Below are 144,179 nucleotides of genomic sequence, written 5' to 3'. Positions count from 1 at the left end.
CGATGCCAGTTCTTGGCTCAATCATATGATGGGGAATCATCACCATAAAGGAGCCCCCGGTGGTGCAGTGGGTTAAACCCCTGTGCCGGCAGGACTGAAGACCGACAGGTCGCAGGTTCGAATCCGGGGAGAGGCGGATGAGCTCCCTCTATCAGCTCCAGCTCCTCATGCGGGGACATGAGAGAAGCCTCCCACAAGGATGATAAAAACATCAAATCATCCAGGCATCCTCTGGGCAACGTCCTTGCAGACAGCCAATTCTCTCACACCAGGAGTCACTCCTGACATGACAAAAAAAATCACCATAAAACACTTTCATCTCATTAAACATCTCCTTTGGTGTGCAGCCTTTCAAGGAAAGGAACTTGAGGACTGTTCTGTATTCCACTGGGCCCATTACCAAACCTCACACCACTTCAGCACCTGTAAAATCAAGACTGTTATAAGTTCTGAGTTGTAAATTGGCACGTAACCTATAGAGACTTATATCATTACACATCTGCAGTTTCAGCATCCTGTGATAAATAGAAATATGTCAGGGGACATCTTTAATGAACACCCCTCGTATATCTAGAGGGGTGGAGTGGCAACTTAATAATACCCCCAAAAGATATGAAAAATCTTTAAATAAAGTTAGACCATAAGTTTATCTAGGTCAGTACTGTCCATACTAACAGTATTTTTCTGCGGTTCCGGGCAAGAGTTCTGAGCATCGGCTTCCATGGCAGAGAAGGGATTCAAACCCTGGTTTCCAGGGTTGTACTCCAATCATAGAATCACCAGCATTGAAGCGATGGTCCTCCGCCATCAACTCCACTGGACTGGCCATGTTGTCTGGATGCCCGACCACCGTCTCCCAAAGCAGTTGCTCTATTCCGAATTCAAGAACAGAAAATTGAATGCTTGCCATAGATGCAGGTGAAACGTCAGGAGACAATGCCTCTAGAACATGGCCACATAGCCCAAAAAAACCTACAACAACCCAGTGATTCCGGCCATGAAAGCTTTCGACAGTACACGGAAAATGGAACGTTGGAGGACAGGAAATGAGATTTAAAGATAGGCTCAAAGCCAACCTTAAAAACTCTGGCATAGACACTGAGAACTGGGAAGTCCTGGCCTTTGAGCGCTCCAGTTCGAGGTCAGCTGTGACCAGCAGTGCTGTAGAATTTGAGGCATGAATGGAGGACGAAAGAGAGAAACGTGCCAAGAGGAAGGTGCGTCAAGCCAACCCCGACCGAGACCACCGATGCCCTCACTGCGAGAGAAGATGCAGATCAAGAATAGGGCTCCACAGTCACCTACGGACCCACCGCCAGGACACCGATCTTGGAGGACCATCATCCTCAGACAAAGAGGGATCGCCTAAGTAAGTAATTAAGAATCATAGAGTTGGAAGAGACCTCATGGGCCATCCAGTCCAACCTCCTGCCCAGAAGCAGAAAAATTGCATTTAAAGCACCCCCGACAGATGGCCATCCAGCCTCTGTTAAAAAGCTTCCAAGGAAGGAGCCTCCACCACAGTCCGGGGCAGAGAGTTCCACAGCTGAACAGCTCTCACAGTCAGGAAGTTCTTCTTAATGTTCACATGGAATCTCCTTTCTTGTAGTTTGAAGACACACCTCTGCAGCACACGAGGCGATATTCACATTCTCTCTTTCCCCCTCTCTTGACTTCATTCTCTTGTTGGAGAGACACGTTTTGCTCCTGGAAAAGGGGATCCAACTCCCATTAAAGATTTATCAAGCTGTCTCTTGAATTTTTCATTTAGCGAATAGTCTTGTGCTCATGCGAACGGCATCGCCTTTTGCCAGTGGGAGAAAAGTTTCCTCTTTCAGTGAAATTGGTGTTTGCAAGTGTCTCTTAGGCCACTTGCAAAGTGGTCTTCGTGCGTTCTTCATGCACAAATGTGAAGAGCTGAAAGATGAGACTCTAAGATGAGACTCTATACTTTCATACAAAGAGCACAATTTGCAATAAATTTCCCCTCATGCCCAGAGAAAGGGAATATCCATTTTCTGCCTTCCAGTTAACAGGAGCAACCCCCATCAACTTCAAGGATTGCATAAGGATTGTGAATATGAAACAGTCACAAGTGCATATCTCCAGACGTGACATTTGTAATTTCCTAACATAATGCGTTACTACTGCCCTCGTGAATTCCAGCCGTGACTATTACTTGAGAGAGGGATGAGTCTGCTAGTCAAGGGCTCTGTTGTAGCTCTTTCAAAATGCCTTTCATTTCTCCCAGTTCCCCAGGCTCATAATCCATCTTGTTGGAGTTAGGAGCTGCGGTGGCACAATGGGTCAAACCCTTGTGCCGGCTGAACTGCTGACCTGAAGGTCGGCGGTTTGAATATGCAAGACGGGGTGTGCTTCCCGTGCAGAAACATAAGAGAAGCCTCCCACAGGATGGTAACAAATCCAGGCATCCCCTGGGCAACATCCTTGCAGACAGTCTATTCTCTCACACCAGAGGCGACTTGCAGTATATTCTCAAGCCGCTTCTGACATGATAACAAAAACAACAACAGGGAGTTTTGTGCATGCTCGTCATTAGACTGTGAACTGGATGTGCGTATGTAATTTACTTCATGGTTGCCAGGTCTCAATTCTGGGCTGGAATCTTAAGGAATGGCTGTGCTTCACCAAGTTGCAGGTGGTGAGGCAAATTTCTGGCCAGGCAGTGCTTGTGGAGCAAAAAAATGATTTCATTGCTTGAGGTACCTTAAAACATTATACTCCATCTCACCCTCCAAATGGTGCCATGACCACTATCTCTAAGATCTACAGAGACACTCGCTGGAACACCCCAGCAAGCGAGAGTCCAAAAGTGGCAGGCTCAAACCCAGAACCTCAATCAATGGCTGATACCAAATGAGAGACTCCCCCCTGGGCACACAGAAAACTGGGCAACATGGAAGGCACTGAACAGACTGCGCTCTGGCATCACGAGACACAGAGCCAATCTTAAGAAATGGGGCTACAAAGTGGAATCCACGACATGCGAGTGTGGAGAAGAGCAAACCACAGACCACCTACTGCAATGCAACCTGAGCCCTGCTACATGCACAATGGAGGACCTCCTTGCGGCAACACCAGAGGCACTCCAAGTGGCTAGATACTGGTCAAAGGACATTTAATCAACTACCAAGCTTGCAAACTTTGAGTTTTGTCTGTTTGTTTGTTTTGTTAAAAATGTAATACAACTGTCTGGTTGCTCCTGACACTATAAATAAATATCTCCATGCAAATGTGTTTGCATTTGTGTTGTGCTTTTCCAATATCAAACATCCAGGAGAAAGAGAAGGGGGCAGAGGAGAGAGCCAGTGGCTGCGTGCAGTTTGGCTCATTGCACTATTGGAACATGCAAAATAATAATAAGAAGAAGAATAGCAGTAATAATGATGATGAAACACCCATCCCAGAAGTCGTCTTGTTGGTAGAGAACTGACAACAGTGACAAGAATACCTGGGGAAGAAACTGTCAGAGGGATGAAACCTATCACAGGAACCAGCAGCAGAATAAGATCTGGGAATGAACCCCAGATGTCACATTTGAGGGGCGTTGATTAAAGATTTTCCCGAACCACTTACTGTAAACTGAGAGCAATGAAACTTGGCTAGTTCTGAGTCCTCTCCATCGATGCCACCTAGGGACATACTCTTCTCCCATGTTTTTAAGCAACTGTAAACGCCTCACTTGTAGAAGTCGACAGATAGCTCAAAAACCCACATCGTGGCTTTGGAAATCAGAGTCTCATCATCTAAGAAATCTTTTGCCTGTCAAAAATAACTTCGTTGTTGGAAAAACTTTGTTGTTGAAGGGCTAGAAGGCATGATCATCAAGTTTGCAGACGACACCAAATTGGGAGGGATAGCCAATACTCCAGAGGACAGGAGCAGAATTCAAAACGATCTTGACAGATTAGAGAGATGAGCCAAAACTAACAAAATGAAGTTCAATAGGGACAAATGCAAGATACTCCACTGCAACTGCTAGATATGTTTGATCATTTTACAGTTACCAAAAAGGCCACCCACCATCTTGGGGGTTGTAGGAATTGTGGTTGAATTCCTAGAACATTTGCAGGGAGCTTCCCAATGTTCATTCCCTAGCTCAGATTGTTCATTGTTTAAAGCATTAAATTGCAGAATTCAAAACAATCTTAACAGATTAGAGAGATTGGCCAAAACTAACAAAATGAAGTTCAACAGTGACAAATGCAAGATACTCCACTTAGACAGAAAAAAAATGAAATGCAAAGATACAGAATGGGGGACGCGTGGCTCGAGAGCAGTATGTGTGAAAAAAATCTTGGGGTTCTCATGGACAACAAGTTAAACATGAGCCAACAATGTGATGCGGCGGCAAAAAAAGCCAATGGGATTTTGGCCTGCATCAATAGGAGCATAGTGTCTAGATCTTCCAGCGTGCTGGAAGAAGCAACGACCACCAGCACTGGAGCGATGCTCCTACACCATCAACTCTGCTGGACTAGCACCGGGATTGTGGCGCAGCTGGCTGAGTGTCAGCTACATTAAAGATCACTCTGACCAAAAGGTCATGAGTTCGAAGCCAGCCCGGGTTGGAGTGGGTTTCCAACCAATTGTGTGTAGCCTGTTGTCGACCTTTGCAACCCGAAAGACAGTTGCATCTGTCAAGTAGGAAAATTAGGTACCACATTAAAGTGTGGGGAGGCTAAATTAACTAATTTATGAGGCCATAAAGAAGACTCCAGCAAAGCATTCCAGCAGGGGAAGCATGCGGGGAATGCGGAAGTACTTCATCAGCGTTGCAGATGGACGATGAAAGCGACAGCTCCCCGGCGGCCAGAAAAAGTTAAATAGCCTCTGTGTATGTCTGTATATGTTTGTATGTCAAAAATTGGCATTGAATGTTTGCCATATATGTGTACACTGTAATCCGCCCTGAGTCCCCTGCGGGGTGAGAAGGGCGGAATATAAAAGCTGTAAATAAATAAATAATGCCACATTGTATGAATGCCCAAAGATCATCATCTCCCAAAGCACTTACTATGTTTCCAACTCATGGGAAACGTAATGTTGGTGGACAGAAAAAGAGATTTAAAGATGGACTTAATGCTAACCTTAAAAACGGTGGCATAGACACCGAGAACTGGGAAGCCCTGGCCCTTGAGCACTCTAGCTGGAGGTCAGCTGTGACCAGCAGTGCTGCAGAATTTGTAGAGGTACGAATGGAAGGCGAAAGGGAGAAACGTGCCAAGAGGAAGGTGCATCAAGCCAACCCTGACCGGGACCACCTTCCACCTGGAAACCGATGTTCTCACTGCGGGAGATCATGCGGATCAAGAATAGGGCTCCACAGCCACCTATGGACCCATCGCCAAAATACTACACTTGGAGGATCATTATCCTCGGTCTACAAGGGATCATCTAAGTAAGTAAGTAGCCTACCTGCTTCTGCTAATTTTGTCCTCATCAAAATGACTCTGTAATGTAGGCCAGGCTGAGAAAACAACTTGCCTAAGATCATAAACTGGGTTTAATTGACAAACGGTTTGACTCATGTTGTAAATGTTGCAACAATCCATTAATGAAGGATGGCCATTTCATAACCGAGACCCCAACTGGAAATACCACATGACGATAGGAGAATTTATTTTTTGAGTTAACATATGCTATCAGTGTGTGCTCTACTAACTCATAAATTGAGGCTTATTTTAACTTCTTATCAGCAGACTTGGCTCCAGATAGCGGCAAATTCCGCAATCACTCACTACCACGGATTTAGAACCATAGACTCCTCGAGTTCCAAGGGACCACATGGGCCATCTAGTCCAAACCCCTTCTGCCGTGCAGGAAAAGCACAATCAAAGCACCCCTGACAAATGACCCTCCAGACTGTTTAGAAGCCTCCAAAGAGGGAGCTTCCATGGCAGAGAGTTCCACTGCTGAACAGCTCTTACAGTCAAGAAGTTCTTCCTAATGTTCAAATGGAATCTCCTTGCCTGTAGTTTGAAGCCATTGCTTTATTGAATCCTAGTCTCCAGAGCAGCTGAAAACAAGCCTTTTTCAGATACTTAAACATGGAAATCGTGTCTCCTCTCAACCCTCTTTTCTGCAGGCTAAACATCCCCAGCTCTTTAAGACACTCCTCAGAGGGATTATTCATGCCAGAGGGATTATATATGATCTCCAGTCTTTTGATCCCTTTAGTCACCCTCTTCCTCTGGACCCCTTCCAGCTTGTCCGTATCTCTTTTGCACTGTGTTTCCCAGAATTGGACACAGTATTCCAGGTAAAGAGGTCTAACGAAAGCAGACTAGGGAGGTGCCATGACTTCCTTCAATCTGGACACTAGACTCCTTTTGATGCAGCCCAAAACCCCATTGGCTTTTCTACCTGCTGCATCACACTCTTGGTTCATGTTCAACTTGTTGTCCACAAAGATGCCAAGATCTCTTTCATGTGTAACTTTGTTGTGTTGTCATCTACCCTGTATGTTGACATTTCACTTTTTTCTGCCTAAGTGAAGTATCTTACATTTCTCCTTGTTGGAATTAATTGTGTTAGTTTTGACTTGTTTTCCTTCCTCTGTTAACAGGAATCTACAATATGTTGCCATACAGAGTGGCTACAGCCAGGAGGTTTCTGGCCAGTTGTAGTCACTGGCACTCCTTGAACTCTTTTATTTGTTGTTGTACTCCATCTTTTCCACCAACTCTTGCACTTAGAGGACTTTGTTGTACTAGACAAGCCAACTGGCAGTGCAGTCGGATCATCCTCTTTGCACCCTCTGCATCCCGCTCCCTCTTCCCTCCCATTATTATCCCATCCTTTGCTGTTGACAGGGAAAACCCACCAAATGCTTGAAATCCCACAATGTTCCTATTGCCTCCCTTGATGAAATGGGTCCATTCTGCTTCTGTGCCATCATGTCAGTGGAGCCCCCGGTGGCGCAGTGAGTTAAACCCCTGTGCCGGCAGGACTGAAGACCGACAGGTCACAGGTTCGAATCTGGGGAGAGGCGGATGAGCTCCCTCTATCAGCTCCAGCTCCTAATGCGAGGACATGAGAGAAGCCTCCCACTAGGATGATAAAACATCAAATCATCCGGGCGTCCCCTGGGCAACGTCCTTGCAGATGGCCAATTCTCTCACGCCAGAAGCGACTTGCAGTTTCTCAAGTCGCTCCTGACACGACCAAAAAAAAAAATGCCAGAAGTAAAATGAAGTCAGGGCAGGATTCTCCTTCTCTGCTCCTTTCCCACACTATTCCCAAGCTATCTGTTTTCCATTCATGCTATATCTTACTACCTGTACCCGCCACACGTTACTGTGGCCAACCTTCCCTCCCTCCTTCTTTCCTTCCTTCCCCTTTCTTCTCTCCTTTTTTCCTTCCTTCTCTATCTCTATCCTCCCGTTTTCTTTTCTTTCCCTTTCTCTCCTTCCTTCCTTCCTTCCTTCCTTCCTTCCTTCCTTCCTTCCTTCCTTCCCTTTTTGCTTTCCTCCTTCTTTCTCTCCTTTCTTCCTTCTCTACCTCTTTCCCTCCTTCTTTCGCTCCCTCTTTCCTTCCTTTCCTTTTTTTCTTTCCTCCCCTACCTTCTTTCTCTACCCCTTTCTTTCCACACCCTTTTCTTTTCCTCTTTCTCTCCTTTCTTCTCTACCTCTTTCCTTCCTTCCTTCACTCTTTGCTTCCCTTTTTGCTTCCTTCCTTCTCTCTTTCCTTCTCGCCCTCTTTCTCTCCTTTCTTCCTTCTCTACCTCTTTTCCTCCTTCTTTCGCTCCGTCTTTCCCTCCTTTCCTTTTTTCTTTCCTCTCCTACCTTCTTTCTCTACCCTTCTTTCCAACCCCCTTTTCTTTTCCTCTTTCTCTCCTTTCTTCCTTCTCTACCTCTTTCCTTCCTTCCTTCACTCTTTGCTTCCATGCTTCCTTCTCTATTTCTTTCCTTCTTTCTTTCCTTCCTTCCTTATCTTCTTCCTTTCCCTCCTCTTCCTTCCCTTTTTTTCTGTATCATCATTTAGCTTTTCATCATTTAGCTTTTTGGGGTTTTTAAGTCCTTTCCACTGTTTTTTTTTTGGGGGGGGGGCGTTATGAGTGATGGTCACTCATTGGTCTGTTAGGGGTGTCTTGTCCAAATTTTGTGTCATTTCATCCAGTGGTTTTTGAGTTATGTTAATCCCACAAACAAACATTACATTTTTATAGATTTGTCTCTTCTTTCTTTTCTTTTCTTTCTTTCTTTCTTTCTTTTGTTTTGCGTCATTGCTCTAAAATAAAACAATTACAGAACAGTGGAAGTGCAGGAAGTCAGGGTTACAAGTGTAAGCAGGAGTATTAATCATAAATTGTTAAACTGGCACAACTAAAGAAAGTGCGACATTGTACCATTCCTGCACTGATATAACTAACTACAACCCCCCCTCCCCTAACTTAATACATTTTCAGTTTTGGTGGATTTCAACTGTAATTCAAATTCAAAAACCATCCGCATCAGAACCCCATTCAGAAGTGCAAAACTTCCGAATTAGATCTGAGTTCTGAGGACTTCCGCATCAAATGCGGAGCCCTAATGTATACTGGTCACATAAAGCTCACCCGGCAATGTTAAGAATGATGGTGTCCCTGCTTTGATGTGATGAGTTGCCTAGCAGAACAAAGAAGCTTCAATTCTGAGTCAGTACCATAAACATGGCTGATTAAACAAGGATTCAGACCCAGACTTTATAAAGCTGAGACTTTGCATTCAGTTCAAGATTTGAGTTTTGTAGGAAAACAGCAATGTATGGCAGCTTGAAGACAAGTACGTTTTATTTGGTACACCCCTTTATCAGATACTGTAGTTTCTGATACTCATGCCAAACAAAACCTATTACTCTTCGAAGCCTCATAAACCTGTCTGTTATTTATTTATTTATTTATTTACTGTATTTGTATACCGCCCTTCTCAGCCTATCGGTGACTCGAGGCGGTTCACAACAAATCAGTACATATAATATCAAATACAAATTAAAACGTAAAACAGTATACAACCACAACAACACAATAAAACAAAACATCAGTAGCATCTCCTTGTTAAAGCATTGTCCAATTCCATCGTCTAGTCGTGTCATTTCCTATGTCAAATTACTCTGCATTTGTAAACGCTTGCTCGAACAACCATGTCTTAACTTTTCTCTGAAACGTTAAAAGGGAGAGAGCCAATGTAATATCCCTAGGGAGGGTGTTCTATAGCCAAGGGGCCACCACTGAGAAGGCCCTGTCTCTCGTTCCCCGCCAAACATACTTGTGATGAAGGTAGGATCGAGAGCAGGGCCTCCCCAGATGATCTTAAAGTCCTAGATGGTTCATAAAGGGAGATGCGTTCGGACAAGTAAATTGGGCCAGAACCGTTTAGGGCTTTATAAGCCAAAGCCAGCACTTGCTGCAACTCAGGATAGATTCACCTTGCCCAAGACACCACCTCACACCAAGGTTGTAGATTTTGTTGTTTATTGGAAGAATGCAAAATCAAAACAGGAAAATAAATAAAGTTCAATGAGCAATACAGAGTCTTAAATGCAAAGGCATAGTTCCCAGGTTCCAAAGGCAAATAACATGAAGCATAGTCCTTTAGCATTGGTTAAGCAAAAGTCCATGGCAGCAAGACAAAGTCTCCAAAAACAGGATCAAAATCAAAGTCCCAAAGAGCCAGAAGCTTTCTGCAAAAGCCAAGGGAATTCCACAGAAGTTAACAGGGTAAAAGCAACATTGGACTGTCAGAGAATGCCCTTCAATCAAATCATTAAATAAGTTTCCCCAACATAAAAGCATTACGTTGACCTCTAGCTTCACGCTTGTTGGCAAGGCATGCGCTTCTTCGAACTCTTAATTGCAACCGGCCCTCTCTAATCAAGTCTCCACTACTATCTTCAAGGCCGGTTAGCTCATTATCTTCGCCCAGCCGGGCCTCGTCACCCTGGGAACCGAGAGACCCAGCGCTCCCAGAAGGAGCCGAAGGAGCCTCCACCTGGAGCTCCAAAGTTTTACTATCTTTATCTGAAAACACATTCTTTTCTTTAGGGAACAGAAATGCCATCTCTTCCTCAGAATCAACACTGTCTGCCTCATTTGACTCACTGTCAGAAATCTGTAACCCATCATCCTCCTCGTCCTGAGGAAACTCGGGTTCAGAAAGCTCAGGCCCAACAGCACTTTGAATTGTGCCCGGTAGCAGACTGGCAGCGAGTGGACCTGGCGCAGCAGAGGAGGTGTATGCTCCCTGGGCGCCGCTCCTGTTAACAATCTAGCTGCCGTCCGTTGGTCCAATTTAAGCTTCCGGACAGTCTTCAAAGGCAATCCCACGTAGAGCACATTGCAGTAGTCTATATGGGATGTAATCAGAGTGTGGACTACCGTGGCCAAGTCAGTCTTCCCAAGGTATGGTCGCAGCTGGCGCACAAGTTTTAACTGTGCAAATGTTCCCCTGGTCACCGTCGAGACTTGGGGTTCCAAGCTCAGTGATGAATCCAGACAAAAGCTTTTGATTTTAAAAGATGAACACTCAAAACTCTCTGGCTGGATGGGCAAATTTCTTTCACATTTATGAAAACACAAACTCAACACATGCCCATGCATAGAAAAGAGAGGCAGGTTTAATCAGCAAAGCTCCTCTTGAAACTAATGGAAGAGAAACCTGAGAGCTTTCAAGCAAACCAGATATGGATCAAAGATCGAGTGCAGTCTCCCAGTGGACTCAGGTATTCCAGAGGACTCCTGCTGCCAGCAAAGGAAACCAAGTCTCCATCGTAGTTCTGTGCAGCATTTCACTAAGCAGATACCACTTGAGCGACTGCAGTACAAGCCCGTGCACATTGACTTGGAGAAGTTCTGCTGACTTCCATGGGGCTTGGTCCCCAATCAGTGAGTGTGAGACCATTGGCATTTTGCTGTATCCTCATACAGGAATTAGGCTTGCCAATTGGCTTTTTGTCACTTGCCCTGCACCTGTGCTTTTGGTCTGTCGCCGCTGGGCCTGTAATTGGTTGAAAAATAGGATGTGTAACCTTTGCCCAGCGGGAAGCCAGGGGCCTAAGGAGAAATTCTCAGAGGTTTCCACTACAAAGAATCTTCAGATGGCTTGAGAAGTACAACAAAGTCTTTTATTAATGAACAATCAAACAGGAACTTCTCTTATCTTTAGCAAAGTAAAGCAAATAATTCCAAGCTTCTAGGAAACTGGTGAATTCCTAAACTTGCCCACGAAGGACAGGCAACTATCTTCAGTAACTTCTTCTTTAAAGGAAAAACCCCTTTTTAACTTCTCCCAGGCTGACTGAAATCCAACCCTCACTGGTCTGGGCTCCGCTACCGGGCCAAACTGCTTCTCGGACGCCGAGTGGACCTACCAGCAAGGCAGTGGATATTCTCCAGCTGGAGTTCTTTAGCCTTTAGGGCTGTTTCCTGGAAATTCCCAAAGCTGAGGGAATGCTTCCATGGAGTTCCTTAGGAGTCTCTTAAAGCTGTTCTCCTCTGGATTTCTTTCCCTTCTGTTTCTGTTGGAATTTCTGTAATCCTGGAAATTCTTAAAGCTTGAAGCCTTTGTACAGGGGAAGTTGCACACATCCTATACAAAGGCTAACCTGGCTGAGACTAACTAACAAAATGGCTCACTTCCTTTCCAAAGCCCAAAAAGGGGGCGGGACCAGGGAACCTAATGATAATTGACAAGCAATTGACCCAATAACTCCAAAGTAAGGAAAGCCATCTAACTGCAAAGGCATAGAACTTTAAAATACATGCAGTAATCAAAAAATAGCAAGATAAACTGGAGCTCCTGGTGCGACTGTACCAGAACAGCTTTGAAGATTACAGCCTGAGACACAGAATGTTAAAGAGGTGAGGATTTCCCAGTCAGGAATACAATGGCCAGAATCCTGGTGGCATCGTACACATGAAGAGGTTCTCCTGCAGAAGCAGTTGTTAGACCTTTATTCTCAATGCAGGCTATTTGCATTCCGTTCAAGCTTGCAGAAGTGGAACTGCATGCACAAAAGTGTCATCATAGAATCAAAGAGTTGGAAGAGACCTCATGGGCCATCCAGTCCAACCCCCTGCCAAGAAGCAGGAAAATTGCATTCAAAGCACCCCTGACAGATGGCCATCCAGCCTCTGTTTAAAACAGTGGTTCTCAACCTTGCCAATGCCGTGACCCCTTAATGCCGTTCCATATGTTGCGGTGACCCCCAACCATAATATTGTTTTCGTTGCTACTTGATACCTGTCGTTTTACTACTGTTATAAATCGTAATGTAAATATCTGATATGCAGGATGTATTTTCATTCACTGGACTACATTAAGCACCAATACCCAATATGCCCAAATGTGAATGCTAGATTGATTTTGTAATTTGGGACTTGTAATTGCTGGGATTTATAGTTCACCTATAATCAAAGAGCATTCTGAACTCCACCAGCGATGGATTTTAACCGAACTTGGCACACAGAACTCCCATGACCAACAGAAAACACTGGAAGGGTTTTCTGGACATTGACCTTGAGTTTGGGAGTTGTAGTTCACCTATATCCAGAGGAGTGCTATGGATTCATGCAATGATGGATCTGGACCAAACCTGGCACGAATACTCAATATGTGAACACTGGTGGAGTCTGGGGAAAATAGACCTTGACATTTGGGAGTTGTAGTTGTTGGGATTTATAGTTCATCTATAATCAAAGAGCATTCTGAACTCCACCAGCGATGGATTTAAACCGAACTTGGCACACAGAGCTCCCATGACCAACAGAAAACACTGGAAGGGTTTTGTGGGCATTGACCTTGAGTTTGGGAGTTGTAGTTCACCTATATCCAGAGGAGTGCTGTGGATTCATGCAATGATGGATCTGGACCAAACTTGCCATGAATACTCAATATGTGAACACTGGTGGAGTCTGGAGAAAATAGACCTTGACATTTGAGAGTTGTAGTTGTTGGGATTTATAGTTCACCTACAATCAAAGAGCATTCTGAACTCGACCAATAATAGAATTGGATCAAACTTCCCACACAGAATCCCAATGACCAACAGAAAATACTATGTTTTCTGGTGGTCTTTGGCGACCCCTTTGACACCCTCTCGCGACCCCCTCAGGGGTTCCGACCCCCAGGTTGAGAAACACTGGTTTAAAAGCTTCCAAGGAAGGAGCCTCCGGGGCAGAGATTTCCACTGCTGAACAGCTCTCACATTCAGGAAGTTCTTTCTAATGTTCAGATGGAATCTCCTTTCTTCGGTTGCAGTGTACCTACTCCACACAAGGGCTGTATAGCACAACCAATTCTCCTGGGTACAGAGACTTACCACCTTATCACAATGGGAAATTTCCCAGTCATAGGACACTTCAGCCTCTTTTCAAGCATGGAGAGGCACTGAGCTCACCACATGAGAAAAACTACTTCCGGCTGTCATGCATAGTCCTCCATGGCTGAAAAGAGGGAGAAATGTCCTGAAAGGAAGGAACTCCAGCAATTGACCTCATCACATTGAGACCTTTCTCCCTGGGAGGACACTTCAGCCTCTTTTCAAGCATGCAGAGGAACAGATATCATCACATGTTCCGGGATTGAAAAGAAGCAGAAATGTCCTGAAAGGAGGGAACTCCGGCAATCGACCACATCACATTTCAGACATTTTCTCCTGGTAGGACACCTCAGCCTATTTTAAAGCATGGTGAGGCACTGAGCTCATCACATGAGTTCAACTACTTCCAGTCATGCATAGCCCTCCGTGGTTGGAAAGTGGCAGAAATGTGCTGAAAGGAGGGAACTCTGGCAATTGATCCATCACATTGACTCCTTTCCCACTCTGCCTAATATTCCTTTAAGATTGTGTAGGTTTGCTTCAACAAGATTGTCAGCCAGAAATATAGGTATCCCCCAGAAGTAAGAGGGTTATTCAGAAAGTAAGGTCACAAGGCATGTAGCTCTCATGGGGAATGTTCTCAGAGAAGTTGGTATCACTGTCGTGTTGCGGGAAGCCAGAGGAAGCGAACGAGCAGTGCCAGTCATCAGTAGCTCATCGACTGCCGTTGTGGTGAAGGTTAGAGATGAGTGTCCTTATTTCATTTCCCTCCAAGTGCGAAGAATGTGCTCCAATGCGCTACCTAAATACTAAGGCAGGGGTCCCCAAACCTTTTAAACAGAGGGCCAGGTCACAGTCCCTCAAACTGTTGGAGGGCCAGATTATAATTTGAAAAAAACATGAATGAATTCCTATGCTCTCTGCACATATATTATTTGCAGTGCAACCCCCCCCCAAAAAAAACAACAACAAAAAACAAAAACCCACACTTCTATATAAATAAAAATGTAATGTTCGTTTCTGGGATTAACACAACTCAAAAACCACTGGACGAATTGACGCCAATTTTGGACACAAGACACCTAATAACCCCATGTATGTCCTTCACTCAAAAAAATGGATTTTGTCATTTGGGAGTTGTAGTTTCTGGGATTTAAAGTTCACCTACAATCAAAGACCATTCTGAAGCCCACCAACGATGGAATTGAACCAAACTTGGCACACATTTCTCCCATGACCAACTGAAAATACTGGAAGGGTTTGGTGGGCAGTGTCCTTTCGTTTTGGAGTTGTAGTTCACCTACATCCAGAGATCATTGTAGACTCAAACAATGATGGATTGGGATCAAACTTGGCACAAATACTCAATATGCCCAAATGTGAACACTGGTGGAGTTTGGGGAAAATAGAATCTTGACATTTGGGAGTTGTAGTTGCATCCTGAACCACACCAATGATAGAATTGAGCCAAACCTCCCATACAGAACCCCCATGTGGGCCACAGCAACGTGTGGCAGGGGACGGCTAGTAAAATATAAAGTTGGGGAGGTGGTGGGCGAAGTGGCCCTAAAGCTGCTTCGCCCCCTCCCCCTTCTCCAGCCTTCGGGATAAGGCCAAGCCTTATCCCGGAGGCAGGAGAAGCGCCGGCTGAGCCAGGGAGGCAGGGGGCAAAGTGGATTTGGTGCCGCTTCGCCTCCTGCCTCGCCCCTTCTCCTGTCTTCGGGATAAAGCCAGGCCTTATCCCGGAGGCAGGAGAAGTGCCGGCTGAGCCAGGGAGGCAGGGGGCGAAGTGGCTTTGGTGCCGCTTCACCCCCTGCCTCCCCCTTCTGCTGCCTTCAGGATAAGGCCAGGCCTTATCCTGGAGGCAGGAGAAGCGCAGACTGAGCCCAGGGAGGCTTCTCCCTCCGCGTCTCAACCTTCTCCACACCCCGCGGGCTGGATAAATGCTGGATAAATGCCCTCGGGGGGCTGGGGCCGGCCCGCGGGCTGTAGTTTGAGGACCCCTGTACTAAGGGCATGAACACCGCTGCGATTCATTGTGAAATTGTTTCAGTTTATGGAGAGGATGTAATGTCAAGACAGCATGTGAGAAAATGGGTATGGAATATATGGTGAGACCATGAAGAAACTTCACAGAGCCATTCAAAACAAACATGGTGGGATCCTGATGGCGGGAGTCTGTCTCTTTCATGACAATGCGTGTCCGCACACCGCTCATGCAACAAAAGAGTGGTTGACTTCATTTGGATGGGATGTTTTAAGCCACCCATCTCACAGCCCCGATTGATCTTGCACCCAGTTACTATCATCTGTTCACTAAATTGAAGGAACACCTGGGTGGAAAACATTTTTCTGGTGAGGAGAAAGTGAAAATCAAAGTGATAAACTGACTGAAAAAGGCGGAGGGAAACTTCTATGACACAGGCATCAAAAAACCCGTCACATGGATGACAAAATGTATTGAACCGAACTGTGATTATATGGAAAAATAATGTAATTCCTATGCTACAATCCATGTAAGTTTTATTAAAATATATTCACTTTTTATATATTTTTAAAAAATCCGGATAACAGAAATTACAGAAAACCCTCGTAATTCTTTAGTTTCTGAAACAGAAAAGATGCAACTATTTTCCTAAATGCCCCAAACCAAACTAAATTAGATTTGTAATAAGTAGCCTACTGGGAGCCTCCAGTGGTGCAGTGGGTTAAACTGCTGAGCTGCTGAAGTTGCTTATTGAAAGGTCACAGGTTCGAATCTGGTTAGTGGGGTGAGCTCCTGCTGCTAGCTCCAGCTTCTGCCAACCTAGCAGTTCGAAAACATGCAAATGTGAGAACATCACTAGATACCACTCCGGTGGGAAGGTAAAGCTGCTTCATGCAGTCATGCCGGCCACATGACCATGGAGGTGTCTGCGGACAACACCGGCTTTTTGGCTTAGAAATGGAGATGAGCACCAACCCCCAGAGTCAGACACGACGGGACTTAATGTCAGGGGAAAAGCTTTCCTAGCCTACTGATAATATGTCAGTGTAAAGGGGCAAAAATGGCATGAGGTCATTTCTTGGACTTCTCGCCCCCCTTTCTCCGGACTCCCTTCCTTTGCTATCTGTTCCTTTTGTTCCCATCTGCCAATAAGACATTGTATGTAGCCTTTTGGGACACTTGACAATAACTGAGTTGACATTTCCAGCTGCAGTTGTGGCTGCCAGCTCCCTCTTCTCCACCAACACTTCAGGAGTGAGCTCACAATAGCAGAATTCAAAAACAAAACAAAACAAGAAACATAAAGATGTCTGTCTTCATCATCACATTTTGCAGTGACGTCATAGGCTTGGCCTACCACCAAGAGTGCACGAACCGCCCAGAGAATGGCTTTTATGTATTTCTCCTGCAAAGGCCTGCATCACAGTGTTAAGTGCAACCTTTATGCGACCACCAGCCACTCTGAATTCTTTCCTTTTCCCACTGACTGCGTTGTCTCCTCTGCCCTTCCATTGTGCCCCTCTATCAAAGGCCAGCCTTATAATGCAAAAGCGCATAGCTCAAACTCTGTCATTTACTTACACTGCACATGCACATTGTGCCAAACCCAGACCAAGATATTTTCCTGCTTGAAGTGAAGCAGAAAACAGTTCTCTCTGCAGAAGTATCACCTTGTGGTTCAAATTCTAGCTATTCCTTCCTCAGTGTCGACACAAAAGAACCATTGCTATCCCTGTGAAACTGCAGACTATTCAGTGTTAACGACTGGAAGAAACTGGAACAGACGTGAACCTGTGTCTGCACATCCATACACTTACTTCCATGATGCCTGCCTAAGGTTACTTTTGCCCTCGGGCTAACTTAATTATTGATGACATCTCCTGGCAACTTGGGATCAGAGGTAGTCTTGCATGCCGTTCCACAGAAACAATAGATCAATGCAATTTTGCAATTTGGAGTGATACAGACAGTGAAATGGAGTGTATCTCAGCACCATTGCCATCACCCATAGCTACACTGAAAAGAGTTCTGTGACCCATGTAGAATCATAGTTGGAAGAGACCTCATGGGCCATCTAGTCCAACCCCTGCCAAGAAATAAGAAATTTGCATTCAAAGCACCCCTGACAGATGGCCATCCAACCTCTGTTTAAAAGCCTCCAGAGAAGGAGCCTCCACCTCACTCCGGGGCAGAGAGTTCCACTGCTGAATGGCTCTCACAGTCAGGAAGTTCTTCCTCATGTTCAGATGGAATCTCCTTGCTTGTAGTTTGAAGCCATTGTTCCGTGTCCTAGTCTCCAGGGAAGCAGAAAACAAGCTTGCTCCCTCCTCCCTGTGACTTCCTCTCACATATTTATACATGGCTATCATATCTCCTCTCAGCCTTCTCTTCTTCAGGCTAAACATGCCCAGCTCTTTAAGCCGCTCTTAAAGGGCTTGCTCTCCAGACTCTTTATGATTTTAGTTGCCCTCCTCTGGACACATTCCAGTTTGTCAATATCTCTCTTGAACTGTGGTGCCCAGAATTGGACACAACATTCCAGGTGTGGTGTAACCAAGGCAGAATAGAGGGGTAGCATTACTTCCCTAGATCTAGACACTATGCTCCTATTGATGCAGGCCAAAATCCCATTGGCTTTTTTTGCCGCCACATCACATTGTTGGCTCATGTTTAACTTGCTGTCCACAAGGATTCCAAGATCTTTTTCACATGTATTCCTCTTGAGCCAGGCATTGTCCCCCATTCTGTATCTTTACATTTCCTTTTTTCTGCCAAAGTGGAGTATCTTGCATTTGTCCCTGTTGAACTTCATTTTGTTAGTTTTGGCCCATCTCTCTAATCTGTCAAGATCATTTTGAATCCTGCTCCTGTCCTCTGGAGTATTGGCTATCCCTCCCGATTTGGTGTCGTCTGCAAACTTGATGATCATGCCTTCTAAGCCTTCATTTAAGTCATTAATAAAGATGTTGAACAGGACCGGGCCCAGGACGGAACCCTGCGGCACTCCGCTCGTCACTTCTTTCCAAGATGAAGAGGAAGCATTGGTGAGCACCCTCTGGGTTCGTCCGCTTAACCAATTACAGATCTACCTCACCGTAGTTCTGCCTAGCCCACATTGGACTGGTTTCCTTGCCAGAAGGTCATGGGGGACCTTGTCGAAGGCCTTACTGAAATCCAGGTACGCTACATCCACGGCATTCCCCGCATCTACCCAGCTTGTAACTCTATCGAAGAAAGAGATCAGATTAGTCTGGCATGACTTGTTTTTGATAAATCCATGTTGACTATTAGCGATGACCGCATTTGTTTCTAAGTGTTTGCAGACCACTTCCTTAACAATATTTTCCAGAATCTTGCCTGGTATCGACGTCAGGCTGACCGGACGGTAGTTGCTTGGGTCATCCTTCTTTCCCTTCTTAGAATCATAGAATCATAGAATCAAATGAGAGACTCCTTTCTGGGCACACAGAGGACTAGGTGACTTGGAAGGCGCTGAACAGACTGCGCTCTGGCACCACGAGATGCAGAGCCAACCTCAAGAAATGGGGCCACAAAGTGGAATCCACGACATGCGAGTGTGGAGAAGAGCAAACCACTGACCACCTGCTGCAATGCAACCTGAGCCCTGCCACATGCACAATGGAGGACCTTCTTGCAGCAACACCAGAAGCACTCCAAATGGCCAGATACTGGTCAAAGGACATTTAATCAACTACCAAGTTTGCAAATTTTGTGTTTTGTCTATTTGTTTGTTTGTTTTGTTCTGTTAGAAATGTAATACAATTGACTGGTTGCCCCGACACGACAAATAAAAGAAATAAATACGGCAAACTGATTTCTGAGTTCATTGTGTTAACCATTATTAAATCTGGGTTGCTGTGAGTTTCCCGGGCTGTATAGCCATGTTCTTTCCTGACGTGTCGCCCACATCCATGGCAGGCATCCTCAGTGATTGTGAGGTCTGTTGGAAACTGGGCAAGTGAGGCTTGTATAGACCTCACTACCTCTGAGAATGCCCGCCATAGATGCAGGCAAAACGTCAGGAGAGAATGCCTCTAGACCATGGCCATATAGCCCGAAAAAACCCACAACAACCCAGTGATTCTGGCCATGAAAGCCTTCGACAATACATTGAGGCTTGTATATATCAGGCAGCAATCAGCCAGGCTTTGAAGCTGGAAGGCCATTCAATGCTAATCAAGATAGCCTGAAGATTGGGCACCACATTGGCCCAAGCTGGAATGTGTCCAGAGGAGGGCGACTAAAATGATCAAGTGTCTGGAGAACAAGCCCTATGAGGAATGGCTTAAGGAGCTGGGCATGTTTAGCCTGAAGAAGAGAAGGCTGAGAGGAGATATGATAGCCATGTATAAATATGTGAGAGGAAGTCACGGGGAGGAGGGAGCAAGCTTGTTTTCTGCTTCCCTGGAGACTAGGACATGAAACAATGGCTTCAAACTACAAGAGAGGAGATTCCATCTGAACATGAGGAAGAACTTCCTGACTGTGAGAGCCGTTCAGCAGTGGAACTCTCTGCTCCGGAGTGTGGTGGAGGCTCCTTCTTTGGAAGCTTTTAAACAGAGGCTGGATGGCCATCTGTCAGGGGTGATTTGAATGCAATATTTCTGCTTCTTGGCAGGTGGTTGGACTGCATGGCCCATGACGTCTCTTCCGACTCTTTGATTCTATGATTCTATGAATTGCAACTTCAGTTAGATTATACAGGGAAGCGTTACTCTAGTTGCAGGTACGACTGCTGTTGCTCTGCATAATTTTTACAACTTTCGACCCTGCAGTTGGGTGGAAGTCACTTTCCTGCCCCATCTTTGCCAAACTCAGGCTCCTGTGAGGGTTGAGCCCAGACATTCGGTCACTGGGCATCTTGCCAGTAACAGTGCTGGCCTCCATCTCTGGCTCTCCCTTGAGCCGGAAAATAGAAAGTTCCTTCTGCGTAGAAAAACAAAACCTTCAGTCCCAAATTAGCTCAGGGTGTGGTATAAGCATGGTTTCTGGAAACAGAGCAAGAGACTATGGTTTAAATTTATGATCTGATTCACCACTGAGGGCAGGATGGGATTGGCAGGGCAAAGACTTGGATCTCAAAAATAGAATGGGCATTGGGCATCAATCCCAAGTGGGAATCAATCAAAATGTTATCTGTCCCACGAATGTTCGATGTCCCAATCAAAAAGTACCATGCAGTTAATTAATTAATTAATTAATTAATTAATCTATATATATATAAATGCTCTGTGCATAATTAGTACCTTAAAAACAAAAGAACCAATGAACGAAATCACACCAAATTTGGCAACAAAACATCTCACAACACAAGGAGTGAACATTACTCAAAAAATTACGATTTTGTCATTTGGGAGTTGTAGTTGCTGGGATTTCTAGTTCACCTACAATCAAAAAGCATTCTGAACTCCATCAACGATGGAATGGAACCAAACTTGGCACACAGAACTTCCATGACCAAGAGAAAACACTAGAAGGGTTTGGTGGGCATTGACCTTGAGTTTGGGAGTTGTAGTTCACCTACATCCAGAGAGCACTGTGGACTCAAACAATTATGGATCTGGACCAAACTTGGCACAAGCACTCAATATGTCCAAATATGAACACAGATGGAGTTTGGGGGAAATAGACCTTGACATTTGGGAGTTGTAGTTACTGGGATTTATGGTTCACCTACAATCAAAGAGCGTTCTGAACCCCACCAATGACAGAATTGGGCCAAACTTCCCACACAGAACCCCCATCACCAACAGAAAATACTTGAGGCCATCCAATCCAACTCCCTTCACAAGGGCAAGAAAACATAAACAAAGCCCTCCTGACAAAGAGCCATCCAGCCATAGATATAGATAGATATATATGATTCATACACATACAGATATAATATCATAGATTTGAAAGGAACCCCTAAGGAAGGACAATGATACGTTGCATGTTCCAGAGTAGGCAAACCAGACAATCTCCACATCAACACTGACAAAGAAACAGCAAGAAATACTGTTTACCCACAAGCATAAAGAAATTACTTATATTAGAAACCAACACTTTCTCATTACTTTATTTTCCAGATCAACAGACTGGGCCACAGCAACGCGTGGCAGGGGACAGCTAGTCTTTTATAGATTTCTTTTCTTTTCTTTTTTGGGGTGGGGGTAGGAAAAATAAATGAAGGCAGTACTGGGGAAATACAAGAGATCCATAACTGCATAGCAAGTTGTGTAGACCTTATGGGATGTTGTTAAATAGAACAAGGTAACTGTAAATATAAAGACCCATCCCCATCCAGAAGCACCAAGCATATTTTCCAACATGTTCAGGGCTGCGGTGGCGCAACGGGTTAAACTGTTGAATCTGCTGACTTAAAGGTTGGCAATTCGAAGCCATGAGTTGAGGTGAGCTCCTGATGTTAGCCTTAGCTCCTGCCAACCTAGCAGTTTGAAAACATGCAAGTGTGAGTAGATCAATAGGTACCGCTTTGGCAGGAAAGTAATAAAGGCGCCCATGCAGCCATGCCAGCAACACGACCAGGAGGTATCTATGGACAACAGGGTCATCGGCATGGAAATGGAACAAGAGCGCCTCCCCATGGCTAGAGTTGAGTACCGACTCCAGAAGCCGGAGATAAAAGGGGAAACCTTTACCTGTGTTCTGTGTATTTGTGTGTTGTTGTTATTTCATTAGCATTGCATGTTTGCTTATCTGTGTAAGTTGTAATCCTATCTGAGTCCCCTTGGGGAGATAGATAGATGATGATGATGATGATGATGATGATGAGAAATACAACAAGATTAGTACAAAGCAAACAAGGTCACTATGCTGGCTTTTGTATTAGATCACACGTCAGACACTTTCCCAAGTGTCTAGGACTGTGTGATTTATCAGCAAATAATACATGCAGATCCAAGTAAGATGGCCTTTTGCAACTAACAGGTGGTGATTTTGTCAGCGCCGATTGTTTTTAAGTGCAGGCCAAGGTCTTTAGGCACTGCACCCAGTGTTCCAATCACCAGTGAGACCACCCTTACTGGTTTGTGCCATAGTCTTTGTAGTTCATGTAAGATTATTATTATTATTATTATTATTATTATTATTATTTTTCATGGTTGGACATGCGGACATTCTTGCAGCCCCCTTCATACAGAAGGTTATTATCCTCAGCATTACATCTTTTCCTGTAAGATCCAATTTACTGAAACTGGGAAGGCAAAACATGGCAACACCATATTAGTATTTTGCAATGATAGAAATAAAAGGTCCCTTTCACTGCGACAAAGGCCCAAGAAATAGGGAAGGCTAGAGCATAGGAAGAACCCTCTGGTGGTGCAGCGTGTTAAACTGCTGAGCTGCTGAACTTGCCAGCCAAAAGGGCAGCGGTTTGAATCCGGGGAGTGGGGTGCGTTCCCACTGTTAGCCTAGCTGTTGCCAACCTAGCAATTCGAAAACATGCAAATGGGAGTAGATGAATAGGTACCGCTTATGCGGGAAGATTATGGCACTCCATGCAGTCATGCTGGCCACATGACCTAGGAGGTATCTATGGACAACGCCGGCTCTTTGGTTTAGAAATGGAGATGAGCACCAACCCCCAGAGTTGGCCATGACTAGACTTAATGTCAAGAGGAAACCTTTACTTACAGCAGTGTTTCTCAACCTGACGGTTGAGACCCCGGGGGGGGGGGGGTTGTGAGGAGGTTTCAGAGAGGTTGCCAAAGATTATCACAAAACATATATTTCTGCTGGTCTTAGGAACCCTTTTGGCAGAGAAAGCTGAAGATCTCTCCGCCTGTTCTTATCAGGTATTTGTGCCAAATTTGGTCCAGTGACTGAAAATACTTCCTGCATATCTGTGCTGTCACACGCTGGGCCTGTGCATCAGACTGTAGACAGGACATAAATTCTGTGTGCCCAACGGGATGCCGGGGCTGCCTCAGATTAAAGGCCTTTGGATTTCCTTAAAACAGAGTCTTTAGATTGCTTAAAGGTTCAACAAAGTTCTTTATTAATGAAATCAAACAGGAACTTCAAGGTTTTCTTGATAAAATATTAGTTCTCTCAATCTTGTTCACAGGGAACAGGCACCATCTTCATAACTGTATTTTAACTAATAGGGAAATCCTTAACTTCTAATCTAGGCAGTCTGTCTTTGCCTCTGTTGGCGTGGAGCCCCTGCACCCGGTACCAACTGCTTCTGGCTTCCACGAGTGACCCTTACCAAGCAGAGCTTTGTAGACTTCCAAGGGAAAAGGAGTTCAGGTTTCTGTGATGGCTGGTTGAAGTGCTGTGGGTCCGGATTCCCTCAGCAAAGGAGCTATAAGGCTGTATATCTCCCGGCCAAGCCGTAGAGCCTTTTCTCCCCGGCCAAGCTGTGGGGCCTTTTCTCCCCGGCCAAGCTATGGGGCCTTTTCTCCCCGGCCAAGCTGTAGAAGACGGAGCTTTCTACAGGAGCTCTTGATTTTATGTCCTGTATGAAAGGCTTCTCTGTGTGGACTGGCCCAAAATGGCTCCTATTCCCTCCAAAACCCAAAAAGGTGGCAGGACCAGAGAACCTAACAATAATTGACAGGTGGCTTGCCCTATGATTGCAGCCAAAAGAAGCCACCTATCTGCAGAGTCCCTGAAAGTTAGGACTACAACAAACATTCAATGCAAAGCAAACAAAATTGGTGCTCCTGGTACAGCTGTACCTGCACAATATCAGATATTGACATTACGATTCATAACAGTAGCAAAACTATGGTTATGAAGTAGCAACGGAAATAATTTTATGGTTGGGGGTCACTACAACATGAGGAACTGCATTAAGGGGTCGCGGCATTCGGAAGGTTGAGAAGCACTGATCTAGACACTAGACTCCTTTTGATGCAGCCCAAAATCCCATTGGCTTTTAAAGCTGTTGCATCAAACTAGGCTCATGTTCATCTTGTGGTCTACTAAGACTCCAAAGAGTTAGTGCCCCAACTCCAGGAAACCCCTCTGAAAGACCTCTGCAATGTGTATGCCTGTTACAGCCGGGCTTCTTCCTGCAACCCCTTGCTTCAGATTGAGAATGGGCAAGAATGAGGCCAGCATTTGGGGAATTGTGCCATACCAGCAAGGGCAGGGAGTGGAAATAAAGGGTTTGGCAGACAGGCACGGACTCCATAGCGGGAACATGACTCACTTGCTCATGGACGGCCTTTTATATCCTTGCTGCAGCTGCCATGACAAAATCTGCACTTGCAAGGCTCACTCCTTCCATTCTCTGCACCGCCCTAAAATCCAGAGGTGGACTGGATTTCAGTCAAGCCAGTCTCTTTCCCTTGCTTCATAGAATTATAGAATCAAAGAGTTGGAAGAGACCTCATGGGCCATCCAGTCCAACCCCCTGCCAAGAAGCAGGAATATTGCATTCAAATCACCCCTGACAGATGGCCATCCAGCCCGTTTAAAAGCTTCCAAAGAAGGAGTCTCCACCACACTCTAGGGCAGAGAGTTCCACTGCTGAACGGCTCTCACAGTCAGGAAGTTCTTCCTCAGCTTCCCAGAGCTGGTTGAAGAGAACAGGAAAGCAACATTAAACATGATTGTAAAAGTAGCCCCTTCTACACTGCCATATAACATCCAGATTCCCTACTTTGAATTTGATTATTTTTTAGGCGATCCCTCGTGGTCCGAGTAGGATAGTCTTTCAAGATCAGTGTACTGGTGGGTCCATAGGTGACTGTGGAACCCTATTCTTGATCTGCATCTTCTCCCACAGTGAGGGCATTGGTTTCCAGGTGGAAGACGGTCTCAGTCAAGGTTGGCTTGAAGCACCTTCCTCTTGGCACGTTTTTCTCTTTTGCCCTCCATTTGTGCCTCTTCAAATTCTACAGCACTGCTGGTCACAGCTGACCTCCAGCTGGAGCACTCAAGGGCCGGGGCTTCCCAGTTCTCAGTGTCTATGCCAGAGTTTTTAAGGTTGGCTTTGAGCCCATCTTTAAATCTATTTTCCTGCCCTCCAACATTCTGTTTTCCGTTCTTGAGTTCGGAGTAGAGCAACTGCTTTGGGAGACGGTGGTCGGGCATCCGGACAACGTGGCCAATCCAGCGGAGTTGATGGTGGAGGAGCATCGCTTCAATGCTGGTGGTCTTTGCTTCTTCCAGCATGCTAACATTCGTCCACTTATTTTCCCAAGAGAATAATAATAATAAACTTTATTTGTAGCCCCCTACCATCTCCCCAAGGGACTCGGTGCGGCTTACATGAGGCCAAGCCCAAAGTACATCAAACAAAACATCAATAAACAGAACACCAATAAACAATCAATAAAATACAAATCATATAAATCACATTAAAAAAAAACAAAATAGTGACATAAACAATTTTTAAAATGGCCGGGCCAAATGTAATAGATTAAAATTGAAAATATGCTGACGTGAACAAGGTAAAAGAGATTTGCAGGATTTTCCGGAGACAGCGCTGATGGAATTGATCCAGGAGTTGCATGTGACGTCTGTAGACAGTCCACGTCTCACAGGCGTATAGCAGGGTTGGGAGGACAATAGCTTTATAAACAAGCACCTTGTTTCCCTACGGATGTCCCGGTCCTCAAACACTCTCTGCTTCATTCAGAAAAATGCTGCGCTCGCAGAGCTCAGGCAGTGTTGTATTTCAGTGTCAATGTTGACTGTTGTGGAGAGGTGGCTGCCAAGGTAGCGGAAATGGTCAACATTTTCTAATGTTACACCATTAAGCTGTATCTCTGGGATTGGAGAGGGATTGGCTGGTGACTGCTGGAATTGGATTATGTGGCAGTGTAGACTCATATAATCCAGTTCAAATCAGATAACATGGATCTGCTTTGATAATCTGGGCAATATGGCAATGTAGAAGGGGCCTAGGTGTCAAAGAAACAGAAAGATACACATCTGAATTCACTCTACCATCAGAGGGATATTAGGCCAATCTTAAGAGCACTAGTTGGTTCATATGCTGTGATGTGAGGCTTGTTAAGTTGTCACTTACCAGTTTCCCTGAATTCAATAAGAACAGACTGCAAAGACCAGTAGGAAACAAAATCTTTTAAATCACATAGCAAAGGACTTTCCTCCAAGTTTTTAAATATCACAAAGTTCCATATTGTCTTCTGTGCTTAATATAATATAATATATTGTATACACATATATTTATAATGTTATAATGTAATACAATATATTATCTTATTATTGAGACTATACAGAAGATCTGTATAGGAAGGATAATAATATCGAAGATAGTTTTGACGGTGTGGTGAATGAATTAGAACCAGACATCCTGAGGAGTGAGGTGGAATGGGCCTTAAGAAGCATTGTTAACAATAAGACAGCAGGAGACGACGGGATCCCAGCTGAACTGTTTAAAAACTTAAAAGATGATGCTGTCAAGGTGATGCATGCCATATGCCAGCAAATATGGAAAACACAAGAATGGCCATCAGACTGGAAAAAAATCAACTTATATCCCCATACCATCCCATACCACCATACCACTGACCACCTGCTGCAATGCACCCTGAGCCCTGCCACATGCACCATGGAGGACCTCCTTGCGGCAACACCAGAGGCACTCCAAGTGGCCAGATACTGGTCAAAGGACATTTAACCAACTACCAAGTTTGCAAAATCTCTCTCTCTGTGTGTTTTTTCCCCCCTCTTTTTAATCTGTGTGTTTGTTTTGCTCTGTTAGAATTGCAATACAATGGTATGGTTGCTGATGACACGATAAATAAATAAATAAATCCCCATACCAAAAAAGGGAAATGCGAAAGACTGCTCAAACTTCCGTACAGTGGCCCTTATTTCTCATGCTAGTAAGGTAATGCTCAAGATCCTGCAAGGAAGACTCCAGCAATTCATGGAGCGAGAGTTGCCAGATGTACAAGCTGGGTTTAGAAAAGGCAGAGGAACGAGAGGCCAAATTGCCAATATCCGCTGGGTAATGGAGAAAGGCAGGGAGTTTCAGAAAAACATCTATTTCTGCTTCATTGACTATTCTAAAGCCTTTGACTGTGTGGATCATAATAAATTGTGGCAAGTTCTTGGTGGGATGGGCATACCAAGCCACCTTGTCTCTCTCCTGAGGAATCTGTACAAGGACCAAGTAGCAACAGAAAGAACTGACCACGGAACAACAGACTGGTTCAAGATTGGGAAAGGCGTACGGCAAGGCTGCATCCTCTCACCCAACTTATTCAACTTGTATGCAGAACACATCATGCGACGTGCGGGGCTTGAGGAATGCAAAGCTGGGGTGAAAATTGCTGGAAGAAACATTAACAACCTCAGATATGCAGATGACACCACCCTGATGGCCGAAAGCGAGGAGGAGCTGAGGAGCCTTCTAATCAAGGTGAAAGAAGAAAGTTCAAAAGCTGGCTTGCAGCTAAACATAAAAAAAACCAAGATTATGGCAACAAGAATGATTGACAACTGGAAAATAGAGGGAGAAAATGTGGAGGCCGTGACAGACTTTGTATTTCTAGGTGCAGCACAGCAGCAGGAAGCTCAGTTTGACAATCAGCTGTTTTTCTTTAAATATATTCTCAAAAATAAAAAGGTTATTCCCAGAGAGTAGGAGTCCGAAATGCAAAAAGCGAGATAGCAGTTAGTGTTCGAATTGAGCTAGGAAAAATATGGCACCAAAATAGAGTTTTTGGTTATGCCACGGATATGGGGGCCTGAGGGGTTTCCGTATCCGTAGTTTAAAGAAACACAGATTCGGCCTCCTTGGGATGCCTGGAAGGCATTCCAGGTGGGCTGACGGCTGCCCATGGCCCAGAAAAGGATAAATTCATGCATTTGATACTTGTGAGTCAGGAAATAGACACAATGTATCACTATGAAGAGGTGAATGTTACAATTCAATTAGTCTTTATTAGGGGTTTTGTTACAATGTTTGGGCTGGGGAGAAAGGCAAAAGGAGAGAGCTCAAGATTGCAGAGAGCCCTTGGTTGAGGCTGCTGCTGGGGCACATTTCATCAGAGCTGGCCCAACGGGCCAAGAACTGCGGGACTCCCTGCAGCTGGTCAGATCAGCTGGAAAGCAGGGGTCTGGGGCGGATTCGGCATCAGTATTTCAATGGGAAGTGTGGGCCTGCTTTTGGCTGATGAGATAGGATTGTTGTTGTGTGCTTTCAAGTCATTTCAGACTTAGGCTGACCCTGAGCGAGGGCTGAGTAAATGACCTTGGAGGGCCGCATCCAGTCCCCGAACCTTAGTTTGAGGACCCTTGCCATATACCATGCAGCTGTGGACAAGTCCACATAGGGACCCCCAAACGCAGTAGGATTGCCCAAACACGAATCAAGGAACATGAAAGACACTGCAGACTACTTCAACCAGAGAAGTCAGCCATAGCAGAGCACCTGATGGACCAAGCTAGACACAGCATATTATTGGAGAACACAGAAATGTTGGACCACTCTAACAACGACCATATCAGACTACACAGAGAAGCCATTGAAATCCACAAATCAGGAAAATGAACAAAATCTGGCTACCAGTATTAAAAAACTCTAAATTATAACAGCAAATAAAGAACAATACACAAACACAGAGAACTCCAGACAAGAAACAATCAGGGACAGCTAACTACCTCTCAACAAAGGTTTCCCCCAGGCACTAACAAGCCACACTGTCAGACCATGAAATGCTAATCAAGATGGCCACTGGAGACATTCACCCCTACCTCATACAGACAAGAATCACAAGAGTTGGAAGAGACCTCATGGGCCATCCAGTTCAACCCCCTGCCAAGAAGCAGGAATATTGCATTCAAAGCACCCCTGACAGATGGCCATCCAGCCTCTGTTTAAAAGCCTCCAAAAAAGGAGCCTCCACCACACTCCGGGGCAGAGAGTTCCACTGCTGAACGGCTCTCACAGTCAGGAAGTTCTTCCTCATGTTCAGATGGAATCTCCTTTCTTGTAGTTTGAAGCCATTGTTCCGCGTCCTAGACTCCAGGGAAGCAGAAAATAAGCTTGCTCACTCCTCCCTGTGACTTCCTCTCACATATTTATACATGGCTATCATATCTCCTGCACTGAGCTGCTGAGCTTGTTGACCAAAAGGTCGCAGGTTCGATTCCAGGGAGCAGCGTGAGCTTCCGCTGTCAGCCCTAGCTTCTGCCAACCTAGCAGTTCGAAAACATGCAAATGTGAGTAGATCAAGAGGTACCGCTCCAGCGGGGAAGTAACGGCGCTCCATGCGGTCATGCTGGCCACATGACCTTGGAGGTGTTTACGGACAACGCTGGCTCTTCGGCTTAGAAATGGAGATGAGCACCACACCCCAGAGTCAGACATGACTGGACTTAATGTCAGGGGACTACCTTTACCTATCATATCTCCTCTCAGCCTTCTCTTCTGCAGGCTAAACATGCCCAGCTCTTTAAGCCGCTCTTCATAGGGCTTGTTCTCCAGACCCTTGATTATTTTAGTCGCCCTCCTCTGGATACTTTCCAGCTTGTTAATATCTCTCTTTAATTGTGGTGCCCAGTTCTTTCTCCCACCCTGGACTTTCCACAGATATATAAACCCAAATTTCTTAGCTTCCAGCAGCCCTCACAACCTCTGAGGATGCCTGCCATAGATGCAGGCGAAACGTCAGGAGAGAATGCTCCTGGAACATGGCCCGGGAAAACTCACAACAACCCAGAAGGGCTCCTCCCCTGCCAGAAACGCCTCCAAAGCTCCTGTAGCCCCGCCCCCTAATAAGTCCAATGGCCCGCCCCCTCTGGGCAGACACGCGCGAGGCGAAGTCTTTCTTGTCTCTTTATTGGCCACTCTTCCTTCCCCCCTCCCGCGCCTAACCTAAGCCCCGCCCTTTGGTATAAATACCCCTGCGAGTGCGGCGCCGCCCTCAGTCTCGGTCCGGCTTTGCTCGGCGGAGCTTAGAGCGGAAGAAGGCACTGGTTTGCTCCCCAGAGGCAGCGGCGGAGCATGGCTCTCTCGGTGCCCGTCAACGGGGTGAAGGAGGAGGGCGGCAGGGAGCCCCTCATTGAACTCTTCGTCAAGGTAAGAGCACGGCTGCTCGGAGGGACCCCACGAGGGCTCTCTCTCTCGCCCCGCGCCTTCCCCTCAGTCCAGAGAGCTTCTCTCTGCTTTCCTTCTTTCCTCTTCTTCCCTTCCTTCCTTTCTTTCCTTTCTTTCCTCCCTGGCTTTCTCCCTCCTTTCCCTTTCTTTCCTCTCTTTCTTTTTCCCCTTCCTTCCTTCCTCTTCCGTCCTTTTCCTCTTCCTCCCTTCCTTTCCCTCTTCTCTTCCTTCCTTCCTTCCTTTTTCCCCCTTCCTGCCTTTCTCCTTTCCTTTCCCCCTCCTCTTCCTTTCTTTCCTCACTTTCTTCCTCTTCCGCCCGTCCTTTCCCTCTTCCTATTCCTTTCTTACTCTTCTTCCCTTCTTTTTCCTTCCGCCTTCTCTTTCCCCATCCTTCTTCTTTCCCCTTTTCTCTTCCTTCTTCTTTTTCCCATCCTTTCCCTCTTTTCATCCTTCTTTCCTTCCCCTTCCCTTCTTCCCATGTCCCTTTCTTTCTTTCTCTCCCTCTTTCTTCCCTTCCTTTCCAATTTCCTTTCCTCCTCTTCCTTCCTTTTCCCCTTTCCCTTTACTTATTCCTTCCTTCTTCCTTTCCCTTCCCCTCTCACATCTACTTTATCTTTTCCCTTCTCTCTTCCTTCCTTCTTCCCTCCCTTTCTTTTCCCCATCTCTCTCCTCTTCCTTCCTCCCTTTCCTCCCTTTTCGTTTACTATTTCTCTTCCTTTCTACTTTTCTCTCTTCTTTCCTTCCTTTACTCCCTTTTCCTTTATTTATTTCTTTTTTTCTTCCTTTTTTCTTTCTCCTCACTTCTGCCTTTCCTTTCCTCCTTCCATCCTTCCTCTTCTTCCCTTCCTTTCCCTCCCCTTCCTCTCTTCCTCTTTCCTCCCTTTTCATTTCTTCCTTTCTACCCCTTCGCAGTCCCTTCTACTTTTCCTTTTCTCTTCCTTCTTTTCCTTTCTTGCTTCCTCTTCCCATTTCTTTCCGTATCCCCCTCCTCTCTCTTCTTTCCTTCTCTTTTCCTTTCCTCTTTTCCCTTCTTGCCTTCTTCCTTTCCTTTTTCCTTCTGACTTTTCCTTCCCCCCTTTTCCTCTTCTTCCTTTCTCTCCCCTTCCCCTTTCCTCCCTTTTCATTTCTTTCTTTCTTCCTTTTTACCCCTTCCCAGTCCCTTCTACCTTTCCTTTTCTCTTCCTTTTCCTTTCTTTCTTCCTTCCTCTTCCCATTTCTTTCCCTCTCCTCTTTCTTCTTTCCTTCTCTTTTCCTTTCCCCTTCCTGTCTTGTTCCTTTCCTTTTTCCTTTTCCTTCCTCTTCCCATTTCTTTCCCCTTTCCCCTCCTCTCTCTTCTTTCCTTCTCTTTTCCTCTCCCCCTTTCCCTTCCTGTCTTCTTCCTTTCCTTTTGCTTCCTTCCTTCCTCTTCCCATTTCTTTTCCTTTTCCCATCCTCTCTCTTCTTTCCTTCTCTTTTCCTTTTCCCTTCCTGCCATCTTCCTTTCCTTATCCCTTCTTCCTTATCCTTCCATCCTTCCTTCCTCTTCTTCCCTTTTCTTTCCCTTTCTCTCTCCTCTTCCTCCCATTCCTCCCATATCCTTTTCCTCTTTCCCTTCCTTCCTTCTTCCCTTCCCCCTTCCTTTTTCTTCTTTTCTTCCTCCTTTCCTCCCATCACCCAACATTTCAAGGCAACCCCACAAAGCAGAAAGAGGTGTGTGATGATGATGATGATTATTATTGTCATATTTATTTATACCCTGCTTTCTCTCTCCCAAAGGGGGACTCAACGCGGCTTGGCATAATAGCAATTAGTATACAATTTGGAATAAATATCATGCAAAAATTACATTCGACCAGCACTAAAAAAATTCACAGTGAAAATCCATTGAAACAGTTAAAGTGATGCGTGCAGGGAAGGAGGTTCTTTTTTAGTTGGGACACTCCTTTATCTAACTTTAACTTTATTTCTGTGGCGCTTCTTGGTGGTTTCAAGATACAAGCATCCTATAGATCAGGGATGGGCAAACTTCGGCTCTCCAGGTGTTTTGGACTTCAATTCCTGGCCTCAGGCTCCTTCCTTTTCTCCCTCAGCCGCTTAAGTGGCGGAGGGGGAAAAGGAAAGGGCATGAGGCCAGGAATTGTGGGAGTTGAAGTCCAAAACACCCAGAGAGCTGAAGTTTGCCCATGCTTGCTATCAATGCTGTGAAGTCCATGAGGTTTAGTTCCAGGAACTCATCTGGATCCCCAAATCCGTGCATGCTCAAGCCCTATTGTAAACTGCAACCTTTTATGCCAAATGGCAACACCAATCTTTACTTTTTGGATGTTTATTCTTTCCAAACCACAGCAGTTGCATCTGTGGATACAGAGGCCATTTCCTGTGTTCTTCAGCTGTGCAATATGACCCCTCTATCCTTGGAGTTATGTTATTATTATTATTATTATTATTATTATTACTGTATAATAATTAACATCTACCATATAGCCCTGGCGGTGCAGCGGGTTAAAAAGCTGAGCTGCTGAACTTGCTTACCAAAAGATCAGCAGCTTGAATCTAGGGAGTGGGTTGAGCTCCCGTTATTAGCCCTAGTTTCTGCCAACCTAGCAGTTTGAAAATGTGAGTAGATCAATAGGTACTGCTTCGGCGGGAAGCTAAGGGGTGATTTGAATGTAATATTCCTGCTTCTTGGCAGGGGGTTGGACTGGATGGCCCATGAGGTCTCTTCCAACTATGATTCCATGCAGTCATGCACCTTGGAGGTGTCTATGGACAACTCTGGCTCTTCAGCTTAGAAATAGAGATGAGCACTACCCCCCAGAATCAGACCCGAGTGGACTTAATGTCAAGGGGAAACCTTTACCTTACTGTATACTATGCATCTGTGGACAAGTCTACATAGGGACCCCCAAATGCTGCAGCAATGCCCAAACCTGAATCAAGGAACACGAAAAGCACTGCGGACTTATTTCAATAATAATAATAATAATAATAATAATAATAATAATAATAAGGTCCCAGTGGTCATTGGCGCACTGGGTGCCGTGCCAAAAGATCTCAGCCGGCATTTGGAAACAATAAACATTGACAAAATCCCGATCTGTCAACTGCAAAAGGCCACCTTACTTGAATCTGTGCGCATCATTCGAAAATACATCACACAGTCCTAGATGCTTGGGAAGTGTTCGACTTGTGATTTTGTGATACAAAATCCAGCATATAGACCTCGTTTGCTGTGACATACTGTGCTTTTGTGTCAATAATAATAATAATAATAATAATACTTTATTTATACCCTGCCACCATCTCCCCAAGGGGACTCGGGGCGGCTTACATGAGGCCAAGCCCAACAACACATTAGTAAAAACAGCAAAGCAATAAGCAAATAAAACTATACAATATATATAACTCACATATAGACAATAACATGCAATTTTTTTTTTAAAAAAATCTATGACCGGGCCACATGTAATACTTTAAAATTTTAAAAATAAACCAGAGAAATCATCTACAGCAGAGCACTTCATGAACCAATTTTGACACAGCATATGATTTAAGAACACAGAAATGCTGGACCACTCTCACAACCACCATGTCAGACTACACAGAGAAGCCATTGAAATCCACAAAGCATGTGGACAATTTCAACAGAAAGGAGGAAACCATGAAAATGAACACAATCTGGCTACCAGTATTAAAAAACTCTAAAATCAGGACAGTAAATAAAGAGCAACATTCAAAAACAGGGGAGTTCCATATAATTCCAATAATCAGGGCCAGCTAACACCTCATAACAAAGGATTCCTCCAGACAGGAAGCAGGCAGGCTTTGAAGCTGCAAAGCCATTCAGTGCTAATCAAAGTGGCCAATTGCAATATTCACACTTGCCTCAAGCAGACAAGAGTTCTCTCTCCTACCTCAGACATTATTCCACAGATATATAAACCCACTTGCCTAGTTTCCAATAGACCTCACAACCTTGGAAGATGCCTGTCATATTTTCCCCCTTCAGCTTAAGCGGCTGAGGGGGAAAAGGAAAGGTCCTGAGGCTGTTAGGAATTGTGGGAGTTGAAGTCCAAAACACCTAGAGACCAAAGTTGGCTCATGCCCGAGTTACACCATAATTGTGATGATACTGTTTATTGTTTTTAACTAATGCTTTATGTACTGTTTTTAATTATTGTTTTATGTATTTTAATTAGTGTGGAATTATTGTAATGGTTTATATGTACCAGAATTGAATCATTGCCAAATGTAAGCCGTCCTGAGTCTCCCTTCGGGGGTAGAGAAGAGACGGGGTAGAAATACCAGAAATAATGAAAAAAAATTGTCAGCACTTGCATAACAAACTAATAGTTTCAATTGAAAGTTGAAAATTGGTACTATTTCTCCTGATATTTCTCCGCCATCAGTTTTTTCCCCTTTACTCATATGATCCATTCTTGAATCCTGGAATAATTCTTGAAAACTGATCGCTTATTCAGACACTCTAGCAAGTTTATGGCAAAGCATTAATTGGCATGGATCCTTTTTGAGTAGGATGGATAGAGGGATGGAATGCTAAAGTAAATGACAACATTAATTATGATCCTTGAAATGACCTATTTCCAGTTGTTGGAACCCTGAGAAATTTCCATTGGCTTGAGCTTTGTATTCTTTCCTTATGCCTAGCAACATTTACTCTGTGCTGGCAAGCTAAAGTTTATTCCTGAATTGATTTCTCCTCTTCCTGTTTTTGCTCTTTGCTTTTCTATTTTTCCAGTTGTCTTTATTAGTTGAAGTTTTTGGAGGTTTGCACATTTAGTTCTTAAATAATGGCACTTTACCTTGTGGTTTCTTGGAAGGAAAATGGACCTCAAATGATTTATAAAATCATCTGTAAAATCTGAGACTGTGTCCTTTTATCTTACTCACAGCCTATGCGCTGTTTTGATCATAGCTGATGCCCTGGCATTTGCATTTGTTGAATACAGCATTTCTCAACCTGGGGATCGGGACCCCTGGGGGGGGGGTCGCAAGGAGGTTTGTGTGTGAGGATGGAGGGAGGCTTGTGCCAGTGAGTCCAGTCAAGGAGATATGAGAACTACCTCTCCCTTAAATCATTGCCAATTCCTCCCAAATCCCTCCAGTATATTCTGTTGGTCATAGGGGTTCTGTGTGGGAAGTTTGGTCCAATTCTATCGTTGGTGGGGTTCAAGGGGCTCTTTGATTGTAGTTGAACTACAAATCCCAGCAACTACCACTTCCAAATATCAAGGTCTATTTTCCCCAAACTCCACCAGTGTTCATATTTGGGCATATTGATTATTTGTGCCAAGTTTGGTCCAGTTCCATCATTGTTTGTGTTCACAGTGCTTTCTGGATGTAGTTGAACTACAACTCCAAAACTCAAGATCAATGCCCACCAAACCTTTCCAGTGTTTTCTTTTGGTCGTGGGTGTTCTGTATGCCAAGCTTGGTTCAATCCCATCGTTGGTGGAGTCCAGAATGCTCTTTGTAGGTGAACTATAAATCCCAACAACAACTCCCAAATGACAAATTCACCCCCCAACCCCACTTGTATTGAAATTTAGGTGTATTGGGTATTTGTGCCAAATTTGGTCCAGTGAATGAAAATATATCCTGCCTATCAGATATTTACATTACGATTCATAACAGTATCAAAATGACAGTAATGAAGTAGCAATGAAAATGTTATGTTTGGGGGTCGCCACACCATGAGGAAGTGTAATAATGTGTGGTGGCATTGGGAAGGTTGAGAAGCACTGGTTTAGAGTGACCATAGCCTTAAAAACCAGTATTAATTCTATCTGGAGTAGAACCATAGAATCAGAGGAACTTACATAAGTGTTTACATGCCACCATTGATCCAATGAGTCTGCTCTATTTGGGAGCAACCTCTGGATTCGGCTTTATTTTGATAAACTTTTTTCAATGCAGGCTCTGTTCCCTTGCAGTTTGATAATAAAACCTCCCAGTTTGCATTTCCCTTTCTACAGCATCTATAACATCCAACCAGTGTTCCCTCTGCTTTGTAACAAAACAACTGAGAGCAAAGTCTAGAATAAGGGGTGGAGACTTGATGGAGTCTGGATGAAGTCATGTTCTCCAGAAGTCATGATTTCATTCGGTCTATGAATAGTTCATTACTCACTTGCACTTGGAAGTCGTATAAGGAAGGAGACTTGGCTTGAGTTCCTCCAACATCTGTCACATTAAAAAGAGTTAATATAGGATAGATCAGAGGTTCTCAACATGTGGGTCCCCAGTTGTTTTGGCCTTCAACTCCCAAAAATCCTAACAGTTGGTAAACTGGCTGGGATTTCTGGGAGTTGTAGGCCAAAACACCTGGGGACCCACAGGTTGAGAACCACTGGGATAGATTCAAAGCTCTGTTCCTTATAAGTAGTCTGATGTCCATTTGCATCATTATCTTTGGCTCATATCTTTGTGCATTTCAGCAGCGTCTTGGTAGTTATAGACCTAATGATCAGCCACAGCCTAACAACACAAGCAAAAGGCTTTGAAACAGTCGAAAATGAACTTCCTAATGCCTTGAAAGATCTCTCCAGCTAATACAAAGACAACAACCCGAAACCTAACATTGCCAAAACACAAGTGTGTGCTTTCCATCTACGCAACTAATGCCTTGAAAGATCGCCCCAGCTACTGCAAAGATAACCACCTGAAGTGTAACCCTGCCAAGACACAAGTGTGTGCTTTCTATCTACGCAACCGTGAAGTCAACAGGAAATTGAAAGTCACCTGGGAAAGTAAAAAGCTTGAACATTGTTTCCATTCTAAATATCTTGGTGTCACCTCAGATTGAACACTAACATTTAGGAAACACTGCACGGTTACCAAGCACAAAGTAGCTGCACTCAGTAACATCCTGCGGAAACTTACTGGAAGTGCATGGGGAGCAGACCCAAAATTAAGAAGAACATAAATGCTGCCCTTGTCTTACTCAACTGCTGAGGATGCCTGCCCTGTTTGGCATAGGTCTGCCCATGCAAAGCAGGTGAACATAGTATTGAATGAAACATGCAGAATAATCACAGGATGTCTTAAACCTACACCTGTTGATAAACTCTAGAAGCTAGCTGGCATTGCCCCCTGATGTGTGACGGGAAGTTGCTGCTAAATGTGAGAGAAATAAGGTTGAACACTGTGAAAGCCACCCTCTGAATGGCTGTCAGCCTTCTCCCAGTAGACTCAAATCAAGGGAAAGCTTAATGAGAACCACCACTCCTCTTAATGTTCCCCAGCAACAGCAAGAGTGTCCCTCTGGGCAGCAATAGCTGGCAATCCCAACTGGATGGCCCCCACGAGGGTCTTCCTCCAGGGGCATACCAAGAATGGGCAACCTGGAAGTCCTAAATAGACTCAGTGGGCAGACTAAAGACAACCTGGCTAAATCATAAAATCAAAGAGTTGGAAGAGACCTCATGGGCCATCCAGTCCAACCCCCTGACAAGAAGCAGGAATATTGCATTCAAATCACCCCTGATAGATGGCCATCCAGCCCCTGTTTAAAAGCTTCCAAAGAAGGAGCCTCCACCACACTCCGGGGCAGCGAGTTCCACTGCTGAACGGCTCTCACAGTCAGGAAGTTCTTCCTCATGTTCAGATGGAATCTCCTCTCTTGTAGTTTGAAGCCATTGTTCTGCGTCCTAGTCTCCAAGGAAGCAGAAAACAAGCTTGCTCTCTCCTCCCTGTGGCTTCCTCTCACATATTTATACATGGCTATCATATCTCCTCTTAGCCTTCTCTTCTTCAGGCTAAACATGCCCAGCTCCTTAAGCTGCTCCTCATAGGGCTTGTTTTCCAGACCCTTGATCATTTTAGTCGTCATCCTCTGGACACATTCCAGCTTGTCAATATCTCTCTTGAATTGTGGTGCCCAGAATTGGACACAATATTCCAGATGTGGTCTAATCAGAGCAGAATAGAGGGGTAGCATGACTTCCCTAGATCTAGACACTGCTCCTATTAATGCAGGCCAAAATCCCATTGGCTTTTTTTGCCGTTAACTAGAAGAATCCTCCACCAAACAACTCCACACCGGTATGCTTGCCCACCATGCCCTGCCTCATGCACAGAGGAAGAACTGTCTAAAGCTACAGACAATGCGGTCGCTGTTGCCTGTTTTTGGGGTAAAATTATTTAACCACTTGTGTTCCCTTCTATTTAATCAGTCTTATACTTATTTATGCAATATGAAATAAAAAGTCATATCCCTGAGAAATACAGGTTCTCATCTGTGTTGTCTTGCAGTGCAACTATCCTGAAAACAGGAATACACATTTTATATATTAAACATCTCATTTCATATTTGGAACTTCATATGATGTTGACAAGCTGGAATATATCCAGAGGAGGGAGACTCAAAGGTTCAAGGGTGTGGAGAAGGAGCCCTATGAGGAGTGGCTTCAAGAGCTGGGTATGTTTAGCCTGCAGAAGAGAATGCTGAGAGGAGACATGATAGTCATGTATACATATGTGAGGGGAAGTCATAGGGAGAAGGGAGCAAACTTGTTTTCTGTTGCCCTGGAGACTAGGATGCAATGGAACAATGGCTTCAAACGACAGGAAAGAAAGGAGATTCCACCTGAACATTAGGAAGAATTTCCTAATTGTGAAAGCTGTTCAGTAGTGGAACTCTCTTCCCCGGAATGTGGTGGAGGCTCCTTCTTTGGAGGCTTTTAAACAGAGGCTGGGTGGATATCTGTTTTAGATACTTTGAATGCTTCTTAGCAGAGGATTGGATCGGATGGCCCACAAAGTCTCTTCTAACTCAATGATTCTTTGATTCTACATCCATGCTTACCTTATGATGTCTGTAAGGTTGGGAGTGATTTAATTTAGTGAATAGTTTTAAGAACATTGGATGCTTCTTTATATGGAGCCACGTTGTTGATCCATGTCCCCTAGCACTGGCATTAGCGGGTTTCTAGTTTAGTATACATTTGTTGAATACACACAGTAGATTACCGCTTAGCCAACATTCTGTATTATCCAACGCAATCTGCCTCCCACCCGGATCCACAGATAAGGGAAGTGGAATGTATTTTTAACTGGAATAATGTCCAGGGCGGGAGAAAGAGGAAGACTTGTCTGTTTTGGTGCTAAATTCATAAATGCAGTAATTACTACATAATGTTACTGTGTATTGAACTGCATTTTCTGTCGATTTCTTGCAAAAACATGTTTTGGTGCTTAATTTGCAAAATCATGACGTAATTTGATGTTTAGTAGGCTTTTCCTTATTTTCCAACATTTTTGCTTATCCAACGTTCTCAGGGCCTGTTTATATTGGATAAGTGAGTTTCTACTGTATTAATAGTAGTGTAATTAAGTTTTACATTTTATAATATCTATAAAAAAGGTTTTGCAAGACATTAAATCTAGTTGCGTCCGACTCTGGGGGGGTTGGTGCTCATCTCCATTTCTAAGCCAAAGCACCAGTGTTGTCTGTAGACGCCTCTAAGTTCATGTGGCCAGCATGACTGCATGGAGCACCGTTACCTTCCCGCTGGAGTGGTACCTATTGATCTCACATTTACATGTCTTTGAACTACTAGGTTGGCAGAAGCTGGGGCTAACAGTGGGAGCTCACCCCTTCTGCGGATTTGAACTGCCAACCTTCTGATCAGCAAGTTTTGCAGCTTTGCGCTTTAACCCGCTGCACCACCGTAGCCCCTGTATGATATCTATATAAATTATATTTGTTAAAGAGATGTGTAAGCTGCATGAAAGCAGGAGGCAATGTCAGGTCATGGTTGTACTTGACAGTTTGATGCCTGGTCTTCTTGGTTTTCTCATCCTGCTGCAAGATCCCAGGCATCTTGCAGTAATTTTTCCGAACAAGCAGTAACCAACCCATCCCTGCTGAGTTTCTGAAATGGTGAAACTGGGTGTGCTCAGCCACTGGAGGAATCCTTTATTTCAACATATTAAAGATTGTTTGAACTTTAATTCATATATGTCTTGAATTTATTTTTAGAGAATTTGCTCATAAGTGTTGGAAAGACGTTGTTACACATGTGGGTCTTAAGTTCTGATTTGGGTGGGAATGATGTGGCTCCCACTCAACATTTCTTGCTGTCGAATCTTAGTTGATGGGGCACCTGGGATTTGCATTTCACAAAAGCCTCACTTGTGCTCTTTATCATTCTATCATTACATCAGAGCTTTCCAAACTTTTCATGTTAGTGACATGCTTTTTAGATATTCAGTTTTACTGGCAAACTGGAGGTTAAACCAACCACTTAAAACAGTTTAAGAGTTTCATTCACTCTCTCTCTTTACATTTCATATAATCCTTATGAATGTATATACTAGAGTATGAGCCGACCTGAGTATAAGCCGAGGAACCTGATTTTAACACAAAAAACTGAAAACGTATTAACTGGAGTATAAGCCGAGGGTGGGAAATGCAGTAGCTACTGATAAATTTCAAAATAAAAATAGATCCCAATAAAATTACATGAATTGAGGTATCAGTATGTTAAATGTTTTTGAATATTTACATAAAACTGTAATTTAAGATAAGACTGTCCAGCTCTGATTAAATCATTCTAACCTCCTTCAATGTCTGTTGTAGTAGAGTCTGTTAGCAACACTGCAACTGGTAGTAAGGGTGTCAGAAGAGGGAAAAGGAGTGCTCAAGAGTTAAATGAGGAACAACAGAGGAAGAGGATCTGGGAGATACTTATGTCACCCACTGATGTAGATTCCTTCGAAGGGTTTTCTGAGAGTGAAATGAGTGAGGAGGAGGAAGGAGATACAGTGGATGTGAATAGGGGAACTAAGCAGGTTACTCGGGAGCAGGAATCGAATGAGAAGCGACAGAGGAAGAAGATTCGGGATATACTTACTGCTCCCACAGAAGAGCAGGATTTCATGGGTTTCTCTGGGAATGATGGGTCTGGGAGTGATGGGGATGAGGATGAATCACTGGATTGGACAAAGGTGCAAGAGGTTCGGGATGTGTGTACTCAACCAACGTCTCGTGACACGTTTGTGAGGTTTTCTGGTGGTGGGGATTGGCAGTCGGGAGATACTGGGGATTCTTGGAGAGAACTAAGTTTTGACAAGAGGTGGAAGAGTTGGAGAGATGGGCGTTCAAGTGAAGAAGCTAAGCCAGCTGTAAGTGATGCTGACGGGGTGGAGGGCAGCTCATCATCGGGTGATGAGTTGTAAGATAAAAGTAGGCACTGAAATGGAAGAACTTTGCAGTAGGCAAAGTTTTGTGCCTTGGGTCTTGTCACTGCCGCTTTCGTGTTGGGCTTGGGTCCTGGATCTGCAGGTTGCTGTTTACCTTCGTGTTACAATTCGGCTTGGATTCTCGTGAGTGCAAATTTCCCCTTTCCTTGACTTCGGACTGCTTTTGACGACGACGCTGCCTTGTGGAACCTCGCAACTTTGGACTTGGCTTTCTTCGACTTCGGACTTCATTTGACTACGGCTCTTTGTTGGACCGTTCTTCATTTGCTGTGTGATTTTGAGGGGTTTTGGAAGTACTTCAGTTTAATCTGGATCTTTTTCCTGGATAATCTGGATTATTGCTTTAGTTTGCTTTTTAAGCTAAAAACTGCTGCTACTTTTGAATTTTGACCAGAGACACTGAAGCAAGTGTCTCTGAGTCTCTTTTGCTTTGTATTAATAAACTATTCTTTTGGATATACTCCTGAGTCTGGCTCTTTAAGGCATCTGGGTTCCGACAATGTCGGTATGCTGACGTATCCTTCCAATAATAATAAACAGAGCAAAATAATAAATCTAGTAAAATAATAGAAATATAAGAATAACAGTAATAATAGAGTAAAATATTGTAATAATAGAGTAAAATAGTAATAGAGTGGTGCAGTGGGTTAAACCGCTGAGCTTGTTGACTGAAAGGTCGCAGGTTCGAATCCGGGGAGCAGCGTGAGCTTCCGCTGTCAGCCCCAGCTTCTGCCAACCTAGCAGTTTGAAAACATGCAAATGTGAGTAGATCAATAGGTACCGCTCCAGTGGGAAGGTAACGGCGCTCCATGCAGTCATGCTGGCCACATGACCTTGGAGGTGTCTACAGACAATGCCGTCTCTTTGGCTTAGAAATGGAGATGAGCACCAACCCCCAGAGTTGGACCCGACTGCGCTTAATGTCCGGGGACAACCTTTTTACCCAAAACAATAAATGTAGTAAAAAATTAGAGTAGAATAATGTAAATGTAATAATAAATGTATCCTTAAAATGACTCGCTTGACCTTGGAGGAGCTGGGGGAGGTGACGACTGACAGAGAGCTCTGGCGTGGGCTGGTCCATGAGGTCACAAAGAGTCGGAAGCGACTGAACGAATGAACAACAATAATAAAATAATAGCGTAAACAAATAAATGTAATAATAATGGAGTGAAATAATGTAAATGTAATAATAAGAGTAAAATAATAAATGTAATAAAAATAATAGTACTTACAGAATAGCATGATAAATAACCTTGACTCTAGTATAAGCCAAGGGGGGCTTTTTCAGCCTAAAAAAAGGCTGAAAAACTTGGCTTATACTAAAGTATATACAGTATATACACAAGGTTCGGACATTTTCCCCTTTATACCTCCTCTTGTGTAGTTTCCGCTATACCTGCTCCGAGTGGTTCATCACAAACATCATTGTCAACAGATTTCCTTTTCTTAATTAGAAACTTATCAATTTTCATGGCAATTACTGCAACTCAGTCAACAGATTATGCAAATTATAAAAATTATAATAGTATCTACACTTGAACAGCGCCAGCCTTTGTGTGTGAACATTTTTCACGCGACACACCTAGGGACTACAGGCGATACACTAGCGTGTCCCAACACAGAGTTTGGAAAGCTCTGCCTTACACGATAGAGGGGTTATATTTCTTCTATGTGAATAATTTTCAGTTAAAGGAGCGGCAATGATGTTGTGTTTTGCACACAAAGAAAGCACTAGCTAGAACTGGGTTTAAATAATCCCAAGAAATTAATACATTGAGAAGGTGCAGAATTGGTTGGATGAAAAAAAAAAGGTCTTTCTAAACCACACAGCTTTTTAAAAAGAGTGACGACCCTAGGGAAGGAAAAGCAGTTGGAAGTTGCTAGTTTCCAATAGTTAAGATCATTGCCGTTTCAGTGATGCCTTGCAAGAAAAATATTTATGCTGTGGGAGGCTTGCTTTTTTTCTGTTTGGAAGCATATTTCCAAAGCAAACATGAGAGGCAGAGATGAAATACAGCATTGCTTGTAACTCTTGTGCTGGTGGTCTGTGGTAATGAATAACATCAGTTTGTTCCTCCCATGAAGTGCCTCTGGTCTCCCTGCAGTCATGTCAATGTGCAAAACAAATATTTGCTGTCTTAATGCTGATTAAGCAGAACCGGCCAATACCTCATTTCCTAAGAGCGTACAAGCAAGTTCACATGCATAATTGATAAAGGGAGGATTGCCTTCAGTGTCTAGCAGGAATATTTAAAATGCTCATCTGGATACTTGCTGAATTAAAGACTGTCATATAAGGGATATAGAGTAATTGGGATTCTGCATCTACATTTAAGCATGTGCTGAGCCAAGGGAAGCTGAAATTCCCACATGCCGTTTTACTTTACCTTCAGTTTGCAATTTACTGTCTGTATCACAGCCCTGTTGATAAAAGGTCACCAAGCAGCAGTGGATTTAATTTCTTGTTTTAGCAGAAACTCATGAACTTCGAAAAAACTGAATAGGTTTAGGCTATAATTTGAAACACGATAACTGGAATCTTCGATGAAAGTTGCCTGGAGTTATGCATTTATGACTGTTATGTATTCACAGCTCCCCCAATCTCAGTACAGTGTTCCCTCTCTATTTCGTGGTTTGCTTTATGCGGACTCGCTGTTTTGTGATTTTTAAATAAATATTAATATAAATTAATATATAATATTTACATACAATGGGCCTCGGAGGCTTGCGTGCGGGCCGGGACGCCCTCCGCTCTCACTAGCCTCCGCAGACCCAGCAGAGCAATGGCCAAAGGCACGGCGGGGAAGACCTGGCTTTCTGGCCTCCGCAGACCCTGAAAGTGCAGAGGCCAGAGGCGCGGTGGAGAAGGCAAGCCTCTCTGACCTTCGCAGACCCCGAAAGTGCAGAGACCAGAGACACGGTGGAGAAGGCCTGCCTCTCTGGCCTTCGCAGACCCCGGAAGTGCAGAGGCGCGGTGGAGAAGGCCTGCCTCTCTGGGCTCTGCAGACTCCGAAAGTGCAGAGGCCAGAGGCGCAGTGGAGGCGGTCTGCCTCTCTGGCCTTCGCAGACCCTGAAAGTGCAGAGGCCAGAGGCATGGTGGAGAAGGCCTGCCTCTCTGGCCTCCGCAGACCCCGAAAGTGCAGAGGCCAGAGGCGCGGTGGAGAAGGCCTGCCTCTCTGGCTTCCGCAGACTCCGAAAGTGCAGAGGCCAGAGGCGCGGTGGAGAAGGCCTGCCTCTCTGGCCTCCGCAGACCCCGGAAGTGCAGAGGCGTGATGGAGAAGGCCTGCCTCTCTGGCCTCCGCAGACCCCGGAAGTGCAGAGACCATAAGTGCGGGAGGCACGGGTAAGGAAGTGTGGGTAAAAAAATCTGCAAAGTAGGGCCGCTATATTAATTTTAATATTTATACATTATGCTAAAATACTGTATAAATATTAAAATTAATATAGCGTCCCTATTTTGCAGATTTTCACTTATTGTGGGTGGTCCTGGAATGGAATACCCATGACAAGTGAGGGAACACTTTATACCAGGAAGCAGCTGCTGTCATTGACAGAGGTCTGTTCCCTGTTGATTGGGAAGTAGTTGGCTCCCACTTCTCCCATGGGCAATTTGAATGATCTTCAGTCTAAGGGGAAATTGTGAGGGTCCCGCTTCTGTTTGTCATACTGGTGATAACTTAAGGGAGTTGATGGAAAGAGCAGTCAAATGCATTTCAATTGATAGAGGAACAGACTCCTACCAGTCGTAGTGGTTGCCTCCTATTAAATAGAGATTGGGAGAGATGAGGAAGAGGGTGGGTGGGCCAGGATTCTCTGAGTAGTTCCACCCTTGTGCCGGCAGGACTGCTGACCGTTAGGTCAGCGGTTCGAATCCAAGGAGAGCTTGTTGAGCTCACTCTGTCAGCTTCAGCTCCCCATGTGGGGATATGAGAGAAGCCTCTTACAAGAATGGTAAAACATCAAACATCTGGGCATCCCCTAGGCACCATTCTTGCAGACGGCCAATTCTCTCACCTGAAGCAACTTACAGTTTCTCAAGTCGCTCCTGACATGAAAAAACAAACAAACATAACTATGGTTCTTACACGTATGCACATCCTATATAGGCATCTGACTGAATGTGTGTTTAGAATACATGTGTTGAATATGTTGACAATACCAACGTTTTACATGTTTATGATGCCTGTATAAATTGTGGTTGTTAAAGAGATGTGTGAGTCACCTTAAAGAGTCACAGGTTTACAGCTTGGGAGTTCTCCTGGACTCATTGCTGAGCCTGGAACCTCAGGATTTGGCGGTGGCCAGGGGAACATTCGCACAATTCAAACTTGTGCACTAGCAGCGCCCGTACCTTGGGAAGTCAGACTTTGTCATGGTGGTCCACGCTCTTGTTACATCTTGAATAGACTACTGCAATGCGTTCTATGTGGAGTTCCCTTTGAACACTGTTCGGAAGCTTCAAGTAGTCCAGTGGGTGGCGGCAGCAGCAACAACAACTTTATTCTTATATCCCACTACCATCTCCCTGAAGGGTCTCAGGGTGACTAAGCCCAGCATCAACAAGAATTCACAAAGTAGAACAGTAATTAAAAAGGGTTGTTGTAGGTTTTTTCGGGCTATATGGCCATGTTCTAAATGCATTTTCTCCTGACATTTCGCCTGCATCTATGGCAAGCATCCTCAGAGGTAGTGAGGGTTAATTAAAAACATAACAATATAGACAATATAATTAAAACAGGGATGATTTAGTCCTCCCTGCCAAATAGTATCCTAGATTGTTCCTCTCAAAATTGGGGGGAAAGGTCTATGAAATTTAAACAATAGTATGTAGAGAACTCTTGATTATTGTCAGAGTTTCAAGTTGGCTTGAAACTGCCCTCTTCTTGGAAACTGGTTGATCACAAGCCAGGCATGTGGAGATTTCAAAAGACTTTGGGACGACTGAAGTGTGATTCCATACAGTACGCAAATGTATGCTTGCGATGCCTTAACTTTCTTTGGATTTCCTTGGCTGGGGAAGGAGAATGCAACACAATCCGTTTGCAACATATGCTAGGAAAGTCCACATTGTATCAACATTATTTTGGTGGCCAGACCAATGGATTGTGGTTGTTATGAATCCTGCACCTCCTTTGGACCATGGCAATGTGCCTCCGAGCAAAGGCGAGGCAATACCCTGTTTTCTTCTTTGGTTTTTTTGATACCAGAAAGGGCGGCGATGACTTGTTGGGTGTGTATGTGCTGGTGAGATGTTCTAACATAGTGGCCAAGCAACCGCACCCAAAGGTTGTGTGGAGCTGGGAGTGATGCATCGCTGTAGGAATGATTTCCTTTCTCCTTTTACAGCTTCAAAGGTAGAATACTGAAGTTAGTAATGCTTGCCAGGTTCCATAGTAAGTTAGTTATTTATCATATCAGAAGTGAACAGAGGATACAGTTGCAATGTATTTTTAAAAAACACCCAAGTTAAAAACTTGGCATTATACTAAATTTCCTTTGACCAGTAGCTGGCCACTTGGAGTGCCTCCGGTGTTGCTATAAGAAGGTCCTCCATTGTGCATGTGGCAGGGCTCAAACTGTATTGTAGTCAGTGGTCTACAGTGCTTCTCTTCACACTCGCATTTCGTGGACTCCACTTTGTGGCCCCATTTGTTAAGGTTGGCTCTGCATCTCGTGATGCCAGAGCACAGTCTGTTCAACCCTTCCAAATCGTCCAGTCTTCTGTGTGCCCAGGGAGGAAGTCTCTCATTCGGTATCAGCCATGGCTTGAGGTTCTGGGTTTTATCCTGCCACTTTTGGACTCAGGTATTTCTCCAGTAGTGTAATGTGTAGACATCCTGTGATAATGCAGCATGTCTCATTAAAAGCCACATCTACTGTTTTATTGTGGTGAGATGTGTTCCACTCTGGGCATGCGTACCCAGCAGCATTGTAGTAAAGCACAAGGGCAGATGTCTTCACTGTATCTGGTTGTGATCCCCAGGTTGTGCCAGTCAGCTTTCGTATGATATTGTTTCTAGCACCCACTTTTTGCTTGATGTTCAGGCAGTGCTTCTTGTAGGTAAGAGCACAGTCCAGAGTGACTCCCAGGTATTTGGGTGTGCTGCAGTGCTCCAGTGGGATTCCTTCCCAGGTGATCCTCAGAACTCGGGATGCTTGTCTGTTCTTGAGATGAAAAGCACATGTCTGTGTTTTAGATGGATTAGGGATCAGCTGGTTTTCCCTGTAATAGGCAGTAAGGGCACCTAGAGCTTCGGAGAGCTTCTGTTCAACCATCTCAAAGCTCCCTGCTTGAGCAGTAATGAAATATCTTGAAACTTCAGGATCTTGTCTGTAGTTCCTTCATAGCTGCCCTTCCAAGCTCTAGACTCTAGTACCTAAAGCTTTGGAGAGCTTCTGTTCAACCGTTTCAAAGCTCCCTGCTTGAGTGTTGATGGCACGATCATCAGCATAGCTGAAACTCCCTGTCCCTTCTGACAGTGGCTGATCATTTGTGTACAGAGATGCTTGTCTGTTCTTAAGGTGAAAAGCACATGTCTGTGTTTTAGATGGATTAGGAATCTGCTGGTTTTTCCTGCTATCGGCAATAAGAGCACCTAAAGCTTTGGAGAGCCTCTGTTCAACCATTACAAAGCTCCCTGCTTGAGTGGTGATGGCATGATCATCAGCATAGATGAAACTCCCTGTCCCTTCTGGCAGTGGCAGTGTAAATGTTAAACATTGATGGAGCGAGATTGCTCCCCTGAGGCAGGCCGTTCTTCTGTTTCCGCCATCTGCTTCTCTGGCCCTGGAACTCAACAAAAAGCCCCTGTTTTGTAGCAGATATCCTCTGAAGCAGGTGAGGTGGTAGTCCTTTGTGATATTATACGTTTTTCTCAGGAGAAGGTGATGATTTCCATAGTAAATGAAAATATGGCATTTTGGTCTCCAGAACATTTTCCAATCTGGGCTCTTGGTAAATTCCTCCCTGGTCTCAACTGTAATAATCAGATGTTGATTTTGTATTGTCCTGTATACCCTTAGTTGCCTTAGCAGCCAGCCAAATAGTTTTGTGAGCCCAAAGTAGCTGTGTTGAAAACTGGTACAAAATATAGTGGTGTGTGTCTCTGACATCCAGACAAAAAGGGGACTGGAAACGAGTGGTGTGTATTCATTTCTAGCATTGCTGTCAGCGGATAATCTTATCCAGCGGTCTGACTTAGTTTCAAAATCTCATTACGCACAGTCCTTCTGCGAGGTACAAGGCTGTCGTAAAAGGATAATCTTGTAGAAAACAAAACAAAACACAAACTCACTTCGTGCATACCCTTTACCTGGATTCGGAAATGCAGTTCTGAAATACAAGTGGGCATGGCCTATTTTCAGGAGTGGGAAGCGCCAAGCCGCACCGCATGACTCAGGACGTGGGCCTGCAGCTCCCAGGTGAAGAGAAGGGTCACTTGTGGACGCTGGGACCTGATTGGCAGCAAACCAGGCCTCTTAGTGCGTTTAAATTAGAGCCTGGGAATTTACTTTCTTGGATTATAACTCAGACTCTCCCGGACAATCAGATCAGTGGCCAGGGACAGTGACTTGGGGATTTTGGGACTTGTCATTCAAAAAGTTCTTTTTTGAAACTCTGATTTTAATACCAAGTCTGAGCAATCCAGATGCTTAATTCTACCTGTTTAGGAGAGACTCTAGTTTTAAGTGGGAGCCTTAGCTTGCAGTTGCAAGTAGCTTACTTACCTATCATTCTCCTCAGAACTGGGTGTTCTCGAAACACAGAGACAGTAACAGTTTTGGTTCCTTCCAGCATTATTGGGCCAGCTAAATAGATACAGATGTAATATAATATACATTGTTTATAATATAGTTTAGTTGTATCCTGCTCTATCTCCCTGAAGGATCTCAGAGCGGATTTCAGAATGCATATATGGCAAACATTCAACGTCGTTATAAAATTAACAAAGACAGACAATACATAGACCAGGGGTCCTTAAACTAAGGCCCGGGGGCCGGATGCGGCCCTCCAAGGTCATTTACCCGGCCCTTGCTCAGGGTCAACCTAAGTCTGAAACTACTTGAAAGCACATAACAACAACAACAATCCTATCTCATCAGCCAAAAGCAGGCCCACATTTCCCAATTGAAATACTAATAAGTTCATATTTGTTAACATTGTTCCTAATTTTAATTATTTTATTGTTTTTAAGTGTTTTTTACACTGCAAATAAGATATGTGCAGCGTGCGCAGGAATTCATGTTTTATTTTTCAAATTATAATCCGGCCCTCCAACGGTTTGAGGGACTGTGACCTGGCCCTCTGCTTAAAAGGTTTGTGGACCCCTGACATAGACAAAGGCAAGGCTTCCCTCTTTTTCATTTCTGGCATCTGGAGGCTATGTTTGACTCGGCCATGGAGAAGTGCTGTTGTCACTTCTTGATCAAATTGCCTGTGTGTCTGCATGGGCACCTTTTACCTCCCTGCCACAGTGGAACCTAATTATCTACTCACATTGCTGTTTTTCGAACTGCTAGGTAAGCAGAAGCTAGGGCTGACACTGGGAGCTTACCCCAACTCGCAGCTTGAACTGCCAATCTTCCGGTCTGCAAGATTTTCTGCAGCTGGTGGTTTAACCCACTGTGCTAACTGTAGCCCCAAGTGTAGTTTGTACAGTGCAGTTTGGTACTGAATGCAAATACAGATTAAGTATCCCTTGTCCAAAGCGCTTGTCCAACTGTTTTGCATTTGGTGTTTCCCCTCTCCAAATTTTAGAGTATCTTAGATAATTTAGGCTCACCATGAATATAGTTATGTAAACTTACTGATTAATATGAACATGCAGGCTCAACCTAAATATCTAACTAATAGTCAATACTAGCTTGGGTACCTGGCGTTGTCTGGGTGATTTGGAAAAGTCAATTTTAAATTGTACAAAATGCATAAGGTTGTGGATTAAGTACAACTGACATCATGAAAAACCTCAACAGTACTTAAAGTTTGTTACGTTGGGCAAGTTTGCTCTAGATGCATCATCAGTGGGGTTCCGTGTGCTCTCTGGCTGGTAGGGTAATGTACAACTCCCACTGTGGTGAGTCAGTCCCCTCACACCCCTCCAGTAGGTTGAGTTAGTTCTGGGTTTCTGTGTGCCAAGTTAGGTCCAGGTCCATCATTGGTGGAGGTCACAGTTTCTCTAGATGGGGTGAACTACAACTCCCAGAAAGAAAGGCCAGTAAACACCCCCCCCCCCCCCCCACACACACACACTATCCCCTCCAATTTTGAGATATTAGGTATGTGTGCCATGTTTGGTCCAGATCCATCAATGTTTGGATTCACAATACTTGATTGTGGAGGCAGGAGCTTGTCTGTGTAAGTGGGTCCCCCCCCCCCCATATTTATATATTCACTTGTATTATGTGTATATGGACTTCTGATTAAATAATTAAAAAATATTTTGGATGATAATGATTATTATTAGGTTTATATATCCTGCTTTATCTCTTTTGAAGGAGGCTCAAAGTGGCTGCCAAGGGTAGCCTTATGTTCTTGTTTTGTCTGCTTCTGCCAATCAGCAGATAGGTTTTGTAAGTAGCTCTATGCAACAGAAGATACTAAAAGGCATCAAATTTGATCAGTAGCAAACTTGAGTGCCTAACTCATGAAATGCCGAAGACTTAAACTTACTGACTTCCTTTTGAAAGTGAGTGGCAAAGCCCACAGCACCAGTTAATCTTCCGATGGGCAGATCGAGGAGACAATATTAGTCTCCTAAGAAGCCAGACTGGAGAAGTAGTTGGTGAAAGTGTTTCAAGTTCAGGGTCAGGACTGTAAATGTAGTTTCTTGAGAAAAGAGGCCAAGCTTTTCAGGGATGGGTTGGATTTTTCTCTACATTTTGCCATTTTGAAGCTTACAATAGGGGATGAGCCTATTAATTGGGTTTTTTCCCCCCAGTGCTTGCAGTGGTTATTGTCGGTATCATTTTTGTCTTTAAGGATACTTTAGGCTTTGCTTTCACAGATTTGGTTTGCTTTTAAAAGTGAAACCAGACCTTTAGTTCTTCTGGGCATTGAATTATGTCAAAGTCATAATACAGGGATTGCTAACGAAAACACCAGTATAAGTTTCATCCGTTCTTTCATTAATTTTGTTACCTTTGAGAGCATGTAATGGGAAGGTCCCTCCTTGTATGAAAATCAGCTCGACATGAAAGCAAGCGGGAGCCAATCCTGGCTCCTTGCCTGCTTTTCATGAGCATGTCGTGCTCCATGCCTCTTTGCCTTGGAAATAGTGCCGTGTGTGTGGTGTGCAGGCCCAGAAAGTGCACGCACCTGCCTGCACCTCTAGAGTAAGAGTGAGAATTTGCCTTTTGCCTTCTTGCCTTGGAAAGAGAGAGAATCATAGAATCCTAGAGTTGGAAGAGACCTTATGGGCCATCCAGTCCAACCCCCTGCCAAGAAGCAGGAAAATTGCATTCAAAGCACCCCCGATAGATGGCCATCCAGCCTTTGTTTAAAACAGTGGTTCTCAACGTGGCATCCCCAGATGTTTTTGGCCTTCAACTCCCAGAAATCCTAACAGCTGGTAAACTGGCTGGGATTTCTGGGAGTTGTAGGCCAAAAACATCTGGGGACCCCAGGTTGAGAACCACTGGTTTAAAAGCTTCCAAAGAAGGAGAGATAGATGGATAGATAGATAGATAGATAGATATAGATAGATGGATGGATAGATAGATGGATAGATAGATAGAAAGATAGATAGATAGATAGATAGATAGATAGATAGAGTGTGTGGCGTGCAGGCCTAGAAAGCATGCGCCTGGCTGCATCCGATCACCTCCTCTAGAGTAAGAATAACTTACCTGTTGCTGCTTGGCTTGGAAAAAGAGAGGGAGTGTGTGTGTGTAGTGTGCAGGCCCAAAAAGCCTGTGTACTTGCCTGCATCTGAGCATTTCCTCTAGAGTAAGAATGAGAACTTGCCTGTTGACTTCTTGCCTTGGAAAGAGAGAGAGAGAGTGGCATGCAGGCACAGAAAGGGCCTGCGCCTGCCTGCAACGAAGCGCCTCTCCTCTAGAGTAGAAACAGGTAAGAAGCCTCCTTAAAGCGCCCCTGAGTGCCTCTCCTCTAGAGCAGAAACAGCTTAAATCAGTCTTTCTCAACCTGGGGGTCGGGACCCCTGGGGGGGTCGCCAAAGACCTTCAGAAAACACAGTATTTTCTGTTGGTCATGGGGGTTCTGTGTGGGAGGTTTGGCCCAATTGTATCATTCGTGGGGTTCAGAATGCTCCTTGATTGTAGGTGAACTATAAATCCCAGCAAGTCTATTTCCCCCAAAGCCCATCAGTGTTCACATTTGGGCATATTGGGTATCTGTACCTAGTTTGGTCCACATCCATCATTGTTTGAGCCCACAGTGCTCTCTGGATGTAGGCAAACTACAACTCCCAAACTCAAGGTCAATGCCCACCAAACCCTTCCAGTATTTTCTGTTGGTCATGGAAGTTCTCTGTGCCAACTTTGGTTCAATTCCATTGTTGGTGGGGTTCAGAATGCTCTTTGTTTACATGTTAACTATAAATCCCAGCAACTACAACTCCCAAATGACAAAATCAACCCCCCCCCCCCCGCCAACCCCACCAGTATTCAAATTTGGGCATACCGGGTATTTGTGCCAAATTTACTCCAGTAAATGAAAATACATCCTAAAGATCATTATTTACATGGTGATTCATAATGTTAGGGTTATGTTTGGGGGTCACCACAACATGAGGAACTGTATTAAGGGGTCACAGCATTAGGAAGGTTGAGAACCACCCCTCCCCATAATGGGCTGATAGAATGGATCCGGGTCCCACCAAAAGTTGGAACAAAAAACAGATCAAGGTTTATCCCAAAAACACAACCCTAGAGCGTAATGCCAACTGAACAGGGAGTTTCATTTTTTTTTGTCACTACAGACCATAAGTGCTGTTCTTGCCCTGGTACAGTTGATTATTCTGGAAGCACACATGGTGACCTTCTCCACATCTCTGGCGCCCTGGGAAGGGAGCAAATTGGCCCGTGTGCAATGGGTGGAGTCAATGCCAGGCTCCTGTGACTACACTCCTGTCCATTTATGCTCTAGTTATAGCATCCTGGCCCAAAACTGCTCTTTGTATCAACTCCATGCCTCATTAGCCGTCATAGTCCTACTCCTAAAACTGTGTCCTCAAATTGTGTTTTTAAAATGTTTTTTATCAATTTGACTGAATTGTTTTAAATACTAATGATGTTTAATACTGTTGTAATATTTGTATATTTTAACTTATATTGTAATGCTTTTAGTCTTAGCCGCTTTGAGTGTCCTTATGGAGAGAAAAAGCGGGATAAAAATAAACATAATAATACTTCCCACTCCTTGTAGCTTCTTTGGCATGTTGCATGGAACTGTTGCGCTTTGCAACCTGAGAAGCAATTCAGTAAATGCACATAAAATTTTGAACAGGACTTTGTATTCGTGGTAGTGAACTGTCCAAATTGGTTGAAAACTATGCCTCTCCTACTCTTTTTAATTTTGCTCCTCCAATACAATTAGTTTGTTGGGTGCCTGAGTCCTATCCGCAGCTTGGGTGCCCTCCTAGACTCAGCGTTGACGTTTGAAGCTCAGGTGTCAGTGGTGGCTGGGAGGGCCTTCTCACAATTAAAGCTCATGCACCAGCTGCAACCGTACCTCATGAAGTCGGATTTGGCCACGATGGTCCACGCCTTACCTCTAGATTGGACTATTGCAATGCTCTCTGCGTGGGGCTTCCCTTGAAGACTGCTCGGAAATTCCAAATGGTCCAACAGGCAGCAGCCACATTATTAACTGGAGCGAATTACAGAGAGCAGTCAACCCTCCTGTTTAAGGAGCTCCACTGGCTGCCATTTATTTTCCGGGCCCAATTCAACATGCAGGTTTTGACCTACAAAGCCCTGAACGGTTTGGGACCCGCCTACCTGCGTGACCGCATCTCCGTCTACGAACCCACGCGACCTCTTCCGGAGAGGTCCTTCTCTCGCTCCCGCCTGCATCGCAAGCGCGACTTGTGGGGATGAGAGAGAGGGCCTTATCTGTTGTGGCCCCCCGGCTCTGGAACTCACTCCCCAGAGAGTTTAGACAAGCCCCATCGCTGGCAATCTTCAGGAGGAAGCTGAAAACCTGGTTATTCCAACATGCCTTCAATTATTGAATGTAGAACACTCCCTGTCCAAAATGACCTCAGAAGCACTTTACTTTATGGCCTGTGCAATTAAATCCTTCCTTATCCTGGTTCCCCGTCATGACAAGCCTACATTGCCTATCTCCCATTATTTTTAAATTTTTATTTTTTTATTCCGAAGTGGCCCTGCCCTGGGGAATTTCTTGTGTTTGATGTTTGATTTTATATTGCTGTGTTGTTTATTATATTGGTTTTTGCATTTTATGTTTTGTGTATACTGTGTCTATTGTGTTGATGGGCGTGAGCCTCATGTAAGCCGCCCCGAGTCCCCCTGGGGGAGATGGAGCGGGGTATAAATAAAGTATTATTATTATTATTATTATTATTATTATTATTATTATTCCAAAATGGGTGAAAGTGGCTGACCTATGGAATCTTTTTGGTCCAGGACACCTCCTCTTTTGGTTACTTTGGGGGTTGTTGCTAATTTTTTTTGTTTTTGTTTTGTGGGAGAAACTGCTGGGTAGCGTGACTCCGTGTATGGAGATGTGCAGTGGTTCCTACTTTGCTGGAACTTAATTTGAGGAGGAAGTGAAACAAGAAACCTAGCCAAATGTGTATTGCATTTCTGAAAACGCTGGACATGTGTTCCTGTAAACAGAATGCACCACTTAGGCGTAAATGTCAGTCTTACTATCCTTGTTAGAATAGTCTTTGTATGTGCCAATGATAAAGACACTTTCCAGGCCGCTCATATGCATTGCCTCCCAGGCTATCTCCTTTTTCACTGCTGCAAACTGTAATTCAAAGCTACAGTTATAATAGCAAGGTTTGTTTTGATATTAATACTGTAATGGGAAGAGAAGATTGATCTCTGTAATGTAAGGTGGCAGCAGTACTTTGTTGAGTTTCCAAGGGCTTGTGAGGCTGACAGGAGTTTGCGTTGCTCTTGGAATATCCTGCTTTAGTGTTCCTATTTATAGTTGCTTTGTTAATGCAACTGATGACTCTGTCATAAGTAATTGTTTTTGTAGTCCTTTGAAGCCAGGGACGATGTTTTTATAGGAAGGATTAGCGTAGCCTTTGTTTGCTACGGACTTGTTCAAATGTACTAGTAAAAGTGTAGTTACGAGCACAATTGAAAATGTTTGCAATGCACAGCTGTACAGCTTGTTCAGCATGGGAGGCCTGTATCGGCAATACAGAAGGAGTAGGTAGGCAGCAACCACATAGTTTTAGAACAGTCTTGAGAAGCCAACTACAGCTGTTGCGCTTCAGATTAATTTTCCGCTTCCCAAAACATATGGGATTTGAAGCAACTTAAAAGAATAGAAGATCCCCAAATCAAAATTGCTACTTAAGACAATGACCAGTCAGCAACCAGGAAGAGGCCAGCTTGGTGATGCTGATTTTAAGTATTTTCCCAAACAGGGATGGCCGTCCTGTACTATAAAGGGGCCAGGGTAGTGGAGCAGATTAAACTGCTAGCTGCTGACCAGAAAATTGATAGTCCAAAGCCGCGAGTTGTGGTGAGTTCCTGACTGTCAGCCCTAGCTTCTGCCTACTTAGCAATTTGAAAGCATGCAATGTGAGTAGGCCAATAGATACTGAAGGCAGTTCCATCTTGTCTCCTGCCTATATCATCAGTTGGGAGCCCCCCCCCCCCCCCGGCCCGGCCCAGCACCAAATGCTGCTCTGGCCAGTGTGAAGGGGGGGGGGGGCAGAAGACAGTTCCATCTTGTCTCATGTGCTTTACATATAATAAATATAATATAATATAATATATTATATTATAACGAGAGAGAGGGCCTTCTCGGTGGTGGCCCCCCGGCTGTGGAACACCCTCCCTGTTGACATCAGACAGGCGCCCTCCCTTATGTCCTTCCGTAAGAGCCTGAAGACATGGCTATTCGAGAAGGCATTTAACTGAGTGCTACAGTAACTGGAAATGACAACTGGAACGGAATATGGATTACGAGATTGGTTATGATTCTATGATAGACGGAGCGGATTATTTTAGTGTAATTAGATGATTGTGTACTAGTGATATGTGGGTTTTTGTCGTTATGGCTTATTGTAAATTGTTTTTATATGTTGTACACCGCCGTGAGTCGCCCTAGGGCTGAGAACGGCGGTTAACAAATGCAGCAAATAAATAAATAAATAAATATTATAATGTAATACTATATACTATTAATGATAATAATACAGTATTATTATATATTTTATATTACATGTAATATTACTAATAATCTATATAAATAAAAATGTAATGTTAGTTTGTGGGATTAACGGAACTCAAAAACCACTGGGCGAATTGACACCAAATTTGGACACAAGACACCTAACAGCCCAATGTATGTCCTTCACTAAAAAAAATGATTTTGTCATTTGGGAGTTGTAGTTGCTGGGATTTATAGTTCAACTACAATCAAAGAGCATTCTGAACCCCATCAACGATGGAATTGAACCAAACTTGGCACACAGAACTCCCATGACCAACAGAAAATGCTGGAAGGGTTTGGTGGGCATTGACCTTGAATTTTGGATTTGTAGTTCACCTACATCCAGAGATCACTGTGGACTCAAACAATGATGAATCTGGACCAAACTCTACAGTGATACTCAATATGTCCAAATGTGAACACTGGTGGAGTTTGAGAAAAATAGAATCTTGACATTTGGGAGTTGTAGTTGCTGGGATTTATAGTTCACCTACAATCACAGAGCATTCTGAACCCCACCAACGATACAATTGGGCCAAACCTCCCACACAAAACCCCCATATGGGCCACAGCAACGCGTGGCAGGGGACAGCTAGTATTACAATATAATGGTATAGTACCATATAGTAATATATAATACTGATATCGTACTATGCTAATAATATAATATATTGTATGTATATATATCTCGTAAGCCGCTCTGAGTCCCCTTCTGGGCGAGAAGGGCGGCATATAAATGTCGTAAATAAATAAATACTGCCTCAGTGGGAAGGTAAAAGGATGCCCCATGCAGATATGCAGACGTGCCGGCAACACAATTAGAGATATCTATGAACAACAGTCTCCTCGGCATGGAAAAATGGAACAAGAGCACCTCCCCATGGCTGAAGTTGAGCATCATCTCCAGATGCCGGAGATATCTGTGTTGTATGTTGTTGTTCACTATGTGAAAAGGGCATTGAATGTTTGCCACATATGTATGTTGTAATCTGTTCTGAGTCCCTCCGGGGAGATAAAGAGGAATATAAATAAAGTGTATTATTATTATTATTATTATTATTGTTATCATTATTGATTTTATTACATCGAGGAGCCCCTGGTGGGTTAAACTGCTGAGCTTGCTGACCGAAAGGTTGGTGGTTTGAATCCGGGGAGTGGAGTGAGCTACCGCTGTTAGACTAGCTGTTGCCAACCTAGCAGTTTGAAAACATGCAAGTGTGAGTAGATCAATAGGTACTGCTTCTGCGGGAAGGTAACAACACTCCATGCAGTCATGCTGACCACATGACCTTGGAGGCGTCTACGGACAACGCTGGACAATGCCGGCTCTTAGAAATGGAGATGAGCACCACCCCCAGAGTCGAACATGACTAGACAAAGTCAATGGGAAACCTTTACCTTTACCTATTACATTACCTATTGCTTGGTGGTGCAATGAGTTAAACCCTTGTGCTGGCATGATTGCTTTTCGAATCTGTGGAGAGCAGGTTGAGGTCCAGCTCCCTATGCAGGGACATGAGAGGCCTTTCACAGGATGGTAACATCAAACATCCGAGAGTCCCCTTGGCAATGTCCTTGCAGGTGGCCAATTCTTTCACACCAGAATCGACTTGCAGTTTCTCAAGTTGCTCCTGACATGAAAGAAAAAAACCTATTACATCGAGCAGTCCTAAACTGCCATATTGGAAGCTACGAATCTCTGTGGCAAGGTTTGTGTGATTTATCTTGGTACCTATAAGGCTTTTGGAGGATGAAGCATCTTACTGTGAAGACTGTGTTAGAACTTCAAAGGCAATATCAATATCTGTCCAAAAATGTTCAGGTTAATGGATTGATGTGTTAGAATCTTAGAGTTGGAAGAGAGCCAGCCCAACCCCCTGCCAAGAAGCAGGTATATTGCATTCAAAGCACCCCTGACAGATGGCCATCCAGTGTTGTCTGTATCTTTCTGTCAGTAAACTTTCTGCATCATTTCGAAGAATCATAGAATCAAAGAGTTGGAAGAGACCTCGTGGGCCATCCATTCCAACCCCCTGCCAAGAAGCAGGAATATTGCATTCAAATCACCCCTGACAGATGGCCATCCAGCCTCTGTTTAAAAGCTTCCAAAGAAGGAGCCTCCACCACACTCCGGGGCAGAGAGTTCCCCTTCTGAACGGCTCTCACAGTCAGGAAGTTCTTCCTCATGTTCAGATAGAATCTCCTTTCTTGTAGTTTGAAGCCATTGTTTCCTGTACTAGTCTCCAAGGAAGCAGAAAACAAGCTTGCTCTCTCCTCCCTGTGGCTTCCTCTCACATATTTATACATGGCTATCATATCTCCTCTCAGCCTTCTCTTCTTCAGGCTAAACATGCCCAGCTCCTTAAGCCGCTCCTCATAGGGCTTGTTCTCCAGACCCTTGATCATTTTAGTCGCCCTCCTCTGGACACATTCCAGCTTGTCAGTATCTCTCTTGAATTGTGGTGCCCAGAATTGGACACAATATTCCAGGTGTGGTCTAACCAAAGCAGAATAGAGGGGTAACATTACTTCCCTGGACCTAGACACTATGCTCCTATTGATGCAGGCCAAAATCCCATTGGCTTTTTTTTGCCACCACATGACATTGTTGGCTCATGTTTGACTTGTTCTCCACAAGGACTCCAAGATTTTTTTCACACGTACTTCTCTCGAGCCAGGCATTTTCCCCCATTCTGTATCTTTGCATTTCGTTTTTCCTGCCAAAGTGGAGTATCTTGCAATTGTCACTGTTGAACTTCATTTTGTTAGTTTTGGCCCATCTCTCCAATCTGTCAAGATCGTTTTGAATTCTGCTCCTGTCCGCTGGAGTATTGGCTATCCCTCCCAATTTGGTGTCGTCTGCAAACTTGATTTTGACCAATTCAGTTTGCAGAGATTCTTCAGAGGCAACTCCAGATGTAGTGCATTGCAGTGGTGACTATATGGGTCATCAAGGTGCATATTATAAAAAGTTTCAAATGACCAGATACTGCAAAAGATGCCCCTGTTTACATATTGGCCACAGTCCATCCAAACCGAAAAGTTTCTAAATCCCTTGGAATTAAATAACCAGGGCTGTTTACAGTAGGTCAGGCACATGCTCTTTCTCTCTTGCTGAAACCAAAGGAGCTTAGAAGTGATTAACTTTGCCTAGATCATGTTCTTGTCATGCTGTATCAAAATAGGTAGTGAAAGAATAATCTTTCACACATCTTGTTATACGCGGAGTTCCCGAGGTAAAAGAAAACAAGGTGAAGCTCCGTTTAATTTCTTCTCCAGTCAAAAAAGTAATTTGTAGTAATAAAAAGGCAATGTCTCTATGTTTGAAACGGGCGTAGTTCTTTGGGATACTGCATTGAATAATACTATGTAACAAAATTTGAAAAATTAAGTCTAGTTGTGTCGAACTCTCTGGTGGGTTGGTGCTCATCTCCATTTCTAAACCAAAGAGCCAGTGTTGTCCATAGACACCTCCAAGATTATTTGGTCGGCATGACTGCATGGAGTGCCGTTACCTTCCTGTTGGTCTTTTCATATTTGCATCTTTTCGAACTGCTAGGTTTATTTATTATTTATTTATTTGGAGTGCTTCTACCCCGCCCTTCTCGACCCCCTAGGGGGGACTCAGGGCGGCTTACAAAAGGCACAATTCGATGCCCAACAATTCACAAAATGCGATATACAAATTACAAATTACAGTTTAACGTCAACAGTTATTACTAGTTAAAACTATCAAATCAATACAATAGCAGCAATAAAATCATCTTGTGGTCAGTGTTCGCCTATTCATAAATCCATAATCCATCCAGCATTGTCATTGTCCTTTCCTACTCTGGTCGTCATTGTCTTTTGTCCATCTGCCAGCTTACCCGAAGGCCTGGTCCCAAATCCAGGTTTTTAACTTCCTTCTGAAAGAGAGGAGGGATGTTGATGACCTAATTTCCCCGGGGAGTGCATTCCACAGGCGAGGGGCCACCACAGAGAAGGCCCTGTCCCTCGTCCCCACCAGTCTCACTTGTGATAAAGGTGGGGCCGAGAGCTGGGCCTCCCCAGAAGATCTTAAACTCCGAGGTGGGACGTAGAAGGAGATACGTTCGGACAGGTACGCTGGGCCGGAGCCGTAAAGGGTTTTGTAGGTCAAAACCAGCACTTTGAATTGTGCTCGGAACTGGATCGGCAGCCAGTGAGGCTGACATAACAGGTTGGTAGAAGCTGAGGCTAACAGCGGGACCTGCCTACCTTCATGACCGTATCTCGCTCCACGTACCAACCTGGGCCCTTCGTTGCTCAGGGGAGGTCCTCCTTTCGCTTCTACCAATCTCACAATCTCGTCTTGTGGGCACAAGGGAGAGAGCCTTCTCTTCTGTGGCCCTTCGACTTTGGAACGCTTTACCTGGGGAGATCAGGAAAGCCCCTTCACTGGAAACATTTAAAAAGAACCTCAAAACCTGGCTTTTCCGCTGCGCCTTTGGCGAGTAGGTGCACAGCATGATATTTTACACCCCCTCAACGTTTTCGGCTAATGGAGTTCGTGCCCTCCAAATAGGATGTTCTGTCCCACAACTCTGTGTGTTTTATGAGTTCCATTTAAACGTCCTGCTCCTATTTTATCTCATCATAGTCTGTTAATTGTTTTATTTATTTGGAATATGTGGCCCGCCCATTGTAATCTGTATCGTGATTGTGTCTATTGGAATTATTATTATATTATTATTATTATTATTATTATTATTATTATTTTAATGTCATTTTGATAATGTTGTTGTTGTCTGTTGTATATGTTTTGATTTTATTGCTGTATTATGTTGTTCAGGCTTGGCCCCATGTAAGCCGCTCCGAGTCCCCATCGGGGAGATGGTGACGGGGTAGAAATAAAGATTGTTATTATTATTATTATTATTATTATTATTATTATTATTATTATTATTATTGTATTGTCGAAGGCTTTCATGGCTGGAATCACTGGGTTGTTGTAGGTTTTTCCGGCCTATATGGCCATGTTCTTGGGCACTTCCAAGCCACTGAATGCTAATCAATGTAATCAGCTGAAACATTCACACCTAGCCCCAGCAGACAAAAGTCCTTTGTCTCACCTTGGTCATTCCACAGATATATAAACCCATTTTTCCTACTTCCAACAGACCTCACTATCTCTGAGGATGCTTGCCATAGATGCAGGCGAAACGTCAGGAGAAAAATTGCCTCCAGAACATGGCCATATAGCCCGGAAAACCTACAACCCAAGAAACAGTTTGTTAAGCAGTTGCCTGTCCCTTGTTGGCAGATTGAAGAAGTTACCAATTTTATTATTATTATTATTACTATTATTACCCCAGGTTCGAACCACCAACCTTTTGGCCAGCAATTTCAGCAGCTCAGCGGTTTAGCCCACTGGGCCACCTTCTTGAAGAAGTAGCCCTACTTTCTTAGAGCACTGCTTTTCAGTGAGTTTTCCTCAAATATTAGCAGTCTAAATGCTTCTAATCTCATTAGTAAGATGCTGTGATGCAAATAATAAACTATGCTGTCTCTAAATGACAGATGTGTGCAGTGCTTCTCCTTGATCTTGTAGTTTAATCCTCGTATTGTTGGCGAAACAAAGAGCCAAGAGGTTTCTCTACTTGGAGAAAGGAAGTAGCGCTCTGTCCTGAATTTGGATCCATATTAGGCATAAACTAAATATAGGGCGAGTAGAAGCCAGGAGTGAAGTCACATCTGTGAACTTTCAAGAGGACAATGAGAACAGTCTCTGTTGCTGGATGGCCTTCCGACTTCCCTTCTATGTGCTAATGCTTTTTGCTTGCCAAATGCAGTGTCCAATTTTTTTTTTTAGTTTTAAAAATGAAAGAAAGTGGTTTTGCTTTTAGAAGTTAAACAGGAAATAGATTTTTGCTAAAAATATAGTTGGGACAAAAGCAAGAGTACAGGGCATGCTTCAGTCAGCATAGGAAACCCTTTCAGAGAAGGGCTGAAGCAAAATCAGTATGTTAAATTGCCTTTCCAAGGACTACCTAGGGAGCTGAAAGAGTCTTTTCAGTTGTAAGCGCACCCTCCCCCGCAAGGTGGGCAAATATTGATCTGGTGCGATTTTCAAGCCTTGCATTCTGTGGATCTATACTGTCATATAATCCTGTTTCTGAATCCAGATAATCTCCTTTGAACTGGATTATATGAGTCTACACCAGGCTCATATTAAAACTCATGTGCCAGCTGCGACCGTACCTCGTGAAGTCGGATCTGGCATTGGTGGTCCATGCCTTAGTCACTTCCAGATTGGATTACTGTAATGCACTCTACGTGGGGCTGCCCTTGAAGACGGCTCGGAAATTTCAGTTGGTACAATGGGCGGCAGCCAGGTTACTAACTGGAGCGACTTACAGGGAGCGGTCAACCCCCCTGTTTAAGGGACTCCATTGGCTGCCGTTCATTTTCCGGTCTCAATTCAAGGTGCAAGTTCTTACCTACAAAGCCCTGAATGGTTTGGGACCCACCTACCTGCATGACCGCATTTACCCATGTGATCTCTTCGATCATCTGGAGAGGCTCTGCTCTCGCTCCCATCTCCTTTGCAGGTGCGATTGGTGGGGACCAGGGAGAGGGCCTTCTCTGTGGTGGCCCCCCCGACTCTGGAACTCACTCCCCAAGGATAACAGACAAGCCCCCACATTGGAAGTCTTTAGGAGGAGCCTGAAAACGTGGCTGTTCCAGTGTGCCTTCCCTGAATAAGGAACAATGCCCTGCTCTGATTAATTCTCTGCAATTGTCCTCGGAAGCACTTTAACTACCCGTTGGGTTGGTCTCCCATATTATCTTTTGAAACCCTCCTGCTTAGATACATCCTACAAGCATGTGGACAATTTCAACAGAAAGGAGGAAACCATGAAGATGAACAAAATCTGGCTACTAGTATTAAAAAAACTCAAAAATTATAACAGCAAAACAACAGAGAGTAAACAATCAGGCACATCAATTCACTCTCAACAAGAGATTCCCCCCAGGTGCTTCCAGGCCATTGAATGCAAATCAAGGTGATCAGCTGAAACATTACCCTGGTCATTCCACAGATATATAAACCCATTTTTCCTGCTTCCAACAGACCTCACTACCTCTGAGGATGCTTGCCATAGATGCAGGCGAAACGTCAGGAGAAAAATTGCCTCCAGAACATGGCCATATAGCCCGGAAAAACCTACAACAACCCAGTGATCCCGGCCATGAAAGCCTTCGACAATACATCATCCTACCTCTGTTCACGCCCAGTGTTTATTTTAAATTTTTTAATTTATTACATCTGGCCCAGCCATAAGGTTTTAAATTATCTATATTATTGTTTATATATGTTATATTAATTGTATTGTTTTATTTGCTTGCTGTTTTGTTTTTACTGATGTGTTGTTGGTCTTGGCCTCATGTAAGCTGCCCCGAGTCCCCTTAGGGAGATGGTGGCGAGGTATAAATAAAGTATTATTATTATTATTATTATTATTATTATTATTATTCCCTGGTGGTGCAGCGGGTTAAACCGCTGAGCTGATGAACTTGCTCACTGGTTCAAATCCAGGGAGTGGGGTGAGCTGCCACTGTTAGGCCCAGCTTCTGCCAACCTAGCAGTTTGAAAACATGCAAATGTGAGTAAATCAATAGGTACTTCTTCTGCGGGAAGGTAATGGTGCTCCTTACAATTATGCTGGCCACATGACCTTGGATGTGTCTGCGGACAATGCTGGCTCTTTGGTTTATAAATGAAGATGAGCACCAACCCCAGAGTTGGACACGACTGGATTTAATATCAAGGGAAACCTTTACCTTTACCTTACACCAGGCATGGACAGACTTGGGCCCTCCAGGTGTTTTGGACTTCAAATTCCACCATTCCTAACAGCCAGTAGGTGGGAGTTGAAGTCCAAAACACCTGGAGGGCCCAAGTTTGCCTGTGCCTGGTCTATACTGCCATTTGGTTTAGATTTTCCCTACCGATTTCTTCATAGATCTCTCCTGGATTGAATTACCTCTTTTCCCCTTTCCTAACCTTTTCAAAAGTGCTGAGAGTGCCTTGGACTGCGAGAAGATCCAACCAGTCCATCCTCCAGGAAATAAAGCCCGACTGCTCACTGGAGGGAAAGATACTAGAGACAAAGTTGAAGTACTTTGGCCACATCATGAGGAGACAGGAAAGCCTAGAGAAGACAATTATGCTGGGGAAAGTGGAAGGCAAAAGGAAGAGGCAAAAGGAAGAGGGGCCGACCAAGGGCAAGATGGATGGATGGCATCCTTGAAGTGACTGGACTGACCTTGAGGGAGCTGGGGGTGGTAACGGCCGACAGGGAGCTCTGGCGTGGGCTGGTCCATGAGGTCACGAAGAGTCGGAGACGACTGAACGAATGAACAACAACAAACCTTTTCAAAACTATCAATTTTGTCTGGATTTTGGGTCAATTGTCATTTTACAACTGCTTTCTGGACCACTTCCTCTGCTATGTGCTCCAGCAGAACTATACCAGGGCAACAGGTTGGTGGTCTACACACTGAAAGGCCAAACTAACTGTTTCTTGACCATATGTTTGCCCAGCGCATGTGCTCAGAGCGCATTCATGACTTCAGCAAGAGGGGAAGAAAGCATTTTCATACCGTGTAAAGTGCATGCAAGGCAGCAATGGGCAATTGTCAGGACTTTGGGAATCTTTTTTTGCTCCCAAGGAGAACTTTGAGGGAATGTGTTTGACAACACATCTTTATTATTATTGTTATTGTTATTACTAGTTGTACCCGCCACGCATTACTGTGGCCAACCTTCTCTCCCTCTTTTTCTCCTCCTTTCCCTCCTTCCTTCGCTCCCTCTTTCCTTCCTTCCTCCCCTTTTCTTCTCTCCTCCTTTCCCTCCTTCCTTCGCTCCTCTTTCCTTCCTTCCCCCCCTTTTCTTCTTTCCTTCTTTCCTTCCTTCCTTCTCTACCTCTTTCTTTCCTTCCCCCTTTTTCTTTTCCTACTACTTTCTCTCCTGTCTTCCTTCTCTACCTCCTTCCTTCCTTCCTTCGCTCTTTGCTTCCATGCTTTCTTCTCTCTTTCTTTCTTCCCCTCACTCTTTCTCTTTTTTCATTCATTCTTTCTTTCTCCCCTTCATTCCCTCCCTCCCTCTTCCTTCCATTTTTTCTGTATTGTCATTCAGCTTTTCGTCATTTAGATTTTTGGGGGATTTTAAGTCCTTTTTGCTGTTTTCGGTTTTTTTTATTAGTGATGATCATGCATTGGTCTGTTAGGGGTATTGTGTCCAAATTTCATGTCAATTCGTCCAGTGGTTTTTGAGTTCTGTTAATCCCACAAACAAACATTACATTTTTATTTATATAGATTATTATTCTATAATATTTATACTTAGTTTTATTTCTCCCGCTGGAGACTCAAAGTGGCTTAACATAAAAACATTGGCATGCAATTTAAAATATACAAATGTTCAAACAGCGTTAAACAGGATCTTAGCCTGTTTTCTCGCGTGGACTTTGGGAACGCCTGCTGCATTTGCAGGCAAGCCATGTGGGAGCCCCTGGGTCGGGGTTTTTGTATTTCTGCCAAAGCACATGCCGTACCGTGCTAACTAGCTCAGAGGAGCAAAGTTCTTGGACAATAGCTCTTCGGGGCTCTTGCTAATGTGTAACATTCAGTCTGGAGTGGTTTTTTAAACATCAAGCAAACTTGACATCGGGCAGCCAGTTTTGCAATGTTATAATCTTTCCACTTAAACACTGGAGTGCTTTATCTGGGTTTGAGCAACACAAAGGGATTCCATGTTGCGCTCCAAGAATGTAGCATTTGATGGTGATAAGAGCAACCTCTGTATGCCCTGATCTCACTGCGGGGAACCATGGTTTTTTTTAATGCCAGCAGATTGTGACTATAACCTAGGCATGACCCAACTTTGGCCATCCAGGCGTTTTGGACTTCAAGAGCAGCTTCAAGAGCTGGGCATGTTTAGGCTGCAGAAGAGAAGGCTGAGAGAAGACGCGATGAGGGCCATGTATAAATATGTGAGGGGAAGTCATAGGGAGGAGAGAGCAAGCTTGTTTTCTGCTGCCCTAGAGATTGAACAACGGCTTCAAATACAGCAGTGTTTCTCAACCTGGGGGTGGGACCCCTTTGGGGGTCGCTAGGGGGTGTCAAAGGGGTCGCCAGAGACCATCAGAAAACACTTCCGTGTGGGAAGTTTGGTCCAATTCTATCATTGATGGTGAACTATACATCTCAGCAACTACAACTCCCAAATGTCAAGGTCTATTTCCCCCAAACTCCACCAGTGTTCACATTTGGGTGTATTGTGTATTCGTGTCAGGTTTGGTCCAGATCCATCATTGTTTGAGTCCACAGTGCTCTCTGGATGTAAGTGAACTACAACTCCAAAACTCAAGGCCAATGCCCACCAAACCCTTCCAGTATTTTCTCTTGGTCATAGGAGCTCTGTCTGCCAAGTTTGCTTCAATTCCACCATTGATGGAGTTCAGAATGCTCTTTGATTGTAGGTGAACTATACATCCCATCAACTACAACTCCCAGATGACAAAATCAATCCCTCCCCACCCCATCGGTATCCAAATTTGGGAGTATTGGATATTTGTGCTTTTTTTTTTTGTCGTGTCAGAAGCGACTTGAGAGACTGCAAGTTGCTTCTGGTGTGAGAGAATTGGCTGTCTGCAAGGACGTTGCCCAGGGGACGCCCAGATGATTTGATGTTTTTATCATCCTTCTGGGAGGCTTCCCTCATGTCCCCACATGAGGAGCTGGAGCTGATAGAGGGAGCTCATCCGCCTCTCCCTGGATTTGAACCTGTGACCTGTCGGTCTTCAGTCCTGCCAGCACAGGGGTTTAACCCACTGCGCCACCGGGGGCTCCTTGATATTTGTGCTGAATTTGGTCCAGTGAATGAAATTACATCCTGCATATCAGATATTTACATTATGATTCTTAATTGGAGTAAGATTACAAGTATGAAGTAACAACACAAATAATATTATGATTGGGGGTCACCACAACATACGGAACTGCATTAGGAAGGTTGAGAACCACTGAAATACAGGAAAGGAGATGCCACCTGAATATGAGGAGGAACTTTGTAACTGTGTGAGCTGTTCAGCAGTGGAACTCTCTGCTGGGTGTGGTGGAGGCTCCTTCTTTGGAGGCTTTTAAACAGAGGCTGGATGGCCATCTGTCGGGGGTGCTTTGGATGCAATTTTCCTGCTTCTTGGTAGGGGGTTGGACTGGATGGCCCATGAGGACTCTTCCAACTCTAGGACTCTATGATCCCTAAACATTTCCCATCTGAACATTAGGAAGAACTTCCTGACTGTGAGAGCTGTTCAGCAGTGGAACTCTCTGCCCCAGAGTGTGGTAGAGACTCCTCCTTTGGAAGCTTTTAAACAGAGACTGGATGGCCATCTGTCGGGGGTGCTTTGAATGCAGTTTTCCTGCTTCTTGGTAGGGGGTTGGACTGAATGGCCCATGAGGTCTCTTCCAACTCTAGGATTCTATGATCTCTAAACATTTCCCATCTGAACATTAGGAAGAACTTCCTGACTGTGAGAGCTGTTCAGCAGTGGAACTCTCTGCCCTGGAGTGTGGTAGAGGCTCCTCCTTTGGAAGCTTTTAAACAGAGGCTGGATGGCCATCTGTCGGGGGTGCTTTGAATGCAGTTTTCCTGCTTCTTGGTAGGGGGTTGGACTGGATGGCCCATGAGGCCTCTTCCAATTCTATGATCTCTAAACATTTCCCACTGCTTCCCCAAGTGATATTAAGAACCGCCTTTAGTGAAAGGCTATGCAGAATGCAACAGTAAGATTTGATAAAGTGTGGAGTGGTAGGATGGGGGCTGCAGCCAGCTGACTGCTAGATAGGTATGTCAACAAATCTGAAGTTTGGCTTCATAGAGGCAGCATTCACAGGAAGCATCTGTGAGAAGATAAATGGCAACAGAGTCTGTATGCATTTGCTCACATTGACTCTTTGAGAAATTGATAATGTCAAATGTGACTTCACACACAGCAAAACCAAAATAAAGTCCTTTTGTTCTGCTTAACTCTGCGTGGCCCTTTCGGCTCCATGCAGCACAATAGCATTGTCCTTTTAATGTGAGGTTCCTTCCTGAAGCAGTGTTTTTGTGCAAAATCTTTCATGCAAAGCAAGACATGTGCAACATTGTTTAACAGGGATCAATGAAATAGGGCGGGAGAGATGGAAGCGTGCAGATAAAACAGTTAGCTCACATCAAACAGCAAGAGACAAAGGGATTTGTAGTTTGCTAACATTTTGCTCACCTTTCTGTATCATTCGTTCATTTTTGTTAGTTTATTTAATGGTTAGACCAGGTATGAGCCCTCCAGATGTTTTGGACTCTAACTTCCAGAATTCCTAACAGCCAATTCCCGACGTATACCAGAGCATTACAGTAATAGAACGTAATACAAAATTATAACAGCATTGTACTAATCAAATAAAATTTAATATCAAAATAAAGACATTGAACAGCTAATCTATAAACAAGTACAGTTAAAAGCATAGTCATCTGTAAGATGGGAACCACTGCTCTAGGAATCTCCCAAGAATATACATCTGTCCATCAATTCAACTTTCCATTCATCTCTCCATCCATCCATCTAACCATCAATCTATCCATCTCCATACTGACTTAGGTGATCCCTCGATGTCTTGAGTAGGAAAGTCTTCCAAGATCAGTGTACTAATGGGTCCGTAGGTGACTGTGGAGCCCTATTCTTGATCTGCATCTTCTCCCGCAGTGAGGGCATCGGTTTCCAGGTGGAAGGCGGTCTCGGTCGGGGTTGGCTTGACGCGCCTTCCTCTTGGCACGTTTCTCTCTTTTGCCCTCCATTCATGCCTCTTCAAATTCTACAGCACTGCTGGTCACAGCTGACTCCAGCTGGAGCGCTCAAGGGCCAGGGCTTCCCAGTTCTCAGTGTCTATGCCAGAGTTTTAAAGGTTGGCTTTAAGCCCATCTTTAAATCTCTTTTCCTGCCCACCAACATTCCGTTTCCGTTCTTGACTTCAGAGTAGAGCAACTGCTTTGGGAGACCGTGGTCAGGCATCCAGACAAGGTGGCCAGTCCAACGGAGTTGATGGTGGAGGACCTGCTGGTGGTCTTTGCTTCTTCCAGCATGCTGACATTTGTCTGCTTGTCTTCCCAAGAGATTTGCAGGATTTTCCGGAGGCAGCGCTGATGAAATTGTTCCAGGAGTTGCATGTGACATCTGTAGACAGTCCATGTTTTGCAGGCATATAGCAGGGTTGGGAGGACAATAGCTTTATAAACAAGCATCTTGGTATCCCTACGGATGTCCCAGTTCTCAAATGCTCTCTGCTTCATTCGGAAAAATGCTACACTCACAGAGCTCAGGCGGTGTTGTATTTCGGTGTCAATGTTGACTTTTGTGGAGAGGTGGCTGCCAAGGTAGCAGAAATGGTCAACATTTTCTAATGTTCCACCATTAAGATGTATCTCTGACATTGGAGAGGGATTGGCTGGTGACTGCTGGAAGAGCACTTTGGTTTTCTCTATGTTCAATGACAGGCCAAGCTTCTTGTATGCTTCTGCGAAGGTGTTTAGAGTAGCTTGTAGGTCTTCTTCTGAATGTGCACAGATGACGTTGTCATCAGCATATTGGAGTTCCATAACAGATGTTGTTGAAACCTTGGTTTTGCTTTCAGTCTGCTGAGGTTAAATAGCTTGCCGTCTGTCCGATAGATGATTTCCACTCCGGTGGGAAGCTTCCCGTCAACAAGATGAAGTATCATAGTGATGAAGATGGGGAATAAAGTTGGGGTAATAACACATCCCTGTCTGACACTTGATTCCACCTTAAATGGGTCACTTTGGGAACCATTGCTGTCCAGGACTGTTTGTCATCATGGAGTGGCCGCAGAATATTCACACATTTGTTAGGGCACCCGATTTTTTTGGAGGATGGTCAACCAGTGTACGTGTGGCATTCATTGACCTTGCAAAGGCATTCGACAGTGAATTGCAGTGCTCTCTATCCATCTAACCATTCATCTATCTCTCCATCCATCTATCCGTCTATAACTCCATCTACAGCAGTGGTTCTCAACCTGTGGGTCCCCAAGTGTTTTGGCCTACAACTCCCAGAAATCCCAGCCACTTTACCAACTGTTAACATTTCTGGGAGTTGAAGGCCAAAATATCTGGGGACCCACAGGTTGAGAACCACTGATCGACAGTATCTATCCATCTAACCATCATCCATCTATCCGTCCATCCACCTATCCATCCATTGATCCATCCATCTGAGAGACCGTCTTTCTAGGAATCTTTACGTCCACTTCTACGTATTTTTCCTGATATGACTAGGAGTAAATCTCTGTGTAAATTGCAATTTGACCATTTAAACGAAAGATGCTCCCAAATCCCATGTGATAAACCAGAAACGAAAAGGTTAAAATAATCCACCAGCTCTTCATATAGGAAACAGTCGTGCCATGGAATGATTAAGCTCTAAGTCTGCATTTCAGAAGGCCCTCTCTCAAAAGAACAAATCAATAAAGCTTCAATGTTTTTGTGAGAAATACTGTGTGGGTACAACGGAATAGATCTGGGAACAGTTTCACTCCACAGGGTGTTTGTGTTCAGGCACACTAAATGACTGCTTCTACACAAAGAATTGAAATAACTGATTACTCCCACGTGAAGTTTTGCATGCGCCATACATACATAGATAGAATCTCATAAAGGGGAGCCTGTTGAGATAATGAAACCTAAGTCTTTGGTTCCAAATCATGTTTTTTCATTGTCTAAATAGACTTTATGCATATGCATGGAGCTCACTTTTCATACTGAGAAATGCCTTCTGGGAATGGAAGTTCCTCTTCTTCTGGTCAATTGACATGTTCCAGCAATACGGTTGCTGCAGACTTGTTGTATATTCGTAGTAGATTCCTATTATCCTGTGCGTTCCCAATTCAAATCAGAAATCTAATAAGGATAAATAGTGACCATGTAGTAAAATCATTTCCAGAGTTTAAACTTAACATCTGGTCTTTCTGGCATTCTTCATATACTTGGGCATTTGATTGTCTGCAAGGACTGAACCTATTTTTCTTTTAACTGCTAGCTTTCATTTTGCACACTGTTGCTTAATTCCCTGAGGCTTTGGAAATATTGATCTTGTCTACAGTGAACTTGGTCTTCAGCCTTTTAAGGTTGTATTGGCATTAGAAACAAATTAGATAAATAAAACAGTTAGACTCTTAGAAGCTTGGTGCAGCACATTAGATGCAGAATAGAAAAAGTCGAATTTGGTACAGCCAGGCCCAATCGTAATGCCACCCTGTTCAGAGTGAATTGGCAGTAAACCTCTACTTTTGAGCAGAAATGAGTTCAGGATTGAAATTGTTAAATCAGAAGCCACTCCAATGTGAATTAATGGATTTCAACACACTGGGGACTTGTGTCGGGCTGTGTATTGTGACCACAGTATTGGGTTGCTTGATGTGTTCACTCATTTGATATGGAGAAGCCTTTGTGCACATTTAAAATGATGTTACACCAGTCAGTTTACAGCAGTGGTTCCCAACCTTTTTTGACCTCTTGACCAGGGACCAATTTGACCAGGGACAACTCTCCAACATTTGCGAATCGGTTGCGAATCGGTTTTTGGTCAACTTTAGATTTGTTTTTGTTATTTGGGATGCTCATTCAGAAAACTGCATTGGATACACCACATCAGCTCTAGTTTCTGATACAGAACATATGCCGTCCAGTAGTCGCCATCTGCTCACCCACAGAAAACCATATTTAATAAGCCTTGGCACCGGGATTGTGGCGCAGCTGGCTGAGTGTCAGCTGCATTAAGATCACTCTGACCAAAAAGGTCATGAGTTCGAAGCCAGCCTGGGTTGGAGTGGGTTTCCAACCAATTGTGTGTAGCCTGTTGTCAACCTTTGCAACCTGAAAGACAGTTGCATCTGTCAAATAGGAAAATAAGGTACCACCTTAAAGTGTGGGGAGGCTCTGATTTATGAGGCCATAAAGAAGACTCCAGCAAAGCATTCCAGTGGGGAAGCATGCGGGGAATGCGGAAGTGCTTCATCAGCGTCGCAGATGGACGATGAAAGCGACAGCTCCCCTGGCAGCCAGAAAAAGTTAAATAGCCTCTGTGTATGTCTGTATGTGTTTGTATGTCAAAAATTGGCATTGAATGTTTGCCATATATGTGTACACTGTAATCCGCCCTGAGTCCCCTGCGGGGTGAGAAGGGCGAGATATAAAAGCTATAAATAAATAAATAAATAAATAAATAAATAAATAAATAAGAGTGTTTTGCAAGACCAGTTGCTCTTGTTGCAATGGTGTAGTAACGGTGAGACTGCGGACCAATTTTAGTTCTTGTGGACCACTGGTGGGGAACCATTGGTTTACAGCAACAAGATTTATTGCAGTTCATATATCATTAGGCATTTGTATGTAATAATAATAAGAATAATAAGAAGAAGAGGAAGAAGAAGAAGATGATTGTGCAAACAGACTACAAGCAGAGGCATAAAACCGTTGCTCAGATGATTAATTGGCACTTGTGCCACAAATACCATCTGCCTGCGACAAAGAACTGGTGGGATCACAAGCCGGAAAAAGTTACAGAAAATGAACACGTCAAACTTCTCTGGGACTTTAGAATTCAGACAGAATTAGTTTTGGAGCACAATACTCCTGACCTCACGATCGTGTTAAAAAACAAAGTATGAATTGTTGATGTTGCAATCCCAGGTGACAGCAGGATTGAAGAGAAACAACTGGAAAAGCTGACATGATATGAGGATTTAAAGATCGAACTGCAAAGACTCTGGCACAAGCCAGTAAAGGTGGTCCCAGTGGTGATCGGCACACTGGGTGCAGTGCCTAAAGACCTTGGCCTTCATTTAAACACAATTGGCACTGACAAGATTACTATCTGTCAGTCGGCCACCCGACTCAGATCTGCATGCATTACTCGCCGATACATCACACAGTCCTAGACACTTGGGAAGTGTCAGACGTGTGATCCAATGCAACAGCCAGCAGAGTGTCTGCTGTGGACTCATCTTGTTGGCCTGCACTGACCGAAAGGTTGGTGGTTTGAATCTGGGGAGTGGAGTGAGCTTCCACTGTTAGTCCCAGCTTCTGTCAACCTAGCAATTCAAAAACATGCAAATGTGAGTTGATCAATAGGTACCGCTCTGGTGAGAAGGTAATGGCACTCGATGCAGTCATGCCAGCCACATGACCTTGGAGGTGGCTACAGACAACGCCGGCTCTTCAGCTTAGTAATTGAGATGTGCAACACCCCCCGGAGTCGGACACGTTTGTCAGGGGGAAACCTTTACCTTTGTCCTGAATTGTTCTTCAAAAACAGCCTTTAGACAATGTTGAAAGTAAAAGAAAAATGCTTTACTTTGGCAAACACAAAGGAATAAGCAAATGCATTTGAAAAGTGCAAAAGAATGCAAGGAAGTCTTAATCCAGACACAAATTAAAGTCTCTTGTGAAGTCCCAAATGAAACACCAGTCTTCCATCAGACAACAGACAATGAACTAAGTCCTTAGCAGCAGACACAAAACAGATTCTGTTGGAGTGAAAACAGCAGTATCAGGGTCGTTGTTACCAGTGAAAGCTGACTACCCTTGCCTATGATTTATAGCCCTGAATTTCCTACACAGGAGGTGGTAGGGCATCTACCAGTTAGCTCAGCGTTTTTAGCAGCTATTCTGGCTAAATGGAGTTTGTGCTCTATCTCTTTTTATCTCTCTAGAAATGTGGGCACTTTCAAACCAGTTATCCAGCTCTGCAGGGATGTGTTCGTTTTAGTAATTTGTGATATCCTTATTGATGTTAAATACAACCTCTTTGTACACTGTCTTTGCAGAATGTGCAGAATCTTTTTTTAAAAAACTCTGAATTCCAAACTGCTTTTATTATTTATGGGTATGTGAACTAGTAGACCTTGAGAATGCTGGAGTTGACTTAGTTGCTCCTGTGTGTGTTTTCTTTCTAATGCTTGTATTAAGTTTTAATTACTTGTTAAAAAGAAAAGTGTCAAAGCTGCCAGACCTTAATTCTGCCTTGTAAATTGCTAATCTGCTTTAGGAAACGGCAAGCAAATAAAGCTGTTGAAGTCGTCTTGATCAGTGTGAAAACAAGCAACCAGAAACAATTGATATTCTGGTCCTCAAATGTATTTTCCCAGGACTCTGTTGTCATCCTTTAGATCAGTGGTTCTCAACTGTCCTAATGCTGCGACCCCTAATGCTGCGATTCCTCATGTTGTGGTGACCCCCAACCATAAAATTATTTTTGTTGCTACTTCATAACTGTAATTTTATTATTATTATTATTAATTATTATTAAACTTTAGCATCTCCCGAAGGACTCGATGTGGCTTACAAAGGCCAAGGCCTCAATACACAACATAACAATACACCTAAAGCAAATTAAAGACAATTAAAGCAATATTAAAACAACAAAACAACAAGCAATAAACAATACACCAAAACAATAAAACTGGGCCGGGCCAGAGTAAAGGGTACAGGATTAAAAGTGCTGATGTGACAGGTGATATGTAAGGATTATAGGGCAAATGCAGTGTGCAGTGTGCGGCAATCTTAATTCTAATAAAGTGCTTATGGGACTTGGTATTGGAGATTTCCTATTCGGAGAAGGCACATCGGAACAGCCAGGTCTTCAAGTTCTTTCTGAAGACTGCCAATGTAGGGGCCTGTCTTAAGATCTTCGGGGAGGGTGTTCCAGAGTCGGGGGGCCACCACGGAAAAGGCCCTGTCTAATGTACCCACCAAACGCGCTTGCAACGCAGGCGGGATCACGAGCAGGGCCTCTCCAGATGAACGAAGTGAACGCGTGGGTTCGTAGATGGAGATGCGGTCTACTGTTATGAATTTTACTACTGTTATGAATCATAATGTAAATATCTGATACACATGATGTGTTTTCATTCACTGGACCAAATTTGGAACAAATACTGTATATACTGGAGTATAAGCCTAGTTTTTCAGTCCTTTTTTAGGCTGAAAAAGTCTCCCTCGGCTTATACTCGGGTCAAGGTTTTTTATTATATTACTCTATTGTTATTATTATTATTATTATTATTATTATTATTATTATTACATTAATCATTTTACTCTTATTATTACATTTATTATTTTATTCTTTATTATTGTTATTATTACATCTATTATTTTACTCTATTATTATTGGAAGGATATGTAAACACATTTACGCTGAAGAAGGTTAGAATAATGCTTCAATCAGAGGACAGTCTTATCTTATTTATTTAAAAACATTTAACCTACCTTTGCCTCAATTAATGCATTTTTATTGGTATCTGTTTTTATTTTGGAATTTACCAGTAGCTGCTGCATTTCCCACTCTTATACGCGAGTCAATCCGTTTTCTCAGTTTTTTGTTGTAAAATGAGGTGCCTCGGCTTATATTCGGGTCAGCTTATACTCGAGTATATACGGTATTCGATACACCCAAATTTGAATACTAATGGGGTTGGGGGGGATTGATTTTATCATTTGGGAGTTGTAGTTGCTGAGATTTATAGTTCACCTACTATCAAGGAGCATTCTGAACACCACCAATGGAATTGAACCAAACTTGTCACACAGAACTCCCATGATCAGCAGAAAATACTGAAAAGGTTTGTTGGGCATTGACCTTGAGTTTTGGAATTGTAGTTCATTTACATCCAGGGAGCACTGTAGACTCAAACAATGATGGATCTGGACCAAACTTGGCATGAATACTCAATGTGCCCAAATGTGAACACTGGTGGAGTTTGGTGAAAATAGACCGTGACATTTGGGACTTGTAGTTCGTGAACAATCAAAGAGGATTATGAACCCCACCAATGACAGAACTGGGTAAACTTCCCACACAGAAACCCCATGACCAACAAAAAATACTGTGTTTTCTGATGGTCTTTGGTGAACTCTTTGACACCCCTCTCGTGACCCCCCTAGGGGTCCTGACCCCCAGGTTGAGAAACGGTGCGTTAGGTGGTCTTCTGTTGAGACAACAGAAGAATCATTGGTTTGGGTGAATGTCTATGTCACTTGCAAAAGGAGTTGCTCAATAAATGATTTAGTTATGTTATTTTAGTGCACATTTATGTTTTTAACTTCAGGCAGTCTGTAATGGATGTCCATACTTATATAATTGTTTCTCAGGAAACCTGCCATGCATTTTGGCATATTGTGCTTATGAATGTGCAGTTTTTGAGTTGCTCCTGAGTTATAGTATAATTAGTACCGTCTATATTTTAAGTTCCATAAAAAGGCAGGCAATTGCCTTTCTGAGTGATATGTAATTTTCAAAGGTCACAGCACAAAAGGTAGGAAACCTAGTACAAAGGAGAGGCCGTGGTGGCAACCCTGATTGCAGGGTTGAACTACTTGCCACTCACGGATTCCCATCAGGTTGCATTTTTCTTGGGCTTTTTCTTTATAAATCCAAAAGGTCGTCTCATGTATGGATTTATTTGCAGCCTATACTTTGCAGGAAAGGGGAGGAGAACACGTGGGTATGTACAGAAATAAACATATATTTTCCGTTTTTGCTTTGCCAGAGGGAGAAGAAAGTGTGCTTCAGGAACAGGCAGGGGTTTGAATTTGCCTGGCATATCCAAATCTTGTGCTTGATCATGTGTAATTTTTTTTCAAAAGTAAATTTTAGCATATCATCACCATCAATTTATAGCGCACCACCACTGAACATGCAAGTAAAACAACAGAACACTTCCTTGACATCACAATTGGGCACAAAAGGGGAGGGGGGAGAATGAAAGGGAATTAAATCCAGCAGACCTTGCTTCTTGTGCTTGATCATGTGTAGGGCAAGCTAGGGCAGTGGCAGTTGGGTGGATGGGGGACCTTTTATCTTCCTCTGGGCTTAGGCATAATGGAGGCACATCTCTTCTTTGCTTCTGAGATCAGGGCTGTGGCAGATAGATGGATGGATGGATGGAGGGCTTTTTATCTTCCTCTGGGCTTAGGCATAATAGAGACATATCTCTTCTCTGCCTTTGAGGCCATGGCAGTGGCAGTTGGATGGATGGATGGATGGAGGACCTTTTATATTCCTATGGGCTTAAACATAATGGAGGTACAGCTGATCTGGCTGGGGTGGTCCATGCCTTGGTCACCTCTAGATTGGAGTACTGTAATGCACTCTACGTGGGGCTGCCCTTGAAAACGGCTTGGAAATTTCAATTGGTCCAACGGGCGGTGGCCAGGATGTTAACTGGTGCTCCCTACAGAGAGAGGTCAACCCTCCTGTTCAAGGAGCTCCATTGGCTGCCATTTATTTTCCGAGCCCAATTCAAGGTGCAGGTGCTTACCTACAAAGCCCTAAACGGTTTGGGACCATCCTACCTGCGTGACCGCATCTCCGTTTATGAACCCACGTGCTCGCTTCGTTCATCGGGAGAGGCCTTGCTCGCGATTCCGCTTGCGTCGTAGGTGCGTCAGGTGGGGATGCAAGACAGGGCCTTTTCTGTGCTGACCCCCCGACTCTGGAACATCCTCCCCAAAGATATTAGACAGACCCCTACGTTGGCAGTCTTTAGGAAGAACTTGAAGACCTGGCTGTTCCTTTCCAGAATAGGAAAACTCCAACAACAAGTCCCAGAAGCACTTTAGTAGAAATTAAGATTGCTGGCACACTGCACTTACCCAAAATCCTACATCCCTCCTGTTACATCAGCACTTTTAATCTGTGCCCATTACTCTGGCCTGACCCCAGTTTTATTGTGTCTTGGTGTACTGTTTTATTGCTTTGTTGTTTTAAAATCTGCTTTAATTGTTTTTGATTTGCTTTAAGTTATGTATTGTTATATTGTGTTTTGAGGCCTTGGCCTTTGTAAGCCACATCGAGTCCTTCGGGAGATGCTAGCAGGGTACAAAGAAAGTTAATAATAATAATAACAGCTCTTTTCCGCCTCTGAGGCCAGGGCAGTGGCAATTGGATGGATGGGTGGGAGGGCCTTTTATCTTCCTCTGGGCTTAGGCATAATTTCTTTGCCTCTGAGGCCAGGACAGTGGCAGTTGGTTGGATGGAGGACCTTTTATCTTCCTCTGGACTTAGGCATAATGGAGGCACATCTCTTCTTTGCCTCTGAGGTCAGGGCAGTGGCAGTTGGATGGTTGGAGGGCTTTTTGTCTTCCTTTGGGCTTAGGCACAATGGAGACAAATCTCTTCTTCCTCTGAGGCCATGGCAGTGGCAGTTGGATGGATGGAGGACCTTTTATCTTTCTCTGGGCTTAGGCATAATGGAGGCACATCTCTTCTTTGTCTCCAAGGCCAGGGTAGTGGCAGTTGGATAGATGGAGGGCCCCTTATCTTCCTCTGGGCTTAGGCATAATGGAGGCACATCTCTTCTCAGTCTCATCCTCTGAGGCCAGGGCAGTGACAGTTGGATGAGTGGATGGCAGCCTTTCATCTTCTGGGTCTTGGCATAATTGAGCTGTGCCTGCCTTGTCTTCTGTGCCTCTTAGGCCAGGGAAGTGGTACTTAGAGGAATTGCAGACCATTCATGTTCTTCAGAGTAGAGCCATCTCCCCAAATTTAGAATTTTCCTGCTGTTTTGGAATATAAATAGAATTAACCCAGCAATTGTGCTTAGGACTTGAATTACTGAAAGTTCTAAGAAGACTGCAGTAAGGCAGTTCACAGACTGGGGGACACCACAGAAAAGGCCATGCTCTATCACTGCTTTTCATCCTGTTGTGATGTCACAGGCAAAGCCTCAAATACCAAATAGAGAACATAAAGAGGCATAGAGTATGGTAGGGGCCCCATGGGAAGTCCAACCCCAGCTAGAGCATCCTGTCCAGTCTCTGTCTGAAGAAGTCCATCAAAAGATCCCCCACCACATATCTAGGTAGAGGATTCAGTTCTTGAAACTTTCTTAGCATCAATTGAAGTATATCCTCCTGTAACTTCCATAGCTAGAAGAGAATCTATATTAGTGTAATTGTGTAGCTTGTTCTCCTACCAAATCAACACCCTTTCCTTATTTTAGGGAGGTCCTTTGCCAAAGGGATGGAATGGAACCCATCTCATAGTTTGGTTGTAGGACCGCCGATGGAATTGCTCACTTGTGGTCTAGCTCTGTGTTGCATTGTTGACATATGTACATTCTGTTTCTGTTGTGCCCAATGTGAGGAAGAGGTTGTGAACATTTAGGAAATGGGAGCGGGATTTCATATTTGAAGGGCCATTTCCTCCTGCGCATTTTCTCAAACATCTCCTTCAACCCAAAAATGTAGGCTGCGACTTCATAGTTCAAAGAGATACTGCTGGTTGTGTAAATAAATAAGCATAATAAAAGCTTCTTTATTATTTTTCAGACACGAAATACAGTTAACCCCATTTTGTTTTACATTTCCCTTGTAGTTTTATCACCGTCCTTTCATGTTTGCCTACAGCAGTGTTTCTCAACCAGGGGGTCGGGACACGGGGGGGGGGGGCAAATGGAGGATGTCAGAGGGGTCGCCAAAGATCATCAGAAAACACAGTATTTCCTGTTGGTCATGGTGGTTCCATGTGGGAAGCTTGGCCCAGTTCTATCATTGTTGAGGTACAGAATGCTCTTTGAGTGTAGGTAAACTATAAATCCCAGCAACTACAAGTCCCAAATGTCAAGGTCTATTTTCCCCAAACTCCATCTGTGTTCATATTTGGGCATATGGAAGATTCGTGCCAAGTTTGGTCCAGATCAATCATTGATTGAGTCCACAGTGCTCTCTGTATGTGGGTGAACTACAACTCCCAAACTCAAGGTCATTGCCCCCCCCAATCCCTTCCAGTGTTTTCCGTTGGTCATGGGAGTCCTGTGTGCCAAGTTTGGTTCAATTCTATCATTGGTGGAGTTCAGAATGCTCTTTGATTGTAGGGTGAACTATAAATACCAGCAACTACAACTCCCAAATGACAAAATCAATTTTGAGTGATGGTCACTCCTTGGGTTAGTAGGTGTCTTGTGGCCAAATTTGGTGGCAATTCGTCCAGTGGTTTTTGAGTTATGTTAATCCCACAAATGAACATTACATTTTTATTTATATAGCTATATTTTGAATGTTCTCTCACATTTGGGCACATTGAGTATTCATGCCAAGTTTGGTCCAGATCCATTATTGTTTTAGTCCACAGTGCTCCTTGGATGTAGATGAACTACAACTCCAAAAGTCAAGGTAAATTCCCACCAAATCCTTCCAGTATTTTCTGTTGGTCATGGGAGTTCTGTGTGCCAATATTGGTTCAATTCCATTGTTGGTGGAGTTAAGAATGCTCTTAGATTGTAGATGAACTATAAATCTCAGAGACTACAACTTCCAAATGACAAAATCAATCCCCTCCCTCTAACCCAAATCAGTATTCAAATTTGAGCATGTTAAGTATTTGTGTAAAATTTAGTCCCATGAATGAAAATACATCCTACATTATCAGATATTGACATTACGATTCGTAACAGTAGCAAAATTATAGTTATGAAGTAGCAACGAAAATAATTTTATGGTTAGGGGTCTCCACAACATGAGGAACTGCATTAAGGGGTCACGGCATTAGGAAGGTTGAGAAACACTGGCCTACAGTTTAAGGAGTGTTCTTTTTCCTAAGCCTCCCAACAGATTCCTTTGAATTTTCCGTGGTAATGTGCAGTTAATTATGACGATGTGAAATATGTGAAGGCGGCCAAAACTCTCCTGTGGATGTTTTTCAAGCTGCCGGAGTTCTGGTTTTGTTGACTCTTTCTGTTCGATTTCCTTGAGACTTTCTCCAAATAAGCTCATTCTAATGAGACTGCTGTATTTCAGTCATTGTCTTTTTGCTGCATTTATACATCAGCCTGTAGAAATCATTTTTAAATGCAAACAATTGCACAGCAGAATCCTTTTTGAGCGCAGAGGCCAAATTTCCCTTGGCATTCCTGCAGCATTCTTTTTTACAGTGTGTGCTCAGAATAACTTCAGACACTGTGGGGAATATGAATGGGGAGTTATTCGGAGAAATGGGACATAAAAAGAAAGCAATTTCCTGCAGACTTCATATCCGGATCAAGATCTGGATTATATTTTATATTCATTCAAGGTATTATTCGGTGAAATGGCATTTCTACAATTTTCTCAAACTTTGCCCCATGTGTTCAATTGAAAGCAAACGTTCCGTTGAAAGTATTGTCGAAGGCTTTCATGCCTGGGATGGATCACTGGGTTGTTATGAGTTTTCCGGGCTGTATGGCTATTTTTCAGAAGCATTCTCTCCTGACATTTCACCTGCATCTATGACAGGCATCCTCAGAGGTTGTGAGGTCTATTGGAAACTAGGCAAGTGAAGTTGATATATCTATGGAATGTCTAGGGTGGGAGAAAGATGTCTTGTCTGCTCGAGGTTAATGTGAATGTAGCAATTGGCCACCTTGAAACATTCTGCCACTTCCAACAAAGGTTTTCCTCAGGCAGTAAGAAGCCAGACCTTGAAACTGCTAGGCCATTAAGTGCTAATCAAGGTGGTCAATAGAAACATTCACAGGCAAAACTTATTTCTCCCACCCTGGACATTCCACAGATATATAAACCCCATTTTCCTAGTTTCCAACAGACCTCCAAACTTCTGAGAATGACTGTCATAGATGTGGGCGAAACGTTAGAAGGGAATGCTTCTGGAACATGGCCATACAGCCTGGAAAACTCACAACAACCCAATTCTGTTGAAAGTTTGGACTCTGAAGTGTCATGTTTAAGCTCTGAGCCATATTGTTTTTTTCACATTTGCAGGATATGAGGGATATCCGGAAAGTAAGGTTACAAGATTTTTTAAAAATACAAAGAATGAATACATTTTAATAAAACATATCTGGATTGTAGCATAGGTATTACATTCTTTTTCCATGTAATCACCATTCGGTTTAATACATTTTGCAATCCCTTCTATTAGTTTTTGATGCCTGTGTCATAGAAGTTTCCCTCCGCCTTTTCAGACGGTTTTTTACTTCGATTTTCACCTCTTTCTTGTTGGAAAAGTGTTTTCCACCCAGGTATTCCTTCAATTTAGTGAACTGGTGGTAGTCACTGGGTGTGAGATCGGAGCTGTGAGAGGGGTGGCTTAAGACATCCCAACCAAATGAAGTCAACAACTCTTGTGTTGCATGAGCAGTGTGCAGACACACACTATCATGAAGGAGACAGACTCCCGCCGTCCGCATCCCATGAAGTTTGTTTTGGATGGCTCTGCAAAGTTTCTTCACGGTCTCACAATATATTCCGTACCCATTTTGTCACATGCTGACATGACATTAAGTCTTCTCCATAAACTGAAACAATTTCACCATGAATCACAGCAGCATTCATGCGCTTAGGATTTCGGTAGCATATGACAGCATGAACTTCGCACTTGTAGGGAAGCTGAATGAGGACGCTCATCTCTAACTTTCACCACAACGTCAGTCGATGAGCTACTGGCGACTGGCACTGCTCGCTCGCTTCCGCTGGCTTCCTGCTACACGACACTGAGACCAACTTCCCCTGAGAAAATTCCCCGCGAGAGCGACGTGCATTGGAACCTTACTTTCTCGGTTACCCTCGTTTATGGCTATTGTGGAAGAAATGTGTATTTGGAAGTGGTCGTTGTGGTGAGGATACTGAGAAAGTACAAGCCAAAATGTAACTCTCCCCTATTACTACTGAGGCTGGATCCATACTGCCATATAATCCAGACTTTTTTTTGTTTCAGGAACAACAACAACAATAATAACACTGTGTTTATACCCCGCTACCATCTCCTCATGAGACTTGGTGCGGCTTACATGAGGCCAAGCCCAAAATACAACAATACAAGCAATAACAATAATAATACAAGCAATTTAAAATAACAAAACAATAAAACAATAACACACGTATTATCAATAGGACAACACACTTTAAAATCTATGGGTAGGCCAAATGTAATTAAAATTAAAAGATTAAAAAAATAATGCTGGACATGGACGAAAAAGTGATAGGGCAGTTTGTGGGAACATACGAGCAGACCTAAATATATAAAGTGTTTTGGAGGACAAAGTGCCATGGGATCATTATTCTGGGAAGGCACACTGGAACAACCACATCTTCAAGCTCCTCTTAAAGACTGCCCAACTTGGGGCATGCCTGATGTCCTTAGGAAGTGAGTTCCAGAGTCGAGGGGCCACCACCGAAAAGCTCCCCCCTCTCTCTCTCACTCGAAACTGAGAAACTGCAAGTCGCTTCTGGTATGAGAGAATAGACTGTCTGCAAGGATGTTGCCCAGGGGATGCCTGGATGTTTTGATGTTTTACTATCCTTGGGAGTCTTCTCTCATGTCCTCGCACGCGGAGCTGGAGTTGACAGAAGGAGCTCATCCACGCTCTCTCCGGATTCGAACCTGTGACCTGTTGGTCTTCAGTCCTGTCGGCACCAGGGTTTAACCCATTGCGCCACTGGGGGCTCTCAAAGCAGATAATCCACATTATTTGCTTTGAACTGGATTATATGTATCTACACTGCTATATAATCCAAGTTCAAAGCAGATAATCTGGGTTTGATGTGGCAGTGTAGAAGAGGCTTGATACACTATGGACTGTTATGTCTACTGAGTCCCCTGCGGGGTGAGAAGGGCAGCATATAAATGCCCGTAAATAAATAAGTAAATACTGGCATTGGCACTTATAACTGGACCAGCTACAGCTCTACTTAGAAGAGAAAGGAACTGAGCAATGCCCCTATTTATCCCCTGATTTCAGGGATAGGAAAGCCAGGCTTGCCCAAAGCCCAATTGCTCTTCCAGCATAATGTTTTTCTGCCAGATATGCTTCCTTATGATTCTCATGTGATTGCTTTCTGGAAATATATTGAAATGTTTTGAAAGAAAAACTGCTGTGCTGTGTTTGCCATAGGTGATTTAGATTTGTATCTTGCCCTCCCCAAAATATTCAAGAAAGTTGTTTAAAATTTCATGCCATCAGTTATATCAGGCATGGGCCAACTTCGGCCCTCCCTCCAGGTGTTTTGGACTTCAACTCCTACAATTCCTAACAGTCAGTTGCCCCATGCCTTTGCTAGATTCACTTTGTGCTATTGGCACCAGGTTTATTTTGCACTTTAAGCAAAATGGCATAAAGGTTTCCATTGGCATTACACTGATTCTGAACTATTTTGGAAGTGTGCTTCGAACAGCTTCACTTGACGAGTTTTAGATTCCGCAGATTCCGAAGAGCATTCACACTATTTCGCCCCGATCATGGGTGTCATTTTGAGATAGAAAAGCGATGGAAAGTGCGTGTGGAACTGGGCTTCTCAAGATGTAGTGCAATGTTTCTCAACCTTCCTAATGCTGTAACCCCTTAATATATTTCCTCATATTATAGAGACCCCCAACCATAAAAGAATTTTCATGACTGGAATTTTGCTACTGTTATGAATCGTCATGTAAATACATGATATGCAGGATGTATTTTCATTCACTGGACCAAATTTGGCACAAATACCCGATATGCCCAAATTTGAATACTGGTGAGGTTGGGAGCGGGATTGATTTTGTCATTTGGGAGTTGTTGTTGATCATTCGTTCAGTCATTTCCAACTCTTCGTGACCTCATGGACCAGCCCACGCCAGAGCTCCCTGTTGGCCGTCACCACCCCCAGCTCCTTCAAGGTCAATCCGGTCACTTCAAGGATGCCATCCATCCATTTTGCCCTTGGTTGGCCCTTCTTCCTTTTTCCTTCCATTTTCCCCAGCATCATTGTCTTCTCTAAGCTTTCCTTCCTTCTCATGATGTACTTCATCTTTGCCTCTACTATCCTTCCGTCCAATGAGCAGTCGGGCTTTATTTCCTGAAGTATTGACTGGTTGGATCTTCTGGCGGTCCAAGGCACTCTTTCCTCCAACACCACAGTTCAAAAGCATCTATGGGAGTTGTAGTTGCTGGGATTTCTAGTTCACTTACAATCAAAGAGCATACTGATGGAAATGAACCAAACTTGGCACACAGAACTCCCATGACCAACAGAAAATACTAGAAGGGTTTGGTGGGCATTGACTTTGAGTTTTGGAATTGTATTTCACCTACATCCAGAGAGCACTGTGGACTCAATGATAGGTCTGGACCAAACTTGGCACAAATACTCAATATGCTGAAATGTGAACACTGGTGGAGTTTGGGGAAAATAGATTTTGACATTTGGGAGCTGTAGTTGCTAGGATTTATAGTTCACCTACAATCAAAGAGCATTCTGAACCCCATCGATAGAATTGGGCCAAACTTCCCACACAGAATCTGCATGCATTGAAGGGACTCGCTTGTACGAGCCTCCCTCCAACCTCTCACACTCTCCCACGCCTGCACTTGCGCACTATGGTGCTATGCGCTGAGCATGCCTGCTCTCCCCATCTCATTTGGAGTCTCAGAACCAGCCCTCCCCTTGGCTGAGAGGCTGGCCAATCACAGCAGAGGAGGGCTTTTGGTGGGAGGATTTGCCGTCAGTTTTCAAAGAGGAAGAGAAGGACAGGTGGAGAAATCTTCCACCTTGGCCAAAGGAGTTCCTAAGACCATCAGAAATATGTGTTTTCCGATGGTCTTTGGTGACCCCTCTGAAACCCCCTTGCAACCCCCCTCCCCCAGAGGTCCTGAACCCTGGTTGAGAAACGCTGCTCTAAATGTTGAGCCTCTGTTATAGTTATGGATAAACATTACAATTTCTGTAAACATGGCCCATTTGTACTAATGACCTTTTCTCTTTTCACAGGCTGGTAGTGATGGTGAAAGCATAGGGAATTGTCCCTTTTCTCAGAGACTCTTCATGATCCTGTGGCTCAAAGGAGTGGTATTTAGTGTCACGACAGTTGATTTAAAAAGGTAGGACATATGGGATTTCCTGGAATCTTGTTATCAGTGATGAATAGAGGTGTGCAAAGCAGCTGGAATCTGATTATTAATTCGTTTTGGAGATTCAACTGTCCCCCGTTAAATTTCATAAAGATCTGGAGGGGTCACATTTCGTTTCGTAATCCGAATTGCCAAAGGTTTGTCATTGTTTTGTTAAGATTTGTTCCATTAGCAGCAATGGGGGAAATTTCGAGGCTCGTTTCTCTGCCATTTTTATGACTATCTGGATGAAAGTTGGCACGCATGTAGGCAACATTAATGAATTTAGGCCTGGCAAATTTCAGAACGTTTCGGTTATCCACTGATTTTTAGGAATTTTAAAACGTTTTTACACACATTTTTTAAAAAAAAGCTACAAGAGGTATCCCCATGAATTTCAGCACAATAAGACAACATAAGCAGGGCATCAACCCTGAAAAGTTTCAAAAAGATTCGTTTGTCTACTTTTTTTTTAAAGGAATTTTGTAATTTTTTTTCAATTAAAAATTGTTGAGATTAACTTCACAATTCAGCAGCAGATCAGTTGCACAACTTCAGCGCTTTCCAGTAGCTTCTTCCTGCACAGTATTTTCAGTCAACTGCTCCCACAGCCTGCAGTCACTCTGGAACCTTTTACAGACACTTGAGCACATGCCCGGTCATTGTCAGTTTTACCATTGTCTTTCCCCCAGTCTAGATGATATTACAAACTTACCACAGCATACAGTTATATCTTGTCTTAGCAGACAGGTTCTTTTAATTACATATAGCCTTCGACGAACACCATCACAGCACAAGGAGAAATATACACTGTACATGACTTCCTTATATACAATTCATTTACACATAGCAATCACTGATTGGTTCCCAACTCACTGACTTAACTCAAACCCAGGATTGCATCATTCACAATCACCTGGACTAGGCCAGAACACATTCTCCAAATGATTCCTTATATACAGTTAATGTGTGACTCAGCATTTACAATAGAAGCCCATTAGCAGTGCATGACTCAGCTATATTACATTACAATACATTGTAAAACCTGACAAAAATTTATTTCTTGGAACACAAACTACAACTTGAAACACTCCAAAACAATAAATTTTACTAATCTCTCTGAAATATTTCAGAGGCTTCCATTTCCTTTCGTAATTTTTTGGAGCGGGTCCCGTTCCGATTAGTAATTTGGGGATTTGTATTAATGAATCATACACATCTCCGAATTACGAAACGGACCTCCAAAGATTTCTCCAACCCTAATGATGAAGTCAAATCAAAGTGTCTGTCTCACTGCAGAATCTTATAGCCCACACATGGGCAAACTGGCTCTCCAGGTGTTTTGGACTTCAACTCCCACAATTCCTAACAGCCTCAGGCCCTTCCTTTTCCCCTTCAGCCACTAAGGAAGGACCTGAGGCCGTTAGGAATTGTGAGAGTTGAAGTCCAAAACACCTGGAGGGCCAAAGTTTTCCCATGCTCAGTCTTTCTTATAGAAAGGAAGAGATCCCATGTGACATATTCTTTTGTTGATATTTGTATCCAAGGCTTGGGAATTCCATTGTAATTAGGATTTATATTATGCATGAGAATTGATGAACTAATGTATTATGCAATGTGTTAGAAGTTGTTCACCCTACCCCAGTTCAGACAGATACATAAGATATATGAATATGTATGCTCAAAGTTAACAAATGCAATATGCATTTAAGAGAGGAGACAGGTGTACAATTTCATTCAAAATTGTATATCATTTAATTGACTCTGGGAGTCTAATGAGGGTAAACCTAATTTTGTATTTCACAGTTTAATTGCCAGCGTTTATAATTTCATTGACTGTGTATAGGAAACAAAAGAGAGCTGGTGTGGTGCAGTGATTTGACATTGGGATGTGACTCTGGAGACCAGGGTTCAAATCCCCACTTGGGCATGAATATCCAAGCATGGCAAAGGCAACTTCCTCTGAACAAACTTTGTCAAGAAAACCCTGTGAAAGGTTTGCTTGAGGGTCGCCATTGCCACAAGAAATATAATGTGCAGATTTGATCAATGTGGATTTAATATGATATATGGTATGAATGAAATTGTATGAAAGATGAATGAGAAGACACATTTCAAAAATATTGAGGCCTGCAATGGCAAACTACCTGCTTGAGGAACTGTAATTAAAAGTTGCTAATTAAAACTGAAAAGGTAAACTGTGATAAGAACTGTGACAGTGATAAAATAAATGTTTACATCTGTTTACATCAGTCAACATTTGCTGATCAGAAACCAAATTTACTCTAAAGCAAATGATCTCTGTTTACATTACTCAAAGACAATACTCTTTCAAGTCAAACCCGGAACACAATGGTTCGTTCCCTGAAGAAAAGCATCAATGTCAAGAGATGAAGACTCAATATAATTTCAAATGGGACAATTATTTGCTACATTAGCAGAATATTCCTATACATGACTCAATCTAATAATTCTCAAATTGTGACAGTGGAACTGTTTACTCACCTTTTTGCTCCATGAGAAGGACAGAGATGGTGAATGGAGAGTGTCAGATCTTCTATGGGAAAGCAGGATTCTATACACTTTGGTTTTCTTTCTCACGGGAAGAGGAAGGTGTGCGTTTTGGAGTCATGATATGTTTGCAGGGAGTCAGGCTCTGCTGTATGGAAAATAGGAATCTGATCCTTGGCATTTTGGCATTATGAAAGTTTTGGAACCGTGTGTTAGAAGGCTGCAGGAAAGCAGGATCTGGCCTAACAGGTGTTCTTCTCCAAGGAGGGGGCAAAGGATATGGTAATATTTGAATGCATGGTGATGGATGAATGTTCATATGTGGTGTCAATGCTGAGTAAAAATGCAATTGCCCTTTCTTTGTTTGTTAGCCAATGTAACTAAGTAGGTTGTTGTGAATCCAGCATAGTTACGTAGAATCTGTATGTCCAATGTCATTCTTTGTGTAAAGGTTCTGATATACCCTCTTACACTGAAGATTGCAATTTAAAAAATCTGGTTTAAAAAGTATTTATGCCAATGGCATAGTCGGCAGGATATTCTTTTCAGTGTGAGAATCATAATAATAATAATAATAATAATAATAATAATAATAATTATTATACCCCACCACCATCTCCCCAAAGGGGACTCGGGGTGGCTTACATGAGGCCAAGCCGGGTAATACATAATAGCAAAAATACAGAACAACAAAATATCAGCACAATAAAATAGGCAAAACATAAAAGTAAATAAAACAGTAAAGGAATAAGGTGAAAAATCAATCACAGAGGGCAATAAAAAAGAACCTGGTTTAAACCTGGTTACACTCCCCCTGAAGACGCAGGTTCGCAGTTTGGGAGTGATCCTGGACTCATCGCTGAGCCTGGAGCCCCAGGTTTCAGCGGTGGCCAGGGGAGCTTTTGCACAATTAAAACTTGTTCGCCAGCTGCGCCCGTACCTTGGGAAGTCTGACTTGGCCACGGTGGTCCACGCTTTGGTTACATCCCATTTAGATTACTGCAACGCTCTCTACGTGGGGTTGCCTCTGAAGACTGCCCGGAAGCTCCAACTAGTCCAACGTGCGGCAGCCAGAATGCTAACATGAGCAGGGTACAGGGAGCATACTACTCCTCTGTTGCGCCAGCTCCACTGGCTGCCAATTAGCTTCTGAGCACAATTCAAAGTGCTGGTGTTAACCTATAAAGCCCTAAATGACTCAGGCCCAATTTACCTGTCCGAACGTATTCTCCCCTATGAACCATCTAGGTTGTTAAGATTGTCTGGAGGGGCCCTGCTCTCGGTCCCACCGGCCTCTCAGGCACGTCTGGTGGGGACGAGGGACAGGGCCTTCTCGGTGGTGGCCCCTCGACTCTGGAACTCTCTCCCACTGGAGATCAGAACTGCCCCCTCCATTCTGTCGTTCAGAAAACGGGTGAAAACCTGGCTATGGGGTTTGGCTTTCGACGAGTGAATCAATATTTCTGTGATCGGATAGATGACAATGAATGATGGATGGTCAACGAATTCACTATGACGACTGACCATTGTTATTATGTGATTGCATTTTGCTGTTATAACGTTTTAATTGAATATGTTATATGATGTTTTTAATGATTGTTTTGTGATTTTATTGTTGGAAACTGGCCCGAGTCCCCCGATAGAGGGGAGAAGACCAGTATACAAAACTGCTAAATAAATAAATAAATAAATAAATAAATAGCATTAATGACACCATAAGTCAGAATATCAAAGAAAAAATAATGATATTTGGCAAATGACATAATAGACACAGATGGCTTCTGGATAGCGAACCCATAGAGCAAGGTTGCACATGTACGTACCTAGGAGTAGTTTTTTTCTGAAACAGGTTCCTGGCCCATTTCTTAAAGTATATAAGACTCTTATATGGAGCTGAAGTTTGGGGCCTAAACCAGGTACCGTTATTAGAGCAATCATAGCACCTTTGAAGTTTTCTAGGAGTGGACTAAAGGACCCCAGCAGCTATAGTAAGAGCCAATTTGGGAGTATATACAATTGATGGCTTATCCAAGATTAAGGCATACTGGATAATATTGAACACCGTGGCAAATGACAGACTACCAAAACTGTGCCTGGTAGAGCAGACAAAAAAATCAACACCAGACCTCTTGGCTAGTTCAATTGACAAAATAAATTCGGAGTTGTGGACTTCAGATTCTGTATCCAAATCTGTTAGAAGATCCAAAAATGGTTGCACAACGAATAGCTCAGAAACACATTGCCACCCTCATTGAAATGGCTAAGTCATTTTAATCATACTTTTCAAACAGCCCAATATCTAAAGACAGAAATGCCTAACACACCTCAGGAGGGTATTTACCAGAACTAGATTTGAACAACTGGGTACAATGGTTAAACATGGAAGGTTTAACCAAGTTCCATGTAATGAATGATTTTGTGTTTGTGGAGCGGCAGAAGTAGAAGATATTGCACAGGTACTATTTACCTGTAACTTGTACAAGAAAGTGAGAAACCAATACCTAAGGCCATGTTGTTGTTCGTTCATTCAGTTGTTTCCGACTCTTCGTGACCTCATGGACCAGTCCATACATTATACCTCAGGCCATACATTATACAAAAAACACACCGGGATCCGTATATTAAAACGGCATTTTTATTGGCTGGCCAGAATGCTAAAATAACATACAGAACGGCCCTTTTTCTATTTAAAGCAACTCAGCTAGAAATGCATATTTAGAGCCGATTGGGGTAAACTGTAGAGGTGATGCAGGTATTTGAGTTATTTGAGATATTTGAGTTGGATTGGGAACTTGTTAACAGCCTGTTTATTTTAACTTATGTTGTACTGAAGAAGGATCTCAAAACTTGGCTTTTCCGTTGTGCTTTTTTCGTTCCTTCCACAATGTTGTCCTCTTACTGTATTTAATTCCGCCCAGGCCCGTAGCCAGGATTTTGATTCGGGGGGGGGGGGGGCTGAGTCTGAGTGAAAGAGGGTCTACCCTAGCAAACCTTTTGTATCGTTACCCCAACACCCCCATGCATATGAGATATAATGAGCATGCTGATCAGATCATGATATGAATAAACATTACAGTTTAAATAATGTACCAGTAAGGCCTTTTCACAGACCACCATGAGAATTTCAGGGGAGGGGGCTGAAGCCCCCAAAGCCCCCCCCCGGCTACATGCCTGCTTCCGCCACTGTGAAATCCTGCCCTCTCTACTCCGTCTCCTACGAGTTTATCCCTTTCAAACATTTCTTTTTCATTTTCTAATCCAGAGTTTTATCATTTTATGTTGTACATTTGACCCGCTCATTGTGATTGATTTCTTATTGCATTATTTTGTTTTATTTTCTTTTGCTTTGTTTTTTATTATATTACTAAGTTGTTTTGGTTTTATTTTGTATTTTGCTGTAATGTATTTCTGGGCTTGGCCTCATGTAAGCCACCCCGAGTCCCATTCGGGGAGATGGTGGCGGGGTATAAATAAAGATTATTATTATTATTATTATTATTATTATTGACACAAAAGCACAGTATGTCACAGCAAACGAGATCTATATGCTGGATTTCGTATCACAAAATCACAAGTCGAACACTTCCCAAGCGTCTAGGACTGTGTGATGTATTTTCGAATGATCCGCGCAGATCCAAGTAAGGTGGCCTTTTACAGTTGACAGATCATGATTTTGTCGACGTTGATTGTTTCCAAATGCCGGCTGAGATCTTTTGGCACGGCACCCAGTGCGCCAATGACCACTGGGACCACCTGTACTGGTTTATGCCAGAGCCTTTGCAGTTCGATTTTGAGGTCTTGATAGCGGCTGAGTTTTTCCTGTTGTTTTTCCTCAATGTGACTGTCACCTGGAATGGCAACATCAATAATCCAGACTTTTTTTTCTTTTCCTCAATTGTGATGTCTGGCGTATTGTGTTCCAAAACGTTGTTGTTGTCGTTGTTGTTGTTGTTGTTATTATTATTATTATTGTTGTATGCATATGTGTTTGTCATATGTTTTTGTTGAGTTAATCAATAAAATGTACTTACCATAAGCCAGAAACAGCTTGAAGGCACATAATAACAGCACTGTAGGGGAAATATATCTCTTCCCCCTTCTGCTTCCCATCTTGGGACAGAAGAATTGCCTGTAGAAAGCAGAAGACTGCCAGAGAGTCTTCCAGTTAGTGATATGTTCTGGCTGTGTAGCTTTCTCCCAAATATTTATTTATTTATTATTTATTAATGCACTTGTATACCGCTAATATCTCAGCCTAAATCGGCGACTCATTGCGGTTTACAACATTTAAAAAACAATATTCAGTTAAAAGCATAAAACACATATACAGTACAAATTATTGGGCCACCAATAACAATCCTATGCATCTCATAACTGGAATCGTAATCCAAAATTCATCGTCCGTGTATAACCAATCCTTAGTCATCACAATTCGTTACAACGGATTAACCGAATGCTTGTTTAAACATCCATGTCTTCAATCTTTTCCGAAACACCATCAGCGAAGGGGCTGATCGTACCTCTATGGGGAGGGTGTTCCAAAGCCGGGGGGCCACCACAGAAAAGGCCCTATCTCTCGTCCCCGCCAGCCGAGCTTGAGAAGCAGGCGGGATCGAGAGCAGGGTCTCCCCGGAAGATCTCAAACTCCTGGTGGAGACATCCTGGTGGAGACATCCCTGTCTCCAGCATTCAGTCTCTGAACTACTTCGTTCCATCTGTAAACAATCTCATAAGTTCCTGTAATGTTTCTTCTCTCATGACTAACTGTCCGAGAACTCACAAGTTGGGCCATTTTTCTTCAGTCATTTCTGTGTGCCTAGGAAAGTCAAGTATGTAGAAGCAATAACTTTGCAAGGATATTGTTTTCAGGATAATATTAAATTTACCACTAATTCAATATCTGTTGGGTAGAATTATTACATTTCAGAAAACCAGTGTGGCTAGTCATTATGCGACTTCATTGAATATGATTTCTGTATGTTAGATTCCTCAAGTCTTTTTCCCTTCTACATTGGGCAAAGGCAGCTCTTATTCCTGAGTCAAGTCATTTGGCTGTTAGGAGCAGTGGTTGGATTTCCAAATGTGCTGGGTTTTTCCCAAAGCAGGAGATGATGGGCCACTGGAAAGCTTCAGTCTTCAAATGCTGTGACGTGAATTTTTCCTTTTTTATGGTCTTGTTAAATATAGCACGAGAGGATATTTTCAGTGAGTTCTGTTAGTAGCTATGGGCACAAGAAAGAAAAATGCTCAGGCTAAATGGGGACATGGCAGCCCTTTCCCCCCTCGGAGCGCTCATATGTTTCCTGCCTCTCGCTGAACCAAAGACAGAGACTTCATTCTTTTCCCGCTTCAGGAATGCCGCTTGTGTCTGTGTGCAGAAATGAGATGTCTTTTGTTGGCCAAAATAGAGCTGCAGTGTGCAGAACTTGCCCAAAAATGCAAGACAAGCTTCTGAGTTTGTTGGGCTTTAAAAAAATATAGAAATTCAGAAATTCTGAGCTGGACAAAGACTGTCCAGGAAACTTTAGAATTCGTCTGTCATTGATGTCTTTTGGGGATAACTTGTGTGACAAGGTACCAGGCTTTTCTTGCATCGGAAAGCTGAAAGGAGGATGAGAAGTGGGAGTGTTGTTCTGCAGTTTGCATGGAGCTTAGCAAAGTTCCTTTTTTGGACCACGGATTTCCACAATTAGTATGAACAACAGCTCCTTTGCCTTCATCTTTGCCTACGCTTGAGTTTATATGGCAGTGAAGAATAACAATGTTGCCCCATTTGGGATTAATAGCAGTTTGGAATTTCATGGCCCATGACTAAATAATAATAATAATAATAATAATAATTATTATTATTATTATTATACAGGTAGTCCCAGTGATCATTGGCGCACTGGGTGCCGTGCCAACAGATCTCAGTTGGCATTTGGAAACAATAAACATTGACAAAATCACGATCTGTCAACTACAAAAGGCCACCTTACTTGATCTGCGTGCATCATTCGAAAATACATCACACAGTCCTAGACACTTGGGAAGTGTTCGACTTGTGATTTTGTGAAACGAAATCCAGAATATAGATCTCGTTTGCTGTGACATACTGTGCTTTTGTGTCAATAATAATAATATAATAATAATACACTTTATTTATATTCCACTTTATCTCCCCGGATTACAGTACACATATAAGGAAACATTCAATGCCTTTTCACACGAACAACAACATACAATACACAGATAAGGTAAAGGCCTTCCTGTTTTCACATCTCTGGTATCTGGAGGCGATGCTCAACTTCTGGCCATGTGGAGGTACTCTTGTTCCATTTTTCATTCCATAGGAGCCTGCTATCCATAGACATCTCCAGTCTTTTTGTCTGCATGGGGCATCCTTTTATCTTCTCGCCAAGATGGTACCTATTGATCTACTTGAATTGCATGCTTTCGGGCTGTTGGTAGTCCGGACTGTTGGTCAGCTAGGACTGACAGTCAGGAGCTCACCTGACGCGCAGCTACGAAATGTTGACTCTCCAGTCAGCAGCTTTTCCTGCAGCTAGCAGCTTTAACTGCTGTGCTAACGCAGCCCTATATGTATACTACTAGCCGTCCCCTGCCACGCGTTGCTGTGGCCCAGTCTGGTGATCTGGAAAATAATGAGAAAGTATTCATTTCTAATCTATGTAATGTCTTTATGCTTGTGGGTAAACAGTATTTCTTGCTGTTTCTTTGTCAGTGTTGATGTGGAGATTGTCTGGTTTGCCTACTTTGGAACATAGAACATATCATTGTCCTTCTTTAGGGGTCCCCTTCAAATCTACGATACTACGGTATATCTCTGTGTGTGAATCACCTATATAAATAAAAATGTCAGGAGGGCTTTGATTATGTTTTCTTGCCCTGGTGAAGGGACTTGGACTGGATGACCTTAAGTATGGGGGTTCTGTGTGGGAAGTTTGCCCCAGTTCTGTCGTTGGTGGGGTTCAGCATGCTCTTTGATTGTAGGTGAACTATAAATCCCAGTAACTACAACTCCCAAATGTCAAGGTCTATTTCCGCCAAACTCCACATGTGTTCATATTTGGGCATATGGAATATTCATGCCAAGTTTGGTACAGATCCATCATTGTTTGAGTCCACAGCGCTCTCTGGATGTAGGAGAACTACAACTCCCAAAGTCAAGGTCAGTGCCCACCAAACCCTTCTAGTGCTTTCTGTTGGTCAGGAGAGTCCTGTGTGCCAAGTTTGGTTCAATTCCATCATTGGTGGAGTTCAGAATGCTCTTTGATTGTAAGTAAACTATAAATCCCAGCAACTATAACTCCCAAATGACAAAATCAATTTTTTTGAGTGAAGGACATACAGTGGGTTGTTAGGTGTATTGTGTCCAAATTTGGTGTCAATTCATCCAGTGGTTTTTGAGTTCTGTTAATCCCACAAACGAACATTAGATTTTTATTTATATAGATATGGGGCCCCATGTCCAGGAGAAAAGGTCAAACAACAACAAAATAAATGAAAATCATGGTTTTGCTTTAGAGTTTATATGAAAGAATTTGTGAGCATGAGCATTCTTAGTTTTTCTTTCTAGACCAGAAAGCGGCTGAGGGGGAAAAGGAAAGGGCCTGAGGCTGTTAGGAATTGTGGGAGTTGAAGTCCAAAACACATGGAGAACCAGAGTTTGCCCATGCTTGCTATAAACCAGTGTTTCTCAACCTGGGGCTCGGGACCCCTGAGGGGGTCGCGAAGGGGTGTCAGAGGGGTCGCCAAAGACCATCAGAAAACACAGTATCCCATGTGGGAAGTTTGAGCCAATTCTATCGTTGGTGGAGTTCAGAATGTTCTTTGATTGTAATGAACTATAAATCCTAGCAACTATAACTCCCAAAAGTCAAGGTCTATTTTCCCCAGGCTCCACCTGTGTTCCTATTTGCACATATTGAGTATTTGTGCCAAGTTTGGTCCAGATCCATCATTGCGTGAGTCCACAGTGCTCTCTGGATATAGGTGAACTACAACTCCCAAACTCCCAAACTCAAGGTCAATACCCACCAAACCTTTCCAGTGTTTTCCGTTGGTCATGGGAGTTCTGTGTGGCAAATTAGGTTCAAATCCATCGCTGGTGGAGTTCAGAATGCTCTTTGATTATAGGTGAACTATAAATCCCAGCAACTACAACTCCCAAATGACAAAATCAATCCTCCCCAAACCCCACTAGCATTTACATGTGGTTGCATTGGGTATTTGTGCCCAGTTTGGTCCACTGAATGAAAATACATCTTGCATATCTGATATTTACATTATGATTTATAACAGTAGTAAAATGACTGTTATGAAGTAGCAACAAAAACAATGCTATGGTTGGGGGTCACCACAACATGAGGGACTGTATTAAGGGGTCACGGCATTAGGAAGGTTGAGAACCACTGCTATAAACGCTTCTTCCTTTGGGCTTCAAGGTGAAGCCTGTTCGATTTCATTTGTTGTGTGCCATTGAATTGACTATGTTATGGACCATCTGCTGCCTTATTTAGTACCAGTAAACATTGTACTTGAGCAGAAACGTGTGTCAGTGTTTGGCACTTAAAGAACTTAAAGAACCCATGGCTTCACCCAGTATTGGAATTAGCCACCTTCCTCTAAAACAGAGGGAGTGGAATTTGACCACGGTCGCCCAGTGGGTTTCCCCAGCCAAGTGAACATTTGAACATCCTGTTTACACGAAGTGCCATTAACCGTGGTTTGCAAGAACATGATGATAGGTAGGCATTCTCCTAAGTGCGAAAAAAGACTATTTAAAAAGAATTTAAATTGACATCATTATGCACATTCTGTTCTTCTCTGTAAGTTTGTCTGCATTTAGACTGGTGCAAACATGCAAAGTAAACAGTGAAGACAGAGTTGGCCTGGAGGGATGTGGGGGTAGTGAGAAAAAAGTGACGGAGCCTGAACTAAGTTTGCTGATATATGGGTAAGAAACGGGGGAAGCACAAGCGTAAGTCCCCACACCTTGTTTCGAAATATCATTCTGGCAGTTGATAAAGGTGTTCCTTGCCTCCAAAACAGAACAAGGTTTTTAAAAAGTTTGCTACATTGGAGTTCAACTGGTTTGGGGTTTGTTTTTTTTTTTTGTTTGCCTTAAAAAGCACCTTCTTCAACCAATAGGAGAAACTGGAGTATAGCCGTTTGAGTAATTTCCTGTAATTATTGTGGGTGTTCACGGCAGCATTTTAATTGAAGCTTAAGCTACTTAGGATATGGAACTGACGCACAAGTTGAAGTGGCTTTTGGAAAAGGACACATTATAGATAGTTTAAGTATGTGCATGCTCGGTTTGGGACAGATTTGGAATAGCTGCCAGTGAACAAATACCCAGGTGTTTGAAATAGTGACAACAGTTGGGTTGTTGTGAATTTTGTAGACTATATGGCCATGTTCCAGAAGCATTTTCTCTTGACGTTTTGCCTGTATCTATGGCAGGCATCCTCTGAGGTGGTGAGGTTTGTTGGAAACTAGGAAAATGGGGTTTATTATTATTATTATTATTATAATAACTTTATTTGTACCCTGCTAGCATCTCCCAAGGGATTCGATGCGGCTTACACAGGCCGAAGCCCCAAAAACACAATACAACAATACAATACCAAGCAAATTAAAACAGTTAAGCAGGAAAACAATAACAGTAACAATACGACAAGACACTATTTATTTATTTATTTATTTATTTATTTACTGTACTTGTATACCGCTATTTCTCAGCCTAACTGGCGACTCAACACGGTTTACAAGAATCACAGTATACAATTTAAAACCATAAAAACATAATACACAGTATTAACACATCAATAACAGTCCAATGCATCTCCTAACTAAAATCGCGATCCAGTTTCGTCGTCCATATTACCAATCCTTAATCGTCATATTCAGTTGCACCGAGTTAACCAAATGCCTGTTCGAACATCCAGGTCTTTAATCTTCTTCGGAACACCATCAGCGAGGGGGCTGATCTTACCTCCGTGGGGAGGGCGTTCCATAGCTGAGGGGCTACCACAGAAAAGGCCCTGTCTCTCGTCCCCGCCAGCCGCACCTGTGAAGCAGGCGGGATAGAGAGCAGGGCCTCCCCAGAAGATCTTAGGGTCCTGGTGGGCTGATAGGCCGAGATACGTTCGGATAGGTAGGTTGGGCCAGAACCGTTTAGGGCTTTAAAGGTCAACGCCAGCACTTTGAATTGAGCCCGGCAGCAAATCGGTAGCCAGTGGAGCTGATGCAGCAGAGGAGTTGTGTGCTCCTTGCGCTCCGCTCCTGTTAGTATCATGGCTGCCGACCGTTGGACTAATTGGAGCTTCCGGGCCGTCTTCAAAGGCAACCCCACGTAGAGAGCGTTGCAGTAGTCTAAACGGGATGTGACCAGAGCGTGGACTACCGTGGCCAAGTCAGACTTCCCAAGGTACGGGCGCAGTTGGCGCACGAGTTTTAACTGTGCGAATGCTCCCCTGGTCACCGCCGAAACCTGGGGTTCCAGGCTCAGCGATGAGTCCAGGATCACACCCAAACTGCGAACCTGCGTCTTCAGGGGGAGTGCGACCCCATCCAACACAGGCTGTAACCCTATACCCTGTTCGGCCTTGCGACTGACCTGGAGTACCTCTGTCTTGTCTGGATTCAGTTTCAATTTGTTCGCCCCCATCCAGACCGTCACAGCGGCCAAGCACCGGTTCAGGACCTCGACAGCCTCCTTAGTAGCAGGTGGAAAGGAGTGACAGAGTTGGACATCATCCGCGTACAGATGACATCGCACTCCGAAACTCCGGATGATCTATTAAAACTGGGCCGGCCGGAGTAGGGGTACAGGGTTAAAAGTGCTGATGTGGCAGGAGGGATATGGGATTAAATATAAGTGCGGTGTGCAGTGTGCAGTGATCTTGGTTCTACTAAGGTGCTTCTAGGATTTGGTGCTGGAGGTTCCTAATCTGAAAAGGCACATCGGATCAGCCAGGTTTTCAGTTCCTTCCTGAAGACTGCCAATGTAGGGGCTTGTCTGAGATCCTTCGGGAGGGTGTTCCATAGTCGGGGGGCCACCACAGAAAAGGCCCTGTCTCGCGTCCCCACCAAGCGCGCTTGTGACGCGGGCGGGATCATGAGCAGGGCCTCTCCAGATGACCGGAGTGAGCGTGTGGGTTCATAGACAGCGATACGGTCACTGTGGAATGTCCAGGGTGGGAGAAAGAACTCATGTCTGTTCGAGGTAGGTGTAAATGTATTCAAAGGATGGTTGCCTTTGCCTTCTTTGAATACATTGTGTCAGAAAAACCTTTGATAGGTTCACAACAACAACAACAACAACAACAACGTACTTAGATGATCCGTTCCTCAGGTTTCACACAGATCACAACATCTAAATGGTTTGGCCCCGTCTATCTCCACAATCGCATCTCCCCCTACGAGCCAGCGCGGACTCTTAGATCTACTGGGGAGGTCCTCCTCTTGCTCCTACCACCATTCCAAGCCCTGTTGGTGGGGATGAGGGAAAGGGCCTTCTCAGTGGTGGCCCCCTTCTCTGGAATGTCCTCCCCAGAGAGATAACACAGGCCCCACTATGGCCGTTAGTCAGGACTGCTCTTTGCATTTACGCATTCCCCTGGCCCTGGGTTATCACTGCATTAGCCTCGGCCCAGCCCTCTCAAACTGTCTAGGCCCACTTTGATATTCTGGCCTTGGGTAGCTTATTTTGCATGATAGAATAGTGTTGGAACTGGTTTTAAATGTATATATTTTATTAATAGTTTTATGTCTATGTTTTAAATGGCTACTCCGTATGTTTCTCTGTTACTTTGCCTATGTGGAAATCGCCCTGAGTCGCCTAGGGGAGATAGAGTTTTATTTTTATTTTATTATCTTCTCTAATCGGCTCCATTCATATCTATTTTAAGCACGAGGTGACCAGTGTACTATGGTACGACCATGTTCGTCTTTCACATTATATGCCATACAGAAGGAATCAGACCATCAGGTGGGAGGACGACCAAGAGGTCTCGTCCATCCCCGCAGGTACCACGTTGTCGTGGCATTGATCCAGTGTCCATCTGTTCTGCGTATCCCGTGGCCTGCAAAGCAATGTTTGAGTTGGGCAACGTGGCTATCTGTACATTTTATTTTTTACGTGGCTGTCCTGACGGTTCAAGGCAGCGTGCAATAGAGTCAAAACATTTGCGCATAAAATACAAAGAATGAAAATACATAGAAAAAAAGGAAATACATAGATCAGAACACACTAATATAAGAAACATACACCGAACACAGTTACCAAATTAACATATAGCAGCAATGGAATGAAAATCAAAACTCATGATTGAAAGTTGACTGGTTATCATGCTGGAAGAGATGGGTCTTAAATTGGGTCTTAAATTCAGACAGTTCCCTTAGCTGTCAGATCTCGTCCTTTGGCAGGTTATTCCACAGTCTTTGTGGGGTGCCTGATGAAAAGGTCTTTTGGGTGACTGTCGCAAGTTGGATTCTGGATGTTTGGAGAAAGCATCCCCATAGGACCTGAGTGTCCTAAAGGGCAGATTGTACAGGAGAAGGCGCTCCTGTAGAGAATCTGGACCCAAACCATGTAGGAATTTAAAGGTCAAAACCAACACTTTGTACTTTGTCCAGAACCTAATTTGCAGCCAAGTGGAGTGAATTTAATATGTGTGTAATATGCTCACTCCTAGATGCTCCTGTGCTTTAAGGTCACAGTAAGTAAAAAAAATGAATTACCAGCAGACAACAAGAATGGGATTGTTACCCAATCAATGCTATGCTGAAAACAAATCATACCTTAAAGTATATTCAAACACTTAATATGCTAAACAATGCTCCTTTTTATATCATTACTGCTTATTGCTTTGTTCTTTCTGCTCCCCTAAATCGACTGGAACAGCACCTCGCTTCTCCCTTGCAACTCTGCCACGTACTGATTTTGTTCTAAAAACCCCAACTGTTGAAGCATCATATGTCAGAAATATTAAAAATGAACTAGGCATTTTACATTACAAAAATGTGAGTCAAGCACTGAAATAGTAACTCAAAACCTGTTAGAGTCAGTGGGCCAAAGCTAGCATCATCCTGAGGAGTGTGAGGTAAACCTCTGTGTGAGAGAAGCCTCGTGTGAGAAAGCTCTAGTGTGAAGGCTGCTGCGTGTAAAGCTACTGTGTATTCCTTTATTTGTGTTATAGAAACCTTATTCTTGTAAATAGTACAATCATATTATTTTGCTACAAAGAAAAAACCTCCTATGGAAGAGATAACATTGGTCTATGTGTTTTTGTTCTTTTTATCACTTTGGGCTGCTGGTGCTTGGTCGCACTGCTGCTGCTGGGTACTCTGCTGTGCGTTTATGAGGAGGGTCCTTTGTTGAAGAGCCCACTCGCCCAACATCATGGCTATAAATTCTCCACATACATATGCACATAGGCATTTAAAATTAATTCACTGTAGGAAGGTGTTTGAGAAGTGACTCTTTTTCCAAATTTGGAATGATCACCTGCATTTATTGTGTTGAACATGTTTCAAATTTACACTGTGATCTCCATCTCTAAATTTCTCTTCTCATTTTTGTGCATTGAGTTATTGTCAAACATGGGTGAGAATTGTATTGTTGAAGGCTTTCATGGCTGGAATCACTGGGTTGTTGTAAGTTTTTTTGGGCTATATGGCCATGTTCTAGAAGCATTCTCTCCTGACGTTTTGCCTGCATCTATGGCAAGCATCCTCAGAGGTTGTGAGGCCCTCACAACCTCTGAGGATGCTTGCCATAGATGCAGGTGAAATGTCAGGAGAGAATGCTTCTAGAACATGGCCATATAGCCTGAAAAACCTACAACAACCCATGGGTGAGGATTAATGAATATCAGTGCATGAAGTGTCACCATATGCAGTATCCATGACCTATCATCATATGCAGTGTCTGTGACTTCTTCCGAGATCTAGATGGAGGATTCAAGTTTTAATTGGGTTTAGGTAGTGAGGACAACATAATCAAGTCAGCCAGTACTTATTCCAGCCATGAAATGGATAGGACAGACAGCATGAAGACTCTGGACTCTGAAGGGCATGTCAAGATGTTGGTCAGATGTTGTGAGGTCACGTGAAATCATAGGTTCATGTAGAGCAGTGTTTCTTAACCTTCCTAATGCCACAACCCCTTAATACAGTTCCTCATGTTGTGATGACCCCCAACCGTGAAATTATTTTCATTGCTACTTCATAACTCTTAACTGTTATGCATCGTAATGTAAACATCTGATATGCAGGATGTATTTTCATTCACTGGACCAAATTTGTCATAAATACACAATATGCCCAAATTTGAATACCGGTGGGGTTGTGGGGGGGGGGGGGAGGGGAGGTTGATTTTGTCATTTAGGAGTTGTAGATGCTGGGATGTATAGTTCACCTACAATCAACAAGATTCTGAACTCCACCAACAATGGAATTCAACCCAACTTGGCACAACCCAACTCCCATGACCAACAGAAAAGACTGAAAGGGTTTGGTGGGCATTGACCTTGAGTTTTGGAGTTCTAGTTCACCTATATCCAGAGAGCACTATGGACTTGGTGCAAATATGTGGGTGTATCCACCAAAGCCGTGATGGATCTGGACCAAACTTGGCACAAACAACCATGTATTATGTTGTCCGGGCTTGGCCCCATGTAAGCCGCTCCGAGTCCCCATTGGGGAGGTCGTGGCGGGGTAGAAATAAGGCTTAGTATTATTATTATAACATTCTTTTCATTGCTACTTCAAAACTACCATTTTGATACTGCTATGAATAATAAATATATGATATGCAGGATGTATTTTCATTCACTGGACCAAATTTGGCACAAATACCCAATATACCCAAATGTGAACACTGGTGGAGTTTGGAGAAAATAGAGTTTGACATTTGGTAGTTGTAGCTGCTGGAATTTATAGTTCACCTACAATCAAATAGCAGTCTGAACCTCACCAATGATAGAATTGGGCCAAACTTCCCACATAGAACCCCCGTGACCAACGTGTTTTCTGATGGTCTTTGGCAACCCCTCTGACACCCCCTTGTGACCCCCTCGGGGTCCCAAACCCCAGGTAGAGAAATACTGATGTAGAGAGCTACTCAGATGTCCAAATATGTGGGTGTATCCGTCAAAGCCATTTACAGCTTTCCAATTATTTTGAGGGTTTCCTAATTATAGTCCATAAAAAACTGTAATATATTTTGGATTAGAGTTGGCTACCTTGTGTCCTTCCAGCCCTGTTGAGCTCAATGGGCAGTTCACATGTTCTTTTTTATCTTTGTGGTTAAAGATTTTCCAAGTCCACTTAGGCACGGTTATCATAAGTAGACAGCAATAGCACTCATTGTAAACGGAATAATTAATTGAATGCTTTTTAACGTAGAATTTTTTGAATTTTACTATAGGAAGCCTGCGGATCTTCAGAACCTGGCTCCAGGGACTCACCCGCCCTTTATAACTTTTAATAATGAGGTGAAAACGGATGTAAACAAGATCGAAGAATTCCTTGAAGATGTCCTCTGCCCACCCAAGTAAGTGTCAATGGGGTATGTATGTATGGTAGCAAGATATTCTAGTGAGTGTTTTTTGTGTGTCATATTATTGCTAGTTGTCCATGTGGCTCAGGCATTGCTTTGCTTTGGCAGAATGTTTTCTTGCAGATCCGTTTCTTAGGGGTCAGTTTCTGAGAGATGGAGAATACAAGTGGCAGATGTGCCTTATGTAATTCTACATCGAATAAGCTGCTCTCTTCTAATAAGAATGACTCTAGCACAGGCATGGGTAAACTTTCTAACTTGGGGGCTGCATGGTGGGCCAGAACGGGGTGGGTGAGCCGGGAGGGAGGGGGTTCTCCCCAAGCCCCCTCCCTGCCCTCTTTCTTTTTGGAGGCAGAAAATGAAAGAAAGACAGGAAACATTTGGATCCCAAAAGGGTTGGCCTTGCTCAGGAGATGGTAGATGGGAGAGAAAAAGTGTATCCATTAGACCTCGTATTGCCTACTCCTGATATAGAATCCTAGAGCTGGAAGAGACCCCCAAGGGCCATCAAGTCCAACCCCCTGCCATGCAGAAAGTCACAATCAAAGCACTCCCAATAGACAGCCCTTGTGGAAAAGCCTCCAGAGAAGGAGACTCCACCACACGCCCAGGCAGCCTAGGCCACTCTCCAACAGCTCTTACTCTCAGGAAGTTCTTCCTAATCTTTTCAGTCAACTCTCTTTCCCTCCCATTTGAACCCATTGCTCCCTTCTTATGCAGCAGAAAGCCAGTCTTCCCCTCCTCTTCAATAATAATTATAATAATTATTATAATAATTATTCCTGACCTCACAATCGTGTTAAAAAACAAAGTATGGATTGTTGATGTCGCAATCCCAGGTGACAGCAGGATTGCAGAGAAACAACAGGAAAAGCTGACACGATATGAGGATTTAAAGATCGAACTGCAAAGACTCTGACACAAGCTAGTAAAGGTGGTCCCAGTGGTGATCAGCACACTGGGTGTAGTGCCTAAAGACCTTGGCCTGCACTTAAACACAATCAGTGCTGACAGAATTACCATCTACCAGCTGCAAAAGGCCACCTTACTGGGATCTGCACGCTTTATTCGCTGATACATCACACAGTCCTAGACACTTGGGAAGTGTCCAACATGTGATCCAATACAACAGCCAGCAGAGTGGCCTTGTTTGCTGTGGACTCGTCTTGTTGTATTTCAAATAATAATAATCTTTATTTGTATCCTGTCACCAACTCCCCAGTGGGGACTCGGGCGGCTTACATAAGGCCAAGCCCAACAACGTAATACAATAAATGAAATCAAAACACAAACAACTACATAATATTGTCGAAGGCAATATCTCACTACCTCTGAGGATGCTTGCCATAGATGCAGGCAAAACGTCAGGAGAGAATGCCTCTAGACCATGGCCATATAGCCTGAAAAAACCTACAACAATCCAATTACATAATAAATAAAATAAAATATAAGAATACAGCAAACAATATAAAAATTACAATAAAATAATTCATATCACAGAACAATGAGTGGGCCGCATGTACAAAACAAAATACTAAGGCTAAACAGGACACCCTTTTAAATCTTGAAACATGGTTCGCATGTTTCCTCTCAACCTTCTCTTCTCCCAGCTAAAGATCCACCAGGAAGAAAAGAGGAAGGAAAAAGAGGAAGGGAGGGAGGGAGGAAGGTTGGAAGGAAAGAAGGGTGAAAGGGAATGGTGGGAGGGAGGAAAAAGAAGAGGAAGGAAAGACAAAAGGGAAGGAAGGAGAAAGACAGAGTGGACGGAGGAAAGAGGGAAAGAAAGAAGGATGAAAAGATAGAAGGGGGAAGGAGGGAGGAAGGATGAAAAGGTGGAAGGGAAGGAGGGAAGGAGAAAGAGGGAGGAAAAGAAGGAAGGGAAGGAGGAAGGAAAGAGAGAAGGAAGGAAGGATAGGATGGAAAGAGACTGGAGGGCCTGAAAAAAGAGCCCAATGAGCCGTATTCAATCCCGGGGCCTGGGTTTGCCCCTACCTGCTCTAGCAGCATGTATGATCAATACCTACAAAAGTTCATACATTTTTCTGCTGTTAACCCACACTGCTATCTATTTTCGCTATTAATATGTACCTTTTTCATGACATTATTTACCAAGAAATTCATGACATTATTTACCAAGAAATAGCACCTGTCAGTGAACCTATATTGCAAAATATTAAAAGTTTATGTTCACTCCAAAAATTGTTTGACAGAACAAGATTAATGGATAAAAGTGGCCCACTTGGCGTGCCGGTGGGATTATTGTCAGCCAACCAGTCTCTGAAGCCATATCAGAGGCCTTATCCTCTTTCGTTCTATTTGTGGTCCACATCCAGTCCAGAGCTATTTCCTTCTTACCATTGCCCACCTCCTGTTAGTGGGGATGGTATCAGGAAGTTAATTCTTGGAGAAAGCTTTGTCTGATCTGCAAATCATTAAACGTACCCTACTATGGCAAGCAGGTCTCAACAGAAGAGGGAGCAAAGATTAACCAGAGTTTTTCTGCTCCATATTCTGCCCAAAGTGAACTTTACAGGTGCTGTTGGTTCTTGAAACCAAAACCAAGATTCTTCTGCCTTGTTTGAAGGCTTGAATTACGTTTGAAACTTTCTTCAGAGGACATGTAGGCATTGTCTGTTCAAAAGCTAGTAACATGGAATATAAAATGTCGCAGTTTTATCCAAGCAGGTGAACAAACACAATAAAAGAAGTTGTTTTCCTTTCTTTTCTTATCACTGACCCACTGACACCTTTCCTACTTGTGAAATCATTTTAAAAAATCTTTTAACATCTCCCAAGATTTCTTGTAAGGAGAAGTGCATCCCTCCTTAAATATTTTCAACTTGAGGAGGTTTATGGTGCTGAATGGAGAAACAAAGTATGCAGGCAGTCGAATTAATATGTGCTAAAACATGCCTCAGTTAATTGGGGAAATTGTATTGTTGAAGGCTTTCATGGCTGGAATCACTGGATTGCTGTGAGTTTTTTGGGCTGTCTGGCCATGTTCCAGCAGCATTCTCTCCTGACGGTTCTCCTGCATGTGTGGCTACTGGCATCTTCAGAGGTTCTGTTGACAGTGAAGCAAGTGGAGTATATACGAGGTGTATTTTTTAAGTAAGGTCAGTTGGAACATAAGTACACAAAAGTTTATTTCAAAAAAGTAAATTTATTTTCAGAAAGTACATACTTCACTCTATTTTTCGACATAGTTGTCAAGTTTGTTCAAACACTTATCATACCCCTGAACCAATTTTAAAATATCCTCTTCATAAAAACTTGCCGCCACCAAAAGCCACCAAATCGTCTGTAATCAAAGAAGGGCGATCGGAGTGGTCTTCATCATGGACGTTGTCATGGCCATCTTTGAATTGTCGTACCCACTTACGCACTTTGCTTTCACTCATAACAGTATCATAACAGTATCACCGTACACTTCACAAATCTGTCGATGAATTTCTGCAGCAGGCAGGTTCCTTGCTGACAAAAACCATATCACTGAGCGAACCTCATATGCAGCAGGTGAGTTGATAGTCTTAAACATTTTTAAAGCACAGAACAGAACCGTACAGGTTAGCTACAGAGCACAGTTGTTCCCGAGGCATGCCGGTACACGACGCACGCGCTCATTGCGGTATGCGCGTGAACTACTAGTATCTACAACAAAATGGACCTTACTTAAAAAATACCCCTCGTATATCTCTGTGGAGTGCCCAAGGTGAGAGAAAAAAACCCTTGTCAGTTTAAAGCAAGTGTGAATGTTGCAGTTAGCCAACTTGAATAGCATTTGAGTAGCAGTGAAGTTTGTAAAGTCAATTAGTGAGGGTATCTGCATAGAAGTGGCCTGGCCTCTGTTGCCTGGAAGCATCTCTGTTTGGGCAGTGTTAACTGGCACTAGATTGTTTGCTATCTGGAGTTCTCCTGTCTCCTCGTGGTGTTCATTACCCTGTTTCCCCAAAAATAAGACATCCCCTAAAAATAAGACCTAGTAGAGATTTGCTGAATTGCTAAATATAAGGCCTCTCCCGAAAGTAAGACTTAGTAAAGTTGTTTTTTTGGAAGCATTCTCCCCCTGGTGGCTTGAAGCTGCAATACCGTCCCTTCTGTACAAGTGGTGCAGGAACTACCCTGGGAGATTGTTACAGTCTCCAGACAGTGTGTGGGAGCCAAGTACTTTACAGCACTTATTTTTTGTGACCCTGTGTGTGAGTGCCAGTATATTTACCATATACTGACAACTACTGTACAGTATATAATAAATGTTCATTTTTTTGGTCAACAATAATTGTGAATTCTTCTTGGAAAAATAAGACATCCCCTGAAAATAAGACCTAGCACATCTTTGGGAGCAAAAATGTATATAAGACACTGTTTTATTTTCGGAGAAACAGGGTTTTACTGTCTTGATTCTGATGTTCTTTAATAATGGTAACCAGATTTTCATTTTCATCGTTTCCTCCTTTCTGTTTACATTATCCACATGCTTGTTGATTTCAGTTTCTTCTCTGTGTAGACTGACATGGTGGTTGTCAGAGTGGTCCAGCATTTCTGTGTTCTCAAATAATGTGCTGTGTCCAGGTTGGTTCATCAAGTGCTCAGCTGTAGTTGACTTCTCTGGTTGAATTAGTCTGCAGTGCCTTTCGTGTTCTTTGATTCTTGTCTGGGTGCTGCTGTGTTTGGTGGTCCCCATGTAGACTTGTCCACAGCTGCACGGTATGCAATAGACTTCTGCAGTGATTAAAGCAGGTAGGGCTCTTTCCTCAGGCTCTCCTCTCTCACACCATCCTGTCCTTCCTTCTCTCGTTCCTTCCTCCTTCCCTCCTTCCCTCCTTCCCTCCCTCCCTTCTCTTCCAGCCTTCCTTCTTTCCATAATTCTCTTCCTCCTTTTCTTCCTTCCTTCTCTTTTTCCTTCCTCCTGGGGATGTTTAACTCGGAGAAGAGAAGGAACATGAGAACCATGTTTCAAGATTTAGAAATGTGTCCCATTGAGGAGGAGGGTGGGGGAAAACTGACTTTCTGCTTCTTCTGCATGGTACCGTGAAATCCACACCTGTGGTATTTCCCTGCGTCCACGCAGCTGACTCGGATCTTTCTTGAAAGCTTTTCCTAATTAGGGACTCCAGCCCCGCCCATCTACTCCTAATAAAGCCAGGCAGCGGGGCTTGGAGCCTTAATTCCTTTTGTCCGCGAAAGCAGCAACAACTCGGTGTTATCTCCTAAAAACAACTATTGGTTTGACTCAAGGACTCCAGTTTGACTACTCTAACAGACAGCAATTCCAACTTGTGTTCTGGGACCTTTGTTTATCCTATTCAGGCCAGCATGGCATTTTCTTTGAAATGTATGGCTTATGGGGGGAAGTTGCTCCAGAGTGACTCCCACCCCCTTTGTGTTTCTTGCTAGTGGGAGGACAAACCCACTCCCTCCCTCTAAAAAAAAAAGGAATAAAAAAAATGCCGTGTCCTCTGAGGCGCAGGCTTTTTTGCCTTTGGCAATGGGCAGTAACTTACCTTCTTTTTCTTCTGTTCCCCTCGCTCAGAAAGCAGGAGGGAAGAAGACTTTTACCAGCCTACCACCCCTTACAGACCCAGGAACTGGTAGAGCTTGTGGCAACAAACTGCCACTGTGGCTTTGTGCCAATAACTTTGTTTTGGGTTGCAGCCACGCCTCTCAGCTGTCTCTGTTTTTTAAGGACAGCTTGCTCTCACTGCCCGTGCTTTCCCTGCCCCATTTACCCCAGCAGGCAGTGGACGCTGCAACGATCCCTGCCATGCTTTTGCCCCCCTCAGGGGAGGGGAGGCTCAAGGCAGCCACGCCACCTGTGTGAGTGATGGCTAGCCAAGGCTTTGCCTCCACGCCCATGGCATATAACGCCTTGGAGGGGCCTTCGGGTTGCAACAATTCCTGCCATGCTTTTGCCCCCCTCAGGGGAGGGGAGGCTCAAGGCAGCCACGCCACCTGTGTGAGTGATGGCTGCCAAGGCTTTGGGTCTAAGCCCATGGAATATAACTCCTTGGAGGGGCCTTCGGGCTACTATCCTCCCTCTGCATCATGCCGCCTGGGAGCTTCAGTGACGGCTCAGAATGTAAGTACTGTGTCTTTTGGGCCCCATCTCCACTTGGCCCATGCCTCAACAGGTAGGTTGCTACTATTTTGCATGGTCACAAACTGCACCCTCCTTTCCTTTTCAAGGATTTGGAGTCCCTTCTTTTGGTTTTCAGGAGTTTATTAAAACTTTTTCCTAAGCTCATTCTGGTGCTTCCTTCAGCTGCAACCAGTCAATGAGTCTGATGTAGATTCTGACTCCTATGAGTAGCAGATTTCTCCTACTCTTGAGGAGGACTTTTCCATCCCAGCTTCCTTAGGGGATGTGTTACCTAATTTTTCCTCCTTGATTGCTTAGAGGATCTGCTTTTCTCAGTTGAGCAACAGCAGAAACAAGCTCCAAGTACAGTTCTCCCAGTTCTCCCAGCACTTCCATACTCGCTTAAGCTTGGAGAAAAACAAAGGGCAACTCCTGTATCTGTGTCTGGAATTTCTAAGTTTGTAAATGCACTTTACTGCATACGCACCTCTTCAGCAGAGTGGTTAGTTAAGCCTACTAAACTGAACTTTATTGTGGTCAAAGTTGTTTAATCCAAGAAAGCGAAGGCACCTCAAGTCAGTCCACTGTGATAAGAAGATCCACCCCACTGCTAGCCTACTCACTTGCATGATTCATTACCATGCTTGTATGGCAGCCTATCAGGTGCTCTTGTGGCATAGCTCAGCACCTTATTTGGATCTTCTTCCCCTACAACATCAACAGATCCCAAGGGCTTTCTGTCAGTAGGATCTCACCTTAGCTTCTCATCACAACGCTATGGCTAAGCACAGCACCGATACAGTACTAAAGGTGTTTGCTGCTGTTGCAGCAGCCATCCACCAGCATGTGTAGATCCTCTACCCTCTCCAAAGAAGGCAGAGCAATGGCAGGATAACTGCCCATGGCAGAACATAGTCTATTTCATCCTGATACAGACCCTCATTTCAAAAGTACACTCAAGATTTGACAGGCTGCTTCTAAGTTTGGCTTTTTACCACAATCTAGCCTAGATTGTGGTGGCCAGCCCCTCAGCTTAATTATCATCAACCTTCATGACCGGTCTCCTTCAGTCCTCAGCAGAGCCAGAACTCTAGGGCCTCTGTAGCTGGGAGACTTAATTTTTCCACCAGGGGTGACAACAAACTAAAGGGAAAGAAGAAGATCAGGGCCAATAGTTTTTTCGCATGCATTTTCTCTTCTTTAATAGCCTCCAACCCTTCAGCTCCAGTTTTTGGAGCTCCACCCCATCATTTTTAGATGCATGCCATTAGATCTCTTCTCACTCATGGGTGTTGGAGATTACAGAGCATGTTTATGCAATTGAATTTTTCAAACTGTCCCCAGTAGGGACTCTACGGGCCACTCCTCCTCCTGTGTTATAGCAGGAGGTAATTACTTTGTTTCAAAAGGAGCAGTAGCTTCTTTACATCTTTCTATGTTTCCTTCTTTTCCCTTTTCCCCAACTGTTTTTTGGTTTCCAATAAAGGCAGTGGGCTTTGGCCAGTTTTGGACCTTACAGGATTTTATGCATATATTGCATATTGCAAATTTCAGGTGTTGTCATTACCAACCATCCTCCCTCTGTTATCCAGCAAGACATGGTTCAGTAGCATTGATTTGAAGGATGCCTATTTCATGTGGTATTAGACCACAAGACGGTAGATTTTTGTCACTTTTTACTAGCAGTCAGGCTTTTTCATTTCAAGTTCTTCATTATGGTATCTCCACAGCTCCACAGGTGTTACTAAGGAGATGGCTGTATGCCGGTTCATCCCTGGGTGCACGGGGTAGTAGTTTACCCCTATATTGATGGCTGGTTGTTGGTGCACAGTCCTGTGAGTATCTACAGAGGAACATTCACTTTACTCTGTCTTTATAGCAGACGCTTGGTCTTTTTATCAACAAGGTAAAATCTCTTCTTCAGCCTATCCAAACAACCAATTCATTGGGCCTGTATTGGACTCTTGGCATGCAAGGGCCTACTTGCTAGCAGACAGGTTTCTGAATCTGCATTCATTAGCTCTTTGAGTCTGGCAGACGCCATACATCCATGCCAGGGATGTCCAGTGCTTTTTGGGACACATGGCATTCACCACAGCTGCCACTCCTTTCTCCTGTTTGCACCTTCGGCCTCTCCAGAATTGGTTTCTTCGGGCACTTCATCCCATGCAGGATGAGCCCAATGAATGTGTCATTGTCCCTTTAGCCATCCACAGGTCTCTCAACTAGTGGACTCATCGCTCCAATCTCTGTGTGGGCGATGTTAGCAACCGACACTTCCCTCTCAATGTGGTGAGCTCACCTCAAGGGTCACACCATCCATGGTCCTTAGGCGGCCATAGAGGGCATGGAGCACATCAACTATTTGGAGTTACTCGCAGTAGAAATGGCACTGCACCTTATCTGTCATTTGCTCATGGACAGTATTGTCCAGCTTACCACCACCACCACGATTGTGATTTCATCAGAATCTGGGACTGGTATACCATAACCATCAGTGCCATTCATCAAGAACTCTCTTGCTGGCTCCCTCAGTCAGACAGTTTATACTGACCACTAATGGTCCCTTCATCCTTCCCAGGCATGGGAACTCTTTGTCAGATGGCAAACTCCCCTTCTGGACTTGTTTGCCTCTCCCGCCAACATGAAGTGCCAATTCTTTGGAGCACGTCTTACCTCCACCAGACAGGCTGTTGGGAGATGCCTTCCTCCTGGATTGGACATCCACCCTCCTGTACATCTTTCCACTATTGCCAGTGCTGTCCAGCGTGGTCTCTCATCTTCAAGCAGAGCAGGTAGATTGCATTGTCATCACACCATGGTGGCCCCGCCAGCCATGGTTTCTTCATTCTGCTCCAACTTGCAGGCAGCTGTTACATTCAGTTGCCACTCAGACCAGACTTGCTGGCTATGGGCAACAGCCCAGTCCCGTACTCCCAGGTCACTCAGTTCCGGTTGACGGCATGGCAGCTCCAGCCTCAGCTCTCTCTCTCAACCAGTAAAGGGCATTTTGGACCTTGCCCTGAGACCTGCCACTAAACATTGTTACAGTTGTAAGTGGTGTCATTTTTGCATTTTTTCACAAAAGCAAGGGGTTCAGCCTCTGTCTGCTTCCACTTCCCTCCTCCTGGATTTTTTGATCTCTCTGTCAGATTCAGGACTCTCATTATTATTCTTGAAGGTCAATCTGGCAAATATAGATTCGTTTAGAAGTGAGCATTCTCTTCCCTCTCCTTTATCCGATCCTCTTGTAAAGAGATTTCTGCAAGGCTTTAGAAATTTCTGGCCCCAAGTAGGCCTGTCCCCCCTCTTGGAGGTTGGAGATTGTTCTTTTCGCCCTTACGAATCCACCATTTGAGCCAATGGCCACTTATGACATGTTCCATCTATCATGGAAAACGGCATTTTTAGTGCCTATTACTTTTGCTTGTCGCGCTAGCGAGCTTATGGCTCTTGAGTCGATAGTCCTTACCTGAAATTTCATAAGGATGTCATGCTGGGCACAGACATTTCCTTCTTACCTAAGGCAGCATCATAGTTTCATATGTCTCAGGACATTGTCCTTCCAACCTTATTTCCAAATCCTTCTACTCCCCTGGAGCAGTCTTTGCACCTTCTTGATGTGCGGAGGGCTCTTGCTTTTTATGTCCACCGCACAGCTCCATTACGGAAGTCACTACGACTTTTTGTTAAGTACCGTAGGGATACTGTGGGCCTTCCTGTTTCTACCCAGAGGTGGCGGCCTGGATAGTTGCAGCTATCCGGCTAGCTTGTGAAATGGCAGGACTGGACCTACCTGTTCAGATCCATGCTCATTCCACTAGAGCATTGACCGGCCTCCATGGCTTTTTTGCACAGTGTGCCTCTGCATGATATCTGTCGGGTGGCCATATGGTCAACACCGCATACTTTTGTCTCCCATTATACATTGGATTTAGCTGCCAAGAAGGAGATGGCTTTTGGGAGAGCAGTACTTTTTTCTGCACTAGCATGACACCCACCATCCGTGGGACTGCTCGCTAGTCTACCACAGGTGTGGATTTCACAGTACCACGCAGAAGAAAGTAAGGTTGCTTACCTGTAACCATGTTTCTTCTAGTGGTAATTGTGAAATTCACACAACCCGCCCATCCTCCCCACATTCTGTCATGCCTTTTATCTCCGACTGTCTTTTGCGGTACGGAATTAAGGCTCCAAGCCCCGCTGCCTGGCTTTATTAGGAGTAGATGGGCGGGGCTGGAGTCCCTAATTAGGAAAAGCTTTCAAGAAAGATCCGAGTCAGCTGCATGGACGCAGGGAAATACCACAGGTGTGAATTTCACAGTTACCACTAGAAGAAACATGGTTACAGGTAAGCAACCTTACTTTCTCTAGAGACCAGGGCACAAAGGAGCAATGGTTTCAAATGGGAGGGAAAGAAATTCGACTGAAAAGATGAGGAAGACATTCCTGGAGAGTGGACTAGGCTGCCTTGGAGTGTGGTGCAGTTTCCTTCTCTGGAGGCTTTTCCACAGAGCCTGTCTATGGGGAGTGCTTTGATTGTGCCTTCTTGCATGGTAAGGGGTTGGACTGGATGGCCCTTGGTGTCTTCCAGCTCTAGCATTCTAGGAGTCTATATCAGGAGTAGGCAATCTGGGGTCTAAAGGATACACTATTCTCTTCCATCTATCATGTCATCCTGACCAATGCCAACCCTTTTGGGATGAAAACGTTTCCCGTTTTTCCTTCACTTTCTGCCTCTGAAAGAGAAGAGGAAGGGGAGGAAAGGGCAGGAGGGGCTTTGGGGAGAACCCCCTCCCAGCCCGCCCACCTTACTCCAGCCCGCCCACCTGACTCCGGCCCACCATACGGCTCCCAAGTTAGAAAGTTTGCCCATGCTTGGCTTAGGGCATCGTTTCTCAACCTGAGGGTCGGGACCCCTGGGGGGGCCACAAGGGAGTGTCAGAGGGGTTGCCAAAGACCATCAGAAAACACAGTACTTTCTGTTGGTTATGGGGGTTCTGTGTGGGAAGTTTGACCCAATTCTATCAATGGTGAGGTTCAGAATGCTCTTTGATTGTAGGTGAACTATAAATCCCAGCAATTGTAACTCCCAAATGTCAAGGTCTGTTTCCCTCAAGCTCCACCACTGTTCACCTTTGGGCATAATGAGTATTCATGCCAAGTTTGGTCCAGATCCACCATTGTTTGAGTCCACAGATGTAGGTGAACTACAACTCCCAACCTCAAGGTTAATGCCCACCAAACCTTTCCAGTATTTTCTGTTGGTCATGGGAGTTCTGTGTCCTAAGTTTGGTTCAATTCTATTGTTGGTGGAGTTCAGAATGCTCTTTGATTGTAGGCGAACTATAAATCCCATCAATTACAACTCCCAAATGACAAAATCAATCCGCCCCCCAGCCCCACCAGTATTCAAATTTGGGTGAATTGGGTATTTGTGCCAAATTTGGTCCAATGAATGAAAATACATCCTGCATATAAGATATTTACATTATGATTCATAACAGTAGCAAAATTGCAGTTATGAAGTAGCAACAAATATAATGTTATGGTTAGGGGTCACCACAACATGAGGAACTGTATTAAGGGGTCGCAGCATTAGGAAGGTTGAGAACCACTCGCTTAGGGCAGTGGTCCTCAACCTGGGGTCCCCAGATGTTTTTGGCCTACAATTCCCAGAAATCCCAGCCAGTTTAGCAGCGGTTAGGATTTCTGGGAGATGAAGGCCAAAAACATCTGGGGACCCCAGGTTGAGAATCACTGCGCTTAGGGGATTCCTCTTATCTACTTGCCTCACTGCCAAAAGAACCTCTGAAGATGCCAGTAGCCACAGATGCAGATGAAACGTCAGGAGAGAATGCTGCTGGAACAGGCCTGGACCAACTTGGGTCCTCCCTCCAAGTGTTTTGGACTTCAACTCCCACAATTTCTAACAGCCTCAGGCCCTTTCTTTTCCCCTTTTCGTTTCCCTTTTCCGCTTAAGCTGCTGAGGGGGAAAAAGAAGGTGTCTGAAGTTGTTAGGAATTGTGGGAGTTGAAGTCCAGAACACCTGGAGGGCCCAAGTTTGCCCATGCCTGTACTGGAACATAGCCATACAGCCCAGCAAATCTCACAGCAATTCAATGATGGGAAACTATTTGGTTAGATTCAAAGCATATTGCCTTGGATCACATCTTGGAAGAAAGGTGGGGTATCCTGCGCCCTGTTTTGACAAGAACAAGCAAGATCTCATAAACCGTTGATGTAAATCAGGAACAGGAAGGAACCACAGATGTGATTCAGAGAGAGGCAACAAAATTGGCACTGATTTTCACTTCCCTGTAGGCCTTGTTTGACACCCTGCCTCCCAGGAGACCAATTCGCAAGAAATGAGTAGGAACGTCTTCATATAGTGAGGTTAAGCATTGCACTCTATGCACCATTACAGGTTGGGATTATGTCAGTTGTGCAACTGGCCTTAAAGGCCAACCATAAAATAAATAAATAAACGAAGACCCTTGTTTTTCACAGTTGTAAGAAAGGTATATTCAGAGTCCAGGTTGCAAGTTTTCCCCCTTTTATTTAAGCAAATGTCTCAATCCACAGGTCAAACATTCAAACTTTACTCATATTTAACCCAAATGCAGATGTTCTCGAAATTGTTCCACCCCTCCTCTGATATTTATTTATCGTGTCAGGAGGAAACAAAACAGTTGTATTGCATTTTTAGCAAGCAAACAAAACACAAATTTTGCAAGCTTGGTAATTTATTAAATGTCCTTTGACCAGTAGCTGGCCACTTGGAGTGTCTCTGGTGTTACTATAAGAAGGTCCTCCATTGTGCATGTGGCAGGACTCAGTTTGCATTGTAGCAGATGGTCTGTAGTTTGCTCTTCTCCACACTCGCATGTCGTGGATTCCACTTTGTGGCCCCATTTCTTAAGGCTGGCTCTGCATCTCGTGGTGCCAGAGCGCAGTGTGTTCAGCGCCTTCCAAATTACCCAGTTTTCTGTGTGCCCAGGAGGGAGTCTCTCATTTGGTATCAGACACTGGTTGAGGTTCTGGGTTTGAGCCTGCCACTTTTGGACTCTCGCTTGCTGGGGTGTTTCAGCGAGTGTCTCTGTAGATCTTAGAAAACTATTTCTTGATTGAAGTCATTGACATGCTGGCTGATACCCAAACAGGGGATGAGCTGGAGATGCCTTGGTCCTTTCACTATTGGCTGCTACTTCCTGGTGGATGTCAGGTGGTGCAATACCGGCTAAACAGTGTAATTTCTCCAGTGGAGTACGGCGCAGACACCCCGTGATAATGCGGCATGTCTCATTAAGAACGACATCTACTGTTTTAGTGTGGTGAGATATGTTCCACGCTGGGCATGTATTCTCAGCAGCAGAGTAGCATAGCGCAAGGGTAGATGTCTTCACTGTGTCTGGTTGTGATCCCCAGTCAGCTTTCGTATGATATTGTTTCTAGCGCCCACTTTTTTGCAGTGCTTCTTGTAGGTCAGAGCACGGTCCAGAGTGACTCCCAGGTATTTGGGTGTGCTGCAATGCTCCAGTGGGAATCCTTCCCAGATTTTTTTTGTCGTGTCAGGAGTGACTTGAGAAACTGCAAGTCGCTTCTGTTGTGAGAGAATTGGCCGTCTGCAAGGACGTTGCCCAGGGGATGCCCGGATGATTTGATGTTTTATCATCCTCGTGGGAGGCTTCTCTCATGTCCCCGCATGAGGAGCTGGAGCTGATAGAAGGAGCTCATCCGCCTCTCCCTGGATTCGAACCTGCGACCTGTTGGTCTTCAGTCCTTCCGGCACAGGGGTTTAACCCACTGCACCACCAGGGGCTCCCTTTCCCAGGTAATCCTCAGAGCTCGGGATGCTTGTCTTTTCTTAAGGTGGAAAACACATGTCTGTGTTTTAGATGGATTAGGGATCAGCTGGTTTTCCCTGTAGTAGGCAGTAAGAGCACCTAGAGCTTCGGAGAGCTTTTGTTCAACCATCTCAAAGCTCCCTGCTTGAGCGGTAATGGCACGATCATCAGCATAGATGAAACTGTCCCTTCTGGCTGGTCATTTGTGTAAATGTTGAACATGGATGGAGCAAGCACGCTCCCCTGAGGCGGGCCATTCTTCTGTTTCCGCCATCTGCTTCTCTGGCCCTGGAACTCAACAAAAAAGCTCCTGTTTTGTAGTAGGTTTCCTATGAGGCGGGTGAGATGGTAGTCCTTTGTGATATTATACATTTTTCTCAGGAGGAGGCGGTGGTTTACACTATCATAAGCAGCTGACAGGTCTATGAAGACAGCTCCTGTGATCTGCTGCCCTCCTTTGGTAGAAAAGCTGTACTCTAGATCACTGCTTCTGAAACTGTGGGTCTTGGCCCTAAATGAGGTTTCTTAACTCAATACTAAGAGAAACTTTGGCAACACTGCAAGGTTTCTAAACACTGCCCATCTACATGAACCTGTTGAGCAGAAAAGTGCTGCATTTCCAGTGGACTCTTCGGAAAATGCTTCAGCTGTACTCCACAAAAAGAGAAATCAGCCTGCTTAGCTAGCTTTGCACATTCCAATTTATTATAAAATATTTGGGATATTTGGGATAGCGTCTTCTGAATACATCTGTGCGCATTCAGAAGAAGATCTACAAGCCACTCTAAACACCTTCGCAGAAGCATACGAGAAGATCGGTCTGTCATTGAACATTGAGAAAACCAAAGTGCTGTTCCAGCAGTCACCAGCCAACCGCTTTCCAATGCCAGAGATACAGCTTAATAGTGTAACATTAGAAAATGTTGACCATTTCCGCTACCTTGGCAGCCACCTCTCTACCAAAGTCAACATCAACACCGAAATATAACACCCCCTGAACTCTGCGAGCGCAGCATTTTTCCGAATGAAGCAGAGAGGGTTTGAGGACCCGGACATCCAAGGTGCTTGTTTATAAAGCTATTGTCCTCCCAATCCTGCTGTATGCCTGCGAAACGTGGGCTGTCTACAGAGGTCACATGCAACTCCTGGAACGATTCCATTAGCGCTGCCTCCGGAAAATCCTACAAATCTCTTGGGAAGACAGGCGGACAAACATCAGTGTGCTGGAAGGTGCAAAGACCACCAGCATTGAAGCAATGGTCCTCCGCCATCAACTCCGCTGGACTGGCCACCTTGTCTGGATGCTCGACCACCGTCTCCCAAAGCAGTTGCTCTACTCCGAACTCAAGAACGGAAAACGGAATGTTGGTGGGCAGGAAAAGAGATTTAAAGATGGCCTCAAAGCCAACCTTAAAAACTGTGGCATAGACACTGAGAACTGGGAAGCCCTGGCCCTTGAGTGCTCCAGCTGGAGGTCAGCTGTGACCAGCAGTGCTGCAGAATTTGAAGAGGCACGAATGGAGGGTGAAAGAGAGAAATGTGAAAGAGGAAGGCGCGTCAAGCCAACCCCAACCGAGACCGCCATCCACCTGGAAACCAATGCCCTCACTGTGGAAGAAGATGCAGATCAAGAATAGGGCTCCACAGCCACCTACAGACTCACAAGAATTCTGATCCTGGAGGACTATCCTACTCAGCCCCCGGTGGCGCAGTGGGTTAAACCCCTGTGCCAGCAGGACTGAAAACCGACAGGTCGCAGGTTCGAATCCGGGGAGAGGCGGATGAGCTCCCTCTATCAGCTCCAGCTCTCGTGCGGGGACATGAGAGAAGCCTCCCACATCAAATCATCCAGGAGTCCCCTGGGCAACGTGCTTGCAGACGGCCAATTCTCTCACACCAGAAGCGACTTGCTCCTGACACGACAAAAAAACCCAAACAAACAAAAAAACGAGGGATCACCTAAGTAAGTAAGTAAAGTATACCTGGGATCATGTAAACATTTCTCAGAAAGAGATTGCAAGTAGGAAAAGTTTAGGAAGCCCTGCTCTAGACTACTGTGTATTTATATAAACTGAAGCAAACTGAAGTATGACATTAATAAAATAATTTGTAGAAATGTGAACTAATGTGATGCATCAATACTGATTTAATGTTTACATGGCATTGCTATTGGTGGTTTCTTAAAGGATCCATGCTGCCCCACAAATCACACCTTAAACTAAATGCAGTATCTATTCCTTTTCAGATATGCAAAACTTTCACCGAAACATCCAGAATCAAACACGGCGGGAATGGACATCTTTGCTAAATTTTCCGCATTTATCAAGAATTCCAGACCTGAAGGAAATGAAGGTCAGGAATCCATTCTTTCCCTTTTAAAATGTTATTTGGCATTAGGTTTGTTTGGTTACCTTGGACAAGGTGTGGTGGTTCTACTTGAGCAGGCAGTGACTGCCCTTAAACAAACAGCTTTTCGTAATAGCTCTCTGCATGTTATTCTCAAGTGTGTGTATGCACACACACACTAGCTTGGGTACCATCAGTACTTAAAGTTTGTTATGTTGGGCAGGTTTGCTCTAGATGCATCATAGGTGAGGTTCAGTGTGCTCTCTGGCTGTAGGGTAAACTACAACTCCCTTTATGGTGAGTCAGTCCCCTCAAATCCCTCCAGTAGGTTGAATTAATCATGAGGGATTCTGTGTGCCAAGTTTGGTCCAGGTCTATCATTGGTGAAGGCCACAGTTTCTCTGGTTGTGGGTGAACTACAACTCCCATAAAGGAAGATCAGTTCCCCCCAAACCCCTTGAGTAATCAAATTTCTGCATATCAGATCTGTGTGCTAAGTTCGGTCCAGATCCATTGGTGTTTGGGTTCACATTGCTTTCTGGATGTAGGTGAACTACAACTCTCCCAAATCAAGGTGAATTTTCCCCAAAGACTTCCAGTATTTATTGCTGTTCATGAGGGCTGTGTGTGCCATGTTTGGTCCAACTCCATCTTTGGTGGAGTTCAGAGTGTTGCATGAGTTGTTTTCCAATTTTAAATGCCAGTGTGATATTTTTGTATAATTGGGTGAGAAATTTTCCTTTCTCCTTCTCTACTAACTACATGAAAAGTTAATCCTTTTAAACTAGTTAGAGCCAGCTTCAGTCATCACCTGGAAAACGTATTGAACACCTTGGAACTGACCTGCATTTTTGAGCATTTTCTTCTCTGTCTGTTGACCTGTGACCTTTTCACATACAGAAGATGGGCTGGACCCACAATTTTTTTGGAGATTGTGTAGACAATGGTCAATCAAAGGCAAACAATTGCCAAGACAATTGCCAAGACAAACTTGTGCTCCAGCTGCGCCTGTACCTTGGGAAGTCTGACTTGGCCACGGTAGTCCATGCTCTGGTTACATCCCATATAGACTACTGCAACGTGCTCTACGTGGGGCTGCCTTTGAAGACTGTTCGGAAGCTTCAAATAGTCCAACAGGCAGCAGTCAGCTTGTTAACAGGAGTAGCGCTCAGGGAGCACACAACTCCTCTGTTGCACCAGCTCTACTGGTTGCCAGTTTGCTCCCTAAATGGTTCTGGTCCAGTTTACCAGTCTGAACGCACCTCTCTCTATGAACCATCTAGGCGCTTAAGATCGTCTTTTGAGGCCCTGCTCTCGGTCCTGCTCCTTTCGCAGATGCGATTGGCAGGAATGAGAGACAGAGCCTTCTCAGTGGTGGCCCCTCGGCTATGAAACACCCTCCCTAGGGATATTAGATCAGCCCCCTCCCTCCTAACATTTTGAAAGAGAGTCAAAACCTGGCTGTTTGAGCAGGCATTTGCAGACACACTGTAACAGACTAATTGAGATCCACGGAACGATTGGACGATGCGACGGAAAAATGATTTTAGTGATGAGACGCTGAGGACTTGTGTTTTATGGTTTTTATTGTTTTATTGCTTTTAAATGGTTTATATTATATGTAATGTTTTTAAACTGTATTTATGTCGTTTGGTGGCATTGACTGCTGACTGTAAACCGCCTTGAGTTGCCTCCGGGTTGAGAGGGGTGGTATATAAATATGGCAAATAAATAAATAAATACTGCTAAAATAGAGTGCCTTAGTGCTGTCATAAAGCTGTTGCAGATATCAAGAAGCCATTTAAGATGGCTCCTTATTGCTTTCAAGAGTCTGAATGGTTTTGGTTGTTAGAACTGTATTGAATTTGTAAGCGATTCTGGAAGCAGTTGTTTACCTTGCCTGATGTACATAAACACACACAGGTACTGTTATAGTTCAGCCTGTGATTGTGCCTAATGTCAATTAGGATACTGGTGAATGGGGGTGCTGGTTTTCCTGGGCCTGTGTTTGAGGTCAATGAGAATGATGGCCTCGTTGAAAGGCTTGGTTCTGGCATTGCTGAAAGGCCTGAGGTTTTTAATGAACGAAGTGCTTCTCCTGTAGATTCTCAAGGTCAAATTCCTGAAAGGGGCCCTCAGCAGCCTTTCTCTGAAAAACTGTCTTCTGAGAATGATTTGTCAGGTGCAGAAGTTAAAGAGATTGAAGAAGTCAAGACTTTTGTAAACTAAAAGTTCACAAGCTCACCAAAGGCCAGCCCATTGATTAGAAAAGAGAGAAAAGAAAACCTTATCTGGTTTCAAAGGCAAACGGAATGTTTCCCTTTCGTTTCATTAGGCAGCATTCAATTAGACAGGATTGCAGATTCAATCATTTTATTTATTTTTATTATTATTATTAGACTAAACGGCTGGCTGGCTGGCTGCAGTCATCATTGGGTCCTTCAGATGCTGAACATTGCATTCTGGGAAATGTAGTTTATGGCAGAGCCTTTTGCATTCTCTGTCACAGGGGACCTCGCCTTCCCAAACTACATTTTAAAGCTTGTTGTGTTAGTCTCCTGCCCATTAACTGTTGTTCACCCACAGTGTATTCCTTTATGGCGATCGGCCAAAGACTGACAAGCAGTATGGGTCTTAATTTAAACACTAACAATGGCCTCTTTGGCTTTGCCAAAGTTGCTTAATGCTTATACTGAAAATTAAACTGACCTTGGGAGACATCTGAATGTTACAAATCATAACGAAAATGATTGATGAATCTTACAATTTCCACCCCCCCCCCACACCTTTCTTTCATGTTTGCAGCCCCCGGTGGTGCAGTGGGTTAAACCACTGAGCTCTTGAACTTGCTGACTGAAAGGTCACCGGTTCAAATTTGGGAAGCGTGGTGAGCTCCCACTGTTAGCCCCAGCTTTTGCCAACCTAGCAGTTTGGAAACATGTAGATGTGAGAAGATCAATAGGTACCGCTCAGGCGGGAAGGTAATGGCACTCCATGCAAGCATGCCGGCCACATGACCTTGGAGGTGTTTATGGACAACGCTGGCTCTTCAACTTAGAAATGGAGATGAGCACCACCCCCCAGAGTTGGACACGATTAGACTTAATGTCAAGGGGAAACCTTAACTTTGCCTATGTACAAATTTAACAAACTTGATTTATTATTTATTTATTTATTTATTTATTACTGTGCTTGTATACCGCCGTTTCTCAGCCTAAATTGGCGACTCAACGCGGTTTACAACAGTACAACAAACAACAATATTCAGTTTAAAACCATAAAAAACAACATACACAATACACACACACACACACACACACGGCTGAAATATGACTTAAAAACGAAATTATGCACAAGCCTATTGTGTAGTGGCTTGCAGGAATTCAAAGCTAAGTGTGCCTACTCAAGAGGTGCATACTCCCTCCTGCTATTTTGAATGAGGGTAGAGTGCGTAGATTAAAGTTTGCCAAACATGCACATAAGGATTCCATCACAGATGGACAGAGTATAAACAATGAGTGGGATGCAGCACCTCTGCATGCAAAATGTCTGGAAGCACAGTCTTCTTTCTGCTTTTGCCAAAACTGGAAACGCTGCTACGATAACTAATGCATTAAATATTTGGAAGAGTTCCAAAGTAGACGTCGTCTCATTGAATCCCTCATAGTTCTCATTCCAGACAAAGACTGCTGCTTTTGTCCCACTTTGGCTTGAAACGTGGTGTGTAAAAGTGTATGTAGAGATTAATGAGGATTCATCTTTGAGGCTGCTGGAACCATTTTCTTGATGGCAAATGTTCCTCTTTGGAAATATGGCCTGTGGCTTGCTTTTGAATGTCTGTGACCAGAGGCGGCCCTAGGTAATTTTCAACGGTAAGCAAACAGTATTTTGGCGCCCCCCCCCCAAACCAATCATTGATATATATTTTCTGTTTGTCGTGGGAGTTCTGTGTGCCATATTTGGTTCAATTCCATCATTGGTGGAGTTCAGAATGCTCTTTGATTGTAGGTGAACTATACATCCCAGTAACTACACTTGCCGCACTTGCTCCCTTGCCTGGCCCGCTTTGGGTCCGGAGGCATGCCTGAAGACCCCAGCGTGTGCACCAAAAGTCACCTCTTCTCCTGACTTTCTCCTCAGCCATTGGGACCGAGAGAGAGAGAGAGACAGAGGTGGAGGTGCCCACCTTTCCTGAAGGTAGGCACAAAAACAAAGGAGGGAGCGGAGGTGGGAGATACCTCCCGCTGGAGGGGCTCTATCTCTCTCTCTCTCTCTTGGTCCCAATGGCTGAAGAGAAAGTCAGGAGAAGAGGCGACTTTTGGTGCGCACGCTGGGGTCTTCAGACATGCCTCCGGACCCGAAGCGGGCCAGGCGCGGCGGCTCCGCCCCTTGGCCCACCCGCGGATTGGGGAGAGGAGGTGGGTGGAGCGCCGGGGGATCGGGAAAGGGAGCTGGTGATGGGGAAGGGATCGAATGCGGAGAACGTTTGAGCGCTGGCTCTGCTCACGCACCCGGTGGCCGGGTGGAGCAGGAACGAGAGGGGCTAGGCGAGGTTCAAGGGCCCGGCCCCTTTGGGAAGAGGATCGCCTGGCAGCGAGGCAAGAAAGCCGAGGCTCCCCCCAGACTGCTAGGGCTGTTGTGAGCTGAGGAGGCGCTCCTCAAGTGGCAGTCAAGGGGCATTTACAGAGGCGTCTCTGCGCCACTGGCAAAAAAAGTGTTCTGCGACCGCTTACTTCGCGTAATGGACGAGCCGCCCCTGTCTATGACCTTCAAGGTAGTAGCAAAGTCCTCACGACTTCCAAAAAAACAAAACAAAAAAAGTATTCCACCATATTAAATACTTGTCAACACTTGGTTCTTATGCCACTCTAAAGTTCAAAAGCCATCACTTGGAATGTCTTCGAGAAGCACTGTTTATCCTCTTAAAGCAGGGTTATATAAATAAGTCCCCAAACCCTGCCTTCTTCTGCAAGGCTTGAAATGGAAAGAGCAGGACTTTCTCCTGTGTTTCTGTTGGGAGAACTCTGCTGTGCAAGACTGCCCTCTGCTGATTTGCTGCCCGCTTAAGGAACCAATGAAACAACAACGGAGCCAAAGCAGAAAATTGAATGTTCCAGTATAGTTTGCCCTCTGGATCCACAGATTCCCCATTCCACAGATTTAACCATCCACAACTTAGAAATATTTTTTTAAAAAATTCAAAAAGCAAACTTTGATGTTGCCATTTCATTTAATAATAATATAATAATAAAACTTTATTTATACCCTGCCACCATCTCCCCAAGGGACTTGGAGCGGCTTACATGAGGCCAAGCCCAACAACACATCACAACAAAAAAGCAATAACAACAATACAAAGCAATACAAAATATTATAAATAATATATAACAATAACATATAGGATTTAAAAACTTATGGCCAGGCCAGATGTAATGATTTAAAATTTAAAAAATAATGCTGGGTATGACAAGATAGGATATGTCTCATAGGAGGGTTTGTTTCGTTTTAAAGTGAGGGGTACAGTCCAACGCAACCCAATGGTTAAAGTGCATTTGTAAGGACATTTTTCTGGGAGTTGTTCCTTTATTCCGGGAAGGCACACTGGAATAGCCATGTTTTCAGGCTCCTCTTAAAGACTGCCAATGTTGGGGCATGCATGATATCCTATGGAAGTGAGTTCCAGAGTCGGGGGGCCACCACCGAGTAGGCCCTCTCCCTCGTCCCCACCAATCGCGCCTGCAAGGGAGGCGGGAGCACGAGCAGGGCCTCTCTGGATGATCGAAGAGATTGTGTGGGTTCGTACACAGGTCTTAATTTGATGTTAGATTTTAATGTTATTTTTATATGCAAGGGTTTCTGGGATTTTATGTTAGTATCATGTGTTTTAAGGAGGCCCCGGTGGCACAGTGGGTTAAAGCACTGAGCTGCTGAGCTTGTTGACCGAAAGGTTGCAGGTTCAAATCCGGGGAGTGGTGTAAGCTTCCGCTGTCAGCCCCAGCTTCTGCCAACTTAGCAGTTCAAAAACATGCAAATGTGAGTAGATCAATAGGTACCGCTGCGGTGGGAAGGTAACGGTGCTCCATGCAGTCATGCTGGCCCCATGACCTTGGTGGTTTCTACGGTCATCGTCATCCCTCCTCACCTTTAGAAAAAAGGTTAAAATGTGGCTGTGGGACCAGGCCTTCAGGCAATCAGGTTAAAGGACAATTGATAATGGTTGAATATGGCATGGAAGAGGATTTGGATAAGTTAAGCGGAGTAATCATTAGTAGATGGCTAGCTAAATAGCCACCAGATGGGCAATAGCTAATCAGAGTGTAAGTATACTATTTTTAATCTTTATTTATTAATGTTCATGTTTAATTGTTATATTTGTTATTCTGTATTTTATGATGCGGCATTGAATTATTGCCAATTGTAAGCTGCCCTGAGTCCCCCCAGGGGTTGAGAAGGGCGGGGTAGAAATGCTCGAAATAACTAAATAAATAAAATAAAATAAATACGGACAACGCCGGCTCTTCAGCTTAGAAATGGAGATGAGCACCACACCCCAGAGTCGGAAATGACTGGACTTCATGTCAGGGGAAAACCTTTACCTTTTACCTATCATGTGTTTTATGCAGGCATGGAATGTTTGCCATTCTTATGCTGGAATCCACCCTGAGTTCCCTTGAGGATATAGGGCGGAATACAAATAAAGTTGTTTATTATTATTATTATTTAGTAATAATAATATTGCTAAATAATAACTCAGCCGACACTCAGGGCGGCTGCACAACAAGCACGCATTCGAGTGCTAACCACAGTCATAAAGCACATTTAAAAACACTTCATTAAATTATATTACATTAAAAAACATTTGATTAAAATCATGCCGGATTAAAATCAGTGTCTGGGGCAGTCCATTATCATAATATCACATTGAATCTTATTCCCGATTGCTGCTGCTACTGTTCAAATGCTTGGTCCTATAACCAGCTTTTGAGTTTCTTAAAGACAGGAGGGAAGTAGCCAATCTGATGTCACTGGGTAGAGTGTTCCTCAGGAAAGGGGCCACCACTGAGAGGCCCTGTCTCTCGTTTGCAATGGTGGTGGGATCGAGAGCAGAGCCTCTCCAGCTGATCTTAAACTTTGTGATGGTTCATAACAAGAGATATGTTCGGACAGGTAATCCGGGCCAGAACTGTTCAGGGCTTTAAAAGACCAGCACTTTGGTTTGTGCTTTCTAGCAGATCGGCAGCCAGTGGAGATAGCGTTACGGAGGGCTTGTATGCCACTCAGGTTAGATGGCATAACAGAGGGGTTGTATGCCACTCCAGGCAGTCTTCCAGGCAACCCCATGTAGAGTGTGTTGCAGTAATCTATTCGGAATGTAACAAGAGCATGGACTACCATGGCCATGTAATACTAATTATCAAAGTAGATAATCCACATTATCTGCTTTGAACTGGATTATATGAGTCTACACTGCCAGATAATCCAGTTCAAAACAGATAATATGGCAGTGTAAAGAGGACCTTAGATCAGTAGTTATCCAGGGTTCCTGGCAGGATTCCTTTCTAGTGGCTGGACACTTGATCTAGCTTGTAATCAGTTATCTAGTTGTTTTAAAGACTCAAAGAAACAAACAGTGAATCTCAGATTAAAGAATCCAACAAAAAGCATCAATAAATGTGGACCTTAGTTTCTAAATACCCCTTTGAGAGCTGTCAGGCAACGTTTGCATTTCCCTGAGGCTGTTCTGCAACCCACTCCAACCACTGAGAAAACCTTTCTCCATTGTATAATGGGAATTGTATATGGAAGGAAAGTGGTCCTGCAGACACGAATGTGTCAGGCTGTTGGATTCATGCTGCTTTGTTTGCATTCCTTTCTCCATTTTTAAAAAATTAACCATATTGCCTCTTTCCTCCAGCCTTGGAGAGGAGCGTCCTAAAAACTCTGCAAAAGTTGGATGAGTACCTGAACACACCTCTTCCGGATGAAATTGATGAAAACAGCATGGAAGATGTGACCGTTTCCACACGCAAATTTCTGGACGGAGATGAGATGACACTAGCAGATTGCAATTTGTTGCCCAAACTACATATTGTCAAGGCAAGTGGGACTCATTTGGACAACCAGCTCAAACATGTCTACATGTACATCTGATGTTTTGACTGTTAATTGAATGTGTCAGTGGTATCCAATGAAAACAATTTGAATCATCTTTTACGAAAATTCTATTGGGAGGCTATGCATTGATAAGTTGCCACTTGATGGTCTGGCCAAGTTAGAATAAAATAAGGAACAGATGGAAATATATTTAAGGAAGGTATGGTGGCAGGGGACGAGGTAAGGGTGGAATGATGTGACTATTATGCACCTCAGAATGAGGAACAAAATCTTACATTTGCCTTTTGAAGTTCCCTTTCCATCCTCCTGACTCTCCCCCAGGAAATCTGTTTCCAATTTATGTATTTACAACATTTATATTCTGCTCTTCTCACCCCAATGGGGACCCAGGGCGGATTACAACAACACACACAAACATTCAATGCCATTTTAGACACACAGGACAGATAAAGAAATAGAAGTATATTATCATTTTCCATCTTCTGCACCTGGAGGTTATGTTTGATTCCGGCCACAGGGGGTGCTGTTGCTCCATCCGCTATGACAACAAGCTCTTTGATCGCTGGCTTTTTCCTCCTTGTTCTTTGATCATCGGCATTTTGTGGTTTCGTAAAATACGGTGCCTAATTTCTCTACTCACAGCTCAGCTGTTTTTGAACTTTTTAGGTGGATAGTGAGCTTGGCTGACCTTTGGGTGCTTACTCTGACTCAGGCTTCGAACTGCAATGATCTAGCACTGCTGGTGATTAACCAGCTGTTTTAAAGCCCGGCCTTCTGCAATGTGTTCAACTTCTACAATGTGTTCAACACCCCAAAATGAAATATAAGCCCTAGGATGATGATATTATTAGTAGTAGTATTATTAGTATTATTATGTTTATTTATGCCCTGCTTTAATCTCCCCAAAGTAGCTTGACATAAAAGCATTAGTATACACTGGGTTGCTGTGAGTTTTCTGGGCTCTATGACCATGTTCCAGAAGCATTCTGATGTTTTGCCCACATCTATGGCAGGCATCCTTAGAGGTTGTGAGGCAATGTTCAAGGAATATACAAACATGAGCAAGTCTTCTTGCACTAATCATTCTGCTTCCTTTCTCAAATACTTATGCTTCTCAGAGAAGCCAAAGGATTTGTCAGTCTTTTCAAGGATAATGTAGCCATGAAGTTAAGATAGATGACTGCTTCTGTTGGCACTGTTTGGTGTGACATGAGATTTGGGTTACCCAGGAAATTGAGGACAGATTTTACTGAAATGCACAGGAGCCATACAAAAGTGCTTATCTAATAGATTACGGAATATACATGACTTGAGAGACATCAGTTCAAATCCAAACTCAGCCAGGAAGTTTACATGGGTGGCCCCTGAACCTTCCTAATAATAATAATAATAATAATAATAATAATAATAATAATCCACTTTGTTTTTGGTTTGCTTCTCCATAGTGCTAATGAGTTAGGTGCTCTTGGTTCCACTCCTCAGCTGAGACCTTTCTGGTTGGACCTGCTGGTAGTTACACTACTGCCAACACAGCTCTCAGCATCCTTGGAGCAGTTAAGCCCCCCACCACGACAAGGTGGCACCCATTGGGGGGTTATTTGAAACAATAAACATTGATAAAATCACGATCTGTCAACTGCAAAAGGCCACCTTACTTGGATCCGCTCACATCATTCGAAAATACATCACACAGTCCTAGATGCTTGGGAAGTGTTTGACTTGTGATTTTGTGATACAAAATCCAGCATATAGATCTCATTTGCTGTAACATACTGTGCTTTTGTGTCAATAAATAATAATAATACACTTTATTTCTATATTGCACCTCTCTGCCGAAAGGGACTCAGGGCGGTTTAAAGCACAAAAACAGGCAAACATTCAGTTCCTTACAAAGTAACAAACAACATCAGGAATAATACAGAGTAACACACAATAATAGCAATAAACTTATAATGAAAAAATTAAATATTGAGACGGGGAATAAACCAATTAGACTATAAACTAGAGTGCGTAAACATTAAACATATATAATTAAAAACAGACACGAGTTGCAAATAAAATGGCTAACATAGGTGTTGATTAAAATGAATCATAGCCATCATATAGTGCAAATGGGTTCGCTAGTGTTCCGATGGTATAGTACAGGGGTCCTCAAACTAAGGCCGGAGGGCCAGATACAGCCCTCCAAGGTCATTTCCTTGGCCCTTGCTCAGGGTCAAGCTAAGTCTGAAGCAACTTGAAAGCACACAACAACAACAACGATCCTATCTCATCAACCAAAAGCAGGCCCCACTGAAATACTAATAAGTTTATATTTGTTAAAATTGTTTTTCATTTTAATTATTGTATTGTTTTTAAGTGGTTTTTTGCACTACAAATAAGATATGTGCAGTGTGCATAGGAATGTATTCATGTTTTATTTTTCAAATGATAATCCGGCCCTCCAACGGTTTGAGGGACTGTAACCTGGTCCCCTGTTTAAAAAGTTTGAGGACCCCTGGTAATAGTATCTTAGTCCTCTTCCTCTCCAAATGCTGAAGTGCATCTTCAAAAGTTTCTTAACGGAGAGGAGGATGGGGGGCAGCTTTATTTCTTTAGTGAGGGAGTTCAGAGGTGGGGGGGACCACAGAGAAGGCCTCCTCTCTCGTTCCCACCAGCCGAGCTTGAGACAGTGGGACCAAGAACAGGGCCTTCTCTGGGATGGTCTGTATAGGGAGATGCGATTAGACAAATAACCTGGACCCAAACCGTTTAGGAGGAGCCTTCTAATCAAGGTGAAAGAAGAAAGTGCAAAAGCTGGGTTGCAGCTAAACATAAAAAAAACCAAGATTATGGCAGCAAGAATGATTGACAACTGGGAAATAGAGGGAGAAAATGTGGAGGCCGTGACAGACTTTGTATTTCTAGGCGCAAAGATTACTGCAGATGCAGACTGTGGCCAGGAAATCAGAAGATGCTTACTTCTTGGGAGGAGAACAATGTCCAGTCTCGATAAAATCGTAAAGAGTAGAGACATCAAACTGGCAACAAAGATCCGCGTAATCAAAGCCATGGTATTCACTGTAGTAACCTACGGATGTGAGAGCTGGACCTTAGGGAAGGCTGAGCGAAGGAAGATAGATGCTTTTGAGCTGTGGTGTTGGAGGAAAGTTCTGAGAGTGCCTTGGACTGCAAGAAGATCCAACCAGTCCATCCTCCAGGAAATAAAGCCCGGCTAGAGACAAAGCTGAAGTACTTTGGCCACATCATGAGGAGACAGCAAAGCCTAGAGAAGACCATTATGCTGGGGAAAGTGGAAGGCAAAAGGAAGAGGGGCCGACCAAGGGCAAGATGGATGGATGGCATCCTTGAAGTGACTGGACTGACCTTGAAGGAGCTGGGGGTGGTGACGGCCGACAGGGAGCTCTGGCGTGGGCTGGTCCATGAGGTCACGAAGAGTCGGAGACGACTGAACGAATGAACAACAAAACCGTTTAGGGCTTTATAGGTAACAGCCAGCACTTTCTCTTCTCTCTTGGTATAATCTACTTTTCCTTGTGGAAATAAAATGAGGAAAGGGAATCAATGTATGCCACCCTGAGTTCCTTCCAAAGTAAAATGCAATAAATTCAGTTCAGTATGGTTTGCAGAGAAGAGCTTCCCAATGGATTATGTGCTGATTGTTTTTGTTGTCGGGTACCAAATACCTCAAGCCCCGGTCTCTTCTCTCTTGAACACCATCCAAAATAATTCTTTCTTTGCTTTCTTTCTAGGTTGTGGCCAAAAAGTACCGTAACTTTGAAATTCCCAAGACAATGACTGGGATTTGGAGATACCTGACAAATGCCTACAGCCGCGATGAATTCACCAACACTTGTCCCGGAGACAAAGAGATTGAAATAGCTTACAGCGATGTAGCTAAGAGACTCACAAAATAAGCATTCACACTTTCATAACGAAAAGCTTCTTTTAACAGACCGGCTCCCCTTTTTGTCCTTTTTAAGATAGCAATTTACTTTGCATGTACTTGCAGTTACTCAGTGTTACATCAGGTAGAACAGGTACAGTAATTTGTTTTTTTTTAAAATATGCAAATGGATATTATGCCACTTGATTGTTTTGCCTCCTGCGGTGAAGGTGAATGCAGTGTTTATAATGTTGCCATGAAGCAATTTCTGGAGTATGTCCAGAATAGCCGAGTGGAATCCTACTTGCTTCTATGGTCTGTAGGTATTGGGGCCCATGTTAGTGTGAGACTCAGGTTTCACAATGAGAGGAAACAAGGGGCAAAGCTTTTCCTGAACTCAGTTATGTTAGACAAAATGGGATTGATGTTAGAAAACTCTTTTCTTCTTCGCTTCTTGCTCACTCAGAGGAAGGATTTGTCCTACCTGTTTTGATGACGTGTTTTTACATGCAGATAGTTCTTTTTCACTTGGACAACATCTCCCAACCTTTTGCCTAACAGTTCAGTCAAGGGACAGCTTTACTTCTTAATATTCCAGACCATACGAAGTGGCCCTTAGATTTTAGATTAAATGTGGGATTCTTAGGGTGGTCTACAGAGCACAGTTGGCTGGTGGTTCAAGGATTTTAAAGTGAACTTTGGGGTGTCCCGAAGCAGTCTTGCACACCAGAGCAACAGTCCTCCTGAAACAGTGCACCACTTGGACTGTCCAAACAGGGCAGGAAAGGTAGCCTCACTCAAAAGAACCACTTGCAAAATGCATGGCTCATGTACAAAAGGCACCTTTGAATACATTCAGGTACAATAGAGTCTCACTTATCCGACATAAATGGGCCGACAGAACGTCGATTGTCTGAAAATATCGGATAATATGGATTATCCTAGTGTTACCCATCCGACGCGACACTAAACACCTGGAATACTAACAACAAAGACTCAAAGGGTTAACTCAAGGCAACACCTCGGGGCGAGAGCAGCCCAGAAGGAAGTGCCCGGATGCGGAAGTAGAGCGTGGAAATCCCAGAAGGAAGGAGGGATGATGCTTCTGCTTCCAGTCCTGCCTCTTTTCCCCCTTTCCTCCCTCCTCCTCCTTGACTTGCCTTTCTCACTTATTGGGAATGGAGGGAGATTGGGGAGCGCTCCTTTAATTGAAGGGGAAATGCTGGAGGAAAGTGGGGGGCGTCAGATAAGATGGAATGTCGGATAAGTGAAACTCTACTGTACCAGAAACGGTTGCACACCGAGATGAGGAGTTCACTGCGCTGTGCCCTTTAGGGAGCGGTGAAGGTGTAATCTTTGAATTTTTGCACACATCTCTTATTTCAATTCTCCATGAGATCCTACAGATCTTCATGGAGACGGATTTTCATGATCGATATAAGAATTTGACCCTCATTATGATGAAACACTACCCAAAAAAGCTTACAAAACTTATGAAAGTTTTTAGGAGTTTGTCAATAAGTAGACTTTGTTTCTGAAGTTATGCCAGATCTGTCAGACCATCTAGATCAAGCATGGGCAAACTTTGACCCTCCCTCCAGATGTTTGGGACTTCCAACTCCAACCATTTCTAACAGCCTCAGGCCCTTTCCTGAGGCTTGACATTGTTAAGGAAGGGGCTTGACGTTGTTAAGAATTATGGAAGTCCAAAACACCTGGAGGAGGGCTGAAGTTTGCCCATGCCTGATCTAGATAAGTGTGGTGTTTCTTTCAAGAGGTAGATACACTTGCATTACTTAAGGTAGAAGAACAGAAAATATTTAGAAAAAATAGGTCAGAATCTTTCTCTAGAAATAACTTTAATGAAGCGCAAGTGGCCTTCGTAAACCAGTTTATTTGCCTTACTAGGCCGTGTATGTAATCCTGTTGTATTGGTCCTCACCTTTGAAGTAAGGTGAACATAATGTTTTCAGACCCCCTTCCCTCCCCCACCAGTGTCTCCCTTGTGGCTGTTTCAAATAGTACCTGTCCTCTCATCTTCCATCCCACAATTATAATATTTTACAGTTCATTTGTGGTATCCATCTTTAGTCCCAACTAAAGTAGACCCATTGAAATCAACTACCCTGTTTTTCCAAAAATAATACAGTGTCTTATATTATTTTTTGCTCCCAAAGATGTGTTAGGTCTTATTTTTAAGGGATGTCTTCTTTTTGCATGAAGAAGAATTCACAGTTATTGTTGAACAAGAAAAATGAACAGTTATTATGTATTGTCGAAGGCTTTCATGGCTGGAAACACTGGGTTGTTGTAGGTTTTTCGGGCTATATGGCCATGTTCTAGAGGCATTTCTCCTGACGTTTTGCTTGCATCTGTGGCAAGCATCCTCAGAGGTAGTGAGGTTTTTTGAAACTAGGAAAAAGAGTTTATATATCTGTGGAATGACCAGGGTGAGACAAAGGACTCTTGTCTGCTGGAGTTAGGTGTGAATGTTTCAACTGACCACCTTGGTTATCATTTGATTGCCTGGCAGTGCCTGGAGCAATCTTTTGTTGAGAGGTGATTAGATGTCCTTGTTTGTTTCCTCTCTGGCTACCAGTATTAAAAAAACTCTAAAATTAGAACAGCACAACAACAGAGAGGAAACAAACAAGGACATCTAATCACCTCTCAACAAAAGATTGCACCAGGCACTGCCAGGCAATCAAATGATAATCAAGGTGGTCAGTTGAAACATTCACACCTAGCTCCAGCAGACAAGAGTCCTTTCTCTCACCCTGGTAATTCCACAGATATATAAACCCTTTTTCCTAGTTCCAACAGACCTCACTACCTCTGAGGATGCTTGCCATAGATGCAGGCGAAACGTCAGGAGAAATGCCTCTAGAACATGTTCATATAGCCTGAAAAAACCCACAACAACCCAACAGTTATTATATTTGTACAGTAGTTGTCATCACAAACCAGAATAACCAAACTGTGAATCCTGTCAATAATTTCTTGTTAGTACCAGTATTTCCATATACAACGATCTATGGTACATTTACCGATCCCGATATTTATGAACACAAAGCTTTGCTAGGTCTTACTTTTGGGGGAGGCCTTATATTTAGCAATCCAGCAAAACCTCCACTAGGTCTTATTTTCAGGTGATGTCTTATTTTTGGGGAAACAGGGTAATAAGATCATGTTCACTGTACTCTGGTTGAGCCTAAAATGGATTTAGTTTCGTAACAGATTCTTTTAAAAAGAAAGAAAGCTAAAGTTGTAGTATTTAATGGAATCCCACCTTCCAATAAAACAAAAGGCCAGAGTTGGAAGTATAAGCCGACTTGCCATTTATTTTAAAGGTCACCAGAGACTTGCCAGCATATTATTGGTAACCTTTGCAATGGATGGTCCTTTTCTATAAAAAAAACAACATGTATGAATGTTTGCCAACTGTGTCTAAAAATCAGAAAGTATTATTCCTTTTGTGCAGCTGTTTTGTGGTGCAAGGCCTGTTGAATTTACTGTGGCTGACATTTTAATAAAGATTGAGTTATTGGGCATAAGTGGGGCACACAAAAAGAGAATTAGAACGTTTCTTTGTTCGAGGGTAATCCGAAAAGTAAGGTTACAAGATTTTTTTAAAAAAATACAAAGAATGAATATATTTTAATAAAACTTCCATGGATTGTAGCATAGGGATTACAAGATTTTCCCACATAATCAACATTCAGTTCAATACATTTTGTCATCTGTGGGATGAGTTTTTGATGCTTGTGTCATAGAAGTTTCCTTCCGCCTTTTTCAGCCAGTTCGTCACTTCGATTTTCACCTTGTCGTGGAAAAAAGTGTTTTCGATCCAGGTGTTCCTTCAATTTAGTGAACAGATGATAGTCACTTGGTGCAAGATCAGGGCTGTGAGAGGGGTGACTTCAAACATCCTAACCAAATGAAGTCGTCAACTCTTGTGCTGCATGAACGGTGTGCGGACGTGCATTGACATGCATTCCATGACAATGCGCGTCCGCTGTCAGCATCCCACAACATTTGTTTTGGATGGCTCTGCAAAGCTTCTTCATGGTCTCACAATATATTCCGTACCCATTTTGTCACATGCTGTCTTGACATTACATCCTCTCCATGAACTGAAACAATTTCGCAATGAATCGCTGTGGTGTTCATACCCTTAGCATTTAGAGATAACATATTACAGTGCTAAGAACTTCGCACTTGGAGGGAAACGGAATGAGGACGCTTATCTCTAACCTTCATCACAACACCAGTCAATGAGCTACTGACGACTGACACTGCTCATTCATTTCCACTTGCTTCCTGCTACACGGCAGTGATACCAACTTCCCTCATGAAAATTCCCAGCGAGAGCTACGTGCCTTTTAACCTTACTTTCCGGATAACCCTTGTACACAAACTTTTGGATAGGACACCCAATGTTAAAAGTCCTAGTTTTCAGTAGTGTCTTTTCTCAATCAAGTTAGTGGACTTGTTAGTAGGATTCGGGTTTTGTGTTTGTGTTAAATGGTATTGTAGTGCCTTCTTCTTCCAACATATAAAATGCCCAGCATTGGCCAAATCCACCTTGTGCTTTTGCTGTTGCCACACGGCTGCCCCAAAGCACTCTGCACCTTTAATATAATAACATGCTGAAAAGCAAACCTTTCCTTGGACTGGTTGCTGTGAGTTTTCCGGGCTGTCTGGCCATGTTCCAGAAGCATTTTCTCCTGCGTTTCACCTGCATCTATGGCAGAGGTTGTGACGTTTGTTAGAAACAGGGCAAGTGGGGTTTGTATATCTGTGGAATAATGTCCAGAGAGGGAAAAAGTGCTTTTGTCTGTTTGAGGCAAGTGTGAATGCTGCAATTGAGCACCTTGATTAGCATTGAAAAGCCTTGTAACTTCAAGGCTTGGTTGCTTCCTGCCTGGGTGAATCCTTTGTTGGGAGGTGATTAGCTGTCCCTGATTGTTTCTTGTCTTTGGGCGAAACATCAAGAGGGAATGCTTCTGGAACATGGCCATACAACCTGGAAAACTCACAGCAGGCCATGAAAGCCTTCGACCACACTTTCCTTGGACTTTTTGCAGTTCCGACCTAGTTCGCTTTCTCTTGTTTGACCTGTACTCCAAATTCTGTGTGATCTTGCCCATGTTGCCTTTTGGTCCTTTGGCCACCTTGGTGTGTGTGTACATTTGATAGTGAGGGAGCAAAACAGTAGAATTAGATTGTATTCTGCATGAACTCTTAAGTAGCTGCAAGTTATGGTTTTCCTTCATGGTGGGCCTACTTCAAGCTTTTGCTTGTTTTCCAGTTACCCTTTTGCATCAATATTAGTGGCACAAAGTCATCCTTTATAGATTGAGCATATCTGAATTGATGATATCTGAATGCAAAAAAAGAGAAGAAACCAAAATTCAAGAAAACCCTGGATTCTCTGAAATCAAAGCATTCCGAGCCCTTGTCCTTCCTGTACTTCTCAACAAACCGGAAAAGGTTTAACATGATATCCAGCTGTGGATTCTGTTCTAGGCTCTGTTCAAGCCGAAGTGGGCAACCAAGGCTGATTTTTGTCTTAGGAGACCTAGCTTGTATTGAAAGCAACGATCTTAGGAGCCCCAGTTCAGGCAACATATAACTCCATCTCTTGAATTTCATTATTTTCCTGTTTTGCTTCTATCTCTTCAGACAGATGAGTTGCACTCTTGAGTTCTAAGTTCTCATAGTGCATCAAAACATTCATTGTGAAATAGGATAACAAGCATCAAGTTTGGTGTGTTGTCGAAGGCTTTCATGGCCAGAATCACTGGGTTGCTTGTGAGTTTTCTGGGCTGTCTGACCATGTTCCAGAAGCATTCTCTCCTGACCTTTTTGCCCACATCTGTGGCAGACATCCTCAGAGGTTGTGAAGTCCATTAGAAACTAGGCAAGTGGGGTTTATATCTCTCTCACCCGATATAAACCCCACTTGCCTAGTTTCCAGCAGACCCACAACCTCTGAGAATGCCTTCCACAGATGTGGGAGAAACGTCAGGAGATAATGCTTCTGGAACATGCCCAGACAGGTTGGAAAACTCACAACAACCCATCAAAGAGAAAGATATGATTAGATATAGGTTATTACTATCCCCTTTCCAGTTTTGCTCGCTAATTTAACCCATTTTCCCATGTGATTATTTAATCAATTTAAGATCCATTGCTACTAAAAGTTTAGCTTATGTATGAAGGTCCCTTGAACTTAATTCAGTGGGCTCCTTGTCCACCTGTGTCTCAAAAGTGTTGCAATCTTCCAGATGTTGTCAGACTGGCGTTCTTGCCATCTTTTCCTCCCACCACTAAGATTGATGATGGATATTGCAATCCTAACAATGTCGATAGGACCACATGCTGACCAGTCCTGGTGTGCAGTCTGTATATCATTAGCATGGCCACCTTATCTATTCTTTGCTCCATCAGCTTTCCACATAAAAGACACCTGGAGCTGCGGTGGTGCAATGAGTTAAACCATTGTGCTGGCTAAACTGCTGACCTGAAGACCTGAAGGTTGGCGGTTTGAATCCGCGAGACAGGGTGAGGTCCCATCTGTCAGCCACAGCTTCCCATGCGGGGACATGAGAGAAGCCTCCCACAGAATGGTAACACATCCGGATGTCTCTTGGGCAATGTCCTTGCAATCGGCCAATTCTGACATGATAAAAAAATACTAGACACCTGAGTGTTGTTGACGGACCACAAAAACCTTAGATGTGTCCGACTCAACGCCTTTAGAAGCACTGTCTAGGAAAACTACCATGGCTAGAGGTTTTGCAAAAATAAAATCAGTCATTGCCAGCTTGCATTCAAGGGTTCCTCAAATTCATATGCCTTGCATTATGCACACTGGCCATACAGGAGAGCCTGGGCTGATGTTGTTACAGTAGAGTCTCGCTTATCCGACAAAAATGGGCTGGCAGAACGTTGGATGTACGAAAATGTCGGATAATACGGAGTCTCCTACTCAACGTGGTGCTAGACACCTAGAATACTAACAACAGGGACTCAAAGAGTTAGGGCATAGCAGTGCCTTTGGGACTAGAGCAGCCAAGCAGGAAGTGTTGAGATTAACTTTACAATTCAGCAGCAGATCAGTTGCACAACTTCAGCGCTTTCCAGTAGCTTCTTCTTGCACAGTATTTTCAGTCAACTGCTCCCACAGCCTGCAGTCACTCTGGAACCTTTTACAGACACTTGAGCACATGCCCGGCCATTGCCAGTTTTACCATTGTCTTTCCCCCAGTCTAGATGACATTACAAACTTACCACAGCATACAGTTATATCTTGTCTTAGTAATTCTTTTAATTACATATAACCTTCGACGAACAACATCACAGCACAAGGAGAAATATACACTGTACATGACTTCCTTATATACAATTCTATACAATTACACATAGCAATCTCTGATTGGTTCCCAACTCATTAACTTAACTCAGACCCAGGATTGCATCATTCACAATCACCCGGACTAGGCCAGAACACATTCCCCAAATGATTCCCTATATGCAGTCAATGCATGACTCAGCATTTCTAATAGAAGCCCATTAGCAGTGCATGACTCAGCTATATTAGATTACAATGCATTGTAAAACCTGACAGGAAGTGTCCAGAAGAGTGTGGAAATCAGAGGGAAGAACGGACGGCTCTTCCGCTTCTGGTCCTGCCTCTTTTCCTCCTTTCCTCCCTCCTCTTCCTTCTTGTCTTGCTTTTTTTACTTATTGGGAATGGAGAGAGAGTTGGGGATCGCTCCTTTAATTGAAGGGGAAATGCTGGAGGAAAAGGGGAGCGTTGGATAGGAGCGTCGGATAAGATGGAATGTCGGATAAGCAAAGGTTAGATAAGCGAGTCTCTACTGTATATCTGATATATATATATATAGTGGCACATAGATGCAGGGGCTCAAGGGGAACGCTTTAAATTAGTCTCCACTAACCCCACATGATTCAAGGTAATTATGCTTTTTTCCATGTTCCATGTAACTTGCTTGAATCTAAATTTCCTTTGTCAGCGAAAGCAATGCTCAACTTTTATATTGTTAACAAAAGTAACAACTGGTCTTTCTTTCCAGCAGCAGCAACTAACAGGGAAGGGTTTTGCCCTGTGGAAAAGCACAATCGCTTGCATTCTGTAAAGCTCTTCCCAAGACATTTTTTTAAAATAAGTATATTCCAAACAAACAAACAAAAAGAGACCTAACCTCTTGGTGGAGTGGGGCTCAAAGTACAGAATGGGCAGGACGTTTGATTTGGCTTTGTATAGACAAATACTTGCAGTCTCTATATGACATATTGTATTATGCTTATCTTTTCACTTTTCTGGAATATCTTTTACAGATATACCAGCAAACTGCTGGCAGCTATTGTTTTAAAAATAAAATAAAATTTATATTTTCACTTAATGATTCTTTTGGCTGTTTTTTCTTCTTCCTATTTATTTATCGTGTCATCAGCAACCAGACATTTGTATTACATTTTTAACCAAACAAACAAACAAACAGACAAAACACAAAGTTTGCAAGCTTGGTAGTTGATTAAATGTCCTTTGACCAGTATCTGGCCACTTGGAGTGCCTCTGGTGTTGCCGCAAGGAAGTCCTCCATTGTGCATGTAGCAGGGCTCAGGTTGCTTTGCAGCAGGTGGTCAGTGGTTTGCTCTTCTCCACACTCGCATGTCGTGGATTCCACTTTGTGACCCCATTTCTTGAGGTTGGCTCTGCATCTCGTGGTGCCAGAGCGCAGTCTGTTCAGCGCCTTCCAAGTTGCCCAGTTTTCTGTGTGCCCAGAGGGGAGTCTCTCATTTGGTATCAGCCATTGATTGAGGTTCTGGGTTTGAGCCTGCCACTTTTGGACTCTCGCTTGCTGGGGTGTTCCAGCGAGTGTCTCTGTAGATCTTAGAAAACTATTTCTTGATTTAATACCCTGTAATAATGCGGCATGTCTCATTAAGAGCCACATCCACTATTTTAGCGTGGTGAGATGTGTTCCACATTGGGCATGCATACTCAGTAGTTTGAAGCCATTCTTTCATTGCGTCCTAGTCTCCAGGGCAGAAGAAAACAAGCCTGCTCCTTCTTTCCTACGACTTCCCCTCACCACTTGATCCATGGCTCTCATCATGTCTCCTCTCAGCCTTCTCTTCTGCGGTCTAAACATGCCCAGCTCTTTAAGCCACTCCTGCTATGGCTTGTTCTCCAGACCCTGTATCCTTCGAGTCATCCTCCTCTGGAAACATTCCAGCTTAGAGTCAACATCTCCCTTCAATTGTAGTGTCCAGAAATGGACACGGTGTGATTCCAGATGTGGTCTGATCAAGGCAGAATAGACAGGTAACATGACTTTGCTGGATCTAGGCACTAGATTCCTATTGATGCAGGCCAAAATTCCATTGGCTTTTTTTGCCACCGCATGACATCGTTAGCTCATGTTCACCTTCCTGTCCACAAGGACTCTGAGATCATAGAATCATAGAATCATAGAGTTGGAAGTGACCTTACAGGCCATCCAGTCCAGCCCCCTGCCAAGAAGCAGAAAAATACAATTCAACCATCCAGCCTCTGTTGAAAAGCTTCCAACGAAGGGGCCTCCACCACACTCTGGGGCAGAGAGTTCCACTGCTGAACGGCTCTCACAGTCAGGAAGTTCTTCCTAATGTTCAGATGGAATCTCCAGGGGAGGGCTGTTTCTGAGACTCCAAAAAGGGAGGGGAGAGAAGGCGTGCTCGGCACATGACAGTGGTGCGCATGTGTGGGCAAGGGAGAGCGTGCGAGGCTGGAGGGAGGCTCACGCCAGCGGGTCCCTTGAAGACAGGCAGGTTGTGTGTGGGAAATTTGGCCCAATTCTATCATTGATGGGGTTTGGAATGCTCTTTGATTGTAGGTGAACTATAAATCCCAGCAACTGCAACTCCCAAATGTCAAGGCCTATTTCCCCCCAAATTTCACCAATGTTCACATTTGGCCATATTGAATATTCATGCCAAGTTTGGTCCAGATCTATCATTGTTTGAGTCTACAATGCTCTCTGGATGTAGGTGAACTACAACTTCAAAACTCAAGGTCAATGCCCACCAAACCCTTCTAGTATTTTCTGTTGGTCATGGGAGTTCTGTGTGCCACGTTTGGTTCAATTCTATCGTTGGTGGAGTTCAGAATGCTCTTTGATTGTAGGTGAACTATCAATCCCAGCAACTACAACTCCTAAATGACAAAATCAACCCCCCCCCAAACCCCAGCAGTATTCAAATTTGGGCATATTGGGTATTTGTGCCCAATGTGGTCCAGTGATTGAAAATACATCTTGCATATTAGATATTTACATTATGATTCCTAACAGTAGCAAAATTGCAGTTATGAAGTAGCAACAAAAATAATGCTTATGGTTGGGGGTCACCACAACATGAGGAAGTGTATTAAGGGGTCATGGCATTAGGAAGGTTGAGGAACACTGGTACAGTGTATGAGGACTCACAATCTTTTGTGTTCAGTGATTTCCGTGTTTACCCTGTAGATGTCTCCATTTCCCTTCTCTTGAAGATGAATTTAATGCCTAGAAAGGAGCAATCTCTCATTGGAAGAGTACATGCAGCAGACAGTCCTAAGTCTAATCCCAACATTTTCCACTGGGTCTGGGAAAGACCGAAAACTTGAAGATTACTGAGACCTCTACTGAAATGAAAGTTTCTTGATCTAAATGCTGAATTTGTTAATATCGAAGTCTTACAGTGATTGGGCAAGTTACAATTCCCAGAGTCCCATCAAATCATGGGCAGTAGCCATGCTGTCTAAAGAGTGCAGAACTTTCCCAGAACTTTTGCAAGCTCTTTTTTCTGGGCAAGATTCTGTGCTTCATAGGAAGTTGCCTTCTACCAGTTCCGACTCCTTCCCCATCTTTATCCAAT

The 144,179-nt window shown here is 43.7% G+C and overlaps 1 protein-coding gene across 1 annotated transcript; it reads left to right on the top strand.

The window, feature by feature from the left end:
- The first annotated feature begins 30,184 nt into the window (after window positions 1-30,184).
- Window positions 30,185-138,453, top strand: CLIC4 (chloride intracellular channel 4). The gene is made up of 6 exons (XM_060784420.2): window positions 30,185-30,341; window positions 86,777-86,886; window positions 104,846-104,971; window positions 121,149-121,255; window positions 129,165-129,346; window positions 133,117-138,453. Exons 1-6 carry the CDS (start codon window positions 30,267-30,269, stop codon window positions 133,279-133,281), a joined length of 765 nt encoding a protein of 254 aa, XP_060640403.1. The 5' UTR covers window positions 30,185-30,266; the 3' UTR covers window positions 133,282-138,453.
- Window positions 138,454-144,179: the final 5,726 nt, after the last annotated feature.

This window comes from Anolis sagrei, chromosome X, assembly GCF_037176765.1.
Source record: "Anolis sagrei isolate rAnoSag1 chromosome X, rAnoSag1.mat, whole genome shotgun sequence".
Taxonomy (NCBI): domain Eukaryota; kingdom Metazoa; phylum Chordata; class Lepidosauria; order Squamata; family Dactyloidae; genus Anolis; species Anolis sagrei.
The sequence above is the reverse complement of the archived record's forward strand: the minus strand, read 5'-3'. Positions and strand labels throughout refer to the sequence as shown.

What these genes read in the sequence shown, in the direction of transcription:
- CLIC4 (XM_060784420.2), top strand. Translation starts at nt 30,267, where the DNA reads ATGGCTCTCTCGGTGCCCGTCAACGGGGTGAAGGAGGAGGGCGGCAGG. An exon ending in TCATTGAACTCTTCGTCAAG is followed by an intron (nt 30,342 to 86,776) that starts GTAAGAGCACGG and finishes CTCTTTTCACAG; the next exon opens with GCTGGTAGTGATGGTGAAAG. An exon ending in ACGACAGTTGATTTAAAAAG is followed by an intron (nt 86,887 to 104,845) that starts GTAGGACATATG and finishes ATTTTACTATAG; the next exon opens with GAAGCCTGCGGATCTTCAGA.